Consider the following 124,958-nt stretch of genomic DNA (forward strand, 5'->3'; position numbering starts at 1 on the left):
TGTCTTTTATAAAACTTGCATTGGTCATGGTGTCTGTTCACAGCAGTAAGACCCTAACTAAGTCAGGCCTATAACCATTCTGCTTTTCTCTTTTCTCCACCCACCTCCTACCCCAGAAGGTTTTTTTGTTTTGTTTTGTTTTGTTTTGGGTTTTTGTTTTAATTTGTTTTGCTTTGTTTCAGATTTATTTTATTTATTATATATACAGCATTCTGCCTGCATGTATGCCTGCAGGCCAGAGAGGGCACCAGATTTCATTATCTACATGGTTATGAGCCACCATGTGTTTGCCAGGAATTAACTCAGGAAGAGCAGCCAGTGCTCTTAACCACTGAGCCATCTCTCTAGTCCCTGGTTTTGTTTGTTTGTTTGGTTGGGGGTTTTTGTTTGTTTTTTGTTTGTTTGTTTTGTTTTTTGTTTGTTTGTTTTGTTTTTTGTTTGTTTGTTTGGTTGGTTTGGTTTGGTTTGAGACCAAACATGACCCTATATGTGGAGCTGTGTTCTCCACACCCTCTTGCCTTTACCTCCACAGTGCTAGACTTACACACACATGCCACCATGCCCAGGATGGTGCTACAATAGGATACGTTACAGTGGTTTGTATAGACATCATGTAATTGGAGCTTGCTTTAATCTGACGATCTCTGATCTCTGTTGCTAAGTGTTTAGTCCATTTATATTTAGTGCGAGTATCAACGAAGTTCCATTTTACGCTTTCTTTTTTCTTTTCAAGATAGCGTTTCTCTTTGTGGCCCTGGCTGTCATGGAACTTGCTCTGAAGACCAGGAGACCTGGGGCTCAAACTCAGGTCCTCATGCCTTTGAAGTGAACACTTCACTAATTAAGTTGTTAATGGTTCTTTTCAAAAGAGGGAGGGGTGGAAGGCTCAGTGTGAAAGAGCATGTTCTGCTCTTGAGGGAATCAAGTCCCAGCATGGACATCAGGTGGCTCTTAATCACCTCAAGCTCCAGGGACTCCACTGCCCTCTTCTGGCTTTCTGCAGACACTTGCCTACAAGTACACCGACACACATACACAGCCAGGCATGGCAGTTTAATTCTGGCACTCGAGAGGCTAAGGCAGACTGGGGCTAGCCTGGTCTACATGAGTTCCAGGACAGCCAGGGTGACCAAGTGAATAAATAAATAAATAAATAAATAAAGTCGAGCTGTGGTAGCGCACACCTTTCATACCAGCACTCTGGAGGCAGAGGCAGATGGATCTCTGTGAGTTTGAAGACAGCCAGATTTACAGAGTGAGCTCCAGGACTCCCCAAGGCTACACAGAGACATCCTGTCTTTAAAAACCAATAAATAAGCAATAAGTCAATAGCCCATGTGTTAGAGAGATGGCTCAGTGGTTAAGAACTTCCAGAGGTCCTGAGTTCAATTCCCAGCAACCACATGATAGCTTAGAACCATCTAGAATGGGATCCAATGCCCTCTTCTGGTTTCTGTCTGAAAACAGCTACAGTGTACTCATACACATAAAATAAATAAATCTATAAATAAATAAATAAATAAATAAATAAATAAATAGTTCGGTCTATTGTGTCCAGTTGCAACAGCAGTAAACAGAGAAGAACAGTGTGCAAAGTCAGGTTATGGGTGCACCATAGCAGAGTCCTTGGGATTTGAGTTTCTATTACCTTACCTGTAAAATGGGTTCACATGGATGACCCTTACCTCAAAGAGCTGCTAGCATGTTCTCCGTCACAGGGTGTATGAACTACACAGCAGTGTGCTTGGATGGGTTCAAATCTCAGCTTCCTCCCTGCCTACCTATCTGCTCTCCTCCCCCCAAAAAAGAAAGAAAGAAAGAAAGGAAGGAAGGAAGGAAGGAAGGAAGGAAGGAAGGAAGGAAGGAAGGAAGGAAGGAAGGAAGGAAGGAAGAAATACCTCAGCACCTTGTCCATGTTACAGAGGCACTCTCTCTGGTGAGTTTCACCCCTAGCCTGCTGTTCATTTTTGTTAGCTAAGAACACATGAAATGAGTCAAGATGATAAAATATTGAGCTCGATTGAACCAAACACACTGGAGCTTCTACCAGCAGGCGTGAATTATTTATTGCAATAACAATTACCTTGAAGGAACATGAACTTATTTCGATTTCTTCTTTACATTCATTTATTTGGGAAGGGGTGCCTCTTACCACTGTGCACATGTGGAGGTCAGAGGACAGTCTATGGGAGTCTCTTCTGTCCCCTCCCCAGGTGGGATCTGGGGATCAGACACAGGTTCTGGGGTCCGGTGGCAAGTGCCTTCACCCACTGGGCCATAAGCCTGTGGATTCCTTTGTGATCACGTTCTCGGAACAACTGGGGATCCAGCTAGGAAAAGAACGACTGCGCCACACACAGCACACATCTTATCCCAGCGTTCCTTCTTTTTAACCCAAAAGAAAATAACCTGCTTACTCATCCACCATATTCATCAGCCTTGGGTTTGCTACGTTTGACGGTTTCCACAGTCATCGAGTTTATCTTCAGAAGGCGAAGCTACTCATCGTTTCATCAACTCTCTTTTTAAAAAGTAGCGACTCCAAACGCCCCCATCAGCTGTCAAGCCGGTGCACCTCCGAACATGCCAGTGTGCCTCTGAATATGCCGTGAAAATGGCGGCGTTGTTAGAATGAGTTTTAAGCCAGCTGTCTTGTAACTCTCCCAACTGAGGGGGTTGGGCAACGAGCGTCACGACGAAGAGGGCGACCTGGCATATACAGTGAATTCTAAAAGCGAGATCTTGTCTCAAAGAGACAATGATTTGATATTTATTATTAACACCATTGACATTCTTTTTTATGCTCACATTCTGGAAATCTTATCCCCCAAATGAAGGAGGAAAGAGTGCCTTCCTGTTGCGATTTGGATCTTAACTGCCCCTCTCGGCAAAAGAAATTCTCACGTCTTGAAAGGCTTGGTCCTCAATGTCAGTCCGTGTTCAGAGGTGGACCCTTAGGAATGTGCCTGGGGCGTGTGTGTTTGATGGGTTAAGCCACTTACAGTTCACAGCTTTATGGATTTTGGGAGAAGCATCCTTTGCCATAAAAGTACCAGAGAAGCAAGTGGATTTGCTCCCCGTTGGCTCTCCACCATCACAGTCCGCCTCTATCCAGGTTCAAAAGCACTGGAGTCAGCCGACCATGGACTCTTAGATTGTGAACAAAAACCAAGGTTTGTTTCAGGTTGTCTACACCACACATTCTGTCAGCAATACACACCTAGCACACACTCTTTCTAAATGGGAGAAGTCACAATGGCTTTTCTTTAGAACAATATTTCAGTTTTACAACCACCATCGCGATCTCTATAGGATCTGGAGTTATTGAAGGAGATGAGAGGCTCCAGCACCTGCAGCCTGGATATCCGCACAGGGAAATCTAGTTCTTGGTGCTGGAAGCACGGAGCATGAGCTAAGAGCTTGGTGGGAACACAGGCTCCCTCCACGTCTACTAAACATGAAAATGTTTCCTTAACGGGATTCCCACGTGATTTCTAAACTGGGTAGTGTTTGAGAAGCAAGGCTTAAAAAAAGACATAATTTATAAAACCAATGAAATAGTTCATGAGGATAGAGACTTCTTTGCTGATCGTAACGGCTGTCCTTATGAAGAAAAAGTTAATTCCACAATTATGCCAGAATGTAAACCTCCAAGAAGATTGCAGCAAAGTTTACTTGGACTGGAGGCACTGGTTGAATGAATCACCCTATAGTCTGAAGACACCAGCAAGCATTTACAGTGGTTCTGTTGTGACACCAGGCCAGGTGTCAGGACACTACGTGACCCAGGGACCTCAGAGAGGAGAAGAGAGCTGGAGACTTCTTGGTGGACTCCAGACAAGCTCGGGCGGCTTGTGAGTCCCACCGAACAAATAAGGTGACAAACAGTTGCAAATCCGTTTCTCTTTTGGAATAAGCTGGGAAATTCTGTATCCCAAGTAACTGCCTGCGAGGTTTTAGAGCCCTGTGTGGCCTCCTTTCCTTTCTTCCAATACCAAACCACCTGAAATCTACATCTAAAATTCAATAAGAAAAAAAATAATAAAACAAGGTTTGGAGTTTTTCTATTTATTTAATATCTTTACTGAGAGAGGATGGACCACAGTTCAAAATGCCAGCAAGAAGCTACATTCTGAAGGAAACGAGCTAAATCCATAGAGCTGTGGTAGACCTTGTCGGCGCTGTTCCAAAACAGCCCATGGTAGTTCTCCAGATCCAACAGATAAATAGCCGGTGGTGTCTCTCTGTTCAGCACTGAGGGACAATTTGTCTTGTTTAACAAGGAAGGAGCATTTTGGGGAATGAAAGTGTGTTCCTCCATCCCTGTAGAGCAGTGGTTCCTTCCTAATACTATGACTCTTTAATAAACTTCCTCAGGTTGTGGTGAGCCCTGACCACCAAGTTATTTCTGTTGCCACTTCATAACTGTGATTTTGCTACTGGTATGAATCATAATGTAAATGTTATTGCAGGTAGTGGTTTGCCAGTGAGGTCGCAACCCACAGGGCGAGAACAGACACTCTGGTTTAAGGTTGTATCAGCCGATGCAGGCGTGACCAGCACAGCAAGAGCAAACATGCCCCGTACCAGGACTAAAGTTTGCTGGGCAAGACTTTTCAGTCAGATGATATTGGGAACAAGTTTTCAAAGACCTTAAACAAACTCTCCCTCTAGTCTTCTCTTTTGAGGAACTTTGCTCCGCAGCTGAAAGCAAAAGAGGTTCAAAATTCGGGCTCCTTGTCCTTAGTTCTAGGACACTCAAGTGCTTTTAATTATCTCCAGATGAAAAAGGAATCTGTCCCTCTCTCATTAAGATTTTATTTATGGCCAGGCGGTGGTGGCGCACTCCTGTAATCCCAGCACTCTGGGAGGCAGAGACAGGTGGATTTCTGAGTTCGAGGCCAGCCTGGTCTACAGAGTGAGTTCCAGGACAGCCAGGACTATATAGAGAAACCCTGTCTCGAAAAAACCAAAAATCCAAAAAACCAAAAAAAAAAAAAAAAAAAAGATTTTATTTATGGGCCGGGCAGTGGTGGCACATGCCTGTAATCCCAGCACTTGGGAGGCAGAGGCAGGCAGATTTCTGAGTTTGAGGCCAGCCTGGTCTACAGAGTGAGTTCCAGGACAGCCAGGGCTACACAGAGAGACCCTGTCTCGAAAAACAAACAAACAAACCAAAACAAACCAAAACAAAAAGGTTTTATTTATGGAATCTAAAGATCTGAAAAAGAAGTGAAGATATATATGTCAGAATCTAATATTCAATATGTTTATTTTCCATTTTTGTTCTATAAACAAAATTGAGATAATTTTGAATAATGTATCTTAGTTCTATACTTTTGTTTGAAAAGGAATCCTATTAGCCTTTTTTTAAAAAAAAGATTTATTTATTATCATATCTAAGTATACTATAGCTGTCTTCAGACACTCCCAAAGAGGGTGTCAAATCTCATTATGGATGGTTGTGAGCCACAAGGTGGTTGCTGGGATTTGAACTCAGGACCTTTGGAAGAGTAGTCAGTGCTCTTAACTGCTGAGCCATCTCTCCAGCCCCCACACCCTCAAGGAGTCTTTAAAAAATATTTTATGTATCAGTGTGTGTAGCTGTGTACAGATATTCACATGTGTATGTGAGGGCCTGTGTAGACCAGAAGACTGCATTTGATCCCCAGAGACAGAGTTACTTGGTATCTTAATCTACCCCAACATGGGTTCTATGACCCAACTCGTGTCCTCTGCAAGAGCATCAAGGATTATGAACTATTTAGTACCTGTCTAGTCCCAAATCTCAAGCACATTTTAAAACTGAAAAAACAAATACATATTTCTTGGCATTGTATCTCAATTCCAAAATTTAGCAGTAATAAGCTACATTGTCCAATGCAACTTCGCACTGCCTGGGTCTCTCCCACACCTCAAAGGCCCCGTTTACTTCTCTGGTTTCTGTACTTACAGCTGAAGACTTGGAACTAGGAACCTTGGGTGAGAGAAAAAGGGAAATTCTGAGTCTGGGTTACCTCACTACACATGACCTTTCCTAGTACCATCCAGCCATGTACACATTTTATGGTTCTGTTTTCTTTTATTATTATTTTTTTAAAGAATCATTTATTTCATGTATGTGAGTATACTGTCACTGTCTTCAGACACAGCAGAAGAGGGCTTTGGATCCCATCACAGATGGTTGTGAGCCACCATATGGTTGCTGGGAATTGAACTCAGGACCTCTGGAAGAGCAGATAGTGCTCTTAATTGCTGAGCCATCTCTCCAGCCCTTTTGTTTTCTTTCTAATTGAATAGTATTTCATAGTGTAGCTGGACCATGTTTCCATCATCAGTTATTGTGAATACAGTAGCAGCGAATATGTCTGAGCAAAAATATCCTTAATACTCATAAATGTAGTTCCCCTCCCTCCTGAAAGACATTTCTATTTGCAAAAGAGACAATTACCGAAAACCACAACTGATCAAAACTTAAGAGACTAAGACAACATATGGTTCCAAGTGATAACCTGCAACACAATTCCTGCACCTTCATTGAGGAAGAGGGTGTGGAAACATTATAAGAGCCCGAGGAACAGGAAATTTACTGATTGTCTCTCCTAGAAATGTGAGGCTACACCCATGAAGTCTCATCAACACGGATGCCTAAGCAAGACATGAACAATGATGATGCCAATAGACAACACTAACATGGAAGGAGGAGAGCTTGTGGTGCTCAAGCCTGGGACTCCAGACAACTTGGGAGTGCCAAGAGTAGAAGAAATGTCTTCCTCAGGGAACAGGCCTCTGATTGGCTATCCAATAACAAGTGACCAGCTCTGAGAGTATATACATACAGGGAAGATTATACAGATGCAGATTGTTCTATTTATGTTATATGTATATGTATAGTATATGTATGTGTATAGTATATGTATATGTACAGTAAATATATGTACGCATATATGTATACTATGTGTATATGTATAGTATATGTTTGTGCATGTATATGTATATTTGCAGTATGTATATATATATATGTACGTGTATATGTATATATGGGTATGTGTATAGTATATGGGTATGTATAGTATATGTATATGTTATATACAGTATATATATGTACATGTATATGTATAGTATGTGTATATGTATAGTATATGTTTGTGCATGTATATGTGTATGTGCAATATATATATATGTACATGTATATGTATGTGTATATGTATATGTATACTATGTGTATAGTATATAGGTATGTATAGTATATGTGACAACAAAGAAAAATATCATGAATCTGAGCGAGCAAGAGAGGATTCAGGAAAGGGACTGGAAAGGGAAAGGGGAAGTGGTATAATTATAATTTCAAACAATAGAAGTTATAAAAAAGGAAAAATGACAAAGAGAGGATAACGTAAGAACCAGGCAGAGACACGGCTCCCTGGTAGAGCATGTGCCTAGCATGAACCAAGGTCTGGGTGTGATGCTTGGCATCACACTAGTTAATAAGAGATTAATAATAGTTAATAGTTAATAATAGATTAATAGTTAATAATAAGTGATTTCGCCTATTTGGAAAGAGCTCTCACTGGTGCACTGGCAAGCAATCCTCCTGCCCGTGTCCTCATCATTAGGATTATCGAAGTGAACTACTGCACCCACTCAACACTAGCTCCATAGACCTCCAGGCATCCCTTACTCTTGTACCTTGGACCCATCCATTGTTAAGTAAACCCTGATGACTTGGCCAGAGCCGAGATAGTGAGTGCCACAGCTGTGATAGCTGAGCTCTTACTCAGCGACTAAAGAGTAGGGAGGTTAGACATGGGGATCAAAGGGAAGGGTCGCATCCTGGAGTGGGGTGAGGCAGGGGAGTGATGTCATCATGAACTCAGAACAGCAGAAGTTTGCAATGTGTACTTTCTATTCTGGAATTTTGTGTTTAGTATTTTTGGTTATTTTAGGCGACAAAACCCATTGAAAAGTCACGAGTGAGAGAGGGCAACTGTGCTGTCTTACAGCTATGCTGACCTACTAAACTGCTCTCTTTCCATGCTGAAAAGGCTCCCATTACATCTTGCTGTTTAATAATTGTGACAAAAATCCTTGAGAAACAATTTAATCGGGGGGGGGGGTGGTTAGGGTGGGGTGGGTTTATTCTGGCTGACGGCTTCAAAGGCTTCAGTCTGTGGTTGGCTCAATCCATTGCTTTCGGGACCATTATGATGGAGAATGCAGTGCTGGCATGCAGGAGCTACTACTGCTCCAGCACCATGGCTCCCCACCCCGACCCTCCCATGATCATGGACTAACCCTCTCAAACTGTAAGCACACCCACAATTTCCTTTATAGGAGCTGCCTCGGTCATGTTGTCTCTTCACATGGAGAAACCCCAACTAAGACAAAAAGCTACAGTTTCACCTCAGGTTAGGATCTACTCTGCTATCATCCCCAGCCAGTGAAGAGATGAGGGTTACATCACCACACTGGAGCCATACAGAGGAACTGCTGTGCGAAGAGAAGTGCTCTATATCTGCACTTGTGCAACACACTGGCTGGTCATCACCGGCTGCAGGGCACATAGAACTGTGAACTTTAGTTGGAGTCATCTAAACGGTGCCTGCTACTGGGAGCTACTGTATGATGAACGGGACACACACCTCAGTTAACACAAAACAGGGAACTGCTTGGGGGCTCTTTATCTTTAAATACTAGTTTTTCTTTTGCAAAGTTTTGTTTTCATGTACGAGTGCTTGCATGTGTGAATATGAAACATTTGTGTGCACGATGCACCCAGAGGCCAGGGGAGTCAAATCTCCTGGACCTGGGGTTACAGAAGGTTGTGAGCTGCTTGACATAGGAGCTGAGGAGCGGCGAATGCTTTTAAGGAACTGAGCCACCCCGGCAGCCTTGCTGAGTACTTTTTTTTAAGAATAAGAGCTTCACTAGTATACAATACTTTACAACCCTTATAGGACAAAGGAAGAAAATCCACATGTGAATACATATCTGAAGTCCCCATAGGCCAAACCAAATGCTTGTAATATTAGTTGTTCCTAAGCAAAGGAAGCATTTGGGCTGAGAGAATGTTCCCTATAAATACCACAACATTCATTGTACTCTCGAAAACCTAAGATCTATCCTAGCCATATGCTAATAATTACTATTACATTTTGTGAAACCAAGAAAACATTTATAACATAGCAAGGATAATGAATGACAAATTCTGTTAGAAGGTGTGAACATAATTTTCAGGGTAAAACGTGACACCACACATTTTAACGCATTAGCATATAAGATAAAAAAGCATACCTGCTCAAAAAACCATTCATTTATTGGGGGAAAATTCCAAATTAAGAGGTGAGTTGCTCTTACTTACATATCACATCAAGGGAAAGTAAATCCTGAGAGGCTGGGACTCTTTTTAATCTGTCAGTCAAACCAGACAGACAAAACACAATGCAATAGAAATGGAAAATTCCTTTTTCCCTAAAACCAAGTCAAGGGATGAAATTTAAAATTGCAGACGTAAGAGTCAGACGACAGATGAATCCTCAACATCTATGCTTTCCAAAGTTCCCTCTCAGGGCAGGGTGAGGGGCCCAGGAGCGACAATCTCTGAGCGAGCGCTTCATCTTCAATTCTCTGCTTCACTGACTTCTGACAGTTTGGCAAATTGGGGGTCATCACATTTAAGAGAAATGTCAGCAAGGCTTCACAAATGTGATCTGAGAGGATAATACAGACTCCAAATGCCCGTGCCACTCTCTGAAGCTTCCCTGTAGGCCTGTCTTTAGACGGTATGATACTTTTAGCAAAAGTATCATCCAGCTACAAAATATTAAAGCGACACTGAAAAGCCGTGAACCCCAGACTGGAACTTTATCTTTTGTTGTCTGGATAACTGAGGGGGTTAGGTATATTTGAGTATGGGGATTGGGATTAACTTTAAGAAATTGTGACTCTAATTCAGAGGTTCCTTAGCATTTATCCAAGAACTAACCTCTTTGACAATGGATACTCCTGGCCTCCAAGACGTTCCAAAGAGCTTGCCCCACGAAACTGATAACCTGAGTCCCACTCCCTGGAACCCTATAAAAGTGATGGGGGGGGGGGCTCAAGTACGTAATCTCAGTCTACTACTGGGCGATGGGGCAGGGACAGCTTGCATACGTAGCAATTGTGTTTTAGTAAACACAAGCTATATCCTAATCATATGCTCATTATCACTATTGGATTTTGTACAACCAAGAAAACATTTACCTGTAACAAGGATAATGAATGACAAATTGTGTTAGGCGTGAACATAATCTTTAAGGGTATTACAATGCTTCAGAAACGACAGGGCCAGGGAGGAGCAGCTCTGGACTCGTGCAAAGTTGTCCGGACGCCCACAAGCATGTACCTGTTCTCACACACACCATCAAAAAACTAATCGTTTTTCTGGCTTTGGTTTTTCCAGACAGGGTTGTTCTGGGTGGTTCTGGGTAGCCTGGAACTTGCCCTGTAGACCAGGTTGGCCTCAAACTCAAGAGAATCCACCTACTCTTGCCTCCCAAGTGCTGGGATTGACGGTGTGCTGGCAGATTGTAATTTTTTTAAAAGAAATTTAAAACCTGGATAATTAATACCTTTTTCTTTAAAACTAAGGTCTAGTTTTAAAGAAAACTAGAAAATTTAAAGAAAATTCTTATCTTTGGTTTTCCTTAATTATTTATCTAAGTCTTGTTTTGGTCCATAGCATTTAACCACATGAACCTGTGTCCCAGAGACTCAACTCAGGTCCTCTGGCTTGGCAGCAAGTGACTGCACTTATCTAATCCATCTCTTTGGCTCTGGTTTTAAAATTGTAATTTGGCTTAAGTTCAGAGGAAAAAAAAATGTGGCCATTTATTTCCTAGTTTCACACATACTTCTAGACACACTGCACCCTTTTATGCCAAACTTATATAAAGTCTAATATATAAGAACTAGAAAGACATACTTTCCCCAATTATTCTTTAAGGTTATATGTCTAACCCAAATCAGATTCAAAAATTCAAATAAATATGAGGAACTGGTCTTTTTTGTATATGTATGTGCATATGGGTATAGTGTACACATGAGTATAGTGTACAAATATGTATGGAAAGGGAGTCAAAGGTCAATCTCGGCCCTTGCAGTCCACCTTGAAACAGTCACTTTGCTGATCACCTCTGACCTCTGTGCACATCAAGTCAGCCTGCCTTTGAGCGTCTAGGACTCTGCTGTGTCTGCCTCCCACCTCACAAGAGCCCTGGGATTGCAGACCTGTAGAAGCACACCCAGCCTTACACACGCCCTGAGGAATTCAGGTCAAGCCGCTTGTGCTTCACAGGCAAGCACTTCTTTAGGTCCTAAAGAAAAATATGCTGTTTGGAATAACTTCTGGACATCTGTTGGGGGATTTAATTATCGTTATCCAATTATGTGAAAATGTCAAGAGTTTTCCTAACTTCACTGGATACAGCTAGCTCTTTCCCATACACCAAAGACAGGGAGTGATGAACGGTAAGCAGGAAGGGCCAGGCAGAACCAGAAACCGAGAAGTGAGTCACCATAGGTCAACAGAGTTATTAGGAAGTGAGGGATCTGAACCTCTAAGAAAAGAGAAGTAAGTTCTAGGTATCACTTATGCACACTAGAAAACTGATACTGGCTGTGGATCAAGCCCAGACTGCACATATCAGGCAAATACTTCACTAGTGAGCTCTGCTACAGCTCAACACTTTTATTTCTTGAAAAGAAAGTTAAACGTTATGACATATTTGGGGGGGAACCCCACACCACTCAGGTGGAGCCATCAGTCTTCTGTATCCACATGTGGATCCCGGAGATTGAGTTCAGGTTGGAAGGCTTGGGGGCCAATACTCGTACCCAGTGACCTATCCGGCTGGCCCCAATTTCCTATCTCCAGAGAGCCTAGGCTCTGTGCCGTGAGTTCCAGGCCAGCCTGACCTCCACAGAGGCCCTACCTACTCAAACATGGACAGAGGACAAACACGCCCCCTTAGAGCACAAGCACATTACACATTCCCATGTTTTCCACCAAGTGTCAGTCCTGGACTGAAAACTACCTTAACAAATCCTTTAATGGGAAATTTATTTTCTGTTTCCACGTTACAGTTTTCTACAATACATGAACTTCCGTTTCAGAACGTCCTGGGGTGTGAGGGCTGTGCGCCCAGCACGCCCCCCAGCAGGGCAGCCGCCACTCCCGCCCAGCCCAGCCCATGAGCTGTTTGGGGAGACAGCTGCAGCTGTTCAGAGTCGTCAGTTATTTAGTAAACTGAATGTCCTTCCCCTCCGCACCTCACTGTCGCCAGCAAGCTCCTCCGAGCTTTCACGGTTACAGCCACTACGCCATGCTAACGCCCATCTGACCTGCAGGACATCAGACGCACCATCGGCTCTGAAAGCACACAAACCACAGCCCACACTTCAGGGTAAGAGATTTACTTCTCTCTCAACGCAAAAGGAATCCCACAGTTCACATTTACACAAGTAGTGCCTTCTCTTAAATAAATTAAAAACAAAATGTTACCCTGCCCGCAAAATTATAAATATTTCTAGTCCATATTACAGAATGGTAAAACATTTACAAATGCATTATTTCCAGTAAATAAACACTATGGCACTGAAGCCAGTTTTAAAAAAGTCATACATCTAGGATTATGTCTTTAACATTACAAAAATTAAACCAAATAAGGAAAAGGTAAGAGAGAGAAGTTTTACAAAGTGGCAACTACTATGATCTGAAAGCTGCAGAACTGTCTTCCCTCCATTCAGTAAGTGTGCTGCTTCCGGAATGAACGTCTGCTTCTGGATAATGACATTAGGAGAGTGCACCTCTCAGTGTTCGTGTCAAAACCACAAAGTATACAGAAGCACTTTCCTGACTGAGCAGGAAAGACAGCCCTCAAAACACAGTGACTGTTTAAATGCCACACAGTGAGGTTTAGCCAGAAGACTTGAGATTAGAACTTCGGTGGACCAAATGTTTCAGTTGTGACTTATGCTTCAAGTCCACAGGGACACGTCGTACCATGTTAAGAAGGAAAACATGATTCCATGGTTTAACACAGACTGGCTGAAAGGAGAGACTGTGGGCGACCTAAGCCGATGTCCCTACAGAAGCACAAAGACATGATTAGAGGAGAGTCTGAGTCCTACGGCCCGTTCAGCTGCTCAGCACGTGGAGAACACATCTCATCTGTCGGGAAGGCTCAGCTTCTGCAGTCACTGACCCTCCAGTGGGGAGGAAGACATCTCCACGTCCCAAGCGACTCATCCTATCTATAGGATCTCAAGATCTACATGTCGAACTTCAGGATTTCGTTTCTGGAAAGAAAATTATTTCCACATTATTCACAGCTAAACAAAACCTGCCCCGCCCCCACCCCAATTCTTTCTGATCACTGGACTGGAGCAACTAAAAACATTTGTTATACTAGCAAGCAGAATCTATGCATAGGAAAAAAAGATCAACATGAGTATACTATAAATGACACAGGAAGCAGCCCTGCCTCCCTGAGCCGTTCATGTATTAATACAAAGATGCTTTATGATTCTTGTGTATGTCAAGCATGGAAGCACTTAAAATCATAATGTCCGTTTTCATAGTCAAAAGAAAATCACTGCAAAACAATGCCAATCTGAACTAACATGTTTCTAGCACTGCTTGATATAGTTTAGTAGTCAATTCGGTCTAGGACAAGTCTGTGCTAAAAAGAAGTAGAGATTAAGTTTTTAAAATGAGTCTGGGGGCTGGAGAGATGGCTCAGCAGTTAAGAGCAGTGACTGCTCTTCTGAAGGTTCTGAGTTCAAATCCCAGCAACCACATGGAGGCTCACAACCATCTGTAATGGGATCTGATGCCCTCTTCTGGTGTGTCTGAAGACAGTTACAGTATACTTACATATAATAATAAATAAATCTTTAAAAATAAAAATAAATAAAATGAATCTATTCTTAGCACCCCTCCCCCTTCCCCACATGCATACACATACAACTAAAATGTAAATGATAGTGAGCAACCACAGCTTTGGAACTGAACGCCAACTGTAATCACACCAATGTTCACTGAGAGTCATAGACTTGGCCTGGGCAAGTGCTTGTTTGAGTGGCTTACATGTTGGGTTTTTGTTTGTTTGTTCGAGACAGGGTCTCTCTACATAACCCTGGTTGCCCCAAAAATCACTGTGTAGACTAGGCTGGGATCTACCTATCTCTGCTGGGATAAAAGGCCCATATCATGCGATCAACTATTTGAATGTTCTTTACAATGAAGTGATATTTAAAAACAAACAAACAAACAAACAAACAAACAAACTTAAGTGTTTTTTTTTTAACTCAGGTTAGCCAGAAGAGTTAGAGGAATAATACTCATTTCTTATTCTTTAATCAAACCTATCAAAAGCATCACAGACTGGACATAGAGACATATAAGGAGATCTAGCTATCTGTAAGCCAGCTACAGCTAATACTTTCCATGTTTTGTAAAAATCGTGAAGTAAGTGACTGGAGAGGTAGCTCAATAATTAAGAGCACTTACAAGGGACTGAGGTTCAGTTCCAAGAAGCCACACAGTAGCTCACAATTGTCTTTACCAAGTACCAGAGGATCCAGTGGCTTCTTCAGATACTGTCCATATGTGGTACACAAACATATACATATGTAGGCAAAACACCCATATATGTAAAGTAAAAATAATTCTTTTTTCTTTTAATATATGAAGCAATACTACCAGTAATAGCTAATACAGTGGACTCACCTCTCACTAAACAGCAAGCATAGAATAATGTGAGGGCATATTCAGTACCATAGCCTAAGTTTTCTAATTCTCTGACTAAAGTGGGATGTTTTCTTGAGTGTTTTGTTTTGTTTTTTAATTTGTGAGATACAGTTTCTCTGTGTTGCCCTAGCTGTCCTGGAAATCACTCTGCAGACCAACCAGGCTGGCCTCTAACTCACAGAGATCCACCTGCCTCTACCTCCAAAGTGTTGAGATTAAAGGCGTGCATCACCACTACCCTAAATTAAAATATTTTCTATTGAAAGACAAAATACTTTTTACTATCTTAGATAACCAATAGGAAGAACAGTGATAAAAATATAAGAGGTTCAAACCATTATTCTCTACTGATTAATAACTTTATGAGTCCATCCAATCCTGTCTGTGAAGTTGTTATGGGGTAAAAGAAAGTACATGTTTGTACATCTGACAGACTTAGCACGGTGCCTACACGCAATCGGGATTCCAAAACAGTTAGCAGAGAACAATTTCTTGACAAATAGATCTTACCTTCAACTCTTTCTCAAGCCTGTCTACTTCAGCTCCTAGAGTGTCAATAATATTTTCTCCATGTTTAAGCATAAAGGCTTCTAACTGTTCAGGAGTTTTCACCTCTTGAATTTCCTATAAAGAAAACAAAAGCAGGAAAGCAGAATTAAAGTCACAGTGGCGTACACATCATCTGTTGCACCATTAAGACTAATGAAAATAAAAACTTTAGGTCAAGGCACTGAATCACTCGTTTCTAAACAACTCAGGACGAATGCTAGGCAGAGTGAGCACTGTGAACTAACGGTAAAGGCAGACCTTTACCAAGTACTGCTAGGACAATGATTGCCTATGACGAGACAAATAGCTAACTTCTACTTCAGTCTAAGAAGCAAACAATTCAAAACAGATTGAAAGGTTTTTTTGTTTGTTTATTTTTTGGTTTTTTTGTTTTGTTTTTGTTTGTTTGTTTGTTTTTGGCATGAGATAAATAGCATAGAAGAGCATAGTCCCAGGGGACCTCAGCTCTGGAGGTAAAGATAGGAGGATGGGGCACTCGAGGTCTCTGGATACAGTGGGCATGCCTATGGTCTCTCTGAGTTAGAGCCCTCCTAGTCTGCATAGCTAGTTCCAGGCCAGCCAGCCCTACATAGTGAGACTTGTGAGACTACACAGTGAGTCTTGAAAAACCAAATGATGCAACAGATAGAAAATGCTGTGGGAAAGAAATGGACATACTTTGGAAGTTAATTTGTCATTCTCTATGGAAGATGAAGAGTGTGCATTTGGTAGTCTCCATCCTTTGTCAGTTTAGCTCTCTGTACCATTTCCTTCCCACCCTCAGAAGACTTTCACATATGACCCGGGAACAGGTAAGAAACACCTCCAGGCCTCACTTCTTCTTTCCTTCTGAGATAGGATTGAAGTATGTAGCTCAAGATGTCTCCAAATCACGATCCTTTGCCCCAGCCTTCCGAATGCTAGGATTACGGATTCGTGCTACCACAGCTAGCTTGTAGCACTATCTTTCACATTTTAACATGGAAAACAATATCAATCTCCATTAGAAACAGGATATGTGAATTATATTATTTCACATTCATAGACTGCAGTAGTAGTGATGGTAAATGATCCAATGATCCTAAACCAGATAAACTGGCAAGGATCGTAGACAGCTGTTAGGGAGCTGTGCACAGTCACACAAAAGAAAACCATTTATATCTATACATCATACATTCATACCATATACTGCGGAACATTCAAAGTGTAATATAGTACACTAAAACCATGTAGTCTAAAACTCAGAGTGGAAGGGACTGGTATCAAATTCAGCATATGAGTTAACTCTGGGGGTGAAAATGAGACTTAGCAAAAACTGAGCCTGTTTCTGTCATTTCTGTAAAGATCTTATACAAGCACATGCAAGATGGATGCCCCTAAGCTGAAAACCCTAAGTTGTGGTCTGAAGTCTTCAAGTCTGTGAGCAATGACGTCACAGTCTGAAAGGTTGCAGGGATGTGGTTCCATGATGGGGGTCTGCATGTCTGCATGGAACCCGCACTCAGTTCCACCACGCACCCAGGCATGATGGCAGCCTGCAGCCCCAGCACTAGGCAGAGGGAGCAGAAGCTTCAGAAGTTCATTTATCCTGAGGTAACAGTGGCCACACAAGGCCAGCCTAGCCTTCACCATATCTCAAGCAAAGAAAAAACTACAATGAAGCCAAAATACTAAACCTTTGACTTCTGAATTATTGACTTTGACACTCAATGTATGCAAATATTTTTAAAAAAGAATTTGGAAAATCAGAAATATGATCCCTGGTATTTTCTACAAGGATACTCAACCTTCGTAGAAAATGTTAAGATTTGACAAAGCCAAATGGTAACATTTGTTCTGTTACTGCTGGCTTCTATAAATTATTTCTTAAATCACGGCATTTCCCTTTCATCTTTGATAAAAGGTCCAGAGGTTGCTAAAACCGCACAATAATCTTATTATTTTTAAGTTACTTCATTATGTGCATTGGTATTTTGCCTCCATGCATGTCTGTGTGAAGGTATCACTCTCCTAAAGCTGGAGTTACAGACAGTGTGAGCTACCGTGTGGTTGCTGGGATTTGAACCCCGGTCCTCTGGAAGAGCAGCCAGTGCTCTTAACTGCTGAGTCAGCTCTCCACTACCTTTTTTTTTTGTTCATATACAAAAAAAAGTACTTATAAATAATTAATTAATTATTATAAGTAATTAATAAATTTGAATCAATTAATTAGGCACAGAAGATTAACAATAATAAAATGCACCTGCAATAATATAGTTGCAATGCAAGTTTTGTGAACACTCCTGTCCCCTGCCCTGCCAGCTCAGCTTGGGTAGCACAAACAGCCTGGATGCTAGGGGAAGAGATAATTCATGTCCTGGGAACTAACAGATGTTCAGAAAGGCAATTTAAAGTTTAAGCTTATTTCTAGAATTTTCTACTTACTGTTTTTTGATTCTGGTAACTTAATCCATAGAAAATAAAACAGTGAGTGGATGGGTATACTGTTACACTCTTAATAAGAGAGCATGGGTCTGGAGTCAAAGGTCAGAATCATGTGACTTCATGTAGATAGTCCTAAAATCTTGACAGGCTAATTATTCTGTTGTCTAAGTTTGCCTGTATGTTAGACTGTAAGTGTTACTTTGTCACCATGCAGGGCTGTTGAGAGAAAATTACATAAAACATGTAACAAGTACTAACAACTTAATGACTAAGTTTGTTCTTTTGGCTGTCTCTGCTGACTGACTATAAATGCGAAGTTCTCTATCAGACTTGGGCCTGGGAAGTAAGAAGCTCATAGCTGAAGTGACTATAAGACCACAAAGACAAAAAAGCCTTTATAGCTGTGTGCTGCAAAAGAAAATAATGAATGCACAGACTTACTTGCATCATTTGGTCAAAATCTTGCTTTTCCAAATATGATCTTGTAACAACTCGTCCATCAAAATCAACTTCTGCCTTAAATCTGACTTTCCCTAGTCCCAGATCCGTGGCTTTAACATCATGGATTGCCCTGTGATGAGTGAGGAACACTGCATGTCAGTCTAAGTGTACGCATCCGTCCTTTCGGCAGAGACCCAGCTTCCCCAGCAGCGCAGCAGGTACTGCTAAGCTCCTCACTTTCTAAGGCAGATCATATGTCTCGGGTTCTATGTGCAATGCCATTCAGAAGTATAAGCATAATAAATACTGTTTACATATATGTGAATTGTAAAACTTGTATTACTAATTCTAAAGTGCTTTTCTAAAATATTATCTAGTTAATTTTATAAATGCCCATAATCTACCCACTTACCAATTTCTCAACATTTATGAAATCATAATTTTTGTTGATACCAGTTTTTTTTGAGTGTGCAAATAACTTTCCTTCCTACCATCTGTCTTCCTCTGTGGTGATGAGGCTTTAACCAGGCCTACACACCACAAGGCAAACAAGCTACACCACAAGTGAACAGGTGTAGCTACTGTGGCTCCTGTGCTGGCTGGCATGGGGCGTCTCTACACAGCCTGTAGCTACTGTTAGAATAAAACTGGTCCACGGGACTGATGAGGGCAATGGTAACAGAGCACATGCTCAGCACAGCAGATGGGAAGGAAGCCACTCAACGAAGGGCTCTGATTAAAACAAAATGCAAGGCAGACCTGCATGTATGGAAGTGATTTCCTCAGGATCACTCCTAGTGCCTGCTAGTGCAAGGCAGACCAGGGCCACACTCCATTGCACGCCCACCTCCAGCCAGGAGCTGACAGCACTTCTCAGCATCCCGGAAGCACAGCAGATGATGCGTCTACTGCTCTGCTTTCTCCTAGCTCTAACTCCCACGGAGCAAAGCTTCCCCAGGAAGAACTGAGAAAGCTCTATCTGCAATCTGTCCAACTTATTTCCTTTATAGACAACATGAGAAATAAAGCCAGGGTCCTGGAAATGGAGTTGTGTTGGAATGCCACCTTAAGAAAGACTCTCTGTGCTATCAGAATGAGTTCTAATTCCTGAATGACCTCGAGCAACGGCCTGAGTCCAGGATTCCTAATCCACACGAAGAAACCTTATCAACTCTCTGAGATGACAGAGAATAAACAACTCAGTGGCTATAAACTTATAAGACAATCAAGTTAAAAATAAAGTCTGTCCAGCCTAGCAAGATGCTGTCTCATTTATTCATCTGTCTGCATTCTGTCCTCACAAGGCGCTGGGATCTGTCTTCCTTTGCTTAACACTTAGGCAGTGGCTACTTCCATTTGAGGCAGCTGTTCCTTATGTCCTTCTACCTACAGATACAAAGCTCTGCTGCACTGTGAACCTTCCTGCTGTCAGAACTGTAAGCTAAATAAACCTTTTTGTCTTTAGAAATTCTCTGCTCTCTGGCATCCTGTTACAGCAACAGAAACAGTGTAAAACCAAACCAAAGAATAGACTGAAGATCTTCCTATTTTAAAGTTTGAAGAGATAATCATATTTATTAGTTTTCATCATTGTAGCAAAATATCAAAGATAACAACTTGAGGAGGAAAGATTTGGTTTTGGTCCACGGTTTTGGAAGCTTTAAAAAGACAAGTGTACTCAACCATGCCTATCTTCATTAAAGCATCTATGACTTATCCATAAGGTACACAGATTGAAAACGTGTATGTAGGGAACCCCTTAGAAGTTTGTGTGTGTGTGTGTGTGTGTGTGTGTATATGTGTGTGTCTGTGTGTGTGTGTATGTATGTGTGTGTGTCACCCAAAGGACATCACTAGTCAGGGCTGACCTTACTGATGGGTCGTTCTCCAGGAGTTCAGTCAGTCGCTGCACTTGCTCTGGCTGGATGGACCGTCCCAGGAGTGCTTCTGTGTTAGTGTAGATGAGGAATGCCGAGACCACACCGAGTAAGGTGCCCACACCCAAGGAGCCCAGGCTGTCATACAATGGATTCCCTAGAAGAATCCCGGAAGAAACCAAAACATTTTCTATTACTTCAGTGAGCCTTAGAGAGAAAACAAGGATATTTGAAATTCATTTCTGGTTCCTTTAGTTATTTCTTTTCTAAATGACTGCTAATAGCTTTCTTGTTCTACAAAACAGAGTTAGCTGGGACATACTGGTGTATGCCCTTAACCTCAGCATTTAGGAAAAGAGGTGGGTCGAGCTCTGTGAGCCTGAGGCCAGCTGAGCCTCCATTGGAAGCTCTAGGCTAGCCAGGGCTACATGGTGAAATCCTACCTCAAGAAAAATTTTTCTTAGAAAACAAAATCAAACCACTTTAGTGTTTGTGTGTGTGCGCTCATGTATGCACATCACAGCATACAAATGGAGCTCAAGAGACTACTGGGGGAGGGAGCTTGGTTCTTTTTTCTACTACATAGGTCTTAGGGATCGAACTCAGGTCATCAGCCTCAGCCCTAAGTGCCCCTAACTGCTGAGATAGCTCAATAGCCCTATGTAACGCTTAAAACAGGAGCAGCAGCACAGCCTTTGATCCTAACACTCAGGAGGCAGAGGCAGACCTGTCTCTTCTGAGTTCAAGGTCACCCTGGCCTAGAGAGTCAAGAACCCCTTCTCGAGAGAGAGAGAATTACTCATTAACAATTTATGACGAATAGCAGGGCAAAGGTCAGCCAGACCATCAACTGCTATTTTCTGATAACGACTTCTGGTCACAGTCAACACTGGAGAATGCTGCCACAGCTCACTGAAAGTGATTCTACTAAGAGAGAAGGCAGGGAGTGGGGAGACCCTAGGAGAATCTGACATCACAAGCTGAATGAACTCAAGGGGCTCTCATTTTAAAAAACAAAATGAACTTTCTGTCCCAAATTACCTTTTGGTCCTCAACAGACTTAACTAGCTACCAAATGAGCAGGAAAGAACTTGAAAAGTAATGTATATGAACATTAATACCTGGTATCAGGAGCAGGAAGACTGGAGCTCCAATACATATTTATTAAAGTCTTTACACTAGCTTAACGACCTGTGACATTAACTAGTAAATATCAGTCTTATTGTCATAGGCAAGGGGCTAAGAGTTCAGAGGACCACAGCTTTGACTCACCACTACCAAGATTTAAAATAATCTACTAATGCTTTACAATACTTCTCAACTAGAGATATGAACCCTAACCCAGAAAAATCTGCATACTTTTACTGACAAATATTTTACCATTAAATTTCAAAGTTAGATTAGGAAGTAAATCTTCACACCTACCCACCCACCACAGCACTCCTTAGGCACCTGCCTGCCTGCCTGCCTGCCGGGCCCTCCCTCCTGAAGAGCAGCCTCCCCTTTGTCTTCAAGTCACAGGAGCTCGGTTACCTTCTCTCCTCTACTTCCTTCTCCTTTAATAGCTCTTCCCCTCAGCTAACTTTCCTACTTTCAACAACAACAATATACACACACACACATACACACGCACTCACGCGCACACACACACATACACACACACACACACACACACACACGCGCGCGCGCGCGCGCACACACACCCCTAGATTCTGTAGATAAAAGAAAATAGGCAGTATTTGCCTGAACCAGGCTTATTTCACTAAACGTGATAGCAGGTTCCATACAAATAAATAAAAAATTAGTATGGAATTAATATTTAATAATCTATTGGCTTAAAATTATTGGGTGATATGACCAACTTCCCATATATTAGAGAATTAGGCAGCAGAAGAACATTATGTGTACTTTAAGACATATTTACCTGTTATTGAGGTAAGGCCCATGCAGGTAGCCGCTATAATCACTCCTAAGACAGCCGCAGTGTCCTCCAATAGAATAACATTTGTACTTGGATCACGACTTTCCATGACTTAATCATTGGGGCAATAGACAAAAAAAGAAAACTTCTGAAATCTTAATTTGACCCATTAGAAGCCATTTCAATAAGTACCCATTTGCTACACGAGAATGTATGAGAGACCATACTTTTAAAACCCTATTTTTTTTTTATCTTAAGTGCTGATAACTTATATAGTCTTTCCAAATCATTCAGGTATATGCAGGAATACGACAGCTCACTTAAGTCCAGAGAGAAGACATTCCTGTGTTCAACGTTCTCTTTCTGACAGAGCTGATCTGTCTGGCGAGAGCCACACAGAGAAGACAGCGAGGCATGCTTGAGACCGTCTGTCAGTCACAAAGCAACAGCACCAAGTATTTTAAACAGATAAACAGAGTAAGTATCCGGTTCTAAATGACATACCATACTTATAAAATGATGTTCCCTTGGCCTGGGCGCTCCTGCGAAGTTCATTTATGGCAACCAGAAGTGTTGCTGAAAGAAAAGCATCCTATCAGCAGGAAGAAACTTTGTGTCTCCAAACTATAAAGACAGCATTTCAAAGACAAATGAATAAGCACACCACATTAGCACACAGTTGGCAATAAGAAAGGCTCTGCATTACCAGTCACCGTGACTCAAGGTAACTATTATAACAAATGGCTCTCCTACTGCACAATGATAATAGTTAACCATAACGACTACGGCAGAAACCTGTGTCACCCGAGATACCGCTGCTGGGCAGGCAACCAGTAAGCACGGTCACTTTGATCCCCCAACACTTGGAGGAAAATCACATAAATATGTACAACTACAACATGCCAATAAGAAATTATATTAATTTTAAAAATGAATGAGGAACTGAAGAGATGACGTGGGAGGCCGGAGCACTGTGATTCCGAAGACTGGAGTTCGGATCTACTAGAAAAGCAGACTGAGCTTAGGCTCCTAACTCCACAGTACAAATGAACAGACTGGCAAACAGTAATGAATGTGCTGTTGCATATGTATCACTAGACTGAAAATAAATACACAGTACATACCTCCTTCAGACACCAATGAGCCTGCTAAAATACAATATGCCTGGAAAACAAACATTAAAACAAATAAGGAACCACGTATTTCACTAAAGGATTACAGCTGCTCATATGTAAAATATGTAACATTCAGTAGAGTTGAAATAAAAGCCCTAATTCAAGCTAGATACTACGGGTATTGTTGGGAAAAAGGAGGACAAAAAAATATGGACACAAGCCAGATATAGTCATCCCAGCACTTGGGAGGCAGAGGCAGGCAGCTCTCTGAGTCAAGGCCTGTCTGGTCTACAGAGTGGGTTTCAAGACAACTAGGGCTACACAGAGAAACCTTGTCTCAAAACCTCCTGACTCCAAAAAAATTTATTTTAAATTAAACAAAAAAATAAAAGAAAAGAATTTTTCTATTAAAAAAAAAAGTTCCCCTAGTCAAGAACCCTGAAGCAATATGTATTAAGCAAGTTTATAGTCCACTGACTCCATTAGCTAACAAAGTGCTAATTCATTACAATGGAATCACTTACTCAAAGACAAGATATGGTAAAACTTGAACACAATTAAGATGTACCAGTTTACTCTCTAATTTCAAAAATTGCTCAGGCCTGTTAAATGATGCTGTTCAAATTAGATGCTGCTAGGACAACAAGGGTCTGTGCTAAAGGGGCTGATAAACAAGTTCAGAACAGGAGAGGCAAGTTTTGTTCATTTCACTACACTAAAGGTACTATGGTTAAAAACAAAGTAGGAAACTAGGCCAGACATGGTGGTGTTTGCCTGTAATCCCAGTACAGGGAGTGCAGAAGAGGAAGGTTGGAATTTAAAGGTTCAAGGCCAGTTTGGGTATCAAAGCAAACACTGCCTTAATAACCAAACAACAACAAAACAAAATAAGACTAGTTTAACTGACTCGTTATTACATAACTATGGAATGGAATGTTAAAATAAGACTGATTATATACTATTCTATGACCCAAAACAGGAAAAAAGTTCTAAGTTCACTCTCATTCTAGGAGTTCTAATAGCAGAATAAAGTATTTCATCTGTGTGGGCTGTAGAAAGAGGTAGGGTTCTCTCCCCCACCCCCATCAGACCACGCCCTGACTTTACAGCTAGCAGTACTGGAGACAGGTTGGAGAGCAAGGAGGCCGAAGGTGCACATTTCTATGATGAATGTGTTGAGCTGCTGAGATGGCTCGCTGGGCTGAATAAGTGCACCCAAGAGTTTGAAGAGTAGAGCAAACTGTGTCTGATAAAGCTATAGCTAAGGTACTGAGGATGGCTGTTAGAGAAGAGAAAAAGCCACAGTACCCGCAGAAAGTAAACTGTCTCATATGTAGGTCCTAGCATAGGGACCTGAGCTGGGGTCTTCTGAAATGTCTAAGAGGCATTTGCCACATGCCTGAATTAACCCCTGTAACATATACAGGGGCCTAGTCTGTGTCTCCAAGAAGTCAGAACAGCAAAGCAGCCTGCTCTCTAAGGCGGGTCAGTGAAGAACGGGTAGTTTTTAAAGATCTGTAAAGGCCAGAGAAGACTACTGTTAGTGTTTGATGTTCCCTGCCCAGTGTTGAGCCTAGCCTGCTGAACAGAAGAGCCTTGGTGTGACAAAACTGAAAGTGACCATCTTCCTTTTCCTGGTCCCCAGTGCAGGACCTTCCTGATGGAAAGGAAAAACAAAAACAAACCAAAAAACACTTTGTTTGCTTTAACATTAAATGTAGTTCCGACTTATGACAAGTGACTGGAAATTGTAATTACTAATATAAAGCTACTCTTGGCACTAGAAGTACAAGAAGTTCTCTATGTTGTTAAATAGTAGCTCTAGAAAAGTCTGTAAAACTGCCCAAGATTTAACTAAAGAGCATGTGCTTAATAATAAACCTATGGAGAGCCTCCGGTTTACCATCACCAAATTAAGCGCAGAAGAGATGGCTCAGCAGTTGGGAGCACTGGCTGCTCTATCAGAGGCCCTGGGTTTGAGTCCCAACACCTACGAGGCAGCTCAGAGCCTGCTGTAATTCCAGGTCAGGACAGCCAGCATCCTCTTACCTTTGCCTGCATCGGGCAAACATGTGGTGCAGACATTCATGCAGGCAAAACACCCTGACACATGAAATACTTAACCGTCTAAAATCACCCAATTATGTAGATTCATAGATCATAAATACTCATGTGTAAAACAAAACTGCAACTAACTAACTTGTGTGACACAACCAAGAGGCAAATTATTTCTGTTCTGTAATACAATATGGCAAAGGCTTCCACTAAGTCACAGTACTCCAAAGTGAGAGTGGGGAAAGGAGGATCACCCAGAGAAGGGATTCCATTGGTTGAGGATGAAGTAATCCCATGATTCCATGATACCAAGAGAGTCCTGCGCCCATCATGAAAATACCAACACCACTAATCAGTGAAGAAATATAGCGCATATTTGAAAAGCCATACCTGAAAGATAAAAAGATCATATAGTTTGCAAAAATGAACACTAACTTTCAAAATGTTTAATAAGTCAATGAAAACAATCAAAATCATTCTTAGACTATTAAATTGGATAGTTTTATATATTAAATACTATAAATATGAAGTTCAAATTTCAATAAAAACAATATATAAAATGGAAAAATATAAGATCTTTGAACACATTACCCATAATTTTATTATTACTTAATCCTGAACAGTTTTACATGAAACTTACTGCTGGCTCTGAAGAGTTTAGCACAAAAGGAAACCAATAAATTCTGTATGTTTTTCTGCATATTTTCATGGATAATTCTGAAAACATCAATTATTCTTCTAATTATCTTTGGTCAAAATGAACCATTACTATGTATTAAGTTCCAAAACAGCACTCTCAGGATACTTGAAAATTATGACATACTGTGAGAAGTAGAAATGTTTCCTGAGAAATGTACTCAAACCCAAGCATGACTGTATTCTCTGGTAGATACACATTAATTCTTCTTTTTTTTTTTTTAAGATTTACTTATTTATTATATGCAAGTACACCGTAGCTGTCTTCAGACACTCTAGAAGAAGGTGTCAGATCTCATTATGGATGGTTGTAAGCCACCATGTGGTTGCTGGGATTTGAACTAAGGACCTTCAGAAGAGCAGTCAGTGTTCTTAACTACTGAGCCATCTCTCTAGCCCCACACATTAATTCTTAATTTGGGATTATTACTGAAATTCTCTTTATGCAAAGATATAGCCTAGTTATAGAGAATTCCAGTTTATTGATGCAACAATGTTTTACAAATTTGACTTAGAAAAAATTTGTTTTTAAAGTTTTCTCCAAGCCAGGCGGTGGTGACACATGTCTTTAATCCCAGCACTTGGGAGGCAGAGGCAGGCGGATTTCTGAGTTTGAGGCCAGCCTGGTCTACAGAGTGAGTTCCAGGACAGCCAGGGCTACATAGAGAAACCCTGTCTCAAAAAAAAAAAAGTTTTCTTCAAAGAAACACCAACTATATGCCAATTTGAATTAATAAATAAATTAAGTTGTATAGCTTTTATTTTATGAATTTTCAGGGCACTATGGATTCTGTTGTCTTTTTTTCTTCCAGGTTTATTATTGTTGTTGGGGAGTGGGCAATGAAACCAGGTTTCTCTGTGTAGCCCTAACTGTCCTGAAACACACTCTGTAGACAAGGCAGGCCGTGGACCCACAAAGATCTGCTTATCTCTACCTCCTAAATGCTGGGATTAAAGGCATGTGCCATCATGCCTGGCTTGCACTGTAGGTTCTTACTGAAACTGTAAGTATTATCTAGATCTGCACTACCTGCTCCATTAAGTGCCATGTGGCTACCACATCTAAATTTCCCTAAACTGTTGTCCAAAGTACTAGGCAGTGCTAAAATGGGCTATTGAAAATACTTAAGAAGCAATCTTTGGAACATAAAATATTAAATTTTTACCCTCTTATTTAAATTTTTGCTATGGAAAATCAGTAAGGAAGATATTTTTTTCAAGAGATGGCAAAATATAGATGTGGAATTCGTTAATATTTACTCTCTATACTAGATAACTTATAATTCTAAAATTATTGTTATTATTATTAAAATAGTAGTACACTGGTTTTAAGTAAGAAAAGGTATTTATAAAGCACTAAAATGGACATCTTCACAGAGATAAAGGTGCATCTTTTGCCTTAACTTGATCAATCTGTATTAATGAAGGTAGTTAAAATAACAATGGATATAGAGCTAGATGCAACAAAAATAAATATCTACATCGGGACACTGACACACTCAAAGCAATGTAGTCTAAAACAAAACAAAACAAAAAAACCCTCACTTTATAAATATCTAATTTTAAAATGTTATCAAAAGATTTCTCAATGATAATAAAAGCACTAAAGAAAGAGTAAGTATGGAATATGTATTTTAAAAAGGTTATCATCAAAAGTTTAGATTATGTAGCCAACTAAGCTTGGGATGAAATATATTCCTTGAAACAAAATAAGTGTTTTGGTATTACCAAATACAGGGAAGAGCTCTAGGCTGCATTATAAAGCATAAAAATAATTTCAATTCTATTTTCAAATTATGCCTTGAATTTACTTTGACCTTTGCACTTTACATGCTACAAAGGAAATGACCAAATACTGAACATAATTTCAAATCTGTGAAATCCCTTGGTTTTATTTCAGTGACTTACGGGTGAGAAGGATCTGGTGTCTGAATAGATTTGCTGATGCCCAGTGCTAGCAAGCCCTATGGAGAAGAGCGAACAGTCAGTACTGTGACTAAGATGGAGAATACAGTGAGTACGCCACTTTGGAAGACAGAGAGAACAACAACAAAGGAATCATAAATGCACATAAATGGCCAAGAAATCCTAGTTTCAGGACTTAGAAAAATAAAGATAAATCCAAGAGGACTCAAAACTACATTGTTCATAAGGATAAAAAACTTGAAAAGTAGCTGGGCATGGGGGCACACACTTAAAGAGGTGTAAGGCAGGAGAATCAAGTCTGAGTGGATCCTGGGCTGCATAAAGAGCCCGTCTCAGAGAAATGAAACCATACCAAAATAAGCCAAGACAGTAACTACAGCAATCTAAAATTCCATCAGTAAGGAAATGCAGCACAAATGATCAACCACACAAATGGCTCCTACAGCATTAATTAAAATAGCAAGCCCAAAGTTCAGTGTTCTGTACTGACACAGGAAAAGCTCTAGATGACCCACTCAGTGAGGGTCTTGAATGCAGACTAGTCTAGACTACTACATTTCAGGGCTCTGTCACAAACAAAGCAAGGCACAACTCTGCTGGCATTATGATTGGGACGCACTCAGCCTGTAGATCACTGTCTTACCCACATCGACTTCTTTCCCACTCTACTTCCCTCTCCTTAGTGGGACTGGGATGAAACCCCCAGCCTGCAGAGTCTACGTAAGCACTTGCCACTGATCAGTGTCCCAGCCCTTCTTTAGATTTTTCTAAAATGCTCGGGAATACTTTACAGTTATCAATGGAAGAGTTTTGTGGTCCTTTTGCTAGATTTATTAATGTTTTGTGATGCTATCATTACTATAATACACACACACACACACACACACACACACACACATACATATACGTATATATATATGGAAAAATTTAAATGCCATCCTGTATTTGCTGGCAGTGGAAATGCACTGATTTGTATCTATTCGTTTTGACTATTAAGCCAACTTTACAGTCTCAGAACAATATTTACTTGACTATACTATGATTTTTATATATTACTTGATCTCACTTGGTTATAGTTTGAAGAATTTCTATGTATGTCCCTGAAGGATCCTGATTGGTACGCGTTTTCTCAAATAATGACATTGTAAGTTTTCATATCATCCCCATGCTGTCTCCATAGAGTTGAAAACCCATTGCTTTCTCTTACCTCTCAAAGTCTGTGCAATGTGGGTATTATTTTCTTAAAAGCTAGCTAAGTTTTCTTGGTACTGTCTCCATAGGTAACTAAGGATTCCATTATCTTCTTCAATCTTATCTTTGGTTCTAATATAGGTGATTTCCATTATTATAATTAAAGACTGACTTTTTTCTAGGATTTAGTCTTCTATCAATGTTATCAAGTGAGATTTTGTGTCATAGTTTTTTTTTTTAGTTCTAAAAGCCCCAATATGTTCATTTTTATCATCTGATAATTGAGTTTATTTTATGAAATATTTTCCTTCTAGCTGAGTCCAATTTTCTTGCTCCTTGCACTGTCTAGTAGTAGTCTGCTCCTAATGGGAAAAATTAGCTGAACTCTGTATAAGTCACACTAAGTGTTTGGGGTTGGAGCGGGGGGATTATCTTCTCTAAAGAGCATGGTGCTTTGGTGTCACAAACAAATTATTTATAAAGTTGTCCATTCACATTTCTGGGAAGACTGTTAAGAAGGGCTCTCGAATAGCCTTTGTACTAGAGATAATTTAGCTCTACTGCGAGGAATGAGACTTGGGCTGACCTGGGGACCTCATTTGGTTAGTGTATGTTTGGTAGCCATGTGTAAGCACTAGGAATTACTTGGCTTGTTGCTCTTCCGGTATTTCTGAGCACAGTTTGTGCATGGGTAATTTAACACTCAGCAGACTCAGGAAGATCCTTATTAGAGTATGGACTTTTCTTTTTTACTACTTAGCTTTTCCCTCTGAGGAACTCTGCCTTCTAGTTTCCAACCACTTCAGATTCCTTGTACTTTGATATTTCTCCTCCTGGCCCACTACTCCAAACGTATTTCTAAGCAAAAAGCCACAGAGAAAGTATAAGAGAAATAAAATCTCATCTCAGAGGTATGGTCTTGTGCTTCTACTATTTAATGTGTGAAAGCAGTTATATTTTTTGTCTAGGTTTTTATTGTTGATGCATCAAAAGACTAAATTCAATCTCTGTGAGTCCTTCATGGGTAAAGCAGAAGTTCTAGACATATAATATTCTGCAACTTGACTTTCTTACTAGATTTTTCATGGTTATTCCTCCAGTTAAAAGCTATCATAGTCTTTAAAACCCATACATAATATTTGTACTGGCTAGTTTTATGCCAGCTTGACACAAGCTATAGTCACCTGAGAGGATGGAACCTCAATTGACGAAATGCCTCCATAAGTCAGAGCTATAGGCAAGCATATAGAGCATTTTCTTAATTAGTGATGGAGGTAAGGGTTCAGTCCTTTATGGGTCATGCCACCCCTGATCTGGGTTCTATAAACAAGAAGGCTGATTAAGCCAGAAGGAGCAAGCCCACAGACAGTGGGACAGTTCCCCTCCACTGCCTCTACTTCAGTTCCTGCCCTATTTGAGTTCCTGCTCTGACTTCCTTCAGTGATGGACTACCAGGTGTAATTCAAATTAACTCCTTCCTCCCTGACTTGTTTTTCATTATGGCAATAAACAACCCTAAGTAGGACAATATTTTATAGAATAAAAACTTAAGATTTATCTCCAATGTTCTAAAAATTAATACTAAAACTATTAATTTTCTTTCTTTATCCTTATGTCTTTAAGATTTTAAGCTTTTAACCACTGCATTTATACTTCCCTCTCCATTTCCTCTCCTTCCACTTAATATGGTGCTGACTGGAAAAACACTATCTTGGAAGTGGTTATTAAATATTTACTGAAGTGCTTCCCATGCAAGCATGAGCACTGGTGCTAGGATCCCCAGCATCTAAACGCTGGTGGGATAATGACAGCTATCCTATAGTCCTGGCCCTTGGGAGGCAAACAGTGGCACTCTGGAATAAGCTGGCTGGAATATGACTAGCAAAACTGGTCAATTCTGTGCTCAAGAAAGAGGCCTGCCTCTTTCCATATATAAGATGGAAATTGAGGCGAACCCCCGTGTCAACCTCTGGCCACCTCACATAAGTACACTGCGCGCGCGCGCACATACACGCACACACACACGCACACACCTCATGGACCAGACACACAAAAAAGAAACCAACCCCGGTAGACTGGTAGCACTGATAGCAGCTCCCTACCTCCCCCCTTTACTTTTACAGAGGTTCTAATCTACTTGACAGTGAGATGCATTCTTAGGGCTAATTTGTAAATAAGACTGCTCTGTTTGTTCTTTATTATTCCTTTGAACTTTATCTGAAATGTTCTTTTTGGCTGGGCAGTGCTGGGAATCAAAGCCAGGGCCTCTCACTTACTAATCAGCAACTTTACCACGGAACTAAAGTAGCAGGCTTAAATATCCATTCCTCTATCTGTACTTTTCACTAATAATTCTCTCAAATTTCTTCCAACATATGTCTAATATATGTAATACAGAAAGGATAACATATACTTTAAAATATGACACAAACATATAAGTAAATTTTCTAAAGTGTTCTTTACAAAAGATTAGGTTTTAAGAATTTACAATTTGGGCCAAAGAGAATTTAAAGGCTATTTTAATTTTGTTTTTAAATCTTCATTTGCAAAATCAAGGGAAAGAATTCAAAGTATGAGTCTAATATGAAAGTATGTTAACCAATCAATATCACTCTATCTTTATTCAAAAAATTTTTCCTTGCTCTCACAGTGATTAAGAACTTATCTTTAGCTGGGCATCATGGCACACGCCTTTAATCCTAGTACTCTGGAGGTAGGTAGTGGTAGGCAGATCTCTGGGGTTTGAAGCCAGGCTGGTCTATAGAGTAAGTTCCCTGACAGCTATCACTGTACTCAGAAACTCCTTTTAAGACTGTCTCCTGGGTTTAGAGAGGTGGCTCAGAGGTGAAACATTCTTCTAAAGGAGCTGGGTTCAGTTCCAAGTGTCCATATGGCAGCTCATCACAACTGTCTGTAACTCCAGTTCCAGGGGATCTGACAGCCTCATTCAGACAATACCAATAAATAAAAAAATAAAATAAAATAAAAAAAGGAGGAGGAGAAGGAGGAAGAGGAGGAGGAGGAGGAACAGGAGGAGGAGGAACAGGAGGAGGAGGAGGAGGAGGAGAAGGAGGAGGAGGAGGAGAAGGAGGAGGAGGAGGAGAAGAAATCTCTTCTACAAGGGCTGGAGAGTTAGCTCAATAGTTAAAGCCACTTGTTCTTGCAAAGGACTCAGGTTCAATTCCCAGCACCCACATGGAGGAGTGCCACCTCCTCAGGCACTAGGCAAACTTGTATATAGAGACAAAATACAAATACATACAAAATAACAATAAATAAAAAAAAATTCTCTTCTATAAAAGACTGTGACCAAACACAGAGTAAATTAGAAACTTAAATTCCTTCCCTCCCTCCCCCACTTCTTTCCTTTCTTTCTTTCTGGACAGAGTCTTCCTATGTAGCTCCAGCTGTCCAGGAACACACTTTGTAAACCAGGCTGTCCTTGAACTCAGAGATCCACCTGCCTCTGCCTTCTTAAGGTGTAGGCTACCAAGCCCAGTGAAACTTAAGTTTTCAATGCTTTAGTTTCTATTATAAAATAGATACAGTATTTTTCAAATAACTGCAAATATCGCTCATATTTTAAATTATGTCTCAGACAATATAAACAATATATACATTATTGGTAAACCCTCTTGTTAGAGTAACAGGGGTAGGAATGGGGCCAGAGAGATGGTTCAGCAATTAAGAGCACTGGCTACCCTTCCAGAGGACCTGGGTTTGAGGCTCCGTAATTCCAGTCCTCTTGTGATACGGTGCACAGACATACATACAGACATAACATCCATACACATAAAATAAATAAACCTTAAAAATAAGAAAAAAATGATAAGGGCAAAGTCTGCACAGTATAGACAGTGTTCCTCCTCTCCTCTGTGTGTTTGAGTTTTGAGACAGGGTCTCTCTGTGTAGCTCCGGCTGTCCTGGAACTCACTAAATAATATAGACCAATCTGGCTTCAAAACCCCAGGGATCTACCTGCCTCTCCCTCCTGAGTGCTGGTGTGTGTAGCATGCCCATCTCTTCCTCGTATTTTTGATCCATAGTTAATTGAGAGGATACGGAAGCACAGATACAGAACCCATGTATACAAAGCCATTGCTCTTAAATGCTCAAATCAAAAAAGCTGCATTTTCCTCAAAGCCAACTGCAGAATAGTTTTTAACAGATAACTTCTGACTAAAGACCTTAAGAAATAACTTAAATTGAATGAAGTATTTTCCCCTTACCTGGTTACAAGTGTCAGATAATGAGTGTATAGCTTCTGAGAACATACTTGCTGAACCCGTATAAATCCAGGCAAGAAATTTAAAGAAGCAGTTTAAGCCATTACTAGGGAGAAAGAAAACAACTTAGCAGATGCTTGAATTAATACTTTCCACCAAAAGTTAACTGATTTTTATACTAGATTTTATTAAAAGCAAATAAAAAGGACTTTCTACAGTTCAGGTATAAATATAAAAAGTAGGGATTATAATACCATTAAGTACACAAGTAAGAGGCAATGCTATATGTTGAAGACTTTTATTTCCTAATACAATATTTCTTATCCACCAGGTAATCTTAAACTACTGCTATGGATTTAATTGTCATCTGTAGACTAATAATTCACAATTCTCAATCTCTACCCTAGATCTCCCCCCTGAGCTTGAGACCAATATACATTAACAATAATACTTATTGAGTACATATTATATCCTAGGTACTATGCTAATTAGTTTATTTATTACATACATTCCTCACAAGGAAGACTATAATTATTATCCCTACTCTGTTGGCAAAAAGAACTAATCCTATTGACCTTCTCCCCAGGGACACCCTTATAGACACCTCAACTAAAACCAGATATTATTTTCCCTCTTCCTGTCCTGCCCTGTTTCTGATGCTGCTGTCGGAGTAACATTTGCTCACTGTCCAAGCAGAAACTTGGACACCATTGTTGACAGCAGTTCTAAGTATTCTAATTCGGTACCATCATCCTTGGTACTCACTGGAAAAGCTTTCCTCTAGTCTAATGCTCTCTACTCCTACAAGGATCATGTATTATACACTTCTAAATCCTATCATAATTTCATAAAATTTTATCATAAAAATATGCATTTTAGGAAATAAAAAACTACTGAATTTTAAAATTAATGCTTTTATACATCCTAAAATTTATAGTAAAATGCAAAAAGATAAACAAAATAGGAATCAAAAAGTAAAGTCAGTTATAAGAACATTAAGTTTCCTCCAAATTTAAGTGGGAGAAAAACATAAGCACAGCTATTCTCTTCAGTAGTTGTGACCTGAATTACGATGGTCAGTGTAACTTAAAACATGAGTCTGATAAACTCCAGTTAGTATTTTCAGGAAGAAACTTACATCCACTTCAAAAATACACAAAACCCAAATCAAATGTCCATATGGGCCTGTACCCTTCTCATATCACTTCACTGGGCTGTGACATAGGCTCAATTTTCTTCTAAAATAATAAAGGCTACAGTCAACTATATGCAGCTAATCACCAAGTAACACATTTGTATATTCAAGGACACACATATTAAAAGGTATATAATCTATTTTAAAAGCCTTGTCTTACAAAACTCACATGCAAATAGCAACCATCACCACTTTTCCTGGTCCCTTAAGGAACACTGAGACCGCTCTGGAGCGTGGCTGTAAGACAAGAGAACAGAGACAGGCAAAGTCTCTCAGAGGGGCACAGTAGGCAGTGGCTCTGACACAGCACAATATTTACCTTCTCTCAAAACCTCTAAACAAGGAGGCTTACTATTAAATTCTTTCCATCCAAAATTTCTCTCTAAAGAAGGTGTAGTCTGGGTCTTGGGAGGTGGCACCACTGTTAAAGAGCACACACTATCCCTGCTGAGAACCCTGGTTTGGTTCCCAGCACCCATCTTGGGTGGACCACAACAGCTGTCTATCTCCAGGTCCAGGTGATCTGACATCCTCTTCTGTCCTCGGAGGGCACCTATGTCACATGGGTCACCTGCCCTCTCACTGACACACACCATATGTACAATGAAATAAAATAAATTATAAAGTATGTAGATAACTGAAAACATATTTGGGTACTTTCCCAAAACCTCAAATGCTTATTTAAGTTTGTTTTATATTGTTACAAGAACTGCCACCAAGCCTGATGACCTGAGTTGCCCAGTTAGTAGAAGCAAAGAAAAGATTCCTGCAAAGTGTCCTCTGTCCTCCATAGGAGTGCTGAGGCATATGCACACACATTCACGATAGATAGATAAATAGATGGATGGATGGATGGATGGACGGACGGATGGAAGGATAGACAGATATGCAAATATAAGTTTTTAAGCATCACAACAGATGCCAGAGAGGACCCCCAGGGAACAATGCATAAACTACTCAAAGCACCCTGGGTTCATTTCAAAGCAAGACTGACTGTAGAACTAAACTTACTCAGTGGAGATAAAAGTACTTTCAAGGATCTAAAGGACCACCCTGACTTCACGAAGTAAGGATCCCAAGGAAAGGCATAAGAAAGTAGAACAGATCAGGGGAAATGGATTAAAGGGACTTTGCAAACTTAGATTGTGAGAGGTGAGCCACTGCTCTGAGGAGAGGATGCTTCTGGTAAACCAAGGACACTGAGAATCCTGTTAGACAAACAGAGTGTAACAGGAAAAGAGTGTATCCAAAGCACAGAACATAAAGAAGGCATGTAATTTCAGCAAGCAGGACTGTCCTTATGAACAGATAGAAGAGGCAACTGTCACCAGCCTAAGTTATTCCACACGGTAAGAACGTGACAGTTTACCTTGCAATACAGCAGAAATTCTAGCTCCCAAGACATGAAAAGACTGCAACCTTCATTCAGAAAGTGCTCAGGAAGAAACCAGAGTCAACATGGATGGAGAGAGGGGCAGCTCAGTTAAGATCCAACTATAGTGGTCAGCTGTGTCCAGTTCTGAACTGTGTGAGAGGAACTCAAGTATCAAATGCAACCTAGACAAAAGACAATTTGCATAGGTAACTTTTGCTCCAGATATGCAGTAGCATGGTTTTGAGCAAAGGTCTCACTCTGTAGCTCTTGCTAGCTCTACTTTGTGGTAATCTTTGTACTTCAGACTTCTAAGTACTGGTATGCCAAACATTAACTATGACACCCAGTAGCTGGGCAGTGGTGGTGCACGCCTATAATCCCAGCACTCTGAGAGGTGGAGGCGGAGGCGGAGGCAGAGGCAGAGGCAGACGGATTTCTGAGTTCAAGGCCAGCCTGGTCTACAGAGTGAGTTCTAGGACAGCCAGGGCTACACAGAGAAATCCTGTCTTGATAAAACCAAAATCCCCAAAAAACAAAACAAACAAACAAACAAACAAAAAACAAAAAACAAAACTATGACACCCAGCTATAGCATTAACTTCTTTCTTCTATAAACTTACTATGTAGCCCTGACTGGTCTACAAGTCACTATGCAGTCCAAGCTCCATAGAGATCCTACTGATTCTGCCTCCTTAACCCACCTCAACACACCCACCATTAACTTCTTGATGGAAGACCCCTCCCAGCAAAGAAGAAATGGAAAGTCTATTCTGTATTTAGATGACTTTGAAATCCTGGGTGTGGTTTGTATCTTTGGTTAAGAGCCATTTCACTGGGATGAAAACACAATTGAACTGAACTTAAGAGACAAGAGTAAGTGAAATAAAGAAATTTTCTATACTTCTAATATTAATTTTTTTCTTGTAGAAAAAATAGTATTTAGGAGTGTATGTAGATAAAAGTCTGTATATCTGATAATGAAAAAATGAGATCCTTTCATCAAATTACAAATGGTCTTTGACTTACAGGACTAGGTCTCTAAACCACTGCAAATGTAGAATACTGTAGACTGAAACTGCACCTAATCCACCTAACCTAACGAGAACATATCCAGCCGGCCTCAAATGTATTCAAAATCATTGGATCTGCCAAGCACTAAGTATATTCATCTAGCACAAAGCCTATTTTAGTGAAATACTGATTATAACTTATTTAATACTACATGGAAATTAAAAACAGAATGGCCATATGCTTACGATTCCACACTATCAGGCTGATAAATTACAAAGTGAGCCACTTTACATCAGGAACCACTTGTACACCTTTTTTGTTTTTGTCAATGACGTGTGAAGCAGGGTCAGTACTGAGAGGCAAAAGGTAAGGCTGTAGGGAATTTGGGACTGGGGGAAAGGCATACACTAAGCTATTTTACAGTGAAGGATGTACCAATGAAGTCACGCAGTGTCCACTGATTGTACACAGGCATATAATAAGGAACAATCAGACTGCCTAGATAATTTTCTTTATCAAGGGATGCTTTTCTGAGCAGAGGCAAAGAGCTGGCAGTCTGAATGCTGAATCAGAATTAGGAATAGAGGGAGTGAAGACAAAGGCTATTAAATACTTTTATATATATATCTGTAGGTGTGTGTGTGCGTGTGTGCGTGTGTGCGTGCGTGCGTGCGTGTGTGTGTGTGTGTGTGTGTGTGTGTGTGTGTGTGTGTGTGTATGAAAGATAAAAGATATGAAAGAAACAGAAAATCCTGCTAAAACCTAAGGAAACAGACTCCTTTATCTATTTATGCTTAAGAATCTTAGGAAACTCATGTCACAACTTTAATTTCAAGAAAATTAAATGAATAGATGGTAGTTCAGATAATTATAATGTGCTCAAGAAAAAAATTTAAATTATGATCAAAGACTTCCTAGAGTTTCTTGGATTATGATCATGGACACCAGGTTTGTCAAATACGTACATATTATTAAAAAGATATTCTTACCTTTGTGTTTCCCAAGAAATCACCATATTCTCTTAATTTTCTTTGGTTTCTAAACAGCCCTAGAGGAATTAAAAGATTAGTCATATACATTCTTACTGATAATTTTATATTATCAGTCTCTTTAAGACTCTAGTACATGGTTGAGGGTGAAGCTCAGTAAGTAGAATAATTGATTATCACTTCTCAGAACCTGTATGTCAGGTGTAGCATACAGCTGTAATTCTAACATTCAAGGGGTAGAAGCAGGTGGATCAAGAGTTCTAGGTTGTCTTTGGCTACACAGAAAATTTGAAGCTAGCCTGAGTTATGTGAAACCCTGACCATCCTCCTCCTCTGAAGTAATGTATTCAGGAGATTTCTTTCCTCAGATATTATGTTGATATCTATGAAGAACAAGATGTACAAGTATATGCTTATGCATGGTATCTTCCCATTTATATTATGTTAAAATGTGCACAGACAAGATGCTGGAGAGATGGCAAAGCAGTTAAAAGAGCTTGCTGCTCAACTGTGAGAAGCAGAGTTTAATCCCAGTACTTTGATCATGTTGATTACAGGCCCACATTGCCTGTAATTTCAACTCCATGGGACTGGATGCCCTCTTTAGGACTGGGGGGGGGGGGGGGGGGGGCCGGCGTGGAACATGTGTGCCTACACTCACAAAGACAGGTCACATACAAATAAATAAAGGGAATCTTTTTAAGGATTTATTAATTTAATGTGTATGAGCACACCGTAGCTGTCTTCAGACACACCAGAAGAAGGTATCGGATCCCATTACAGATGGCTGTGAGCCACCGTGTGGTTGCTGGGAATTGAACTCAGGACCTCCGGAAGAGTAGCCAGTGCTCTTAACTATTGAGCCATCTCTCCAGGCCCCTAAGGGAATCTTTTTAAAAGTGTGTATATAAATTTTAAAATGTATTAGAAATATTCTGAGAGGATATAACCAAATTATCAATAACAATTACTTTTGGAAAGAATATAAAACATTACAGAAAAAGAAAGAAAAATCTTCACTCTTTATATTTCTGTTCTTTGGGGGTACTAGGAAACCAAACTATAAGTCATAAATATGTACAATACTTTTGCACCAATAAATATATTTATATAATTCAAATCATGTAAAATTTTACATTGCCCTAAATCTAAACTCTAAACCAACCACCAAGCTCATTTTCCCTAAGAGTCTTAACTTTTGTCTATAGTTGAAGGGCAGTTTCTTATTCATGTTAGGATTCTGAAAAATATTTGCTGAATGAATCAATGAGTGAATGAATGTGGTGGCTAAATCAATATTTTCTCTTTTTTTTATTATTTTAAATTTATTTATTTATTTATTTATTTATTTATTTATTTATTTATTTATTTATTTATGTAAGTACACTGTAGCTGTCTTCAGACACTCCAGAAGAGGGAGTCAGATCTCATTAGGGATGGTCGTGAGCTACCATGCAGTTGCTGGGATTTGAACTCAGGACCCTTGGAAGAGCAGTCAGTGCTCTTAACTGCTAAGCCTTCTCTCCAGCCCAATATTTTCTATAACAAAGCAGTAACTACCACTATCATAACAGCAATCTTCAAATCAGATCCATAATGGTACTAGTGTTGTCACACAAAAAGTACAAAGTGTTTTCTTGTACTTCCTGTTACCATTCGAGAAAGTCATTGAGAAAAAAACCAAATTGATTCTGGTTTTAAAATAATTCCTGGTGAAAACTAGCCCTTGCTGCAGCACAGAGTGAACCACAAAGTGCAGCACAAGAGACTACCTGGCTATGAGGGGCACAGTTCTTACCTATATGTCATTTTCCAACAAACCCAGACTTCAATTAAAAATACTTACGTTCTCTGTATTCTATTTCTGCTTCTTTACGCAATTTTTTCTCTCTGGCAAGAGCTTCTAGGCTTCCCCAAACTTCCAAAGCTCTGTGTAAAAATACATACACATGTTCACCACTAAGGACTCTTTTAAATGACTTTATTATAACTATCCTAAGTATAAATGAACCATAAGCATATAAAAGACATATTTAAAAAACACTTGGAAATGTTTAACATTATTAGTCATTAGGGAAATGCAAATCAAAACAACCCTGAGATTTCACCTCACACAGGTCAGAATGGCTAAGGTTGAAAACTCAGGAGGCAGCAGGTGTTGGCGAAGATGTGGAAAAAGAGGAACACTCCTCCACTGCTGGTGGGATTGCAAGATGGTACAACCACTTTGGAAATCAGTCTGGTGGTTCCTCAGAAATCTGGGCATGACACTTCCGGAGGACCCTGCTATACCACTCCTGGGCATATACCCAGAGGATTCCCCGGCATGCAATAATGACACATGCTCCACTATGTTCATAGCAGCCCTGTTTGTAATAGCCAGAAGCTGGGAAGAACCCAGGTATCCCTCAACAGAGGAATGGATACAAAAAATGTGGTATATTTACACAATGGAGTACTATTCAGCCATCAGAAACAATGAATTCATGAAATTCTTAGACAAATGGATGGAGCTGTAGAACATCATACTAAGTGGGGCAACCCAGTCTCAAAAGATCAATCATGGTATGCACTCACTAATAAGTGGATATTAGCCTAGAAACGTGGAATACACAAGACATAATCCACATATTGAATGATGTCCAAGAGGAATGGAGGAGGGGCCCCTGGTTCTGGAAAAACTGAGTGCAGCAGTATAGGGGAATACCAGAACAGGGACGTGGGAAGGGTTGGATGGGGGAACAGGGGGAGGGAAGAGTGCTTATGGGACTTTTGGGGAGTGGGGAGCCAGAAAAGGGGAAATCATTTGAAATGTAAATAAAAAATATATCGAATAAAAAAAGTAAAAAAAGAAAATTAAAAAAAAAGAAAAAAATCCAGAAAAAAAAAAAACCCAAAAAACAAAACAAAACACTTAAAGTGTCTGAGTCAAATCTAAGCAATTCACATAAACTTATCCACAAATGTTCTGATTAGTAAGGACATATTTACTCAACCAGCACAGATGACAACAGACTGCAAATAACAAAACATCACTGAAAGATTCTGTCTGAGATGCTTTTATAACTTCAAATCCGGCATGCGCTCTGCTATGAGGGAACTATGTTCTTACTTTGCTTCCACATCTGACCTCAGGAACACAGTAAAGGACTCAGTGTCATCATGGGGACTTCGCCGCCTGATTTTTCGTAGTTGTTCTAAATCACTGGGGATATAAAAGTATTGAAGTTATTCAGATAATGCTTATAAGCTTATAGGTTACAGACAGCAAACAATGATACCAAGCCCATCTTAAAAGAAGGGATCTTTATGGCTTCTAAACATCAGCTTAAAGATAGCACTTTTAATATAAACAAGAGTCTGGAGACAGTAAAAAAGGACTATACTGATGAAGAACATCATAGTACACAGATTCTATTCCCCTTCATACAACCCGGAATGCACAGGGTCTCATCAGAAACTTAGCAGGGTCAGGCCTGGTCACTAGGTGGGATGGGTGCTACAACTCCCTCATTAGTACTTGTACTATGAGCCTGACCACAGGAACTTTTAAGATATGCAAAAGTAGAATATATACAAGTATCATTCTTCTATTTAAGAACTAAATTAATCACTGGTAGGATGGCTCAGTAGGTAAAGGTACTGGCAAACCTAATGGCCTGAGTTATGTCCCTCACACCCACAAGGCAGGAGAGGACTAACTGCATGAGCTTGCCTCTGACCTCCAGACATGCAACCCAGCACATGGGCTACCCCGCCCTCCCACACACAACTCAACTTTTACAGTGAGAATGTCTAAGTCAAGCCAGGCGGTGGTGGCGCACGACTTTAATCCTAGCACTTGGGAGGCAGAGGCAGGCGGATTTCTGAGTTCGAGACCAGCCTGGTCTACAGAGTGAGTTCCAGGATAGCCAGGGGTACAAAAAGAAACCTTATCTCAAACCCCCCCACACACAAAAAAAGAAATGTCTAAGTTATACTTTGCTTTTTCTCAAATTCTGAAAAGTTTATATGTTCATCAAAATCATTATTTTATATTTAATCACTGGCTGTCTTGTAGAAATTTTGGGACAACAATGAACAATGATCTCCATGCTAATTCTGAAAATTAATGAAAAGAGAAAGGGCTATGAAATCCGCACAGAATGTGCCTAAAAGACACACTGTACCTGGACTTGAGGCAGAACTCATTCATTGCTCTTACTCCAGTGATGAAATTATTCTTAGTGTACTTTGATCCATACTCCCTTTTCTTAAGGACTGCTTTGACTAAACCGGAAACAAAGAAATTGTAAGTATTTCAGTATGCACACTGAAAGCCCTTCCTGAAAATGAATACTTGTTGAATTCCACAGACACTTGTTATTTTCTCCTGATGCATAAGATGGTATCGAGGAAAAAGAAATGTCTCCCCAGTGACAGAAAACTAGGATGGATCATAAATCTAGTGTTTATCTCCATAGCTCATCTCTAATTGATGTTGAAATAATAACCTTTCATCTAGTAGACATTTTGTATCAGTAGTACTATTCTGTCCTAAACAACAATTTAAGTTGCTTAGGATCTACCTGCAAAGGAAGTTTCAATAAATACTACAGAATAGTTCAGTGTTTTCAAACTATGCAGTAAAACTAGCATTTATCAAGGTCAAAATAGAAAGTAATAACAGATACTGAATATAGAATAGGGACTTTCATAAGATGTTTTGATTCTCTTATATATAATAATAAATATATTTTCTAGGTAAGAATCATTTCTTGTTAAAAAAAAAACTTAAAGCTACTGGATTTCATGTACTAAAACAAAACTGAAGAGACTAAGAAATACTTTTAACAATCAAAACTTACAAGAAGTTTAGAAATTACAGGAAAATACTGCCTTCTACTAAACTACTGTCTAATTGCTGGGTTATCAAACTGCCAGACACAAAAATATGTTATCAATTTGGTATAGCTTACAGTCTGTGAGCTAAAAATTATATAAAATCTTCCCATGTTAATAAAGCATACAGAGTAAGACTGCATCATTGACATAAACAACTGAGGCAAACACCTGCAGAACAGACTGAGACAAGCAGGCTTGCATCCCCGGGAGACTGCGGCCGATTCACTGCAGTCCAGGCACTGCTAGCTCTCAATCCTAGTTTTCTACTTCCCACTAGAAGTAATTTTATTTTATTTTTAGAATTTTTTTTATTTTATTTTATTTTCTTTATTTTAGAATAAATCTAAAAGACCTCACTTCTGTGGGTAAAAACCCTTCTGAAAACAATAACACATCAGCACTAAAGTTACATGTATAATATATATTAAGAACATTTCAAGAATGAATTAAGAACATTTCAATACAAAAGTCAAACCTTTATCTGGAGAAGTAGGTATACAAAGGCGCTCAGATTACTTTTTGCCTGAATTTCAATTCTCTAAGGAACTTTACATCCATCACTCTAGGACTAAAAATCTAGGTATGAGCTAACCTGGAACTGAAAGGAAAATTCTATCTCTCCTTAGAAGGATTAGCTCTTAATAAATAAATAAATAAATAAATAAATAAGTAAATAAATAAATAATCCTTCAAAATAGCTAAGTAACTCCTGCTGGCCCATCCCAGTCCAGATTATGGATAGTAGTCACTGCTATCCAGTACTGATTTTTTTTTTTTTTTGAAAAGGCTTCACTATGTAAAGTCGGATCTGCTCCAGCCTCTGACAGGCTGCAATCACAAGCAAGTCACACACATAGTCCAGTGCTGATGACTCTTCATTACTTAACTATTTATATGCATAGTCTTCAAAGCCATCCTGATAAGGTTTTATTTTTATCATCATATAAGGAAGTGAGCTAAATGTCAAAGGGGTTAAAATAAGTTAACTGCCTTAGCTCAGACAGCTAGTAAATGTAAGAGCCAAAACTGAGCCCTGTATTGTCTGACACCACCGTGCTCTGGATCCCACAGAGCTACTGACTTTATGAACTGGCTGCTTTGGAGAAAATAAGACAAAACCAGCCAACTCCGCCTGAATTTAAACATACTACAGCTGAAGGTATTAGCCTCTCATTTCTCATTCCTTAATAACATTACTTTCCTAAAAATAATAAAGCAAACTGATGATTTTGGTTCTTTAGGCTTTTAAAATACTTGTCACGAACTGCAAAATAAACTTCAGCATAAAGGAGCATATAAATAGAATAAAAATTTATGCCCAATCTATTTAAAATAAAAGCAAGATATATGCTTAGAATAATGTTAAATACCTCCACATAAATTCTGCATATTTATACATACCCACATACTCACACATTAAATAAAATATATTTACCTTTTACTTGGAGAGGATCTTGCTTAAGCGGAGCTTTGAGTTCTGCGCCTATATTTTCTGCTGTAAAGTTTATCAAAACAAGCTTACTATTGAAGCATTGCTTTCAAATAAAACTATAAGTCATTAATTTAATCAAGCATTGTATAACAGTTATATTATCCCAAACCTTTAATTCATTCTATAAAACATAAAGAGTGTTAAACTTCATAAAAGCTACTTACTCCTCATTAATATACTACAGGAGAAAAGGCTTGGGATCATTTCAAGAACTAAAGATAAAGCTTTTAGTAAAACTCAGCATCAACATACACACCAAAGTCTTTCAGACAAAAGCACTTATTCTACGGGGTAAAACAAACCTGTGAGGTGGTATATCTAATGGTTAAAGTGGAGGTACATTTATTGTGCCTCTCTGAAAGAACTGCAGGGATGGAAATGGAGAGGAGCCTGGGGAAAAGAAGGTCCAGTTTCAGGCCCAAAGTGGGATCCAGCTCAAGGGGAGGTCCCAAGGCCTGACACTATTACTGAGGCTATGGAGTGCTCAGAAGAAGGGACCTCTCATGACCACACTCTGAAAGACCTAACAAGCAGCTAAAAGAGTCAGATACAGATATTTGTAGCCAACCAATGGACAGAAGCTGTTGACCCCTAGGTTGAATTAGGGAAAGGCTGGAAGAAGATGAGGAGGAGGGCAACCCTGAAGGAAGGCCAGCAGTCTCAATTAACCTGGACCCCGAGATCTCTCAAACACTGGACCGCCAACCAGGCAGCATGCACCAGCTGATATGAGGACCCCAACACATATACTGCAGAGGACTGCCAGGTCTGGGTTCATTCAGAGAAGATGCACCTAACCCTCAAGAGACTGGAGGCCCCAGGGAGTTTACAGGTCAGGTGTGGTGGGGGTGGGCAATCCTTTGGAGACAGAGGGGTGGGGAGGAGGTGTGGGATGTGGAACAGTCCGAGGGTGGACCAGGGGGCAGGGCAGGGATAAAATCTGAAGTGTAAATTAATTAATTAAAAAATAGAAAAACAAAGGCACCAAGAGTTCTTCCACTGTTTTAGAGACAACAGTGAAGAAAAGTCTCTTAAGTGATGTCTCTTAAGTAATGCTAGACAATTGTACCTCCATACACATCCCCAAAACCACTAATAAAGGTAAGAGATAAAAACAAAGATGCCTACCTTTCACCATAATCAAAACCAAACCAAAACAAAACAAAAACAAAAACAAAAAAGGACAAACAAAACCCCTACAAATAAAATTCGAATACCAATGCATTTGAATGCCCCATGTAGACTCCCGAGACTACTGTTATGATAAAGATTTCCTTTCTTTTTATGAAGTAGAGTCCCCCTATGCCCACAATGGGTTCAATTTCACAATGTTCCTGCTGCAGTCTCTTGAATAATGAAATTATAGCAGCACATCATATGCCAACAAGAAAATTTGTAAGTAGGATATAAACATAAAGGAAAAAAATGCAGTAAATTAAAATTCAGAAAATCTATTCAACAAAAGATGCTATATTTAAAAAAGAAAAAGGAGGGGGAGTGCTGGAGATATGGCTCAGCAGTTACAAATAAACCTTTTTTTTTTAAAGGAAGAAGGAAAAGTCTCAATTTGGGAGAAATTATTTTCAACAGTGTCAACAAATGATTTGTATCAAGGCTATTTTAAAACTGATCCCTCCAGATCAGTAAGAAAAAGTTCATTAAAATGAACATTAGAACAAACTTGCATTGAAAAACAAATATGCATTACCATTAGATAATGAAAAGGTGATATTTCATTAATGGAATCCAAATGAAACCAAAGAATTGCATTTTACAACTACACTAGTGAAAATGAAAAACCACCCCACCTGATTTTGATAAAGGCACAAAGAGAGAGAATATGGCTCTTGGTTGGAACAGGCACAAATGCCTATCAGAACTATGACCCAGTCAATGAATCAAGAAATCCTTGCACAAGGGCAACTGAAGGGAGGCACATGGTATTCACAGCAGCACTGTGTTCTGTTTTAAAAACTGCAACCAACAAAATGCCCATCAGCAAAAGAACAGTGACATTCCTTCCTTTATAAGCAGTGAGTGCAAACCTCTGGTGGCTATCTATCTCTTCAAAGCCCTCATTGCATGCCAAACACTACTGTTGTGTCAACTTCTTTAACTCACACAACAGCCTCAACAGCTTTGTTGTAATTATCTTTTTGAAAATCACCAATGCAGACAAATGCACAGAGTCAGGATAAATGTACAAAAATAAAACTTAATGAAAAAGAAGACAAACTACAAAGAATTCACATAAAGCTATTGCAATAAAGTTAAAAAATAGACAAAAACTAAACAATTTAGAACACACTACATTGCTAAGTTTATTATGCTAAGTTTTTCCTTTCACCTCCCCTTTAAAAAGATTTATTTATGAATTATGTGTGCCTGTGTGAGTCTGGATACACCACATGCAGCAGGAGTCCCTGGGGACCAGAAGTGGGCATTAGATCCCCTGGAGTTAAGGCTGTGAAGCTACCTGATGTGGGTGCTGGCACTGAACCCGAGTCTTCTACAACAGCAGTATGTGCCTCATTTTTAAAAACAAAACAAAACAAAAGTAAACACCAAAACAAAAACAAAAACAAACCCAATGTACTAAAGCTGAAAATAATGACATAGACTCACATGGCAAATGCAAATCTGAGAAGGATGTTACCAAAGGGGAAATTATTTTCTAACTTAAAAAGTATTTCAGTGTCTGTGTATATTTTGCTATAAAAACCTATTTCACTCTTAAAACATTTCTTTCTTATAACCCAACCTCATTCAATTAGAATTCCATATTTTAATCACAGCTCAATGAGTACAACCACATCTACTCAGCAGCCAACCTGTGCTATGCACCATCCTATGGACTTGTGTGCACTACTATATTTAGTTCCCACAAAATCATTTGGCATAGGTTTTAAGATCTCTACCTGAAGAAACTGAAGCACAGAGAGGTTCTAATGTCCCTCAAAGTCACACAATCACAATTTCGTCTTTATAAGGAAACAGGCAAAGGGTCCTGTAACTGCACAGGTGATGTTTTAGAAATGGAAGGAGAAAGGATGGAAAGCTAAGACATTTTTATTAGTGTGGTGCATGCTGTTAACCACATACTGCCTTCAAGTTTACAATGACATCCAACTTCCTAAGTACCATCTGTGTGTTTTACATTGAGGAAGACAGAAAAGGCTCACAGTGAGTGCTGAGTAATTAGCAACAGCAATGAGGGTGGGGCAGTGACAAGGCAGAACAGATAGAATACCATCTGGGTCTTCAGCAGAAGCTGAGAGCAGAATCAAGGAAAGGCTGACCTTATTTTAAGGAAGGGAAAAATTGCTGGTACAGTTAGAAGATAAATCTAAGAACAAAGTCCTGGAGCAAATGAGAGAGAGAGAGAGGACCAAAGTACAAAGGAAGTCTATGTTTCCACCGCTTTGCAAATGGATGTGTATAAATTAGACATCGCGTGGTTCACTTGGACTATCTTATTGTCTGTTCCCAGATTATTGTCCCTTTTTCTTTGAGTTTTTTCTTTCATGTTTCCTGCCATCTGTTAGAATCAATCAATTTTCTCATCCCATCCTCCTATTGCTGGTTTGGAATTTATAAAATTATAAATTATATTTAGTGTACATAGGACATTCCCTATAAAATTTTCAGCAATCTGCAATGTTAATATTTCCATTGTCCTCTAGAACAAGAAATTTTTATCACTCAGGATTACAGATTTAATATTAAATACTGACAGAATGCTTGCTATTACCAATCCTTAATTTTATCAATGTCACTTATCCATTTCTTACTCTTCACGGCCCTTTCTATCATATCTTGATTTCCCTGAGTTTATTTTATAACTCAGAGAAATATTTATGTTTACAGTGTTCTTTAACTCTGAACTGGTTTGTAACTCTGGACTAGTTTGTAAATCAACCTTTTTCTGTAATAACATGCTTATTTTCACCTTGAAACCAGCATGAAATTCCAGAGGAACATTCAGTTTTCCTTTCCTGAGTCCAAAGCTATCACTCCCAAGGAGTGTTCTCTTGGTCTCCTGCATACTGTTGATATAAATGTTATTTCAAATGAGCAATTACTGGCTTCTCCATTTGGCAGCTTTTAGGTTGAATTGTTTCTTGGTCTGTTTTTCTAATCTGGTTTCCCTAGACAAGATGTCTAGGTGGATTCTTTTTTTCTTATGCTGCTCAATAGTCCAAATGTAGTGAATTTTTCTGGTTTGTTTGGCTTTGGTGTTTTTGGGAAAGTCTCACTAAGTAGCTCTCTGGTTGTCCTGGAACTTACGGTGTAAACCAGGCTGCTCTTAAACTCACAGAGATCCTGCCTTCTGTCTCCAAGTGTTAACACATGTGCCAACATTCTCAACTGGTTCAAAGTCACTGTAATTGAAAAATCTTGTTTTTCTCAAATTCTGAACACCATGTGCATGTGCTCTCTGTGTGTGTGCCTGTGCGTGTGTGTATATATGCCCGCACACGCCTGTGTCTTCCTTTGTGTCTCTCTCACTCTTTTTTAATGTATGTGTGGGATGTCTGTGTGTGGTGTATGTGCACATTTTAATGTGACTGTAGATGCAAAATTAGGCTTGCACCACGTGGAGGTCAGAGGACTATTCATGATGCTAATCCTTTCTTCTACCTTCTTGTTGTTTGCTGCTGCACATGCCAGACAAGCTGGCCTGTGAGCTTCTGGAATCCTCCCATCTCTACCTCCCATCTCTCTGTGGGCATGTTGGGATCATAGATGCTCTCCTGCATCTGTCTTTATGTTCTGGGAGTCGGAACTCCAGTGCTCACACTTGATGGGAAACACTTTATCATCTGAACAATTCCCTCAGCCCTCCATTATCTATATAAATTACTTATTATTTTTCTTCCTTCTCCCTCTTAAATGCCTATGAAATGCAAGCTAGAGCCTCATGCTATTTTGTTTTGTCTGTTTGAGACAGCATCTGATCTGGTACGCACAAGCTGGTCTCAGGCTCATAGCAATTCTGTCTAACTGAAATCTGCTGTCAAAAGCTTCAGAAACACCACTTTCCCCCCACAATGATCATTTAGCCAAAGCACATAAAATAAGTTGCTCTCAGATGGAAACTTGTAAATATTCTCATTCTGAACTGTCTAGATGTTACTATATATATAATGCTATGAAGCACAAACAAGGAGGTTAGTAATGGCTCAAACACATGCATGAATACTTATTTTACAAACCAGACCATCTTAATAAACTCACACTACATTGCTGGTATAGAGTCTCCATAATTTCCATTAATAATCAGATATTCTATCCATGAATGCCTCTAGACATTTGTTTTAAGCTCAAATTCTGGCTGTTTGCCACACATCTGCTGTCATTAGTAAAATTAAAACTAATTTTACTAAAACTCAAACCATCTGAATGCTCTTAAAAATTTAAGGATGTCTTAGCAAGCCTCTGCTCCTTAATGAGCTGTTCCTGGCTTTACCATGTGATTTGAATTATTCAAAAGTCAATCTCAAACTCTTAAGTATATAAATTATCTTTCAATCAAGCAATTACTTGGTGTCTATCTGATAGCTAACAAGGTCTAATTTGGCCTAGGCAAATCTTGAAAAAGAGTCCAATATAAAAATGTCAATAGACAAAGTATTTCTACTATAAGACAATTAAACTAAATTTTTTATTACACTCAGCAGAGAAAAAGGAAACCAAACCAAAAATGTAAATTTTAAAGGTTTCGTATACTGCAAGCAATGTTCAGTATTTCCTTCTGTGTTTAGGCTTCCCTAAGAAACCCACTATAAGATCTGTTTGCCCTTAATTGTATCATCTCAGCACTGTCTCTTCCTTTACTGTGTCTTTATAATAAGCACAGCCTGACTTCTGGAACTAAGAGACCCACTACAACCAGTAATATCTAATTCTAAAAATGTAATCAATTAATGATATATGTATATATGGGCACATGTGTGAGTACAGAGGTCAGAGGATTTATTAGAATGGTTTACAGGTTATGGTCCAACAAGTCCAGTAATGGCTGCCTGTCTACTAATGGAAGGTCTAAGAATTAGTTGTTCAGTTTATGAGGCTAGATTTTTCAGTTGTCTTCAGTATATGTTGGAATCCGGAGGAAGCAGGCTAATGCCGGTGAAAGAATGGCCTTGACCAGCAGGTAGAGAGAGCTTCCTTCTTTCAATCCTTTATATAGGTTGCCAGCTGAAGGTATGGCCCAGATTAAAGGTGAATTTCCTCACCTCAAAGATTTGGAATAGAAGTGGATTTTCCCACTTCAAACAATTTAAATTTAAAAGAAAAAAAAAATCTCTCATAAGCATGCCAAACCATTTAGCTAATTCCAGATGTAACCAAGTTGACCAGGAATAGCCATCACGGAGGGGGATTTTGAGAGTGAAGATACTGATTTTTTTTTTTTTTTTTAGTAGATTTTGTTCTGTGGACAAATGGAAGTCAAAGAGAAGCTCTAAAAGGAAGATCGTGATCTCCTTTTAAGCCCATACTGCTCTCTGGAGCAGATACAGAAGAGTAGAAGAAGCAGGGTGGGATAGTTTGAATGAGAATGGCTGCATACACTCGCATACTTGAATGCTTAGTTTCCAGTAGATGAGCTGTTTGGGAAGGAGTAGGAAGTGTGGCCTTCTTAGAAGAGGTGGGTCACTGGGGTGGGCGTTGAGGTTTCAAAAGCCCACAGCAGGCCCAGTGTCTTGTTCTCTGCTTGCTGCCTGCCAACCAGGCTCTCAGCTATCTCCCAGAACCATGCATGTGCACTTTCCCATCTGCCACCACACTCCACCCTCTGACTCTGTAAGTAAGCTCCCAAGTGGATGCTTTCTTTTATAAGAGTTGCCTTGGCCACAGTTCTCTTCACAGCAACAGGCCAATAACTGAGACCCAGAGCTCCCAGGGAGACAACTGCTGCAATAATCTAGCTCAGGGAAGAGGATGTTTCAATAATAGGCTAGCAATTATGAAACCAGTGGGCTTGCAGATTTATAGCATGTCAATCACTTAACTGGTCACTACATCTGGTAAGGTGTCCAATAGGTACCTAAGAGTTAGATGTCCAAAAACAATTCATTTTATTAAAAATATCCTCTCACTTTGATATTTGCAGTTTCTAAATGTTATTTTCTTATGGGGGATAGGGTAGTACATGCACGTGCCACAGCACAGTGTGGAACAGAGAACAACTCTGTGGTTGGATCTTTCCTTCTAACTTTGCCTGGATTATGGGGATTGACCTCAGATCTTCAAGCTTGTGCAGTGGGTACCTGTACCCGCTAAGCCATCTTGCTAGTCTTGGATTTGTGATTTTAGAAATCAGTGAAATCATTTACACAACTGGAATTTTTCTTTACATGAATTTTCTTTCATTAATTCAGTTACCAAGTTCTAATTAGTTAGTTCATCTACTCACTTTTTTAAAAAAATATTTATTTATGTATTTATTATGTATATGAGTACACTGTAGCTGTACAGATGGTTGTGAGGCATCATGTGATTGCTGGGAATTGAACTCAGGACCTCTGCTCACTCTGGCCCCACTCTTTCGGGCCCAAAGATTTATTTATTGTTAAATCTTCAGACACACCAGAAGAGCGCATCAGATCTCATTATAGATGGTTGTGAGCCACCATGTGGTTTCTGGGATTTGAACTCAGGACCTTTAGAAGAGCAGTCAGTGCTCTTAACCACCGAGCCATCTCACCAGCCCCTCATCTGCTCACTTTTAAAAGTATTGTTTATATTAGAAGATGTAACTCAATATAATCCAAAGCACTTGCCCAGCTAGGCTCTGGATTAAAAGAGAAAAAAAAGAAAGAAAAGAAAGAAAGAAAAGAAAGAAAAGCCTGTCATTAATACTGCTTTCAAGTTCCCTCCTTTGTAATCTGCTGTTATTTTGCAACAAGCTATCCTTCCAAATTTTTAAAAATAAATCCAGCCTCTGCTCAGGCCTCCTCTCAGATACTGACAGGTACCCTATTGGGGCGTTATCTGTGAAACCCCACCCTAAGCACTGGCCAGTGCCATGACATCTCACCTAGCAAGGGAGTCTACAGCAGTCAGGTGCCGCATTTTGTTCCCCACACAGTTCTATCTCCTGCCTGGGAAGCAGAGAGCCTGGCTGCAGGCTCTTGCTCTAAGTGTAAAAGCCTGGCAGCTTAAGAAGCTCTTATCTCAAAATAAAGAATATTAAACAAGCAAAACTAAAAAACAAAACAATAACAACAAAATGCTGACAGGCTCATGTCTCAGTGGACAAAGGTACTTTTCATGTAAGTCTGATGATGCAGACATCCAAATGCACACAAAGATGGAAGGAATGCCAACTTCACAAAGTTGTCCTCTGAGCTCCACATGTGTATGCACATGCACATGCATGTATGTGTGCACACAATAATAATAATAATAATAATAATTAATAATAAATGTATGAGGTCCTAGGTTCAAAAAAAAGGAATAAACAAGTAACAACAAAAAGCAAAAGAAGACCAATGTATGTTCTATAGAACTGAATAGATATAAAATATTAGCCAATAAATAGCACATCAGTTGAGAACAATTTGTCAGAGTTAAGGCAATCTAAGGTCTTTGCATTTACCAAAGGACCTTAAACATTAATTATCTCTGGCCTTTGAAATAGGAATAGAATATATAACTTCCCTATAAACATGGAAGTTATAGATACTATTTTTAAAATTTTTTAAAGTACTATATATATATATATATATATATATATATATATATATATACACACACACACACACACACACACACATACATATATAAACTCTGACCCAAGAAATCAAAGCCACACATATTTTCAAATACATGGGGCCACTTAGAAAAACTTTTCAGATGGTAAAGCAAAACTTAGACAACAACCCTCACGCCATAATCATAGAGACCAAATTCTGAGACAAAACAGAACAGGAAGCCCTAGCAAGGCTTGCAAGTATGGAAACACCCTTAGGAATGGAAACAGAACCACACACATAGCAGGGTAAACAACGCTGACAACTTCACGCATCACACTAAAGTCTGTATGTGTGCACGCATGCTTGTTTGTATCTATGAGTGGAGATACAAGTATGTCCAGGTGTGTGTGGAAGTCAAATGATCTCAGGAACTGGTCCTCCCCTTCCATCTGTTGAGACAGTCTTGTTTGCTATACACCTCCCCCAGGCCCCCCACACCAGTCCAGACGGTTTACAGGCATGTTCTATCATTAAAGAAGTAAATAATTTTATATTTCTCCAGTGTACCAGAAAACTTTAAAACTTTCAGTGAGTCTATACAGACCTGTTTGTGCAAGTGAAGGGACTTTGTCAGCTCTTGGAGTTTGTGAACCCTGCCCTCCTTTCTGGACATTCGTAGAGTACAACTTGACTTGGTTTAGAACAGACGCACATGGGTGAATGTTGGGAACCATGTATGTAAAGCTTTCAAATGTCATTAAATTCTTCCATCCTAAAAGAAAAAAAAAGTCACTTTAACCTCAAACATTTAACAAATCGAATGCTTGAATTTCTTTAGTAATATAGGAATCAAATATTTCAATTTTTCCCTTATATTTTTATTGATATGCAAACTTTAAAGGTATATATGAAATAAAGCAAAACATTCATATTCAGTTATTTCAAAAGGTAGTAAATAGTACATAAAAAACACCCTCTTATTTTGTATGCTGTTGCAAAAAAAAAAAAACTGTTACAATGTATTTTTAAAATAGAATCTGAGTATGAGACAGGCAAAAAGGCTTCCTACTTAAAATTGTCTTCTTACAAGCTGTAGATTAAGTCCTGTCATATATAACAATCAATGAATGAATCCCGGAACTGGTGAGACTGCTCAGTGGTTAAGAGCACTCACTGTTCTTCAGAAAGTCCTAAGTTCAATTCCCAGCAACAACATGAAGGCACGAAGGCTCTCAACTGGTGCCCTCTTCTGGAATGCAGATGTACATGCAGGCAAAGTATGGATAAGCACAAAATACATATAAATAAGTCTTTTTAAAAAGATGTCTTTAAACAAACAAACAAACAAACAAACAAAAACCAAATAAATAAATTCTATTAGTAGTCATCCATGCTGTCTGATTTACATTTTTCTTTTTATTTACTATTTCTTTTTAATTATTTACTACATTTACATTTCTTTTTAATTATTTATTAATTATTTACTGTATATTAGCGCACTGTACTGTCTTCAGATACACCAGAAGAGGGCATCACATCCCATTATAGATGGATGTGAGCTGCCCATTACTGATGGGGTTGCTGGGAATTTAAACTCAGGACCTCTAGAAAAGCATCCAGTGCTCTTAACTGCTGAGCCATCTCTCCAACCCTATACGGAATCTTTAATTGAGAGAATGGGAGACACAAAGCACTTCAGCTGTTGTGTCTTGGTTGACAGTGGCTTTCTGAACCAATACAGAAGGAAAGGAGACTCCACAGTTGTGCTGAAGTGACAGGAAATAAACTTCTACTCTCCTGACTTTTCATGTATTACTGTGTGTACTCAGATTTCCAGTTTTTCAACAAACTCGAGAACTGTTTAGATAAAATCTATACTTTCTAAGGTTTTATATGAAACCAACCATGTCATTAGAGACAATTCAGCTTTTTTGAGAGTGAATGGACGGGCACTGAGTGAGCACTGAAGAGATGACACTTGGTCAGGGAACACAGCTCGAGGTTAGGAATCGGCACCTTTGGGGTGGAGGGGCACAATGTCCAACTGCTGAACATTGAATTTCCAAAACACTAACTGATGTATGTCATCTGCAGAAAGAGGGTTTGTAAAATAAAAAAAAGTCTTTCCTGTGGCTCAGAGACTCTGGTAGGAATGAGTCACTGTGAGCACTGCAGATAACTGGGGAGCACGAGAGGTCCAAGGAGACATACATACCCAGTCAAGCTCAGGCTGCTCATTTATTTGGAGGGGGGGGGACCTTCTGCTGTCAATGTATTCTTTAGTCTATCTGGCAAATTGCTGAGGGTCCAATGTGGTTTTGGTTATGTGTATCTATTTCTAAAAGCTAAGTGAGAAAAATCATAGTAAAGGATTCCTGAACATGAAATACGTGACATAGCAAACTGTGTATTTAGGGTCAAATGTTTGTAACCTCAAGTTTCAGCATTCCTCCCATCCCTAGATCTGAATGGTGAACTTTAGCATGACTGAGAGAGAGGGAGAGAGGGAGGGGGGGGAGGGAGGGAAGGAGGGAGGGAGGGAGGGAAGGACGGAGGGAGGGAGGGAGGGAGGGAGGGAGGGAGGGAACACACGCTTGGTTCAATGGGGAAAAGCACTAAGAAGCAACTCAAGAATGCTGTGCCCTAACCTCTACAAGCACGTCATGACATGCATGCTCTTACACCTCCACACACATCAGACACAGCCACACGGTAATAACAACAGTAATAACAATAATAATAACTTTCTAAAGAAAGAAAAAAGTCTTTAACATGATTTTTCATTCCTATGTGAATAGACCTAAACAAGGTCCACAAACTGTGCCTGAGATCTTTGAGCCATTTTTAAAGCTATATATTTAAATTTTCAATTTACATTCTTTAGATATTAATAAACTAAGCTGTTCATCTGAATTTCTGCCCTGGTAGTTTTCCAGTCTGAACTTTAGTGCTTGAATTCTCATAGCAGTGTCTAACCTACCCTATGTATCCCACATGTCAGTGGGTGTAAAGGCTTTTTCTAACCTCAGTTGATGAGGAAAAACCTTGAAAGTAGAGATGAAGTCTTTTTGAGGGCTGCTTATTCTGTGCTGGGATCGCACCTCAGCAGCAGAGCTCTGGGCCCTAGGTTTGGACATGATCACAGTAAAAGAACAAACTTGGAGCTGGAGAGATGGCTCAGCAGTTAAGAGCACTGATTGCTCTTCTAGAGGTCCTGAGTTCAATTCCCAGCAACCACATAGTGGCTCACAACCATCTGTAATGGGATCTGATGCCCTCTTCTGGTGTGTCTGAAGACGGTTACGGTGCACTCATATAAATAAAATAAATAAATCTATATATAAAAAAAGAAAATAAAAGAACAAACTCATCTAGTATCTAACTTTGCCTGTATGTAGGACTGCTATTCAGTGCTGCACACTTTACTCACCGAGCAGCTTTAAAACTGTAGCCTTCTAGTATGATTACTTCTTCCCTCAGTCGGAATGCCTTTGTACAGAAAATTCCCACTGAGGTTACTCAGTAGTACAGTTTAAGTCAGCCTCGGGCCTTGATTCTTCCTTCTTATGTACCAACTCTCAAAGTGGTAAGTGTGTTGACAGGCACACTGCAGAGATGGCATGGCTTTAGTTTACAAATATCATTACAATTGCAGATTTCAGTGTGATTTGCTGCATATTTCAATCCATTTCAGTCACTGAATTGAGTAATGCTCAAATGGCTTTACTTCTGGCCAGTAGAAGCCTCTTCAAATCCTTCTAGTACTATTCGGTTATCCCTTGCTGTCTGGAAACATCCTTTAGTTTTGAATTTCAATAGTATTTCAGGTATCAACAACTTTCAGCATACCTTTAGCATTACTATACAACTGAAACCCGCTTATAGGCTAAAAACTACATGAGCCTACATGGGACTCAATGAAACCAATATAATTTCAACCCAGCAATGGAAAACATAATCACTTGCAGGGTGAATTGCTGAATTCATCAACTCCAGCTGGCAGAAATATAGGAAAACATATTTCCTAATCTTAACACCCTTTCCTCAAGGTGACATCTAAAATTAGCTACATATGGAACATTACTCTTTTGTCCCACACTTACTGCTCTACCAGCCTGTGTAGGGTCCCTCACTGCTGCATACCTAAGGGCTGTGTCCTCTACGCGGCAGCTACCGCCATGTTACCAGTTTAGTCATGGTGTCAGGGGCCTAGTCAAGTCTGCTTTTACTTTGACTCTGTGACTCCCAATAGTCACTGTTACTGTTTACTGCTTGCCCTCTCTCCAATCTTGCTTGTCATCTACTACTTATTTACTTCAGCTTTCAGGGAAAATATGGCTTTCATTTGAAACTAAGAATAACAATTCTCTTTCCTGCAAACTGACAATTCAGTCTAGTATGTATGCTTCACCTGCATTAAAAACAAACAAAAGAGCCGAGCAGTGGTGGCGCACGCCTGTAATCCCAGCACTCTGAGAGGCAGAGGCAGGCAGATTTCTGAGTTCGAGGCCAGCCTGGTCTACAGAGTGAGTTCCAGGACAGCCAGGCTATACAGAGAAACCCTGTCTCGGAAAAAAAAAAAACCAAATCCAAAAAACCAAAATAAATAAAATAAATAAAAACAAAAGGACATCTTGTGGTTTGGGTTTGTTTCTGGCTAATTTTAGGACTTGAGCCAAGGTTGTAACCTGTTGTCTACATAACAGTCTCCTTGTCTAAGAGACTATTTCAGTAGTTTCTTCCCTCCAAATGTGAAAGCACTGACATATTAAAAACTGAATGACTGCATAGCTGGAGGGATGGCTCTGCGATTAAGAATACTAATACTGGCTACTCCACAGAATCAACTGTAGACTCATGGGGACTTACAGAGATCGGGGAGCCAGTAGGGGTCTAACCTAGGTCCTCTGCACATATATTAGACTGAGTGGCTTGATGTTCATGTGGGAATCCTAAAGTGGAGTGGGGGCTGTCCCGACTCTTTTGTCTGCTTATGGGACCCTTTGCCTTCTACTGGGTTGCCTCGTCCAGCCTTGATGTGATGGTATGTGCCTGGTCTTACTGTAGCTTGTTATGTCCTGTTTGGTTGATGTCCATGGGAGGCCTACTATTTTCTGCGGGGAGGCATAAGGTAGGTGGATCTAAGGGAGAAGGGAGGACTGGATGTGGAGACTGGGAGAAGCAAAAGAATGGGAAACTGTGGTTGGGATATAATATATGAGAGAAAAAAAAAAACTCTGCTTGTTAGATGAGAAAATATTCCCATTTTATAATATTACATAAAATAGGGAGTCTAACTCAATAGGTTTCAATCACTAAAAAAAATATACTCGAAAGCTACCAGAATTATATGCAATTTCTACATTACTTTTCTGTATTTTAAAAATGTGTACGATAGGCTAGGTGTGGTGGTGTGTGCTTTTAATCCCAGCATTCAGGAGTCAGAGGCAGGTAGATCTCTGAGGCCAGTCTAGTCTACTTAGTGAGTTCCAGGACAGTTAGGGCTGTACAGAGACCCTGTCTCAAAAAATAAAAATTAATTAATTAACTAATTAATTAATTAAAATAAAAAAAATTTTTAAAAAAACCCAAAAAGTACACCATATAGAAACTAAAAACATAACTACCAATAAGCTATCTGGAGCTTCATTAAGATCTTAATGGGGGTGGGGGGGGCTGAAGAGACGGCTCAGCAGTTAAGAGCACTGACTGTTCTTCCAGGGGTCCTGAATTCAAATCCCAGCAACCACATGGTGTCTCACAACCATCTGTAATGACATCTGATGCCCTCTTCTGGTGTATCTGAAGACAGATACAGTGTACTCAAAAAAAAAAAAAAAAAAAAATCTTAAAAGAAAAAAAAGATCTTAATGGGGACACAAGAGATGACTCAGTGGTTAAGAGCACTTCCAGAGAGACCTGGGTTCAATTCCCTGCATCCACATGGCAGCTAACAAGCTTCTGCAACTCCAGTTCCTGGGGATCCCACACTCTCTTCTGGCTCCCATGAGCACTGCACACATGTGATGCACAGATATACATGTCGGCAAAACATTCATACACATAAAAATGTTAAAACAATGACTTTATTTTAAAATAGATCTTATTAACAGCACTGTCAGACTGTGACAGTCTGTCCAATACTAACACTCTGTAGCCCCAGTTTACTGGTATCCCTTCTGCTAGCCAATGCGGCAGGAAATCCCGCCTCCTCATCTAGCAAGCAAAGGTGCAAACAAGATAGAGTGGTCCAGCCCAGGAGGATGTAACTGATATGGCTTCAATACATCTCTCACTTTTTTTGTTTTAAAAGGCAACAAAAGCACACACTGTCAACTCCCTGTGCTACAACTTGGATTATAGCTCTACTGTCTTGCTTAATTACTTCAACATCTGCAATCCGAAGACTTAAGGACAGAAACAGAAGGATCACAAGTTGGAGGTCACCCTAGGTTAAATGTTAAGACCCTGTCTCAAAATGATGGGGAGGGAGGTAAAATCAATAAAAGCATCTAACATAATATAAATACTATAACTACAAATAAGTTTCTAATGTAATGAACCCAAATACACATTTCAGTATGTATTTATTTATTGTAAATTATTTTCAATGTGACTGTTAGGTTACAGGGCACAAGCCTCTTAAGGTTCCTCTTACACAGAGAATAACTACCTCATAAAACAGTGTTCAGTTCTGTTGCCAATCAATACAAGAGAGTTCCTGCATCTCCCATAAAGAGTATCATATCATCAGTAAGAAAATCTTAAGAGGATAAAAATATGGCTAAGCAGCTAAGTATTGCATACACCAATAATTCTAGCTCCAGGTGCGTGATTCAACACCCTCTGTTGGCTTCCATGTACACACATACTGGCACATACATGTGTATATACTTACATGCACACATACAAATAAATACATCTTTGGACAAAAAAAGGAGTAAACTTAGCCAATACAAGATAGACAGACAGCAGTAAAATCCTTTAAATACATATATTTAAAAACATAAAGGTTTTAATGTTTGTAGAACATGCTATCTGCATGTTAGTCATCAACTGTCAATCAGTTCCTTTGACCATTACTGTATTGTTATATATACTATCCTACAGCCATATTGAATGTGCTTAATCCAAACTGTGATGGGCTGTGTGAAATACACACTGCATTCTGAAGACAACACAAAATGGGAAACACCTTAATATTTTTTTTAAAAGTATATGCCAGAATATATACTAGTTAAAGTATATTAATCTATTTTTACTTTTTAAAATAAGGCTACCACACAATGCAACACAACATAATGTGGCCTGGCGCTTGAATACTGTCTGTTTTCTTTGTCTTCACAGAGGTTTCTCATCTTTAAGTATTTACATCAGTCAATGGGTTTCTCCTCTGTTTATTCTTTTTCGAGACAGGATTTTTCTGTGTGGCCCTGGCTGTCTTGGAACTCAATTCTGTAGACCGGGATGGTCTCAAACTCAGAAATCCTCCTGCCTCTGCTGGGACTAAAGGCATGGACCGCCATACCTGGCTGCCTCTGTATATCCTTTAGAAGACTTAATTAGACAGGCAGGCATTCTAGAAGCAGAAATTAAACTTTACTTCTTCTCAAAGAAGTACTTCTTCCATCTGGCTTTGGATCCCCAACTCTCCCTCCCCCCAAACAAAAACAAAACTTCCAATAGTTTTTCTTGTAATATGCATCCAACTTAAATAAGCACACTTTCTCCAAATAATTTTTAAATTTCACCTTAGTTTTAATTGCTCTTTCAAATACTGTAACAAAACTTCCACAAAGTGACAATTTAAATCTAAAAAGATGTTAAGTGTTAAAAAAAATTAAATATTTTGTAGAAATAAACATCCTAAAGAACTCTGCAAAGTCGTCCTAAATGGAGAGACAGGTAACTACTATCTGAGCTGCAGAGAATGAGTCAAAGAACACAACATTTTTGGCCAGGTGACAGCTACCCAGAATAAGAATTACAAATCATACTACTGCAACTCACCTCACCAGCACTGAAGGGGCACTCTGGACATTTAACAGCCACTATATGAATTTCTGTGTAATATGCCGAAGTTTATTTGGAATTTTAAACCAACAACTCGCTCTGTTCATAAGACAGTCAGGTATGCAGCCACTCTGGGAAATACAGCTACAGTATTCTATCACTAACAACAACAACAACCTGAAACTGTTGCAATCAAATCATTTTCAACCTTAAGAACCAGCTTTTAATAAGGTATGAATATATTCTCCCTTATCTGCCCAGCACAGGAGTGTGTTACAGCTTTTATCAAAATCCTGAATGGCTGCAGCTTTTGCCTTCCACTTTTTGAAGGGTGACTGTGTATGTTTGAAAGACGTTTCTGTAAACACTCCTTGCAAATCCCAAGAATCTGTGGGCTAGAGCTAGCGGTGGATTTGGTCCTGTCCTCACCTGGGCTCTGCTATGAATATTCCGTGTCACGCTATGACATGTCAAGCTACAGAAACAAGGGAGGTGAACAGAAATAGAACTTACAGGTTTGATGCTACTTTAGAATCTCTCCAAGAACTTGAATCTGACCGAGAAAGCAATGCTAAAGAAGATGAAAACTCTCAATTGCACCCCGCGTCCAGATTTGTATGGTTTCAGGAGACACTTTTTTTCACCAAAAGGGTTGTTCGATATAACTGCAAAGTTCTGTGGGTTTCCTGTCCCCAAACTATGCTCATTCGGTAACTGTGAGAAGCCCTCACTTTTAAGATCCATATGTGACATCCACTTTGATTTAGGGAGATTTAAGAAAACGAGATGGCACTAAGAAAAAGTAGAGCGCAGGAGTATCTTACTCAACCTAAGCAGCAGCAGAACTGCGGCGGCGAACTCAAGGGACCCTCTAAGTTGCTGGAATCCGCCATTTCCCACGGCCTGTTTGGGTCACCCTGGGTCACCGCGATGTGCCGTAAGACGTGACCACTGCTTAGGTCCGCCAAAGGGTGTCCCTACGCCAGCAGGCCCCGCGAGGGCTCCGTAGCCGCGGCTCACGGGGACACCTATGAGGACCTTGCAAGACCCGCAGGCTCTGGGTTGGAGAAGGGCATGCCGGCCAACTGCCGAGGCCAGGCGCGGCCTCCACCGGTCCGTCACTCACCCTGGCTGAGGCCGCGGGTCGCTGCCCGGCCGCCACCGAGCCTGCACAGCGCCGCCCAGCTGCCCCTGTGCGCCGCGGCGGCGGCGGCCAAGCCCGGAAACATCCTGGCGGGGCAGAGGCCCCCACTCGGACACCGCCTCCTGCCTCCGAGCCGCCTGCCGCGCCAACTGACTCCATAGACTGGACCCCAGCGAACACGGATGTGTGCGCCGCGGCCGGCGGCCTCGGCGACCCGGAAGTCGTGATGGTGTGGTGCGACAGCGGAAGTGACGGAATATGCCAGCTGGGGCGGGGCTTCTTGCCAGCACCGAGTACGGTGTTCGCTGCTGACTTGGCATCTGTAACTCCCGGTCGCGTCCAGGGACACAGTCTTCAGAAGCGCTACTAGAGCGTGGGAAGTAGGAGATGGCAGGGTTTAAGCTTCAGTCCCTTTTCCATTTGAACCCTCGGCATCGCTCTGTCCAACACCGTCCTCACCTTGCTGATCACTCAACTTCAGCTTCTTGGCCGTAGTATAACAAAACTAGAGGCGTGCGTAAAACTAGAAGTCGTGATGTTACGTGAACGCGAAGATGGAGCAATTTTCAAACAGCCTTGTCCCAGAGAGAAAGAAATCTGAACATATTCGCCTGTTTTAACTATTCCCATGCCTTCTTTGACCACCCTAATCATAATTAAAGTGGTTCTTATTTTTAAATCGTTGTCCTGTACACTTTCTTCAAAATACCACTACTGAAATTATTGTCCCCCAGAATAGAAAACAGATATATGGATACTGGATCCTGTGCAGTTTTACACTCCTGTAATCTAGGGGCTAAATCAATACCTGCCTGCCCAAATAAACAGAATGGAATGCATGTCCACTTGTTTTAAAGATTAATCTAAATCGCTTAGTAAAAGTGCTACAAAATAAAAATTTTAATGGAAAATTAGTGCAAATCAATAAACAGGGAAGCTAACCACTTTGAGTGGACTTGAGGCTCCCTTCACAGGCGGGAATCCACCTGTGGTAAGGTTAAAAGGTCAAAAGTCCATGGCTATCAAGGTTGTAGTCTCTAGTGAAAAGCTCTTGCAGCTATTTGGATAAATGTATTTGGCCTGATCCCTACCCCATAACTGTAGCCATTTTGTTCCATACCTGCCACTTAGTTCATATTACTACTGTCACATGCCAGCCAGCCACTGACAGAAGACTGACTTGGCTCAAGAACATGCTGACCACTTACCCTGGTTTTGTTCTGTATATTCTGAATGTCCTTTATGAGGTTGCTAATCTTAAGAAATTCCACAAAGCTTTACATAGGACCCATCAAATCAAAGGTCAATATGAACTATTATGTCTAAAATGGCTTGAGTCAGGGCTGACCACTGGGCAGCCCTTCCTGCACCTACGTATGGGCTCACTGTGGTTTTGTGGCTGACACGGAAGAATGCTACTAATAAGCCAAAGAGTTATGATTATAATACTCATGCCCTCTTAACTCAATGTCCTGAAATTCCCATTCACAACCCACCCACCTTACTCAGAACCAGTCAGCTTAAAGGTTAGCTGATAATACTTTGCCTAGTAAATCTACTCTTTTCCTCCTTGCCCCTTAAACTTTTTGACCCTGGTTTTTCCTATAAAAAGTCTACTCTGAGAGCAGACTAGTGTCACAATTGGGTCTTTCCTTCTAGTGGACCTGGATTTCCAGTGTGTGTGGTGTCTTCAATAAACTATTCTTGCTTAACTGAGGTGGTGTGTGTATGGTTTGAGTGGCAAATTCCTGGGCCCCAACAAATGGATAGGCTATTCAGGTTGTGTATTCCCGTAGAGTAGCTACTGTCAGCTTTGAGCAGAGCAGCTGACTGCAGAAACAACCAACCGATTAAAGAACTGAGAACACATGACCGTTGAATGCCTAGCCATAAACTGAAACATCTGTATCGCTCCTTCCAAAGCCCAGGGAACATTCTGGAAGAAGGGGTGGAGTGAAAGTAAAAGCTACAGGAAATGGAAGGAAGTAATGGGAAACAGCAACTTTAGTGATTTTAGTGATTTTTTTTTAGTGATTTTTTTTTTAGTGATTTTAGTCGTTGATGCCCTCTTGAACTCACACTTTCTGTGAATACCTCACAGGACTGGGCCAATCAGCACTGTGTCGTGGAAAGAGAAGGGGTCCCAAGGTCCTGCCCTTCCCTGGAAATTTCAACACAATGGTTGATAGGGGGAGGGAGAGACTTTGAAAGCAAAACCTCACCCATTCACCTGTAAACAACCCTAAAGAGACTCATTAGATGTCACTCACAGAGACAGGCACACTCACAGCAAAGCTCAGAAAAGAAAGGGGGTGGCAGGAGTGGGCAGAGGACAAGAATGTCGCTGGTGTGTAAATATGATCACAATACACTTCACGTAAAAATGCCATAAATCCTTTATATATTATTAATACATGCTTATAAAAGCTTAATGAGAATTAGCACAAGGATTTCATTCTTTGGATTGGGGGTTGTGAGACAGAGTCTCACGAGGTAGCCTAGGCTAGTTTGGCCCTCACTGTGTACCTCAACCATCTTTCACTTTCTAAATCAATGGTTACTTTCTTTGGAAGAAAATGTAAAGTATTTCAAAAGACTTCGACATTGCAGTCTATATTTCCTGGAATGTAGGTCAATGGGAACATTGCCCTCTAGATCATTTTCATGACTTGTATGTGTGATTATGATTTTAGATTGTCTAAATTGAGAATTTATGTTATAAACAGATGCTTAAATATGGACTATTCTATCAGATAGACAAAAGCGGAAGTGGGAAATGATGAAGTCTCATTCAGGAATCTCATACACCATAATTTCTACACAGTGTTCCCAATGAAGTTGCTGCATTTATCAGATAGTTTAAATCGAGCTGGCTGTGGTTGGTTTCATCCTTTTTAGTTCTGATGGTTCTAGTCATTAGACAAGCCTGGCTATCTGGAAAATGGACTTAGATGATCCACTGCAAAATAAATGGTTCTACCCTGAGGCTTTTAAAGACTACTCACTGGAGTATAGATATATTGGAGGGAATTGTGTTCTTTTCCTCTTCAGAATTAGTGTGGAAGGACCTTACCAACTGTACTGGCTAGTTTCGTGTGTCAACTTGACACAGGCTGGAGTTATCACAGAGAAAGGAGCTTCAGTTGGGGAAGTGCCTCCATGAGATCCAATTGTGGGGCATTTTCTCAGTTAGTGATCAAGTGGGGAGGGCCCCTTGTGGGTGATACCACCTTTGGGCTGGTGCTCTTGGGTTCTATAAGACAGCAGGCTGAGCAAGCCAGGAGAAGCAAACTAGTAAGAAACATCCCTCCATGGCCTCTGCATCAGCTCCTGCTTCCTGACCTGCTTGAGTTCTAGTCCTGACTTCCTTTAGTATGAACTGCAATGTGGAAGTGTAAGCTGAATAAAACCTTTCCTCCCCAACTTGCTTCTTGGTCATGATGTTTGTGCAGGAATAGAAACCCTGACTAAGACACCAACCTGAACATTTTTTAAAGGCTTACACATGGTTATATAAAGGGACTATCAGACTACAACCAAGTGTGTTGGTCTCCACTACACAACCACAATCAGAGATAAAATGGATCTGCAGACATGTTTTCTATACATAGGCAAATTTTCCTGCATATGCACAACTGTTCATATTGTTTCAAACCACATTGTTAATTGTTTTCTCCATTTTTCAGAGATGCTGTGATATTTGTCTCCATTCACCATGAATTCAGTAGAACATGAAATCAGCCTCAGGCCCTCTGTTACTCCAAATATGTATGTTCTGAAAAGCATGATGTAAGGCAAGGAGAATGCAAAGGTTTTGTTATTCTATGTAAATTACATGCATGAGTGTACTGTACAGAGGCTAGAGGTTGGTATCAGGTGTCACATTTATTTATGGGTGCATGTGTATAGGTGAGTAGAAAGTACAGTGAACCTTTGGAAGACAGAAAATAACTTGTAGGAGTCAGTTCTTTCTACCAGGTGGGTTCCAGGGATTGATCTCAGGTTATTTCATTTCATCATGTGTGGTGACACGTCTCATCTGCAGAACCATCTTGCCAGTGCGTCTGACTTTTGAATTTTACTTTTTGCATGTATGCATTCATGATGGGGAGAGCACGTGCCATTTCACACATATGAAGGATCAAGGATAACTTTGTGTAGTCAGTTATTTCCTGATTTTATGTGGGATGTGGGTATCAGACTCGTGTCAGCAGCAGCAAACAGTTTGACCTGTTGAGCCATCTCCAGGGCCAAGGAAGAGTTATTCTTACACATCAACTTCAACATTACCAGGGGTGCTTGTGGGGGATTTTGGTCACAGGTGTTTTGTTTCATAAACAGAATCTCAATGGAGTGAGCATTTGCAAAGGGATGAAACACAGATCTAGTCTGACCAGATAGGGAGTTTTTGACCTAAATCTGAAGTTTATATGAGGACTAAAATTAAGTACCTGGAATGAAATATTTCATGACTAAGGGACTGACAGCTAAAAGAGCTACAGTTTGAAAAACAGCAAGTATAGAAAACAGGAAGCGCCCTGTTTGTGCCTCAGAAGAGTCTTAGTCAAGCAGGTTAGAGCTCTGTCTCACCTGTGCCGTGTGAACATCTTTAGACTAGGGTCGTTTCTCTCATCTTCTTACTCTATGTGTTCACTATACGAAATAGCATAGAGTATGTGTAGTGAATAAAGGAATGGAGATTTAAAACTACACAGTTTTAATTCTCCATTTCTATCTAACCCTTCTTTGAGAAGGATAAAGATCGAATTTCTATGAAATCTCTCCAACTTCTACCCTAGATAGTGAACTTTCAATGCACTTCCTCATTTTCTGATCAACTTCCCTTCCTTCTCAATATAAATAAATCCTAGGCTCCCCCCCTTTTTTCTCCTATTATTTCCACTCTCCTTTCTTTTGTTCATTAATGCTGGCTTTGAACTGGCAGGAACTCGTGACCTCAGCTTCCTGACTGCTAGGATTGTTTCAACAACATAAACACATTCCTTAGTTGTTTTACTTTTTCCTAGCACCTCAAACATTCATTTTCTTGTCATTGGGAAACTTGTCATTGGAAATACTGGTCTGACATCACTCTTCTGCTTGTTGACTTTTAAAAAAAGTTGAAAGTATGCCAGTGTTAGCACTGATCTGAGCCAGGCCTCCTCTACTTTTGGACATAGTTCTAGAGAAACTGAAGGAAGATAATCCCATCCCTGCCCTGTTTTCTGTTAGGAGCAGATACTGCAGGGAGGTCAACGCATGAGCTGTTTTTGCCTTTAGAAGATGAGGCCTTGGCTGTGCTGGGGAAACTGTAAACAAGCCTGACCACTTTGACTTCATTACAATAAGGAACAAATCCACTGAAGCATTCAATGTTCCTCTGCACAACAGAAGGAAACTTTAAGGAGCCAAAACACCTCCCCACAAACTGAGGCACAAGGAAGAAGCTAATAAACAGAAGCAAAGGGGAAGCTCAACCTTCGGAGTTAAATGTCCTTTTGAAAAGTTACAAATAGAAAATATCAAAGAATTATTACTAAGCCCACATGCCTTTGACAAGTGAATTGCAACCAGAGGTCAGAGTACAAAAAAGAATCATTAACTTGAACTGTAGCAGAGGCCACATGTTGCTTTGGCACCCTCTTGCTTTTTCTGAGAATGGACTCACACTCTTATTCCTTGTCCATGAAAATAAAGGGTTTTTTGTTTGTTTGTTTGTTTGTTTGTTTGTTTTTTGTTTTTTAGTAGTTAACTTACCTCTGGCCCTAGCCAAGAAATACCAGTCCATAATGGAAGCTATGCTTTAGCCAAGATTCACACACCCTTATTCCCTTTCCGTTAACCAAAAGATCCAGTTAACTTAACTCTCCACCAGTCAACAATGAAGGACGGGTCTAGGCTATTCCCTGCTAGGTCAAATGAAGATTGGATACTCTTACGTGCAGTGCACAGAAGCATTATTGAAGGTAGTCCTTCTCCCCTCCGTATTCAGAGGGTAGAAGGAGGTGCGTGGAGGGAGGGAACTGCTTGAGCCTAGGATCCTGCAGCCAGTGCGGCAGTCCTAACAACAGATGGGAATCTGAGCGAGGCTCAGCAAGGATGTATAAGCTTAAAATTTTGTGTGGAGGAGGCATGTGGAGAGGAATCGGCAGATCAACGGTTGCTATATTAAAAACAAACCGTGGGAAGAGGTAGGTAAAACAGAAGTGAGAGGAAGCTACTGCTAAAGTCTAGGTAAGAGATGAGTGCAGTTTCTGTTCATGTGGTAACTGGAGCTGGTGACATATTCTGGGTAGAGTTGAAAGCATACCTGACAATTTGGGGACAGAGGACTTGTGAGACATTCTAATGACTTAATCCTTCTGATGACATGTTTGAGTTGATGTACTACTGTGGTGTAAGGCCTTCTACAGTGTTAGTTTTATAGTTCACACTATTTGAAGTATAAAACAGGATGTTATCACTACCATGCAGAAAATGTTTAATAAATATCAGGTGGGAGGTGGCCAGGAGGGTGAAGTGCTTGTTGCAACTGTGTGAGGCCCTGAGATCAAATTTCCCGAACCCACATAAACAGTTGGTTGTGGGGGTACACATCTATAGTTGTAGCATTCCTATGCTGAGACAGGAAGCAGAGACAGGTGAACCCTTAGAAACTCATGGACCCATAACCCTGGACACGCTGTTTTGAACAAGGTGCAAGGCAAGCACCCACGTCCAAGGTTGTCCTCCGGCTCCACATGGGCACCACAGTGTGCTTGTGCCCCCATGCCAATTTTTATTGCCTACCATACCCAAGATATGGTAGACTTGAGTTTACAGAGACAATTATTGTTGAAAGAGGTGGCAAGAGCATCCCAAGCACATAGGCCTGCTGGCCTTATAAGAGGGGAATGCAGTCGGGCTGCCTGAAAACATACAAGTAAATAAACAAATAAGCCTCAGAAGTAATCCTTAATCTTGGACTTCCCAGGGCTCCAGAAGCAGGAAACTACAAACTTGCTGAAGTCACCCTGTTTATAAAGTGTTGCTATGGTCACCCAAGTTAATTTTGTAAGGGAAATATCATTTAATCTATAGCAAAACAGTCTTTAGTTGGCCAGTTTAACACACACACACACACACACACACACAAAATCCAAGAATGTTCAATCATAATTTTATATTTAGGTCACATAGTCTAATGACAAAATTTAAAAGCACTAGTCACTGATTTTACATATCTAGCTTGTCCTTAAGTTCCATTCAGGGCCATGAGGTCTTGGGCTCTGGGGAGAACATGTGTGATATGACAGTCAGCAGAGACACTCTTTCCAGCTTTCACATAGGACGTGACATTAAGAATAACACATATATCAGGTTGAAAGACTCAAAATGGGAAAAAAAATGAAATATACCAATTAGCTTGTCTATCAATTGTTGAAATGTTTTGATTATGTTAAATAAAACATTAAAATGAATTTTACCTATGTTTTTATTATATATATATGGCTCTGGGATGGATCCCAAGATTTTTTTAACATAGTAATGCAAAGCACATACTACTGATGATCTACTCCCCAAGTCCTGTTTTATTGTTTTTAATGTGGCTAGCAGAAAACCTAAAGTTACCTACACAGCTGGCATTGCATTTCTACTAAATAGGCATATACCACCCCTAAATCTAGGTAGTCTTGAGGTACTCCTTCCTTCAATGTCAGTCACAACTCTCTTAAAAGTCATCTTCAAATTAAGTAATCTTTCTCTGCTCCAACTGGCTTTGTATGTGTGGTGATGGCAGCGGTGGCAGGTGGCAGCAGGAGTGGGCATGTGTGCACACCCGTGTAAATGTGGAGGCTGCAGGAGGACAGAAGATGCTCTGCTTCACCCCTCCCCATACTATCCCTTGGAGACAGCGTCTCTCACTGTCCCCGCCTCCCACAGTGCTAGGGTACAGGTGCACAGGACCATGACCAGCTTTTTACATTTTGGAGGCGGGGTGAGATTTGAACTCCAGTCCTAATGTTTGCACAGCAAGCACTCCCCTGCCCTCCAACTTACATCAACAGGGGGCAGGTTTCAAAATGTGTTTGTGTTATGTGTGTGTGTTTGTGTGTGTGTGACACAGAAGAGTAGAATCCTCATGAAGCCCAGAGAAATGCATCTATGCAATCAAGTCTTTTCTCTTTTTACTGAATACTTTTTCATCTTAAGTATCATTGCTTTTAAAAACTACCCTTCTGTTATTTCCTTAACGTTTAGAGATTCAACATCCTAAAAAATGATGACAAGAAAAGACAAGAAAACCATGCCCTTAATACATACTTTAATATTTGGGTCCTGAATTACTTTTTTCTAAGATGTTTCCAAGAGAAACATATGTTTCAAGAAATTAAATGCATTCCCTAAGGTCACAGAGCTATATAAGACAGTGCTGAAATATGGGTTCCTGTGACACTTTCATCATTATATCAAAATATCAATCATGTTCAAAACTTAAATTTTGAAATTAAAAAAAATTTAAAACCTAAGGAGGTAAAATTATATCTATCATGACATCTATCACCTATTGCTATATAGAACTATGGTTGTTTTTCTGACTGGGTTATAAGTACACAGGAAATTATGTTAGTCGGATTATCTAATGAAGCAATCTGCAGACTTGTTTTAAATTACAGATTGCAGTGAGAATGACAGCCGAAATTTAGAAGTTCCTGTATGCCAAGCACTGTTAAAAATGTTTGACTCATTTATCATCTCCCAAAATATATATTGCCAGCATGCCAATTTATAGAGATACAGGCACAAAATTAAAATGCAAGGGAACCCAATCCTATGTGACTTCGGATCTCTGCCTGTGGGATCTGGCCAGATGACCTGGCCTCCCAATGCTGTGAAGCAGAAAAATGTAACTCAGACACATTCTCTGCATGACACAGATGCACTGAACCTGAGCATTTCATAAACTACGTCTGCATCCTATTTATGAATTCACTGGGGATAATCTGAAAGTGGGATGTCTTTTAATCATTTGCTCATTTTAAAGATATAATTTCTGCTGAGAGCACTTCCATTTAGACAAGTGTGAAGTTTCACTCCTTCACCATACTTCTGGATTCTACCTCCTGCACATGTTTCTGGAACCGGCAAGCTAATACACCCTACCATTGACACAAGTTTTTGTATTGGGGCAAAGTTTAGTTTGTATTTAACTTTTTTTTGCTGGAGATTAAACCCAAAGTCTTGAAAATGTTCAACCCAAGCTCTCACTGGGCTACAAGCCCTGAGTTTCATTTCACTAAAGTAAAACACAGGGGTCACAGAAATTAAGCAACCCTGATTCATCCACGTTCTCTTGAGAGCAGGTCCTTACAAACTCCAGGAGTCCCAGCCTAGAGGCAGAGTGTAGATACAGCCCTCTGAAAAACTCTTACCATCCCCAAATACTTTCCACATAGACCACATTGAGCAATCTTCAATTTTTTTCTACTAGCCACATTTTACATATAAGGAAATTAGGTCCAGGAAAATGAGTATATCCAAATGCTGGAATTATAGTTTCTGACAGCTATTTTTGAGACAGGGTTTCATATAGCCCAGGAGAGCCACAAACTTGCTATGTACCTAAGGCTTGAACTCCAGCCTCCACTTCTCAAATATTGAGATTACTGTAGGCGACCATGCCTACTTTCTGACATGACTCCTGATTGTGTGTATATAACTTCTTTATGTTTTAATACTGGAGTACTATATTAGTCTACAGTGTATGATTTTGATATTTGCGGTTTGAAGGTTGGAGCTAGGACTCCAGCAGAGCTTTGTTCGTGCTAAGCCCACACAATACCACTGAGTTCACCTGCCAGCCCTAGCATTTGCATGCCTTTGGGTGAAACATGTACTCTCCTATTCAATTCAGTCTCTCACTTCTGTGCATGCGCATGCCCACGTGTGGAGGCTGGAGGTTATCAAATGTCCTTTTACTGCCTTTTCACCGAACCTGGCTCACAGTATTTTTATAGCTAGGGTTGTGGCCAGTACACTTCAGCAATCCCCCTGTCTCTGCTTTCTGAGAGCAGGGTTTATGAGCACTGGAAACTACACGTGCCTTTTTAAGTGGATGCTAGGAGTCCAGATGGCGTAGCAGGTGAGCTCACTCAGAGCTATCTCTAAGCCTGGTCCACTTACTGTGCATCAGGTAGCTAATTACTGTTTGTCAGGCTTTCCATCCAGTCAGTAGCAACAGAAGCATTAAGACTGCAACTCTGTTTCTTTGCACCATAGTGGCTAATCAAACATTTTCTATTTTGTTGATGTCTTTGAAACAAGGTCCTGTTCAATATACCATGCTGCCTTCACATTTGCAGCAAGCCTCCTGCCTCTGCCTCCCAAGCGATATGATTAGAAACATGTATCAACAATCCTGCTAGATAACTACTTTAGTATTAAAGCTTTATTCAGGGGCGGAGCTCCAAATCACCCCCTTGTTTGGATGTCAGCCTTCCCTTCATCTGCAGGACTTGCTGTTTTTGGTGAAACTGGAAATGAGAATACCACACTTGGTTCATCAATCAAGACAGCTTAGTGGCAGGTGAAGTCACTGCCTGCTAATCCTGACAAAGTGTGATTCCTGGAACCCACACAGTGGAATAGGAAAAGAAGCAAGCCTGCAGGGTGTCATCTGGCTGCAGGCACACCACTGTACAAGCCTGTGTACCCGTTTGTGTGGACACACCAGACATACAAGATAAAACCTTCTGAATCCTAGCGTGATCCCCTAAGAAGGGAATTATAGACAGCACTTGCAACCCTAATGCTTGTGAGGAGGACGCAGACTCAGCAGTTCAAGTTTGAACTACATGAAACTAGAGTAGGGGAGAATGAAAAACAAAACAAAACAAAAAACCAACAATCTCCCGTTCTAATCACTTCCCCAAGGGGGCAGAGCTGCTGCTGCCTCTTTTCTTGCTCTGAGGGTGGTCAAGGGAACGAAGCCAATCCCGTCCTTTACTAAGACACAGCAACACTTCCCTCTCCCTTCACGATGTTCTTAGTTAAGATTCCAGTTGCTTGATAAACACCATGGGAAAAGCAACTTGGGAAGGAAAGGGTTTAAATGTATAACTCACAGGTCACACCCCGTCTCTGAGGGAATGCAGGGCAGGAACTGAAAGCAAGAACTAAAGGAGAGGTGCTGCCTACTGAGGTCTTGTCGGCTTGCCCATCCTGCTTTCACTGATAACCCAGGACATCCACCCACGGGCAGCACCACCCTCGCAGGGCTGGCCCTTCCTACAACAATTATTAATCAAGAAAGTGTCCCACAGGCTTACCTACAGTCTGATGAAGGCATTTTTAAAAACTGAAGTTCTTTTTCCAAGTAAAGTCTAGGTTTGTGTTAAGCTGACACAAAAAAGCCAGTCAGCATAACTGATCCCTTGTCAACTTGACACACAAACACACCACCATTCAATTATAATCTTTCTTTTTTCATTTGTTCCAAGATTGTCATGTTGACATTGGTATCACAATATAAAAAATAACTTTAATACCAGTTTTTAGAAAATTCAATCACTTGCAGAAATTTGATCTCTTTAAGCACCTATAAAGTCAAGAGCAGAGTTACATTCCAATTAAAGAAAAACTTAAGTCCAACACAAAGGCTCAGCATTTTGTCTGGAACTCATGGTCTGCTGGGCTCCAAGGGCTTGAACAGCTCTACTCTCTGGCTCTGCCATCCGCAGCACACACTGCTTGTCCCCTGGGCTCAGGTCTGCTCCCCTCCACAGCTACCACTATCCTTGGTACTTGTCCAATGGTACTGTCATCTCCAAAGTGCTAGAGCCTCTTGATGCAACTGGGCTACACCTTCACCAACAGCCTCTTCTGAGCTTTCATGGACTCTGACCTTAACACAAGGTGCCAAGCCTCAACTTACCTCTATGGCCCCTTCACTCCTGAGGCTCTACTGCAACTGAGACTTCCCCTTCATCAATGGCCTTTTAAGGTGCTAAGCCCCCTCTCCATGACCCCTTCCTTCATACCTTCAAAACTAGTACGACTGGTAGACTCTTAACATGTTACCAAGTTCAGCTTTCAGTACATGGTAGAGCCTTGCCTGCAGACCACAGTTTGTGTGCTGACCCTGAGGAAACCTGTCTTAGTGGTTCAGGTTTCTTGTTAATCAGTCTATTCTTCAGCCCTAGCTGACCAGAACTACAAATATCTAATGCTCCAATAAAGATTTTAAGGTATCTCAAACTTCTCTCTGAAACATCAGAAGCCAAGCTTCCACTGTCTGCACTGTTCTCAACATAACCACGTACCACAACATACCACAACATCTCTTTAAACTCTGAGCACTCAATGGCTTTCCTAGGCCCAAGCTGCAAAGTCTTCCAACAATCCTCCTAAAGACAGTATGGCCAGGTCTGTCAAAGCAATACTCCACTCCTGGTACCAATTTCAGGGTTTGGGTTCCTATTGCTGTGATAAAATATTATTACCAAACAACTTGAGAAAGAGAAGGTTTATCTCATCTTACAAGTCACACACCATCACTGAGGGAACTCAAGGTAGGAACCTGGAGGCAAGGCTGCAGGAGAAGCCATGAAAAACCACTGTGACTGGCCTGCACCTTGTGGCTTGATCATCTTGTTTTCACCTATAACCTAGGACCACCTGCCTAGGGATGGTACCACCCACAGTGGGCTGGACCGCTCCCACATCAGTTATTAATCAGGAAGATGCCTCACAAGCAAGCCTGGGGCATTTTTTTCATTGAGGTTCCTCTTCCTAGGTACTAGGTTTGTGTCAAATTGACATAAACAGTCAGTATATCGTTATAAAGTCAGAAGCCTTAATTCTATCAACCAGCCTCAAGTATCTATGTCAATTGCTTAGATTTTTATACTGATCTTAAATTAAATGTATCAGAGATACATAATGACTTTTTTTTACTGAGAATATGTGAAAGCATTTAAATTGGGAGAGAAAAAAGCAAATGATATAAGAGGCCATGGTAGTGTTCTGTGCTGTGCAATAATGCTTTGCACTGTATCTGTCAACTCTCATGTATGTTTAAAGCTTACCCTAAGATACGTGTGTGTGTGTGTGTGGGGGGGGTAGAGGAGTGGTGTGTACACACATGGAGGCTGGGTGAGGATGCCCTGCTCTATTTGTTCCTATTTCCTCAAGACAGGGTCATTCAGTGAATCTGGAGCAAGCTGGTGGCCAGAGGTGCTTCCTCATTTCCACCCCTCACAGTGCCAGGGCTACTGCAGGGGTGCAACCATGCCCAGCTTTTCACACGAACTCTTCAGATCTGAACTGAGGTCCCCATGCTTGCAGGGCCAGTACTCTTATCCACTGACTCATCTCCCCAGTCTCCAAAGATAAACCTTTAACAGGATTCTTAGTTACACATCCCCCTCTCTCTAGGATCTCAGCAGTCTCCATTCAACCAAGGAATGAGTAGATCCTGCCTTCCTAAAGTTCAGAATTATGGAGCTGGGTGTAGCTGCACATTTTAATCCCAGCATTTGGGAGGCAAAGGCAGGAAGATCTCCTATGAGTTTTACCAGCCAGTCTGGTCTACATAGTAAATTCTAGGACAGAGAGGGCTATGTAAAGACAGCCTGCTAAAAAAAAAAAAAAAACAAACAAACTCAGAATTATGATATAAGAAACTCTGAAGAGTTTCTTATCTTTGTTTTAAAAGACACATAAAGCTCTATTATGAGTCAACAGTGTATGTCTCCAAAATATCTTCCATAAGATCTTTAGGAAGGGGCTGGAGAGTTAGCTTAGTGGTTAAGAGTACTCACTCTTCTTCCAGAGGACCTATGTTCAGTTCCCAGCACCCATGTGGCGCCTAACCATCTGTAACTTCAGTTTCAGGAGATCCGATACCTTCTTCTGACCTCCACAGGCACCAATGAGGTACACATATAGTCACAAATAAAACATCCACACATATAAAATAAAATTTTTTAAAAAACTTTAGAAAAATCAGTTTCTCTTAACTTTCATGTAATGCTGGAGAGCAAACCCAGGGTCTCCCCTGTGCACACTGTGAAGGAACTGTGTTATCGCTTAGTTAGCCCCAGAACCCACCCCCCTACACTTACATTCTGGGTCCCAAACATTTTTCCTACTTATATACCTAACTAGTTTCCTTTGGACTTTTCTGCCCACCCTGTCCTGTTTTGCTGCCCCTACCCCCGTTAGAGCTGAGAATCAAACTCAGGGTGCTTGAGATTGTACTAATGAGCTAAATATCTATATATGCATAAAGAATTAATCACTATTTTCCACCTATCAGAACTGCCTTTATATAAAACCAATCTTATTTTTTTTTAAAAAAAAAAATGACTATTCTATCTGCATGTACACCGGCATATCAGCAGAGGGCATCAGATCCCATTACAGATGGTTATGAGCCACCATGTGGTTGCTGGGAATTAAACTCAGAACCTCTGGAAGAGCAACCAGTGCTCTTAACTGCTGAGCCATCTCTCCAGCCCCAAAAGCGATCTGTATAATGTTTTTTAGATTGCATTACTGAAGTGGAAAAGGACTTGTATAACCAGCTTATAGAATAAATAGACTTAAATTAACATAGAAAATATCTACTATTTCAAGATACCTAGAAGGAAAATGTATTCTATTATCTGATATTGACTGATAACTTTGGATATACTGTATATTGTGAGTCAATGAAGTATAAATACTGCATCCACCAGATTTCCCATTTCATGAAACAAAAATGTATAGAAGCAATCAACTGCGCTATCCAGTGTCATCTCTCACCAAGTCCCACCACTTCGTGCAGTTTTCCCATTTAACAGCAGTCTTCAACTTCATAGTATCGCTATTATCTGTGAATGGGTGGGGACAACAGAAGCACTCAGACTCCCCTTCTTCTAACAATAGGCAATCAGGAACAAAAGAAAGCTGAGTTCTGACTGCAAATGTACTTGTGTAACATAGCATTTCTAAACCTGCTTAAATCCAGGAAGACTTTTATTATACAATTTGACTTTACATCGATAAAATGTTAGGTAAAACATTATAGATGAAGGAAGAACAATTTAATTTGTTTTGAAATAAATTATCAGACATACGAAGCACATACAGTGAAAAAAGGTCACAATGAATTCCAGGTGGAGACATGACTTTGTGCAATCACCAGAGAAAGCCCTTGATACTTCCAATTTCACACCATCAAATTTATCATTCTTGCTGATTTAAGCAGAACACAAAACAAATATGGATCCTAGGGCTTACTTCACCAGTACCAGCATGGATAATTTACTACAGTGATCCAATTTGAAGATCAGCAGGGACCAGCAAATTGCTGCATAAAAGAAAGAGCGAATGAGGGCCTTTTCCTTAGTGTCAGCAGGCTACGGTTATTATGTCTATTACATTTTCTTGAAAGGACTCCACATTTTCTCAAATATGCAGGAGAATATATTTCCCCTCTGAGCCCTACATTAGCATTATGTGTTTTGGTCTTGAATAGAGGAGAATGATGAATTTTTCAATTTATTTTATAAATTTATAGCCAGGATAAGAGTGGCTTGAAGAGTATATATAACTCCCCAACCTGTACAATATATTAAAAATGGATTCAAGAGAAGTTAGTAAGAAGTGCTGACGTACTATATATACAAATTTTTTATCTCAATAGATCCCACTGTTTCAAGCACCAGAAACGATGCATTTATAAACCGAACAGTTCTTATGAGTATTGCAAATCTCTGCAAGCCTTGTATATTTGTTCCAACAGATACACATCATAAGTGTTGCCTGGTCAAGAGTTTGCTCTTTTGGTCTCAACTTACAGATACGTGTAGACAAAAACTAATGTCAAAAGGAATTGTTCTTAAAGTTACAAAAAAATAGTAAACATTTGAAACTAAATGTTATGAACAATGTTAGTTTAAAAAAATGCTGAGCCTATTTTTTAATGTACCTTTAAAAAAACTAGAAAAGATGGTAGTCAGAGGCAGAAGGATCCCTGAATTCAAGGACAGAGTGATCTACAAAGAGAAACCCTGTCTCAGGGGGAAAAAAAGAAGGAAGTAGGAAAGGAAGGAAGGAAGGAAGGAAGGAAGGAAGGAAGGAAGGAAGGAAGGAAGGAAGTAATGACTCCTGTGCCCTTCTTTCTCCTACCATAGCCAATCGTTAAGACTAGTAAACACAGCTATCAATTATCTTTTTCCCATGTTTTTCCAAGAAAGAGCCACTTGAGATACACAGAATACTGCATGCTATCTTGTCATGACTGACTCATACTCAACGTGGGCCTGTTCTATGGTGTGTGCATCATAAAAGGAAGGCCACAGAGAGAAGCCTTCACCCGAGCATCATCCATTCTGAATGGGCCACTTAAGTGTCACTGCAAAAATCACAAGGATCACATTGCTTGATTGCAGGAACCCTTTCAGATTCTCAGCAGCTCCTCTGATATCCCTGACTGACTCCAGCTCCAAGAAGAGCTCTGCAGTCAGACTAGAAAAGGCCATGTGCATCAGAGCATGAGAAGCAACTCCGGGCTTCCGAAGGTATGTGGTGCCTGCTGAGCTACACTGCCAGTGCTGAATTCCCCTGACCCAGGGAATTCCAGTGGTGGTACAAAAATCTGTTGTCTTTATAATTTTCAAAACCAGGTAGTATTACTGATATAGTATCCAAATACTCAAGTGCTTTCAAATTACAGGGGGAAAAAACCCCCTCAATTGTAGTTTAACTGATTCTATCTAGTATACCTACAAAATAATCATGAAAAAAATTAAAATTCCATCTCTCTATATGAGAAAAATATCATTTCTTTGTACCTTAACAATTAATGTACTTGGATGACTTCAGCTGAGAACAAAAAGAAGAGACCACAATACACACACCACTCCTGACTGGGCCCTGTTTTACTAGCTTGTATTGACAGTGCACTTCTTTTGAATGTTTTACTATTATAAAATGGTAGTCATAAGCTAGGAATATAGCTTAGTGGTAGAACAAGGGGCCCTGGGTCCAATCCCCAGTCCCATCTCCAGAACACATAGTAAACACTTATCAAATATTTGTCCACTATTGAATTAAAGGGGTCACGGAACTAAGATCCTTAGTGTTACAGTCTACTAAGCACTTCAAGTAGCACAGCATAATCTTCTAACCCAATTTGTGAAAATGAGGACTACCCAAGAAAACAGTGACACCTACCGATCATAAATCTAACTGTCCATAGCTATTTTCTCCCTGGGTGAGTTAATCAATACAAATTCCAATACACTACCTGAGCATTTTTCTTTGTTTGTTTGTTTTAACCACAGTCACAGGTGCTCACTTTCCCATCTGAAGTGTTTAGAGACCTGGCTTCAGTTTTGTGTTACTATTCCTATTCAGGATATTTGCTAAACTTATAAACCTGATTCAAAGTTTTGTCTACATCTTTATACCTACTGAGAACTATGCAATTCTTATTTCACAGCATCCATTCATTTTCAAGAACTTCAGGTTTATTACTAGCTTGTCTTGACATTCTCTGTAAGGAATATATTCAAACATTTCAACTTAATCATTAAAATTAGCTCTCTCTCTTGTTTTTCTTCTAAAAGCATCTCCCTTAGTGAAAATTTATTTCAAAGAAATTTAAATACAAATTATACTTAAGAAACTGATCTATGGATTAATATTAAAATGCAGCCAACTCGATGAGAGAGGAGGTTTACAGAAGGAATAGAATGCTCTTTAGAAAACAACAGACTTGTCTCAGGCTTCCACCTGTCCAACAAGGTTTAAAACACACCAGCACCATTCCAGGTCCTAAAGCACTAGATACTCTGCATGATAAATGAACTTCCTTTGAACTGCTCAGCTGTATAGTATTAAATTTCTTCTGCTACATCCTCTGTATGCACTAGCCCATGTCATAAGTTTTGACATGTGTAAATGGAAACACTAATTTCAGATTCGAGATCAGCTGATTGTACATATTCACACAGAGTATAATATTTCTAACTGCAACTTCATGCAAACTAACATCTAGTAGTGTTCAAATTATAAAATTTGCCTTTTCATGGGCTTGAGTATATACTACATCTTCCCTTAAGGAACAAATCTACATTTCCACTCATGCACAAGTTATTAGAAATAATGAAATCCTGCAATGTCATTAAAGAGTCTTAATTATATCACTAAGCATTTGAAATTACAATTTTAAGAAGAAAATTCTTGTTAAAGTCAGCATGACTTAGCTCTTCTAAGGAAAGTTTTTGGACCAATATAATAAAGAACAAACTCACATATAAGCCTTGAAACATAAAAGGCAATGTAGGTACAAACACAGCACACACACAACACAAATGAAAAAACTGGTCAAAGACAAACACATTTTGTACTTTAGCTGATCCAAAGTTATTATTTTACCTTGCATAATAAATGTCCTACCAATTAAATAAGATGCTAATATAAAAATAGACAAGAAGAGGTGCACGGGCACTCTCAGTACTATTTTTGAAGCTCTTATAAATCTAAAATGTTCCAAGATTAGGGGAAAAAATGTAGGAGAAAAAACATTTCAAAATAAATATGCCTTTAGCTGCCAGAACTTGATGTCATTCAAGAGAATGTTTTAAAACATCATTAGAAATCAGTATGCTTACATAACAAGATAGTCACTTTATTGCTCTACAAAGTCATATTTTTAAAACCATCAGATTACATAGTGATAAAGAGGCTAGGCACACACATAAAAAATCAACTGGATATTATGAGGTTGCTTCTCCAACTTGGTGGATAAAGATTACAAAAATATAAAAGTAGCTGGTTAAAGCTAAGCTATCAAGTAGTAGTTTTTGGAAATCTACCCCAAGACTATCACCTTTCTATAGATTAGGAACTTAAACAAAAAGAAAACTGATGTTTTAAGTTACTAATGAATGTATTTGAAAAATCCAAATTACATGCAGATAGAACTGGGTACAAATAAAAGCCACATTACATTACTCTATACTAAAATTGTTCAGTGTTTTAAGTACTTCCAATCATGCAACAGTAAGTAATAAGGATCAGAATGACTTTTATAAAGGAATAGATGGGAACTCAATTAAAAGAATTGAACATGTTATATAGCCTTACTCTCAGATGCATTATACATCCAATCCCCCCAACTCATCTATGTGTTACCAGGCTAGAATACCCCAGGCCCACTCCCCATTAATTACCTTACCCATAACCCTTTCCATTAAACCCTCTGAATCATATTTGCTGGGTAAACATGTATCTACAGAGTATTCTTCATTATTTCAGAACACACAAGTGTAATCACATGCTGTCTTCAATCACATCCTTTCAAAGGCATCTGAACTGCTGCTGCACATGGCTAGGAAATTTCAAGCCTAAGAAACCAAGAAAACTAAAGTCAAGATTCTGGAACTACATAATCCTACAAACTATAGCAACACTGATAATCTACTGGTTGACATTTACAAAAGTTAGTCAGTAGGTCTCTGTGACACTACTGTCTTCTAGAGTAAATTATTACATGACCCCAAAGATCTAATCCAAAAGAGGTTTACAGTCGATCCATTTTTCAAACATCATTCAAAGCCACAGATGTACTATGGAAACGAAAGCTTCATAGGTCATAAAATGCATACAGAACTTCTCTGTAATGGTTTAGGCTAAACACATCTGTCCTAGAAAGCAGCACAAGTAGAATGTGAACTGAAACTTCAGGGGATGTGCTTCTGCTAAAATCTCAACCAATTACAGAATGGAAAATACTGTGTCAAAAAATATACCCAACTCATCTAGTGCCATAATAAACTCATTCCAGACATAACTTGGGTTAATAGTTAAGGTGAAACAAATTTCAGAATTCTTTTTAAAAGAAATAAATGTATTTCATGATGTAGGCACAGCAGCATCTAAAACAATTTAGTAACATTTATCAGTAAATACAAACTTACTTAACCACAAACAGTAATGTACAGTGAAATTTTCTCAGAAATATTAAAGGCTTGATTTAACATGCCAGGAAAATTATTATTTTTGCACTGAGATGCATTTATGTAAATCATGTAAATTAAACTAAGGTCAGTGTTAGACCTGTAATTTGGGACCCCTATCAGAATTACCAGCTAATAATGCTAATTTTCTAAACACAGCTTAACTAGATGTTAAACTACGCAACTGTTGGTGCCAGTCTGCTAATAAAGGCAATGCTCTGGAGACATAGTCTTCTCACAAACAGTGGGCAGGAAGGTTTCATAATAATGTGCTCAACAACAATCCTCAGTTCATTAAACAAGTTCCTGTAAGATAAAATAGTATTGTTCAGAAACACAAGAAAAAGACAATGAATATAAACAATACTAAGAACTGCAGAAGAAAAAGTTGACCAAAAAGAATTTAAAAAGAAGTAGCTAGGTGAAGTGGCACACACATTTAATCCCAGCACTTGGGGGCAGAGGCAGGCAGATCTCTGAGTGTGTGGCCAGCCTGGTGTAGAGTCAGTTCAGGACAGCCAGGGCTACAAAGTGACACCCTGTCTCAAAACAAACAAAGCCCAAACCATTTAGTAAGAAATGAACCTTGAGTCCGCTGTAGGGAACACTCAAAAGGTGAAGCCATGCAGGCCCCGCAGTCCTCCCCTCAGCTGCTAGGGCGGAGGTGGAGAGCCCAGGGTTTCAAAGCCAGCCCGGGCAGCAGGAGCACTCCCTTTTCATCACAGACATTTTCAAAATCTATAGAAGTGTCTTTTTTGAGTAGAGAACTAATAAAAACATTAAAAAAATACACAGTTATATCTAAAAAGGATTATTTACTTTTTTCATTGTTAGTCAGTTTTACATTTTACAAACAAATTCAAATCATTCTAAAAATGACTGAAAGATTACATACCATGGGTAATCTATAGTTTCTTTAAGTCCATGTTTTCTCACACCCTTTCTGGACACTACGAGTTTCAGTGCAGTCAATGGAGACTACATGGAACACATTCATACATGGAACACATTCACTGAATGTTGCTTACCACTTGGATACTGACCAAATGAGCTCTTTTCATATTAAAACCTACCCAAAAGCTCACACGATCTTCCTATTTCCTGCTGCAGCTCTGACAACAGTGCTGTGCTGCTTTGTTTGTTCCTAGGCTAAGTGGCCTTCCTTGTCTGACCTATACTACCCACGAAGTATCCTTCATTATATACTATACCTACATACATACATACACATATACAAAATGATGTATACTGGACTAGAAGTCAATTTGGTGTATCCTTAAGGATAATTTTAACTACTCAATGTGCCTGAACCTGGGATCCTTTTGACTGCAGAGAATGCCACAGATTCCAGAGCACCTGGGTTCCAGATGTGCATTCCCTTGAACAGCTATGAGCTTTTTAGACCCCATGTAACAAAAAGTATAGGAAGCTACCGTGTGCTTAAGGAGAGACTACTGCATATTGGCTTGTGAATTTTTACATATCATCTTTGTTTCAACTGAGGAAGTCCCTAAGGATGGGGCTTAGGTCTCACATATCCCCTAAGCACGAGCAGCACCTTAAAAGAGAAAACAGAAATACAACAGCCCCATTCTTGAATGGCTGAACCTCCAGTATTTTTACTTAGACTGTTGTGAAAGTGGTAAACACTCAGCAGCAGCAGGCTTCAGATATCAGTCTTTTCTAAGGAAGCATTACGTGGCACGAATCTCTACTGTGGTGCAGTGTTACAGCAGACAGCTGCAGTAACATGGCATCCTATGGAGCCCTGTGCTGTTTGCTGGCATAGGTGCAGTAAGCACATTTTCGACTTAAGAGTATACTTATCAGGATGGAAACCTGTGAGTCAAAGATTAGCTGCTGCAAAACTATACTTTCACTAACCCCCAACAAGTTTTAAAGCCTAAACTTAAATTGCAAAGATACTTCTTCCTTCTAAATTCTAAACTATTAGTTAAGAAATTTCTAAGAGTTATAAATACTACTTGAACACTATACCATACAAAAGAGATTTAAGCTAGTAACCAGCTTACCGACAATATGGATTTCTTCTAGAGGAATATCGAAGAGTAAGAAATCTATAATATATAAAAGGCTGGAGCAAACTTCCTTGGCCACTGAAATAAAAAAATTCAAGAGTGATGACTACAGATTGCTAATTCATATACACATTAAAAAATTACAGGCAATTTAAAAGGATAGTATATGTCTGCATCAAATGGTCAGTACAATGACTTCTCTAGGCACAAACCACTCTTAAAAGGAAACTGAATATTGATGACTAGAAAAGAACAAAATGTTATTTATTACTTAAGTTTTTATGGATATATCCATATATTAAAATTTTATATACTAAGACTCAGAAAATATTAGATATTATCTCTATAATTATCAGAGACAATTGATAAAATCAACGGTTTTATGGGTACTTTTAAAAATTGTTCATTATTTGTGTGTGGGGGGGAAGGGAGGGAAAAGGAGGGCGGGAGGGAGGGAGGGAGGGAGAGAGACTGATTGTGTGATGATGAGGGCATCTGTGTGTGAAGGTTAGAGGGTAACTTTTGTAAAGTCAGATTTCTCCTTTTGTTTTATGGGCTCCAGGGATCAAATCAAGGAATCAAACTCTTACGTGTCCAATCATCTGTAGGCTCAATGTTTTGTTTTTCAATGTGTCACACAGTTTGGCCTGTAACTCCTGAGCCTCGCATTGCAGCATTTAGAGAGCTGAGACTACATGCATATGTCATACCACATGCCACCAAAAATCAAATTGTATAACAGTCCCCCTCCCCCAAAAAAATAATAAACCCTGGTTTCTCTGTAGACAAGACTGGCATTTAACTGACAGAGATCCACCTGCCTCTGCCTCCCAAATATGGGATTAAAGGTATGCACTACCGCTGTCTGACCCAAGTTCTAAATCTTAAAGAAACTTCCACATGAAGGTTTATTATATATGAGCAAATAAAAACACAAAACTATATCAACTAACAAATATACTGACATAGCCTATAATAATTAGTATTCTTGGTTAAAAAAATACAATTCTAATACCTCAAGAGGCATGTGTATGTATCTTTTATGAAACTCCAAGTCTGGAATTCTTTCTTTTAAAAACTACCTGTATTAAGACTTTAATCCCAGCACTTGGGAGGCAGAGGCTGGCGGATTTCTGAATTCAAGGCCAGCCTGGTCTACAAAGTGAGTTCCAGGACAGCCAGTGCTATACAGAGAAACCCTGTCTCAAACAAACAAACAAACAAAACAAAGAAACTATCAAACAAAATAAACTCAAAAGACATTCAAATCACTAAAAGCAGAGCAGGAATGGAGCAGTGGCCATGGCTGTGCTGAATGAGCACACAGCAGGCGGGCACAGGCTCTGGCCAGGAAGGAGGATGAACTATGTAGTAATGTACTCATCCTTGTACATACCCCCCAAATACATCAGAGAACACACTATATGTTGTTAACCAACTTTAACTTATATTAACATGTAATATGTATGTGATAACATGCAAATTATTTTATTCCTTTTACGGCTTCAAGTACTCCAAAATCTTATGTCCCTACTATTATGTACCAAGCTTCCCTCGTTTTAGGAATATTTAGACTGGTTCTAGTATGAGAATAAAGCTAGGGCTGGAGAGATGGTTCAGAGGTTAAGAGCTCTGACTGCTCTTCCAGAGGTCCTGAGTTCAATTCCTGGCAACCACATGGTGGCTCGCAACCATATGTAATGGGATTTGCTTCCCTCTTCTGGTGTGTCTGAAGACAGCTACAGTGTATTCATAAAAATAAAATAATAAATCCTAAGAAGAAAACACTATATAAAAAGAATAAAGCTATAGCTAAGTGTGCATGTACCTTGGTAGCACCTGCTTATCATGCAAAACATCCTATAAGCACCCATGGTTTTCTGGTTTTTTTTTGTTTTTTTGTTTTTGTTTTTTTTTGGAAGAGTAACCCCTCAAAACAAATAAAACCCACAGCAGGGTGCATGTAGCCCCAGCATCTGGTTCTCAAGAAGTACAAGTCTCAAGAAGGATTGCTTCAAGAACAGCCTGGCCTCCAAAACAAGGCTGTGTCTTTCATAACCCAAAACCTGGGGGGAATGTAGGAAAGCAGAAAGAGGGAAAGGTAAGAGCGGAACTAAAAAGAATGAAGAAAAAGAAAGGAAAGAAGTAAACAAACTTACAATGATCATCTGTCTTTGCAGATATGTGCATACATATACAAGATAAACTAAGACTGTAGTTTATCTTTAAATACAGAGTTCTAAGTAATACAGCCTCTACTAACCAGTTAGGGTGTCTGCCATGAAGGGAGCATAAGGAGTAGTGATAGCATGGTTACTTTAAGTTACACACTTAAATCATTAAGTATTCTATATATAATATAATATTGCACATGAAAGGTGCCTCAGTGGCAGAGTTGTGGCAGAGCTGTGAACTTGATCCCCACTAAAGACAAATAAATAAGCTTTATAATTAAAGTAATTAAAATTATAAAATACTGATGAACAACATTAAACACACAAAACCAGAAAAGTCTCCCATGTTTATGTGTGGAAAAATAATATTATTAAAACATTATGTTACTCAAAGCAGTTTACAAATTTATCCATCAGAAGAGCGATTATAAAAAAAAAAAAGGAAAAAAATCACAAGCAGTGGTGAGGACACAGAGAAAAACTAATGTATGTGTGTGTGGCGGCAATGAGCACTAGTAACAACGTCATGGGAAGGGGATGGACAAATAATGTAAAAATCTAAGGGTCCAGCCACTTCTGACTGGACCAAAGGCAGTGAGGGCAGAGCGTCAATGAGATCTGTGCACTCTAAGCTGACTGCATCACTGCTCACCACAGCCAAGATATGTACTCAAATGCAGCAGAGGAACAGACAAAAAATGTGCTACATATTCCCAACTACACACACATGGTTCAATGATAGTCCTAAAAGGATGAGATACTATCATCTGTAGTGAAGAAAGTGAGTGAAACTTGAAAGGATATTAAATGACAAGTGGGGCTGGAGAAAGGCTCAGCAGTTGCAGGCACTTGCTACTCCTGTACAACATGCAAGTTTAGTTTCTAGCAGCCACATGGCATTTCACACCTATCCATAATTCCAGTTCCAGGGCTTCTTCAGGCTTCTGTGGACACCAGGCATGCACAGAGTACACATACAAGCAGATAAAACACTCATACACATAAAATAAAGTACATAAACCTAAGATAGAAAGATTAAACACTCACTCAAATGCTGTGGCTAGAAAGCTGGTTTCAAAGAAGAGAGTAAAATAGTAATCCCCAAAAGCCAGGAGGGAAGAGGACTAGGGACAAGCTGAGCGCCAACAGTGGAACAGCCCAGAGAGACAACTCTGCCTAACGTGCTTGTCGCACAGGAATGAGGACCAGAATTCACATGCCCTGGGGCTTGCTAATTAACCAGTCAGGCAAAATGGTGAGCTCCCTGTTCAGTGACTCCAGAGTGTGATAATGGAAGGCACTCAATGCCACCTCTGGCTCTATATACACATAAAACATACACATGTATAACACCACACACACACACACACACACACACACTAGTTGATTAAAGGAATCAATTCTAGTGAAAAATTATCTTTAAAAGTATTTCTAGTAAACTCTTGAAGACTAAGATGCTGACAGTTTTGTCCACTGTTAAATGAATGCCTTAATGAGCTCAACTGAGTTAAGTATCAGTGAGGTTAAGACCTATTCTAATTCTAAACTAACATTTCATATTAGTGTGTAAGCTTTGGAGCTCAATGATTTATAAATGTAGCTATTTCAAGACAGCATTTAGGAAATGAATTTGTTACTTATCTATTTCAATTAATACAGTGCCAGAAATTAAACACAAAACCTTACATATGCTAGGTAGCATCTCCTTTTAAATGAGAAAATTCAAGGCTCAGAAACAAGTAAAAAGTTTACCTAGGTCAGAACACCACCTATTAAGAACATTTTTATAGCCAAGTATAGTGGCACAAACCTTTAATCCTAGTACTTGGGGAAGTAGAGCAAGAGGATCTCTGTGAGTTCAGGCCAACCCAGTCTATATAGTAACCTCCAGGATAGCCTGGACTACATAGTGAGCCTATCTCAAACAAATACATGAAAACTTTTATGTCCATTATTCTAGAACCTTATATTATTCAGCGCCCCACAACTTGAGCAGCATATAGCAAACTTAGAATTCACAAGAAAAAAGCAACTTAGAAAAATGAAAGAGATAAATTTATAGAAAAATCTGTAAGCGGTATGAAGAGAGATTACTAAAAAAAGTCGGCTAGCTACTTAGGAGAATGATACAGGTTACAAGTTCAAGGCCAGTGATGCAATTTAGGGAGCCCTTGTTTTCAAATAAGAAAAAAAGAGGAAAAAATGGACCAAAATTCAGTGGTATAGTGCTTGCTAAGCAGTGCAGGCCCTGCACTCCATCCTCAGTGCAAGGGAGGGAGGAAGAGAAGGAGGGAGGGAGGGAGGGAGGGAGGGAGGCATGCTAACCCAAAGGAATAATGCATAACCTTTCAAATGTTAACTCTAGATATCACACAAACAGACCACAAAATGACATCCTGACTGAAAAACAATCTGCAAATAACTCATGCATTATGGTAACTATAGTACACAGTAAAAACTATAAACAAACAAAGCACGCCCGGCCAAGTGTGCTTTCTACAGACATGTAATTTTCTAAATGGACTACATATGCACACAGGTAATGTTTTCTAAATGGACTACACATGCAAACACATTAAACTGCTTACTCACAGAACACAGAAAACAGAACCAAGACTACAGTTCATTGTAAAATGCTATTTTAGCAGAGAAGTGTGTTCAACAGGAGCCTGTGAGACCATATGTGGCACAACACAGTTAACACTCCAGTCCAACACAAAATAGTAACCTTATTTAAAATATCATGCAAGTCAGTAAGCAGCACCCCTCGTGCCTCTGCATCCTGCCACCAGGTTCCTGCCCTGACTCCCAACGGTGAGCTGTGAAATGGACTCATAAGCTAAATAAACAAGCATATTTCAATTCTTACCTAAAGAGCATAAAAACTGTAGCAGGCATCAAGAATATTTCATTGCAAGCGATGAATTTCAGAATATTTTGTTGGTTAGTACTTAATTTATCCAAGACAGATCTCAACAGAGGTAAACTATTTGAACCCTTTGCCTAAAACAAAAGAAAACAAGCATTAGAGGTAACAAGGCATCTCTAAGAACTCAATAGTCACCCTAGTACCAAAATATGTGACTGCTCAACAAAGGGCCACCACATTTACATACAGCACTCATCCTCTATACACTAGCCCATCTCTACATCACTTACATCCCAGTGGGACAGAAACTATGCCGTTCTCTCACTGTACTGTTTAGGGAATGCCACGGAAGCCTCTTCAGTACAGACACTATTGTGGAGGCAGACACTTTTGATTTATGGTTGGTCAAACTGAAGAACTAGTGAACACCAAAGGCTGGCTGTCAGTAGCCTACTTAACAGGTAACACAACCAAAGGCCAATTATTTCAAAGGGAACTTTAAGAACTTGCTTGCTGTACTTCCCTGCTTTAGACTATGTCTCTGAAGAGAACCCAAACGTGTCAACACATTTTGTCATGATTACTTTATTTCCCACAGAAAAGTTAAATTCCACTCTCCCTACAAAAGAGAAGTGGCTATTTCTCCCCAGTTGTAACAAAAATCTGATTATCCAGAAATAGTTAAAATCCCTGTGATCCTTAGATAACTAACACTAGAGATTATGGAATCCTTAGATTATAGTGCTCCTGGGACTAGAGAAATAAAGAAGTGTAATAAAACCCACACTCGGCCAGGCATGGTGGTGAGACCTTAAAGCCCAGCACTCAGGAGGCAGACGCAGGTGGATCTCTCAGTCAGGCCAGTCAGGGACACTGTATAAAGAGACGGCCTCAAAAAAATAAAGTAAAATTCAAGAAAACAACTCTTACTCTACAGACACTTGCGATGGTTCTACTGATGCCTAAGTTAATGACAGTGAGAAAGATCCCTGGCAACTCAAACTTAACACACTTAGTGAAGATAGATATAAACTTCTGGGAACTGGAAGGTAATTTTAAGAATAATCTTTCCAGTCTGGCGGTGTTGGTGCACGCCTTTAATCCCAGCATTTGGGAGGCAAAGGCAGGTGGATTTCTGAGTTCCAGGCCAGCCTGGTCTACAAAGTGAGTTCCAGGACAGCCAGGGCTACAGAGAGAAACCCTGTCTCGAAAATACAAAAACCAAAAAACCAACCAAACAAAAAAGAATAATCCTTTCTCTATAAAACAGCGCTATTTTGTGACATTTCAACCATACAACCTTCAAATCTAAAAAGAAAACGTATCAAGGTTTGTGGAGAATACAGGGACTTTTGGTAGAACAGTCTGAAACTTAAACTCATGCCAACTATCTACAATCTACAAGTCAAAGAAACAACAGTCTACTTACATCCAGGACCTTCTTAGTGTATGTGGCAGCATGAAGCAAAGAAAATAACAAGACTGGAAAAATACTCACTGGAGAAAGCAATTAAGGAAAGCCTTCACATCACCGAGCACTGTGCACACGTGTACATGCTTTACGTCACCGAGCGCTGTGCACACGCACACATGCTTCACGTCACCAAGCGCTGTGCACAGGTGCACATGCTTCATGTCACCGAGCGCTGTGCACAGGTACACATGCTTCCCGTCATCGAGCGCTGTGCACAGGTGCACATGCTTCCCGTCACCGAGCGCTGTGCACAGGTGTACATGCTTCACGTCACCCAGCGCTGTGCACAGGTGCACATGCTTCACGTCACCCAGCACTGTGCACGTGTACATGCTTCACGTCACCCAGCGCTGTGCATGTGTACAAGCTTCATGTCACCAAGTGCTGTGCATGTGTACATGCTTCACATCACCCAGCGCTGTGCATGTGTACATGCTTCACGTCACCCAGCGCTGTGCACACGTGCACATGCTTCACATCACCGAGCGCTGTGCACACGTGTACATGCTTCATGTCACTGAGCACTGTGCACAGGTACACATGCTTCCCGTCACCGAGCGCTGTGCGCAGGTGTACATGCTTCACATCACCCAGCGCTGTGCACAGGTGCACATGCTTTTGTCACCCAGCACTATGCACGTGTACATGCTTCATGTCACCCAGCGCTGTGCATGTGTACAAGCTTCATGTCACCAAGTGCTGTGCACGTGTACATGCTTCACGTCAACCAGCGCTGTGCATGTGTACATGCTTCACGTCAACCAGCGCTGTGCACACGTGTACATGCTTCACGTCACCCAGTGCTGTGCACAGGTGCACATGCTTCATGTCACCCAATGCTGTGCACATGTACATGCCTCATGTCACTGAGTGCTGTGCACGTGTACATGCTTCACGTCACCGAGTGCTGTGCACAGGTTCACATGCTTCACGTCACCGAGCACTGTGCACACGTGTACATGCTTTATGTCACCCAGCGATGTGCACATGTGTACATGCTTCACGTCACCCAGCGCTGTGCACACGTGTACATGCTTCACATCACCCAGCGCTGTGCACAGGTGCACATGCTTCACGTCACCCAGTGCTGTGCAAAGGTGTACATGCTTCACATCACCCAGCGCTGTGCATGTATACATGCTTCAAGTCACCCAGCGCTGTGCACGTATACATGCTTCATGTCACCAAGTGCTGTGCATGTGTACATGCTTCAAGTCACCCAGTGCTGTGCACGTGTACATGCTTCACATCACTGAGTGCTGTGTACATGTACATGCTTCAGGTCACCCAGCGCTGTGCATGTGTACATGCTTCAAGTCACCCAGTGCTGTGCACGTGTACATGCTTCAGGTCACCCAGCACTGTGCATGTGTACATGCTTCAAGTCACCCAGTGCTGTGCACGTGTACATGCTTCACATCACTGAGTGCTGTGTACATGTACATGCTTCACATCACCGAGCGCTGTGCACATACATGTACATGGCTTTGTATTATGTACAGAGTAGAGCTGAAGCAACAGTGGACTGTGAGTTTAGTGGAATGGCTTTTCTTTCATCTTTGAATCAAAGTTTTGCCACTTAGAAGTTAGTGACTTCCTTTGTAAATCTTTCCATCTGCTTGGAAAGTCAAAATCATTTTTAATAAAGCACAACAAATGTCTCCTAAACAAAACTAAACTGCAAGCCACCCCAAATGATTGAATAGTTTTTACCCAACGATGGAAACTGTGGTTTTCTTGGATCTATCACTTTTAGTTGTGTGTGCCTACATGAGTTTATGTGCAACACACACACACACACACACACACACACACACACACACACACACACGTGTGCGCGCGCAAGTGCCCCAGAAGGTCAGTGGGTATTACATCCTTTGGAACTGGAACGATAGGCCTTTGAACCAAACCTGGATCTTCCGCAGAGGCGGAAGCCACCTCTCCAGTGCACCAGTTTGATCTTAATTATAGTCTCCTACAGTGCTTTTATGAATCTACACTGTTCATAAAAGTTAATGGCTTAAGTCCCATTACTTTGAGAAACTATACTTTAAAAAAAAACTGAATTTGTAAAAAACAACAACAAAAAAAAAGTGTACATTTGACCTTACATAAAATCTACCAGGAATAAAACTTCCTATTGCAAGTTACAATAATCAAGGAATTTTCATATTAAGTCCAATGGTATGGCCTTATACTAGGTAAATACACAATTTTTATTCAACTTTTCAAAAGAAAAAAGTGGAAACAGATACCCTCCAATTTTTGCTAGGTGGATAATAGAAAACCTACCAAGTAAATGACAGACTATCAACAATAAATGGTAAAATGCTAGCCTTAAGCTGTTCTCTACAGGGCTGGAGATGGCTCAGAGGTTAAGAGCACTGGCTACCACTTACTACTCTACCAGAGGTCCTGAACTCATTTCCCAGCAACTATGTGGTGGCTCATAACCATCTTTAATAAGATTTGGTGCCCTCTTCTGGTCTGCAGGAATACATACAGGCAGAATACTGTATATGTAAATCCTTATCCCCCCTCCCCCAAAATGTTCTCTGTGATAACATAAGCACAAGAAATGAATCATTCTTTTTTTCTGTCTAGGTAAAGGTATGGCATGGATGGAAATTGCTAAGTGCTAATAATCTGTGTATCAAATTTATTTTAACCTTAACCTACTTAGTACCCCAAAACTCATCTCTGCCCCAATTTAAGCACAAACGCATGTCTTCCTCCACAGCCTAAGTCGGCTTCAACCTCTCCCTCCTGGTTGAAGCATTCTAGGTCCTGGGATTATAGGTATATACTATGTCTAGCTCCAGTTTAAAACTTTTTAGTGACTCAGACTCCATTAAAACTCGAAAACTATAAACTTAAGGCCTATGTGAAATTCTGCTAAAGCTTAAGTAATCTAGCTTAGACTCTGACACTGCCAGACTTGAAGCCTAACTCAGTAAAAGGCAATGCCAAGGTATAACCTTCAGCTAGGAGCCAAGATCCACTGGTTCCGCCATGGCTCTCCCACAGACCTCATCACCCTAGGCTAATTTTCCTCCCCTGTCACATGGCTACATAGAGATCAAGGAGATTTGTACGAGGAATTTATCCCTAACTGTCCACAGTTCACAAATCTTTATAACATTCATCTTAGCTTTTGATGTCACTTTTTTTTTTCCTCTAATTTTTGGCTTTTGTGACAGGATCTCATGAAGCTCAGGCTAGCCTTTATTTTCCAAGTGCCGGAATGTCACCTTTAAATTATTTAGAAAAGATAAGGGATTAAAGGCTACCATTTTAATCTTAAGTGCCAGTCACTGATAGAGCAAGGACATTACCACATTAAGAACAAAGGCCCCGAGTACATGTGTAGGATTACTTCGGGCCACTTTTGCATGCTGCTCTAATTCCCATTTTTTTTTTTTTTTATGAATCTGATTACCATTCTTACCACTTACTAGTTATATTCTTGCTGTCACTCAGTACTTCCTAAGAATTAACTTGCTGGGCTAACTTACTATAGTTTTTTTGTTTGTTTTTGAGACAAGGTCTCTCCATGAAACCCTGGCTGGCCTGAACCTAGCTATGTAAATTAGGCTAGCTTTAAACCTACCTGTGCCCCCTAGGACGACAGGTCTATACCACCACACTTGGCTTATGTCCTTTCTGTTTTATGTGTAGCAGACTACTTTCACTTTGTTTATTTTACTAAGTCATTTCTGGATTAATCTTTGTCCCTAGTGCACTGGAAGCCGGGGAAACCAAAGATCTTCTCTTTTCCTAAGTAACACATTGGAGGACTGGAGAGATGGCTTGGGGATTAAGACCACCAGCTACTGTTGCAGAAGACCTGAGTTGGATTTCCATCACCCACACAGTACTTCACAACTGTCTGCTACTGTGTTGGGGTTTTAACATTTTCTTCTAGTCTCCATAGGCATCAAGCACACCTGTGGTACACATACATATACACAGGCAAAACACTCATACATGTAAGTAAAATAAAATTTGCATCTTATATCCCAAAGATATCAAGTCAATGAAATAAAAATTTAAATATTAAATTCATGTATAAACTTGTGCCTTGGATGTTAATTGCTAAATATCTAAGCTGACAAGAGCTAAGAACATGGAGAGATGATATTTAAATTCACAAAACAGCTCTACAGAGTTTACATTTCAAATTTTGCGGACAGAAATGTTTACATTACTATACTGTCATTCAAGTGACAGACTAAAAGCAAAGCAAACAAGCTTCGAGAACGCTATCATCACTGTATCCACCCGAGAGGAAAACCCCAGTGTCACAGCTCTGAAAGGATACTCGTGACGGGGTAGGCGTTGACGAAGATGAGGGAGTACAGCAGGTAGTGGCAGCTGTCCTCTAACAAGGCCTGAGCCAGGAACGCTCTGCTCAACTGGAAGTGTGGTAACCTCTGATGCAGCCTCAGAGCACTCGTCAGAGCGTTGGCCAGCAAAGCGCGCTGGTAGAAGCTTGCTGCTTCGTGCAACCTGCAAATTACCAGAGGAAAAGTTAGCATGAGACATCAGCAGCTACCATGTCTCTTCCTCCTTTGTGAATTGCATCATAATTGCACAACACCTAATTTAATTGTCAATAGAAAATAAATTACACAAATGTACTCCACATTCTGGGAATCATCCAACTGATTAATATAAAGCAATCATCCTTTTGTCAACTTAAAAGAACTGCAGAATCCATGGACTTCTCAACCCAAGACATCACAGCCACACAAACTAGAAATAAAGCATCCTAACTGATATCACTAGATCACTGTTCCTTGTAAGTGGGCTTTGTGTTGGTCTCAATCCCATTTACAGTTTAACGATTCTGAAGCTGAAACACTGTTCCCAGATGCTGACTGAACAACTGTGAGTCAGAAATATGATACTACATACCCAAGAAGAGGCAGAACGAACAAAGCGGAGCAATACACTGTGAAAAGGCGAGAGAGCCACATGGCTGTGTCCAGTTTGTTGGTCATCATGAATTGCTAGATTAAAAAAAAAAAAATGATGGTACACTAAGCCCAAAAATGATGTTAAGGACAAATTATGCACTTTTATTCCTATGAGGACTACTGTTAACAACACCTTGCAGCATTCACTTCTGCTGGTCAGTACGTGGAAACTCATGCTACTGAGCCACTTTGGCACACGTGAAGAAAATCGGGACAGTAAAATTTTCTATGCTATTTCAACATTTATAATAATGGTTCCATTACTTTAAAACCACTTTAAATAACGACTAACAGCTCTCAAGAGAACTATAATATCTATTCTTAGAAAAAAATCTCAAACCCAAATAGTCAGGACTCAGAACTGAATAAAGCATCAAATATTAGGTTTGGATTAAATAATCCATTAAAAAGAGAAATGTAAAATTTGCAATAGTTGGTGTAGAACTCATTAGTCTGTAGACTATTTGTCTATGTACACGCTGAAGGGCCTAGCACACCAAAGCACTAGAAATTAGCCTGTCAAATACGAAATGCTATCTGCGTCTCAGGTGACATCACTCTGCACCGCCTACAGGCTCCCATGCAAGCTTTACCCTGACAGCAGTGGCCTAGACTAAGCTTACCATGAAAGCAAGAACTTAAGTCTGCGTTAGCACTGACAAGCACCTCACACCAATGCCGAAAGAGGCTTTCATATTCTTAACCACAATGCTCAGAAATAATGCTAATACCAAGTCGGAAACACATGTGGGTATATGAAGTGAAGGGAGTCTCACAATACATATCCTCATTAAATGTGGTGGAGTTGTTTCTAACTGGTGCTTCCAATAAGCTGATTTTGAAACACATTCATGCACCTATCTGAAGTTTCTAAATACTACTTTTAAGCAATTTCACTGTTTTTGTGCATGTAAAGTCTTTTAGGAAAAATGCAAGTATATTTAAAATCCAAGTGCATTTTATTACATACCTTTTAATTACATGTTATAAAATATGCTGCTAGTTTATTCTATCTAGACTCAGCTACGGTACTGTGATGCCACTAAATTTAGCTAACTGACAATAGCAGCAGTCAAACGCAGGGATGAAATCTAGATTACCATGCTGTTTGTTTAGAGCCTTCTCTTTATGATCCATCTGTTGGGCCATCAAGACAGCCCAACAGTAAAGGCACATGCTCCCTAGACTGACGACTCAGGTTTGAACCCTGAGACCACCATAGATGCAGAGAACATATAAGACTAAGTTGTTCTCTGACCTCCACCCATGATACTCCCTAATAAAATTAGTATTTGTGCAGGGTTTTCATTCTTTACAAGTCACTGAATTGTCCATTTCAGACATCTACTTTTAAACATTTGGTTTTGTTATTTTTAAGTGTATATGTGGTGTACATAGTAACCTATAGAGTCCAAAGGGTGCCCCAGGAGCTGGAGTTACAGGTGACTGTGAGCCCCCCACTGTGGGTGTTGGGAACTGAACCAGGGTCTTCTGCAAAAGCAACACTCACTTACAAACATGACCCCATCTACCCAGCCCTTCATCTGGGTCTTTTGCATGTATGTACATTCTATTACACAATAAAGGAGCTTAAAAGTCTGGTTTAAGTTTTCAAGAGTGAACTGCCTGATATATATAGCTCCAGAACAACTACAACAAAAATATTTTAATGGATCTTTGGACTGAATACTCCAAATTATTCACAGTTTCAAAGTATTAGACCAGACAACTTTTTAATTATAAAGGGGGCAATCTATTTTTACAAAGGCAAATCAGTTGATAGCACCTAAAACATCACACCTGAATTCCCGAAAGAATCAACATAAAATGGTTCTTGGGTCTTGAGAAGGACATAATCCAAATGTAATTTCAGTTTCTAGATCCTTCTGCAAAACAGGTCTAGACTTTTGAAACTAGCTGTGTCTTCAAAGCCCAAGGAGAGAGAATAGAGGAATTTCCATTGACTGACTCAAGACTAATAAATGCAATGACTGCATCCCAAAGAAGGGAAGGGTCAACGGACAGTTAAGGAAATTCGAACATGAATTACAAATTAGGTTAACACACATCAATGTAAAATTCCCCAAATGTAATGAAGTGGAAAATAATACTTAAGTATTTATGGGCTAGCAAGAATTTCCAAATGGGTCAGCAAAGTTTAGTGCCTGTATACAGGGGTGCTGTAAAAGGCTTTTTTTTTTTTAATGTAAATTTCAACTTAAGAGCTAAAGAACAAAAACTGCCTCAGGTCGAACTGTAGAACAACATTTTTAATTATAAAGTTTACAAAAGGGCAGTATCCCTCTTTGTAAACGATTAGCAGAAGAAGCACACCACTCTCCTTTGCAAGATCTTTTAAAGGGCTTAAAGTAGGTACAAAGGGCAATACTGCGCGCACCACGAGGCGTGTGGGTTGAAGCCTCTGCCTCAAATGGTATCTTCGATCTTAGGGCTGAAGACGATCGGAGACCGAGGTGCGAGAAGGAGCAAGGAGGCCCAACATCCCCAGCTGACAGGTGACAGCCACCTGCTCCAGAACTGCCTGTTGTCGCTTCTGAAACAAACTTGGAGCTCCTCTCACCGGCACCCCACTCCCTAACCCCAGTGCGGCAGGCAGCGGCTTCTAGAACGCTCTAGCCCTCTCAACACTTCCTGCTCCTCGCCAACTCTTGCTGATGGAGCCGGGCGACCAGGCCCTCACTTACCACAGCGCCCGCCCCTTGGGGGCCGTTCGGGGTCGTATCCGCCATGGGAGACACACAGGAGCCCGGGACGCTGCGACAGCAAAGAAGAGCAAAACGTCAGTGCCGGGCGACGACCCTCCGACCTGCTTCCAGAGCCGGTCGGAACCCCAAACCCCCAGAGAAACGGGCCCTCCCGGCTCTGTGCAGCACACGGCCGCAGAAGTCCCCCCCACAGCGGCCGGGTAATACCTGTCCCGCTGTCCACACCAAAGCTGCCTTTCCAGAAAGACCCAAGCGAAGGCGGAGCTTCGGAATAAGGCCTTAAAGGGCCGATGAACGCCGCCGGTTCCCGGGGTTGCAAAACCGGAAGTGATCCTTTCATTTCCGCGTGAGTCAGGCGGGACGTTGAGAGTCACCGGGAGTAGTTTCTAGAGGCATGACGGGAAATGTAGTTTTCCTTGTTTTGATTCCACCTATTGGCACGGAAATGTTAAGTGAAACCAGTGAAACAATTTTCATGTTATCCAGCCCTCAGGCGATTTTTCTTGCTGGCTTCCGAGCCCCAAAAATCTCTCTACTTCCGTATACAGAAGTTTCAGAAATATCTATGATCCCTCCAGACAGTGATTCAACCAAACCCTGTGATTTAGTTTCTTATTTCAAGCACTAGTGAAATCGGCTATGTGGCAGACGCATGGAGAAAAAAAATGAACATAACACTGACCTTCTCAGAGACAGAGTAAATGGAAATCACAGCAAATACAGCCATAAGCTGAGTTAATCAGGGGTTCCTGGAACAGTTAATTCTGACCGTAAAATCTTGAAGGAAAAAGAGAAGTTGTATATGAAAGGGGAAGGAGGTTCCAAATAAGGGAACAGAGCATATAAAGAAACACAATAGTCTGGACAGTTTGGTGTGAGCTAACTGAATGTGAATGAGTCTGGGAGATGAAAAATTTGGGTTACAGCATCACGTGGGGGCGTGGGAGGTGTTGGAAGGAAAGGGGAGAAATGAAGTTATATTTTAATTAAAAATATTTCGAAATATTTATTATGTATACAGTGTTCTGCCTGTATGTATGCCAAAATTTCTGAACTTAACCCTCCAATCTAGAGAGCCAAGCTACAACTTTATGCAAAAGTGTGACATCGTGAAGATTAGAAAGATTATGGTGAGGCCATTGCGCTCGAGTAGGAAGAACAATGAAATCCTCCATTGTGGTGATGCTGTGGGAGAAAAGGAAAGAAGACTTGAATGTGCCTTCCACAGCTCATGTCTGGCTAGATAAAAGGTACGCAGGGGAGGGCGTCATCTGCTGGGACCCAGAGAAGAGGCATTAAAAAAAAAAATGAAAAAGAGCAGAAGTGAGAGACAGAAGACAGAGACCTGACTACAAATCTATACTCCAACTTTGGAAACACGTATCTCTATACTCTCTCAGAAGTGTAATCATCTTCATGATTCATAGCAGGCCAGGCGCCAGTCAGCTGCTGCCTAGGAGTCAAAGGATGCTCTGTAGAAGGTTGTAAACTTTTCTTCTAAGACCAGTGTTCACATTCGGGTCCCCATAATCTCCAGCATAGATTACCTATCCCCCCAGCTCAGCTAACATGTTATCTTTTCTGCATTGCTGGTGTATAATTTGTCCCCTATTTTATAATATTTATCATCATCTAGTATTTTGTTTTGATTATTTGTCTAACCTGCCTCTGCCACATGTGTGTGTACATGCGCACGTGTGTATCTTGGTTCACCTGGTGTCAAAACAAATACAACAGACTGAATAAACAACACAACTTCTTTTTCCTCACAGATCCAGATGCCTGGAAATTCTAAATCATTTTTTCAGCAAGATGGGTTTCATTCTAAGACTTAGCGTTGCCGACTGGATCAGTGATCTTTTTAATCTTAGTAACTGAATTTGATTTCCTTCTGTCTCTTCTGTATACCCGAATTTCCAGGCTATAAGTGACTATACATAAGTAGGTAACAACATATCTGATTTATACTAAAGATAGATCTTCAGTCTTCCCACTCTCAATAACAGCTAGATTTTTCTCCTTGTTATCGCTTCTAGCATACAGAAATCTCAAAGGCGAATGAGGTCTGTTTTTAAGTTCTTCCTCAAGCTCCAAACAAAACCGTATGGATGTTATTTCAAGTTTCAGTTTAATTCAGTTAATACAGTTTCAGCTATTTAGGGACAGTAGAAAATACACTGAGTCCACAGTGGAGCTGAAACCACTCTGCTAAGACACTAAAGCAAAGATTCTGCCTAGAGAGTGTTTGCATCTCCCCCTGATAGTTCCCTCTTTCTCTTTCCCCCACTGCGCTCCAACTTCAAAAATTACTTTAAGCACATTTTATTTATAGGTTAGGGCAGGCAGGCAGGCAGAGGTCAGAGGACAACTTGTACACACCGTACACATAGTAATTAAAACCTTAAGTGTAATATTAACCATCACCCTACCTGAGTATGAACCCACAATTCACATGGTAGGAGATCACTAACTCTTGAAAGGTGTCCTCTGACCTCCATACTTATGCTACGTCATGCCTGCCCTAACCTATAAATAAAATATGATTACAGCTCATGTACACACACACACACACACACACACACACACACACACACACACGGGGAGGGAGGGGGAGAGAGAGAGAGAGAGAGAGAGAGAGAGAGAGAGAGAGAGAGAGCTTTCTTCATTTCCCCCTTTTCCAAGATATTGAAGACGATTCTTAAATTGACTGAGCTCGTAAAATATTCTGTTCTGGCAAGATAACAGGTCATGTGAGTACCTGGTATTTTTGCTTTTGTAATCAAACTCTGCTCAGAAAAAAGATGAGCAAGACAACTGCAAGACATGTGTGTTAAAATAAGACCCTGCCTACACCTACAAAATACATAGACTCAAGCGGGCTTTGCCTTTATAAACCCTGCACAGATATGGCTAAGATGCTAAGTGCTGCATCTTGGAAGTGCTCTCAGGTGCAACCCTGTTGCCTGGTTTGAGCACTAGTACCTAAACTCTAAGCCTCTTCTTATTAAAATGTATTCATGGCCACGGTGACTCTCAGACCCATAGCAGTAGTCAGGATCGTCAGCAAGTGCCTTTACTGATAAGCCCACCTGATGGCCCAAGCCATCTTTTTAAATACACTGTGCGGACTTGGAACTCTCCTGATTACCAATACAGTAGTATCCCCCTCATCTGAGGTTTCCCTCAGTGAAGCTGCAAGTCAGTCTGCAGCCAACCATGTAGACAAAAAAAGTGGAAACTCCAGAAGAATCTGGGTGTGGTGTGCACATCTGCCATCCTCACTTGGAAGACAGGGCAGAATGAGGATGAGGTTAAGTTTGATAAAGTCATCCTCAGCTACACGGTGAGTTTAAGACCAGCCTGGGCTATGTGGAATTTTGGTTTTTAAAAAGGAAAAGAAAACCTCCGGGGGGGGGGGGGACTTTTTCAGTTAAATCGTATTCAGTTTTGAGTGATGTGACCAAGTTTTCATCTCACTTTAAAACAAAGAGAATCCTCCTGTCATAGTGTCAGGTCAATAACAGCCTAATACCATCTACCTCATTTCATCTTCTGGCACAGGCTTCTCTCTCTCTCTCTCTCTCTCTCTCTCTCTCTCTCTCTCTCTCTCTCTCTCTCTCTCTCTCTTTGTGTAGCACTGGGCTAGCCTGGAAATCACAAAGTCCCACCTGCCTTTGCTTCCTAAGTGCTGGGACTACAGGCATGGGCCACCACACCTGGCCCAACTCCGTGTCCTTCTCATGACACTCAAGGCACAGGTACAGGGCAGTAGGATATTTTGAGAGAACACAAACATATAACTTATGAGGTATACTCTTGTGATTTTCTTCTATTTTAGTCTCATTTTTTTTTACTAAGCCTGCCATATAAATTAAACTCAACTACAGTTAATGTACATACAGGATAACAAATACAGCATATATAGGATCAAGTGCTGCTAATAATTGCAGTTCTAGGCCTCCCATGAGCACCTTGGAACATGTTTCCCATGTATAAGTAAGAAAATGACTGTGACAAAGGTCCAGTAACAGAAATTAAACCTAAACCAACATGGGAGAAATCAAAGACTCAATGACAGAACAACTGTGAGACACAGCAGAGACAGATGACCCCTTCTTTAGTCACAAGTAGGTTCAAGAGTTCAAATAACATCAAAGAGACCTAGTCCCCTCTCAGCCTCCTCTGTACTTATTTCATTGTCAAACTGGTTTCTCCCACACGTTAGCCCAAGTTCCACCAACTCAACAAAGGCCAGCTCACACAACGTGCCCTTGCCCCGTTTATATGACCGTCTAACTTCATTCTCACGACATCAAATTTATTCCGACAAAAATTCCTAGGCTAGCCACTTTTCCTAAACCGTAGTCAACAAAGTTTGGGACATTTACCCACAAAAGAAGAATGAATAGAATTATTCCAGAGTGTCCTTATAAAGACACCATGGATGCCAGAGGAGGCAAAAGCTATATATATTTTTTTTCTGTTTTACTTTTAGCTTGTGCTTTTTTTAAAAAATAATTCATTTTTCAATGCATGCCAATTACTTCCTATCTGATAAGCTTCCCCACAGGCTCAGAGTCAATGCCTAAGGGTGACTGGGTTACCCAGCTTACTTTAATCAAAGGTAAGAAAAACTTGGCAAAAACACACCTCACAAACGGAAGCAGTTGTTTCACAACAGGCCATTACTCCTTTTGCCTAGAAACTGGCTGAGGGAGCAAGAATTGATTTTAGAGTCCTTGATGGCTTGGCTCTCCCCAGCTCTCTGGGAGGACGTGCGAGGTCGGGGGGGGGGGGGCTCTACTGAACTGTCAAGTCATCGCTTTGCTCATTCCTACTCCCAGCAGTGATTAATAACTCTGTGTTGGGCAAAGCATCTCTGCTAAGTGCTGAGTCACTCATCCTTCTATTAGCAGCCTGCAAAAGTAAGCTCCGTAGGGTCTGGAAAGGCAGCTTGATGTGGGGGTCTTAATAAATGAGTCGTACCGCCCCTTTTAAAAACATCCATTCAGTGGGATGCTGACGTTCTAGGGATTGTATGAGTCGCCACATCTGGGTCTTTCTTTGTCTGGTGTTCTCTTTAAACTCCAAGTTGCAGGGAACTACATCTTTTCTACTGCATTAGCATTCTGTCTCTGCTATTAAAATGTGCCGCAAATTCAGTGGCTTCAAACAATGTATTTATTACTAATGTAATACTGGAAAGAAGAAATCCTACACAGAGCTTGCCGGGCTAAGATTTCAGCAGGGCTCCGTCTCTTTCTGGGTACCCCGGAGGAGGAGAATCTACTCCCTACCTTTTCCAGTTGTCATGGTGTGCTCTCCTCCTTCTCTCGGAACAGACTCATTTCTCTGTCCTGAAAGTCAGCAGTGGTCCGCTGTCCTGTTTCACAGTCCCAAATCTCTCTTGACTCTCTCTTCTGCCTCTTCCTCTTCAGAGACCCTTGTGGTTACCCTGAGCTGGTCTGAGTGGTCCAGGTTCTCTTCCTACAATCAAGTCCGATGCAGAGCTAATCTTTACTTCACCTGCAGCCATAAGTCCCCTTTGTGGTGTAACTTAACGCAATCAGAGGTTCTGAGGACTAGGGTATAGAATAACGGGTGGTGGGGGAAAATGACCCGTTACTTACTATGTCTACAGCAGGCAAATGAATTTTGCCTGACTGAGGTTTCTATGGCATTTTCTGCTTACCTCTTCTTGTATAAAAATCCAGCTCATTACAATTTGTAAATTCTCTCCAATATTACTTTCTTTTTATTTTATATAATATTTGGATTCTCAATACAGGGTTTCTCTGTGTACCCCAGGCTGTCCTAGGACTCACTCTGCAGACCAGGCTGCAGACCTCGAACTCAGAGATCCACCCACCTTTGCCTCCTGAAGGCTAAGATTAAAAGTGTGCACCACCACTGCCTGGCTGAATATTCCTTTTTTCCATATAAAATTTCAGCCTTTGACTCCTCATTTTAATCATCTCTAGCACCTTTCCTAATTCTCTTAATTACTGAGTTATACCCTGTCCTGGTGTACACACACACACACACACACACACACACACACACACACTATAGATATATTCTAATGTTTCCAAAATTAAAAATCATCCCTTCTCTTCCACCTTTGCACAGATTTTAACCTCTGAGGAGGATGGGCCTGGCAGGAAATCAACTGTAATGGCTGAGGGCTGAAAGACAAAGGTTAGCTTATGCTCCCTGATCCTCAACTTTACACTACAATCAAGTTAAGGAAATTAAAAAAAAAAAATCTTCTGCCCATTGCTTTATCTGGAATCCAGAAAAGCCTTACAGTCTCCTTCTTAAGAAGAAAACTGGAGAGTAGCTACCACCCTACGTCCACTCACTGATATACAAATAGTATTCCACGGGATTAAAAAAAAAATTAAGCCTATCAGCTTGAGAGTGTAAAATCCTCAGTTAGTCCTGCCAAGGCCGATGGATGGAGTTCTCCATTCTGATGAGTGGCAGTTACGTTGCTCTGTTCGCCTCACACGACCCTGACACAGTGACCGCCTGTGCATTTTACCCCAGCTTCTGAAACACAGCCTTCTAAAACATACAAAAGCTCCCAGGAAGCATGCATCCGGCAGGATCTAAGGGAAGGTGAAGATGAACAACATGTTACTATTCCCAAACACTTTTGTCGTTTTATCCTGGGGGACTGGATAGCCACTTTATAGACCAAGGTCATGCATGTAATAAACATGACAAAACAACCAAGCAAACAAATGAACCCCCAAATCCCCCCCAAAATGAAACAGACAGGTGTGATGGTACAAGCTTTTAACAGCAGCGTTCCAGGGCTGAAGAGGAGAGAATCAGGAGCTCAAGGCCAACCTTGGCTACATGTTGACCCTGTCCCAACAAACAAAAACAAAATAAAACAAGCTATACTACAAAATAAAAACATGAATAAGCAATAACAACAGCATTATTATTATTATTACAATGCAGAGAACCGAAGTTACAACATGATGGGGTTTGTAGACATGTTAGAAGCATGAGAAAGTCCATTAAAAGTTTGTTAAATGATATTTACATATAGCTACAAATTTGGTTTAAAATCCAAAGGACACTTTTGATAGGTATTCATCTACACATACTTTACTTATTTTTCTGTTTTTTTTGTTTGTTTATTTTTAATTATATTCTTTATTTACATTCCAAATGTTGTCCCCTTTCCTGTTTCCCCTAACCACCACGAAAATACCCTAACCCATCCCCCCTCCCCCTGCCCACCTATCCACCCACTCCTGTTTCCCTGTCCTGGCATCCCCCTAACCTGGGGCATCAAGCCTTCTCAGCACCAAGGGCCTCTCCTCCCTTTGATGTCCAACATGGCCATCCTCTGCTGCATATGCATCTGGAGCCATGGGCCCCTCCATGTGTACTCTTTGGTTAGTGGTTTAGTCCCTGGGAGCTCTGGGCTACTGGGTGGTTCAAATTGTTGCTCCTCCTATGGTGCTGCAAACCCCTTCAGCTCCTTGGGTCCTTTATCTATCTCCTCCACTGGGGACGCTGTGCTCAGTTCAATGGCTGGCTGAGAGTGTCCCTCTCTGTATTTGTCATACACTTGCAGAGCCTCCCAGGTGACAGCTATATTAGACTCCTGTCAGCAAGCACTCGTTGGCATCCCCAATAGTGCCTGGGTTTTGTAACTGTATATGGGATGGATCCCTAGGAGGGGCAATCTCTGGATGGTCTTTCCTTCAGACTCTGCTCCACACTTTGTCTCTGTATCTCCTCCTGTGAGTATTTTGTTCCCCCTACATATTTTACTTTTAAATATATTTACTATACTGTTAAACAGCTTAGCACATTTTAGCTTATTTTCATTGTGAGAATAAATGATACAGTAGAAAATCCAGAAACCTTTAAAACAGATGGAAAGTCATTCAGAGTATAACCAACCCCAGAAAATATGTCATTGTTACTCATGGCCACACATTTCAATAGCTACATTTCAATAGCTATTCTCCTACTTTTCTCTTTCTATAAATAAATTTCTATGGTATTGCTAATTTTTTACTGGTTGCAAAATACTTTATCAGCTAGACATGCTATAATTTTAATAACATCTGTGTATTTGAAAGCAAAAAATAACCTAAATACTCTATTCCTAACTTTCTGCACTTCCTTGTAGTTCACTGTCCTTTGGTTGACTTTAAAAATTCTTCATTTTATACATCATACAGTTGAACATTTTGTTATTAATCTCCCACTAGAGCTTTGGTACCTCTCTTTGTCACTGTTCGAGTGCTATGAAGGGACATCATGACCAAGGTAATTATTATAAAAGAGAACATTGGATTGGGGTCTTGTTTATAGATCCAGACTGTAAGTTCATTATCATGGCAGGGAGCATGGCAGCAGGCAGGTGTAGGGCTGGAGAAGTAGCTGAGAACTACACCCTGACCTGCAGGAAAAGAGAGAGAGAGAGAGAGAGAGAGAGAGAGACTTGGTTTTTTTTTAAACTTACTTTTAATAAGGGTTCTCAAATGCATCGACTCCCCCTTCTATCCCACTGTCCAAAGGTAGGGTAGAAAAGACAGGACAAAGGAATGGGGATCTGTTAAGTACTACTTTGGGGGCGATTCCAATCTCTGTTTGTTAGTATAAGAAACACGAACCAGCAGCAGTAGGACGATCCAGCAGAAACCACCAGGCCTTCCCTGAATCAGCAGGAGTCAGCGGGAGCAACCAGGACCAGCTGAGATTCCAGAAGTTCTCTGTTGTGCTTCTCTCAATGAAGTGGAGATCAGCAAAGATGAATATACAAGACCAATGAAGCAATGCAAAGCTAGCTATACAAGTACACTGTCACTGTCACTGTCCATTGAATCTTATACTTTCTCCAAACATCCCTCAGCAAAAACACCACATGAGTCTGTATTACCTGACTTATCCAGAAACTTCTACTACTACTACTACTACTACTACTACTACTACTACTACTACTACACACACACACACACACACACAGGACTTGGCATAGGCTTTTGAAACCTCAAAGCCAATTCCTACTGAGATACCTCCGCAACAAGGCCACACCTCCTAACCCTTCCAAACAATTCTTCAACTAGGAACCAAGCATTGAAATACATGACCCTATGTGGCCATTCTGCTTCAAACCACCACTCTGCATGTGACATTATGTTGCCAGGGCCCTGACTCCACTGACTCCTCACTTGGGCCTGAAAAGGTGCCTGATGGATTGCTGCCATTTTCAGAACATGTGACCAATGGAGAACTGTAAAAAGCAATGATTATAAATAATCATGCTGATGATCGCTTTGCTTTGAGACTTCCCCTTTTCCCAAATCATAAATCATCTATAAATATCCAAAAGCCCTGTCCTCAGGGAGACAGATTTCAGACTTGAAGCACCCTTGGCTGCTTCAGGAATAGTGCTTTCTCTTTTGCTTAACTCCCAACTTTGGTGATTGGCATGTATGTGGTAACAAAATGCCCAAGAAAGATAACTTCACAGAGAACAGGGTTCTATTCTGGATCCTGCTTTAAGAATTCTCAGTTAATGACAGGCTGGTTCCATTGTTTTGGGCTCTGTGGCGAGTCAGAGCCTTCTGGCAGAGCGTAGTGAATATGGTCACTCACCTTGTGGTGTGCTGGATACAGACAGGCAACAAGGAAAGGCCCTGAGACAATGTTTGTCCTTCACATCCCCTGCAATGCATTTTGTCCAATCAGGCCCCAGTTTCACAGTTCCCCAGCACCTGAGGGGTAGAAACAGGGGAGCTGGAAACTTGAGGACAGCCTGCACTGATACTGAAATCTTGTCTTGAGAACCTAAGAGCTGTGGATGGCTGTCACTTAGTGGCAGATGGCTTCCCTAGAACACACCAGGCATTAAAAAAAAAAAAGGTGTTCTTTAAACATGTATGAACTTCGGGTTGCTGAAAACATGCACCTGCCCTTGGTCTTTCAAGTATATACATTCAAGTATATTATAAATCAGTAACAAAAGGCAATACAAGCCACAAATATGGTTGATTTCTATGGCATGTGTTGAGCTATAATGGATACTGCCTAATGCTGGCAGCCAAATTAGAGACATGTAGCCTCGTAGTATTTCAAGCTGGAGTCAAGTAGAATCTCTCGTGAAGCTGCTGGATTGACTCTAAGCTGCTAAACCCACTCGGTGGCTGGAGGGGAAATAGATCCGTACTAATTCCACCTTCATCCTCTTTTCTTACCTTTGACATCTTCTGGGGAAACAGTTCTCATGAGGATTGCGCATCTTCAAAGGCTCTACTCTGTGATGTCTTCATTGAGTGCCCAGGCTGAAAGAGATGGCTCACAGTTAAGAGTACCGACTGCTCTTCCAAAGGTCCTGAGTTCAAATCCCAGCAACCACACAGTGGCTCACAACCATCTGTAACGAGATCTGATGCCCTCTTCTGGAGTGTCTGAAGACAGCAACAGTGACAGTGTATTTACATGTAATAAATAAATAAATATTTTTTAAAAAGCTGGGCAATGGTGGCGAATGCCTTAAAAAAAAAAGCAAGCATCTCAGAGTAGGATTTGTTACTCTGTGACACTCATAATTCACTGGTCAAAGAAAAACAAATGATCAATCCTAAATCAATGAGGTAGAACATATAGTTCTACAATAAGAAGGGGCTAAATATGTAGTTGCACTTGGAACAATGACACACTCAGAGTGTTAGCTTTAAAATATGAATTTGTGGGATGTAGATCAAGATTAACAAATACCTTATAAAATATCCAAGCAAATAAAAAGAAATTTATGAACCAGTGGTGGGACACATCTTTGTTTTGGGGGGGTTTGCTGCTGCTGTTGTTGTTGTTTTATTTTTTTTGTTTTTTTGGGGTTTTTTGTTTTGTTTTGTTTTTTGAGACAGGGTTTCTTCTCTGTGTAGCTTTGGCTGTCCTGGAACTCACTCTGTAGTCCAGACTGGTCTAGAACTCAGAAATCTGCCTACCTCTGCCTCCCAAGTTCTGGAATTAGACAGTGGTGGAGCACGACTTTAATCCCACTGCTTGGGAGGCAAAAGCAGGTAGATCTCTGTGAGTCTGAGGTAGCCTGCTTTACAGAGCAAACTCCAGGACAACCAGGGCTACACAGAGAAGCCCTGTCTTGAAAATCCATACCAAAACCCAAACCAAAAGAACAAAATAAAAAGAGAAAGAAAGAAAGAAAAAAAGAAAGAAAGAAAGAAAGAAAGAAAGAAAGAAAGAAAGAAAGAAAGAAAGAAAAGGGAAACATGGAAATAACTTGAATACTGCATTTAACAAAATATTGTCAGTATTACTGTGTAGTCAATATTACCAAAAATTCTGAAAGCATTTTTGAGGATAGGATCTTTCTCTGTTGCCCAGGCTGGACTCAAGCTCACAGCAATTATCACGCCTCAGCCTACTGAGAACTGGGATTACAGGTATGAGCCACCATACTTGGCCATTACAATTCTGAGTGCTCATCATACAAGCATTTCTGCTCACTGAGCTCTCTTCCTGACACCCTCTTTCCTATTGTCTTTGAGGGAGCTTTTGGATTTCTGAAAAATACAAAAACAAATATACAGTGATCTACTTAACAGACACTAAAAAATTTTTTTCTATTATGAAAAGAACCATATTTCTAAGGGAAAGCTGTTACTTAGACATTAATGGTTTGGTTTCTTTCTTTCTTTCTTTTTTTTCATTTTATATCCTCTTATTCCCCTGTGTAATTTACAACATAAATCCATAAAGCACTAATTCTCAGTCTTTTCTGCCTATATAATGTATGACAATAACAAAATCAGGGGCAGAAAAACTGAAAAGGAACACAATTATTGTTTGTAATCTTGAAAGGAAGGAAAAACTGGTGGACTCAAAGGGGTTAGCAGACTGCTGTGCAACAATAATTGGAAACTTCAATATCTCAATTAACTAATGAATAGAACACATAAACAGCAGATTGACAACGAAAGAGGGAACTTAAACACCACCAGCAATGTAGACCTCACAGATACACGGAATGTACAAAGCACCACTTGATGAAAGGAAAAAATCTTCTCAAGTCTACATGAAATATTCCTAAATACAGGCCATGTGAAGTCATATGACAAGTTTCAAAGGTTTCAAAAAAAGTGGTTTGGTTTCTGAGCATGGATGTTTTCTATAGAAATGTTGTGCATGATCTGGAGCAAGGGATCTGAGTTTTAAAGTTACATGGTGAATCAGTGCTCCTAACCCCTGAACAATCTCTCCAGATCCAAATATTTGTTAAATTTTGATAGAAAATAGTTATTATAAATTGAATATCATGCCTTTTTGGTTTTTCTTTCTTTCTTTCTTTTGTAAAGATAGGCTGTCACTATGTAGCCCTGGTTGGCCACTATGTAGACCAGGCTGACCTTGAATTTACTGAGCTCTTTCTCCTGAGTGATGGGATTATAGGTGCATGCTGCCATGACCAGTCCCTTTCAAAAATATATATGCTCACGCCCTACTCCCAGGATCTCAGAATGAGATGTAACTTGAAAATAGGATCATTGCCAATGTGATTTTCTATGGGAAGTCACAGAGGAGCAGGGCGAACCACTAATTCAATGTCTGGGCTTTCCTATCGGGAGGTGGCCATGTGAAGACAGAAGAATGTTGGGATGTATCTACAAAGCAAGTCGTGTCAAAGATCTCTGACAAACTACCAAAATCCAGAAAGAAAGAAGAAGGGATCCTTTCCAGGTTTCAGAGAGACAGAGAAATAGCCGCCTACTGCCACCTGATTTTAGATTTACAGTTTCCAGAGCTAGAGACAACTTGCTTCTGCTGAGTTAAGCCTCACTGTTTTCAAAGGCTTGTCATGGCGGTCCTAAGAAATGACTTCCATTGTCTATCTTCTGGAATTTTAATAAGATGCTTTCAGGCATTTCATATTCTTAAGTTTGCATTCATTCTTTTTTCCCTTTTTCATATAGAGTGAGAAAACAAAAGGTCATACTAATTTATTATTTATTTTTTCAAATTCACTTTGCTGGCGAAGTGAGTCAGAGCAAGTAGACTCCAAACAAAGACAGAGATAAATATGTTGTTTTATTTAATCCAAGAAGATAAAGAAATTATTTGCTATATAATGTGGCTTATTGCCAGAGGAGTTGTTTGGAAAATAATTATAAGTACATTAAAAATGACATTTACAGAATCAACTATCAAATTATTTGCAGAATACATTTAAAATTAAATTTTCCTTCCCAAGTCCAATATCAAAGAACATCATTAATATTGTTTACAATATTAATTATGCAAAGTAGGTACAAGATGGCAGACTCACAAATAAATTGACAATTTAGATAGAATCTATTCACTCTGAAAGGCCTGAGCAGTACTTTAAAATACTGCTCCAAATACAGAGATGATATTCAAGGATCATAGAAGTTTCAAAAGTCCTATGTATTACTGAAATCGCTCTCAAGATTAAACCATTACTTCACATCCTGTCATATCATAAAACAAGCCATATTCTCTGTTGACTAATATGCAGAAATTCAAGAATGCCTAACCCAAGTTACTTGGCCAATAAATAACCCCTATGAAATCGGAAGGTCCTCAATGGAGACAGGATGCACAGAATCAGCATGACCTCCTTGAGATAAGACTCACAGGTTAGTTCTCATTCATCGGGAAATCAAAAGCAATGCAGGGCCCGAGGAGGTGTCTCAGCTGGAGTCTCAGTTACTTTTCTATTGCTGTGATAAAACAGCCTGACCATGGCAGCCTATAGAAGAACACGCTTACCTTAGCCAAGTTTCCAGAGAACCAGAGTTGTCATGGCAGGGAAGTGTGTTATCAAGCAGTACGCATGGTGGCTGAAGTCCCAAGCTGAAGGCTCACATCTGCATGAAACAGGGAGAGAACAAAGTAGAAATGGTGTAAGTCTTTAAACTCACAAAGCCACACCCCAGCAAGGCCATTCCTCCTAAACCCACTCAAACAGAGGCATCACTGGGGATGATGAATTCGAAAGGATTATGGGGGACATTGCATTTAAACCAGCATAGCTGGTAAATGGTGGCCACAGAAGCATAGGGACCTGAGTAGAGGGTCCCAGTGCCCACATAAGAAGCCAACACAGTGGTGTGTGTCCTTAACCAACCTTGGAGAGGCATAGACAGGCAGATTTCCAGAGCTTCCTGACCAACTGGTCTAGCTGCTCTAGGTGCAGTAAGAAATTCTGTTTCAAGTCATGAGACAGAGTGAGTGACTGAAGAAACACAATGTGAACTCTGGCACACACACACACACACACACACACACACACACACACACCAGACTAGACGGTAGCCTGCTTTGATCCTGAAATACTCACTGATAAGAACAGCAGCTGAGCTATGTTTAGAATAACAGCACATCCTCACCAGGTACATCCTCTCTCCGTACAACTTCTACAAAGCCATCTTTTCTAGCTACGGACATTTAACTTGACACCTACCATGTGCTGGGGACACAGACTTCAAATAGGTCTTGACTCTCATGGAAACCACAGTATAGCATGACATGCACACAGAGAATGAGTTGTTCTATCAAGTTGCTTATATACATGACCTTTGCCATTGAAATATGAATTGTATGCATTGCTATGTATATAAGGGGGATGTATACTTTCCTCAAAACCATTCATTTTTGCACTGTGTTTTAATCCCTAGCTCTTCTGAGAACACTGGGAATGATAGAGACAGAGAGATGCTAATGTGACGTAATTGGTAACGTAACTTACAGAAAACAGCTATGGACATGCTAGAGAATTGTGTCCTCCCACTCAGCTGCAAACTGATGTAGACACCTGCTTTGTGGCTGCTCATGGAGACTGGTGGTTCACAGAACTTCACACTTCTCTGCTAACGCTGAGGGGATAAACTTTTGAGTCCAAAAAAGTACCACTCGGAATACAGTTCAATGACCAATTTTCAGAACAAGAGCTGGAGTCCCTCCGCCTGCCTCCCACACAGTACCATCTGTGAAAGGTGCTCTAGGAGATAAAGCCTTGGACTTGGGATTTTTACAAGGTCACCTCATTTTCCTCTTGCTTCTCATTACAGCTGCTCTGCGGGGCTGTGAACGGTCTGTCTTAGCCTCAGCCTACAGCGCGAGGTGCAATTAGTCCAGATGTGATTTAGGAGTTGGAGAGAGTAGCGACATCGGGGGAGTCTCTGCGAGATCACTTAGTCCTTATATGAAAAGAAGGCTCAAAGCCGTTATTCTCCTATATGAGAATTGTGGGAGTCTTAGTAGCAACCAGGGCCTTTCAAACCTGCCTGTTTTCAGGAGAAAAAAAAATTTTTTTAAGACTATCGAGCACGGTGTAGTGACACGCGGCTGTAATCTAAGCACTCAGGAGGGTCAAGCAGGACAATCGATGGCAAGTTTAAGGGGTGGGGATTCATTAAGGAGACCTGAGAGATGAAGGGAAAGAATTCACAGGAGAGCAAGGCTAGAAGACCACAAAGACAGAACGATGACCACCTGTGCTTTAGGATCGGTCCTATGATGTGCTGTCGCTGCCACCCGTGGTTCCTGTAACTCTGCTGGAGCCACAGTTTCCACCCCCCCACCCCCGCTCCTCCCCTCCTTCCCTCCTCCCCTCCCGCAGTAAAACCACCTGCTCCTGCTGTTCTGTTCTACCCCGAGTCTCTTTAGAGAAAGCACCCGCTTCTGTCTGGTCTTGACTGCACAAAGCTGAGCAAAGAACTGAGAAAGAGAGAATACCGACATTTTCAGGTTCCACAGTAAAGTCCAGGATAAGAAAGATACCGTCAAGGGCAGGGCTTACAGTGCGGTAGCAACTTCCTCCCTCACGGCCTAAACCTCAAGTCCTATCATTGTGCCTCCGTGAACCAATATGAGTTAGGAACGAACATAAGACCTCTCTCTTTATAAAATATGGTGAATACGGTGAAGTGAGCCACCTTTGAGGAGGAGGCCATAGCTTCCCTTTAAGCATCTTTATCAGACATGACTTAGTCTGACTGGTTCCACGAAAGGCACATTCATACTCAAAGCACAACACTTCCTTTTCTCGTTTGCAATGCTGCTAGGCAGGAGTCTGGCCACTGAGCCACTGTTTTGTTTGTGAGTCTTCCGTCTTCTGCCTACGTTGAACAATTAAGATCATAAATAATAGTAATATTTTTATGTTGAAATGGAGAATGAAAATATTATTTTAAATGTTTCCAACATGTATTTTGGTAGCTACATCTGTCATTTGTCATTCGAGGCTAATTTCCTTTCGCGTTGCTTCCACAGTTCCTTGCTTTCGTCTTCCACAGCTGTCATTGGTGGTGACAGTGTTGTCAGCCTCGTGGAATCTAGAAGGGAAGTCAGGACAGGAACTTGGGACAGAAACCTGGAGGCAGGAGCTGAAGCAGAGGCCGTGGAGAAGTGCTGTTTGCTGGCTTGTTAATAATCCATGGATTTTCAGATTGCTTTTCCATACAACCAAGGACTAACTGCCTAAGGATGGCTCCACCCACAATGCACTGGGCCCTCCCACATCAATCATTAATCAAGAAAATGCCCCTCAGATTTGCTTAACGGTAGGCCAATCTTATGAAGGCATCTTTTCAATTGAGGGTCCCTCTTCTCAGATGACTATAGCTATGTCAACTTGACAGAAAAACCAACCAGCAGGGCAGTGGTGGCCCACGCCTTTAGTCTCAGCACTTGGGAGGCAGAGGCAGGCAGATTTCTGAGTTAGAGGCCAGTCTGATCTACAAAAGTGAATTCCAGGACAGCCAAGGCTACACAGAGAAACCCTGTCTCAAAAAAAACAAAAAACAAAAAACAAAAAACAAAAACAAAAACAAAACAAAAAACAAAACAAAAATAAAACTAACCATCATAGTGTGTGTGTGTGTGTGTGTGTGTGTGTGTGTGTGTTAGAGAATGGTTATAAAACAGTTAAAGAAGCCATGCAACTCACAGATTCTTTAACTGGAAACAGAGGCAGATTGTAGTTGTAGTGCTTGGCTAAGACATTAAGAAACCCCATTAGAGGGCTGCTGGCATCACAGAGGTGGGCTTGGGGTTCAGAGGCAGGCCACAGGGGTCAGTCAAGCTTTAGAGGGGGCAGAACTGTGACTATGATATGCAAGACCAGGACAGGACAGATAGATGGGGCAGAGGGATAGACAGCAGTTTGAACAGGTCATGTCAAACAGTGGTGATGAAGCCAAGCTGAAGGCCTGGGGATTATTGGGAGCTCTCTGCCTGCTGGTATGCAGACACACAGAGAGACAGAGAGACAGAGACAGACAAACAGATGCACAGAGGCAGACATATACACAGACATGCATATACACACAGATACACACAGACACATACAGACACAGACACACATACACACACACATACAGACACACACAGAGACACACACAGACACACAGAGACAGACACACACACAGAGACACAGAGACAGACACACACAGAGACACACACAGGCACAGACACACACATAGATACACAGAGACAGACACACACAGAGACGCACACAGGCACACACACACACACACACACACACACACCAGCTAGTCAGATGGCAGGTTGGAGAAAACTTTGGTATTTCTGTCAGGTGACCTCCATTTTTTTTTTTTTTTTAAGACAAGGTTTCCTGGCTGGAACTCCCTATCTAGACTGGGCTGACCTGGAACTCACAGAGATCCACCTGCCTCTGTTATTCAAGTAAAGGGATCAATGGTGTGAGTGTGCCACTATACCATGCAAGTGTCCTGTTTAGAAGGTCAGATTATAAACTGCTTTGGTCTGCTGTTTTTATTAAGTTCTTGGACCTGATTTTTCTGCTATGGCTTTTAAAATAATTTATTTTTATGTGCATTAATGTTTTGCCTGCATGTAGGTCTGTGTGAGAGTGTCTGAGGTTGGAGTTACAGATAGTTGTGAGCTGCCATGTAGGTGCTGGGAATTGAACCTGGGTCCTTTGGAAGAGCAGTCGGTGCTCTTACCTGCTGAACTATCTCTCCATCCCCTCTGCTATGGTTTTAATATGCTCAAGGACTTACATGTTTCCAGCCTACTGTTGATAAACGTGTATACAGTATCTTTTTAAAGTTCCTTTTTCATTTTAGGAGTAAGCTGCTTGTCAGCCTTTGCCTGAGCCTGTGCAGTCATCCTGCCTCTCTCTGGATTTGCACTCAACATGGGGCCAAGTGGTCCTTGGAAAGGAGTCACTCAGGGCAAGGCACAGTCTAAAGGCTGGTTTTGCACATATTGAGTAATCCAGAGAACACTGCCCGCTGTCCCATAGCTGCTTCAGTGTCTGGCTGTGGTGCAGCTTTGCCGCAGTGTATCTCCTCTGTCATTCTTATCCAGGTGACAACGAGGACGACAGAGTGGCTACTTAAGAGAAAGGATGACTTATACAAACTTGAGCTGAATTCATCTCGACGAGATGAGATAAATGCTCTTCATCGATGTGGAGACAATCTGGAAGTTCAGATGTGGGGAGAACTACAGTGGAATAAAAAGCGTTTATTATATTTACAAACTCGCCATAAACCCCTTGTCTTAGCCACTGTTCTAGTGCTGTGAAGAGACGCCACGACTACAGTAACGTTTCTAAAAGGAAGCATTTAACCGGGGATGACTTACAGTTTGAGAGGATTAGTCCATTATCCTCATGGCTGGGGGCCTGGTGGCAGGCAGGCATAGCTGAGAGTTCTACATCCGGATTCCCAGGCAGCAGAGAGAGACAGACTCCGGACCTGGTTTGAGCTTTTCAAATCTCAAAGCCGTGTGACATACTTCCCCATGTGACATACTTTCTCTAACAAGGCCACACCTCCTAATCTATTTCAAATAATGTCACTCCCTAATGACCAAGCTTTTAAATATATGAGCCTATGGGGGCCATTCTTATTCAAACCACCACAACAGCAGAAGGAGATTTATTCACTATGTATAGACAGAAGGTGTCTGTCCCTTTATATCCAAGAAATTCTTGTGTCCAGTGTTGGTAACAGAATCTGGGGGTCTTGAGCATGCTGGGTAGATGCTCTATGACTCAGTTCCCAAGCAACTCTTTTATGCACATTAAATTCAAGGGACACATGCTGGGAGCATATTGACATGTCTCATAAGATGTCATTCCATTCAATGTCACAATGTATCATATTGATAACTGTGTGAGTGGCCAATAGTCCCAATACTGATCTTATCCTAAAATGGCCTATAATTTCAGCCTTGGTTTCTTTCTCTTTTTTTTTTCATTTTTTAAAAATTTATATACTTTATATACATGAGTACACCGTAGCTGTCTTCAGACACACCAGAAGAGGGCATCAGATTCCATTACACATGGTTGTGAGCCACCTTGTGGTTGCTGGGAATTGAACTCAGGACATCTGAGCTCTCTTAACCACGGAGCCATCTCTCCAGCCCTTGGTTTCTTATTTAAACCTAGGAGGGCAGGACTAGGGGTGTGGCTCATTTGGTAGAATGTCTACCTGGCATGCACAAAGCCCCAAAGACTTTGGTCTTTAGCACCACATGCCTTTGATATGTTTGTGCATGCATATAATCTCAGCATTTAGGAGGTGGGAGCAAAAGGATCAGAAGTTTAAGGCTATCCTCAGCTACTTACTGAGTTCAAGCCCAGCCTGAGATATATGAGATTCTATCTCAAACAACAACAACAACAATAATAACAACAACAACAAATCTTGATGCCTATTTAGAGTCATGTGAACGAACACTCTTTGAACACACTGACAATTTGGTATTGCTCTAGGTGATTTTTATTCATGTTTAATAAATCCTTAACATATAAAGAATATAGTCAGGCTAACGTTGCACCCACCATTAGAGCACAGTGAGTTTTGAGTGCTTTCCTTCTCAAGTATAATATAGTCAAGCCGCTAAAACACATTCTCAACTAAACCTACAGTTAATACTTAGAAATAGCTTTCCTGTCAATCCTAAATTAATTCAAGTTCCAGGGAAGCGTCTCACTAAGAAAGAAAAATAAATTCCCAATATCATGGCTGCAAATCCCGTCTCTGACTAAGTGATTGTTCCGTGAAAACAATAGCCATTTGGGAGTTCTTTTCAGTCTGGCCTGAAACTGTACTCTCCCCAGCACCCGAGTTACTGAGCTACAGTTGTATATATAATTGTGTGGCGTCTTAAAGGCATGGGCTGTGTAGTTTTTATCAGAGAACAGCAGTAGATGACCAGAACCAAAAAATACTTTTCTTCACATTGTGAGGCGGAATTTCAAGCTTTTCGCCCATTCTTCAGCAAATGAAAAGCTAATGCCATGTAATCACAATTTCCTGGGATTCTGTAAAACCATTAAAGAGGCACATTGATGCCCCCTGAATGGAGACACTGGAGCATGATTTGGATTGGCTCTGTTCTGGGGGGTTCTTGACACTCATATGCCCAAATCAGACTTTTCACAGGGTTCTTTTGTGTGCAAGACACCCAGACGGTCTGATTTCCACCAGGCCCTTGTGGGTGAATACAGATGGCAATGGGGCGGAGTCGGGGGTCGGAAGCGTCATTAGAAGCTGTTTTCGTACTTCTATACTTTGTTTTTCCACACTTCAGGCTTGACAATGATTAGAATTCCATTTTTCATACCAATGTAAAGTGAAATACTTTAGAGTCTTACTGTCAGCTGAAGGGCTTCTTTCTTGCTTGTTTTAAATTTGTAGAAAAAAAAAACCTAAACAGTCAAATACTTGTTAAATAAGGTTTTCTTTCGCAAAAGCAAAGATGAGTCAGTATTATTCATTAAAGCAGATACATATACAGCAGAAAGTATTTTGAAACTATGTTTTAGGTCTCCTGGGGAGCTTCTTGGTCACATTTTGAAAAATAGTGCTGAAGTGTGTGTTTGTAGGTTAAAGTCCTTGCTTTTGTTTTTGAGACAGACTAACGTACTCCAGGTGGGTCTTCAACTTACTATGTACTGAAGGATGTCTTCGAACTTCTGATCCTCCTGCTGGTCTATACTCTGCCTGGCAACCGATAGGATTATAGGTGTGTGCTATCATGCTTTATTTATGTGGTGCTGGGGATTGAACCCACGGATTCATTCATGCATCAAAGTCGTCTCTACCAATGTAGCTACTTTTCCCAGCCTGTGTGTACAGTCTTCAAACGGTTCACAATTTCACAAATTAAACTTTATTTACACGCACTTGCTTGTGCACATGCGAGCACATGCATGCACGCATGCAAACACACACAAACACACACACATCCAAACACAGACGCGCGTTCTCTCTCCCTTCCCCCTCTCTGAGTCCATGCATGATCATGTATGTATGTGTGTGCAGTCATACGTGTGTCAACCACGCGTGGAGGGCAGAGGACAACTTCAAGAAGTTTGTTCTGTCCTTCTACTATTCGGGTCTTGGGGATTGAACTCAGGTTGTCAGGGTTGGCGTCATCTCTACTCACAGCATTTTCTTACTAAGTCAATATATGTAATAGAATCTTAAAGCAATGTCCAGGAGCCTTTCATGTACAGCGCTTGGTGATTTCTCAGGAAAGCATTTGCATGTTTAAAAAAAAGATTTATGCTGTATGCTCAGATATATTTATCATCCAACATCCTCTTTTTTTGTCATTTTGAGTTGTTTGTTTGTTTGTTTGTTTTTCCAAGACAGGGCTTCTCTATGTAGTCCAGGCTGTCCAGAAACTCACTCTGTGGACCAGGCTGGCCTCGAACTCAGAGATCCACCTGGTTCTGCCTCCCAAGTGTTGGGATCAAAGGTGTGTGCCACCACCGCCTGGCCATTTCCAACATCTTTTACTACCATTCCTATGGGCGGAGCACCGTTCTACGCAGGCCCACACTATGCCAGTATTTAAAGCCATGCAATATTAAACAAAGTGCTTTGGAACTTGCCAAAATTTCTTGGTTTCATATAATAGTGGATCTGGTTTAAGGTCCAAACAGAGGACTCATCCTTCAAAATGGAGATTGGCCCTTGAAAAGATTGAGGCATTGAAGAGGCAAGGTGAGAGGGCTCTAGAGCTATGGTGGGGAAGGGCCCTGGGTGGGAAAGCGAGGCCTCAAGGGCCTGAGACTCAGGCAAATATCAGACTTTATAGGGCAGGAATGATGCATGCCACTCAGAAAAGGAAAGCTTCGGGCCTGGATGCACTCTCCAGCCACTGTCTGTTAAAAAGGACTTATTCTGGAATGTGAGTTTGGTGAATTTCCTCTACTTTCTTTTGTTTAAATAGTGTCTCATTGTGTCATCCAGGATGGCCTCAAATAAAAGATTCAGCCTCCTGAATGTAAGATCACCTGTGCGCTGCCATGCTAATTTGAGTTCTTTTGTTCTTTTGTTCTCTCTCTCTCTCTGTCTCTCTCTGTCTCTCTCTCCCTCCCTCCCTCTCCATTCCCCTCTCTCTCTCCTTCCTTCCCTCCCTCTCTCTCTCCCTCCTTCCCTCCCTCTTTCCTCCTCCTACCTCTTCCTCTTTCTCCTCTTCCTCCTCCTCCTTTTGACACAGAATTTCCCTGCATAGCCCTGGATGTCTTGGAACTCACTCTGTAGATCAGTTTCCCTCAAACCCAGAGGGAAACCTGCCTCTGCCTCCCAAGTGCTGGCTGTTGAAGGTGGGTGCCACCACTGCCCCGCTTGAGTTAAGGGATTTTCAACAAACCTTTTCCAATTTTCACCAGGCCCATTTTTGAAGAACACTTTTAAGGGATTCTGTGTAGAAACGTGGACCTGGCTCACGTGAACACAAACAGGACAAATCTGCCTCAGAGATGAAAGCAGACCTGTAGCTTCCTTGACTTGGGAGAGCTTTGCAGTGAACCAGATGTTCTAAATGCATTCCAGCACATAGTGTGAGCTGTTCCAAATAGAAAGAGCCTAAGATTTGCATTTTGGTTGTGTAGGATGCACGTGTGTGTGTGTGTGTGTGTGTGTGTGTGTGTGTGTGTGTGTGTTTGTTTTAATAAGAAAGAATAGCAAATAAGCTGAGGGTTGTGGTGTACAGGAAATCCATAAATTAATCCAACCTCACAGACGAGAATCAGTTCTTGGCATTCCTTATGTGTACAGTGCTCTAATGAGCAGTGAAGAAGATGGTGGGAGACACAGAGGGGAGGCCCACCATAGCTAAGTTCCCATCTGCCACCATGCAGACACCGATGGTATGGCCTGATGGGCAGTGAGTGACCTCTCGGTTTAGGTCCTCAGAAATCCTGAAGTGTTCTTCTGAGACTCGTAAGCAAGGACATTGAGCATAAAGTCAGAAGTCTGTATCCTAAAACCTAATTACCCAGGCTTAAGTTCCAGTGAGATCATTTCCTAACATGAATATTCTTGGTTTCTTCAACTACACGAGAGTGACAGCTGCCAAGCTTGTCTCACGGAAAAAGGGAAATCAATTTAGATGCCTGAAGTACTTCGTGTTCATTTATGATTATCCCAAAAAGTAGCGTTTGGCGTCCATACATATTCCATTCCATCCCGTGTACTGATTAAGTGACAATGGTTGATCTATGGAGACTACATTAGTGTCTGTGACTAACCTACAGATTAGAACTCGTAAGTCTCCAGCCACGACAGTCCAATGAGAATTTCCTGTGCAAAGATTTAAGACCCCCCTACCAGAGGATGTTTCAGAATACTTATAGGGATATTTGAGATGCATGTTAATGGAATTTACACACTATGTGTTCAATTACCATTGTTCATTTGAATATAATTAATATCAGCCCCAAACAAAACAAAACAATTAAACAAACAAAATAATTCAAGGTTATTGAAGCAAAAATTTTCATGTGAATTGATAATTCTTGTCCACCAGGGGGCAGTCATCTCATGGAAACCAAGAACAAACAGGCCTAAGAATTAAAAAGAAAAAATCTGTCATTAAAAAAAAAATCTCCTCTAAAAAATTAAGTTTAATTTCACTAAAACTTATACTAGAGCTACAACAACACACCATAACGACTCTTGACCTCTGTCAGATGGAGCTGAGAGAGTGGATACACAGGAAGTACTCTTCTACCTATAACCCTGCTTCAGAGTCAGGCAGATGAGCAAGGTTCTGAGGGGGGATCCTCTATAAGGCAAACTGAGCAAGCACTGAATTTACTGTTCAGAACAGGATTTAAATGCAAGAGAACTAATGACACTTAGCAGCAGTATTAAACCCTCAGACGGGAGATATTCATCAAAGGTACAAAGGATGAATTATACCTGTCCTGTATCTTCCAAAAAAGTGGTACAGAGGACAGTTGCTGTAAAACCAAGAACTCAGGAGATACATCCTAAAGTTTATAATTGTCATCCCACATTTTGTCAAGTCTGGGGGTCTTTATAGCTAAACAAATGACCATGTTTCATAGGCTCTGGGTTTTTCTTCTGGCCTGGGAAGAGATATACCTCATAGTGGTCAGAATATAGACACCATGCTTAAAGATAGAAAAAAGGGGGGCTTTTTTGAACTCTGAAACTTTCCCTAGTTTGGGGGAAGCTAACATGGTGGACCACATTTTGTATAGCAAGAACTATGGGTCAATTGAGTACCAGTGTGTTACATAATTCGCAACAGATGAAGACCCACTCAGTATAGAAGAAAGGTCAAAGACCTTGATATTAAAAGAACAAAATGTAAATCTTAGAGTCTTGACTCTTCGGCTATAAGCTTTGGGCAATGTGTGAGTAGGAGAGCTTTGTAGAACCATGAAGGACTAACAAGGAAGAAATCAATTCAAGTTGGATCTTCGTATTTTTCCACCCAGAGAGCATCATCATATTCCATCATATAGTCACAGGGTTTACAAAACACTTTCCAACACACGGGTCTCTTCCTGACTACTCTACAAATGGGATTTGAAAGGGTTCAATAAGATAATCCACACAGCATTTGGAGGGTGCCTGAGCATCAAAACATGTACGTAACACAGGGGAGATGTCAGCGCTGTAATTTGATCCTGTGTTATACAGACTGTCTTCCGTCTTCTTCACATTGACTTTTTTTTTTTTTTTTTTTTTTTTTTTTTTTGGTTTTTTGGTTTTTCGAGAGAGGGTTTCTCTGTGTGGTCCTGGCTGTCCTGGAACTCACTCTGTAGACCAGGCTGGCCTCAAACTCAGAAATCTGCCTGCCTCTGTCTCCCAAGTGCTGGGATTACAGGCGTGCGCCACCACGCCTGGCTGACTTTTTTATTTTTATTTTTATTGTTCCCCTCAAGAATAAAGGCTCATGCCAGGGTTGGTGGTGCTCGCTTTTAATCCCAACACTTGGGAAGCAGAGGCAGGCTAGTCTCTGAGTTCCAGTCTAGTTTGGGTCTATAGAGTGAGTTCCAGGACAACCATAGCTATAGACACACAGGGAAACCCTGTCTGAAAAAAAACAAAAACAAAAACAAAAAGCTATTAATGAAGTCTCAAGGAACAGAAAGGGACTTGATCTTAGTTAGGGTTTCCATTGCTGTGAAGAGACACCATGACCACATGACCACCATGTCCACCTGAACAACACTTAATTGTGGCTGACTTATAGTTTCAGGGGTTCAGTCCATGATCATAATAGCAGGAAGCACGGCAGTGTCCAGGATGGAACTGAAAGTTCTACATCTTGATCCAAAGGCAGCCAGAAGGAGATTTTCTTCTGCGCTGGACAGAGCTTGAGCACTAGGAGACCTCAAGGTCCGCCTACACAGTTATGCACTTCCACCAACAAGGCCACACCTCCTAATAGTGGCCCTTCCCATGGGCCAAGCTTATTCAAACCACCACAGACTTTTCAGAATCCCAAAGCTGCAATATCAGAGGCACACCCCGAACCTGTGTATGTCTCCCCTCTTCAGATGTAAGATTCCATAACAGAATTATAAATAGCATCATATGGATGCATTTGGGCTTTTTTGTTTCTTTTATAGATAACCAAGTGATAGCCAAGTTAGGTCCCAAACCATTGGCTGGCTTGGTCTCACTGCCCCTAAGTAAAGACTGAGGGTTTGCTGTGTGTTTTCAGTTTGGCACTTTAGAAAAAACAAAACAAAACAGCAACAACAACAACAGCAAACCGAGGCAGGGTTTCATGTTGCCCAGGAGGGTCTCAAACTCATTAATACCTAAAGATGGCTTTGAACTCCTGATCTTCCCAATCCCACCTTCTAACACATAAGCGACCACAGTATATTCAGGACAGTGTGGTTCTGAATCATCACTGAGTGGTATCATGGCCTTGGGAAGGAGTTTGTTTGTTTGTACTGAGAGGGAACCCCAAACCAGTTCTAATCAAATGAAGTCCTCTTCCTCTTTGATCTCAGAAGGAGTGTGAGTGACCCTATCTCCCAGCTTCAAATAACATGTCCCTTATGCTGCCATGAGTAACACTGTTGGTCCCAGGGAGGATAACACAGTCACAGCTGGGCACCTGTTACAGAAAAATTAGACCTTAAAACAAAAGGTACTTGAAGTGGCAGGTTTCTAGGAAACTAGAGGTTAAAAAGCAAGGTACCCTAGGAGAAGTCAAACAAAGGGGAAGGGATACAAACGATGCTCACTTCTCCAACCATGTTACAAATGGAGAGCTCTCCCCACCCCCCCCACACAGACAAAGACAACAGGTTACTTTGTTGTATTTGGTGTACTGGCTAAGTAAGCACTCTGTCTCCACGGAAACATAACAGGTTAATAGA

At 40.6% G+C, this 124,958-nt stretch overlaps 2 protein-coding genes and 1 long non-coding RNA gene across 5 annotated transcripts; 1 reads left to right on the top strand and 2 right to left on the bottom strand.

Annotated features, from left to right (window-relative positions):
- Positions 1–12,440: 12,440 nt before the first annotated feature.
- Slc30a9 (solute carrier family 30 member 9) lies at positions 12,441–62,252 on the bottom strand. Of its 2 annotated transcripts, none has more exons than XM_052198008.1 (18): positions 62,003–62,252; positions 53,468–53,635; positions 44,105–44,164; positions 41,955–42,054; positions 40,898–40,990; positions 39,632–39,714; positions 37,786–37,844; positions 34,580–34,647; positions 33,219–33,321; positions 27,781–27,836; positions 25,431–25,566; positions 23,131–23,170; positions 22,511–22,582; positions 22,010–22,117; positions 20,077–20,242; positions 18,209–18,338; positions 15,305–15,418; positions 12,441–13,341 (listed from the first exon to the last, which is right to left on the bottom strand). In XM_052198008.1, the coding sequence occupies exons 1-18, from the start codon at positions 62,103–62,105 to the stop codon at positions 13,297–13,299; spliced, it is 1,704 nt and encodes a 567-aa protein (XP_052053968.1). In that variant the 5' UTR covers positions 62,106–62,252; the 3' UTR covers positions 12,441–13,296. The 2 variants fall into 2 exon arrangements, with proteins under 2 accessions (XP_052053968.1, XP_052053969.1); XM_052198009.1 differs by lacking the exon at positions 62,003–62,252 and adding an exon at positions 60,874–61,014.
- A 17,052-nt stretch (positions 62,253–79,304) lies between these two features.
- On the bottom strand, positions 79,305–99,015 carry Tmem33 (transmembrane protein 33). Of its 2 annotated transcripts, XM_052198304.1 has the most exons (10): positions 98,955–99,015; positions 98,480–98,703; positions 98,252–98,321; positions 95,485–95,579; positions 94,889–95,076; positions 90,523–90,590; positions 89,094–89,227; positions 84,045–84,128; positions 82,197–82,317; positions 79,305–81,399 (listed from the first exon to the last, which is right to left on the bottom strand). In XM_052198304.1, the coding sequence occupies exons 3-10, from the start codon at positions 98,294–98,296 to the stop codon at positions 81,394–81,396; spliced, it is 741 nt and encodes a 246-aa protein (XP_052054264.1). In that variant the 5' UTR covers positions 98,297–98,321; positions 98,480–98,703; positions 98,955–99,015; the 3' UTR covers positions 79,305–81,393. The 2 variants fall into 2 exon arrangements, with proteins under 2 accessions (XP_052054264.1, XP_052054263.1); XM_052198303.1 differs by having other exon boundaries at positions 79,305–82,317.
- On the top strand, positions 90,655–91,881 carry LOC127695962 (uncharacterized). The gene is made up of 3 exons (XR_007980149.1): positions 90,655–90,749; positions 90,786–90,872; positions 91,850–91,881. It is a non-coding gene; the product is annotated as an uncharacterized LOC127695962 (long non-coding RNA).
- Positions 99,016–124,958: the final 25,943 nt, after the last annotated feature.

Source organism: Apodemus sylvaticus, chromosome 11 (assembly GCF_947179515.1).
Source record: "Apodemus sylvaticus chromosome 11, mApoSyl1.1, whole genome shotgun sequence".
Lineage (NCBI taxonomy): Eukaryota > Metazoa > Chordata > Mammalia > Rodentia > Muridae > Apodemus > Apodemus sylvaticus.

Excerpts from the sequence above, each read along its gene's own strand:
- Tmem33 (XM_052198303.1), bottom strand. The coding sequence starts at position 98,296 with ATGGCGGATACGACCCCGAACGGCCCCCAAGGGGCGGGCGCTGTG. Across the intron at positions 90,591-94,888 it reads CAACGCCTACCCCGTCACGA|TGAGTATTTTTCCAGTCTTG; the intron begins GTATCCTTTCAG and ends TGCTTTCTCCAG. Across the intron at positions 82,318-84,044 it reads AGAAGAAATCCATATTGTCG|GAACTTGTTTAATGAACTGA; the intron begins GTAAGCTGGTTA and ends TTTATCTTACAG.
- Slc30a9 (XM_052198008.1), bottom strand. The coding sequence starts at position 62,105 with ATGTTTCCGGGCTTGGCCGCCGCCGCCGCGGCGCACAGGGGCAGCTGG. Across the intron at positions 22,583-23,130 it reads CTCATTGGTGTCTGAAGGAG|CAACACTTCTGGTTGCCATA; the intron begins GTATGTACTGTG and ends CTTTTCTTTCAG. Across the intron at positions 20,243-22,009 it reads GGGCCTTACCTCAATAACAG|GGAATCCATTGTATGACAGC; the intron begins GTAAATATGTCT and ends GGATTCTTCTAG.